The 144,179-nt window shown below is 30.9% G+C and overlaps 2 protein-coding genes across 4 annotated transcripts; both read left to right on the top strand.

Annotated features, from left to right (window-relative positions):
- Positions 1 to 803: 803 nt before the first annotated feature.
- Positions 804 to 40,297, top strand: LOC142332717 (ribonuclease H2 subunit B). 2 transcript variants are annotated; one of them, XR_012758401.1, is made up of 8 exons: positions 804 to 1,058; positions 6,078 to 6,225; positions 12,837 to 12,933; positions 16,396 to 16,510; positions 21,022 to 21,195; positions 31,576 to 31,841; positions 33,353 to 33,574; positions 39,975 to 40,297. XR_012758401.1 is itself a non-coding variant. In XM_075379304.1 (7 exons), the coding sequence occupies exons 1-7, from the start codon at positions 971 to 973 to the stop codon at positions 33,446 to 33,448; spliced, it is 984 nt and encodes a 327-aa protein (XP_075235419.1). In that variant the 5' UTR covers positions 804 to 970; the 3' UTR covers positions 33,449 to 34,551. The 2 variants fall into 2 exon arrangements, 1 of the variants encoding a protein (XP_075235419.1); XM_075379304.1 differs by lacking the exon at positions 39,975 to 40,297 and having other exon boundaries at positions 33,353 to 34,551.
- A 38,683-nt stretch (positions 40,298 to 78,980) lies between these two features.
- On the top strand, positions 78,981 to 133,197 carry LOC142332716 (methionine aminopeptidase 2-like). Of its 2 annotated transcripts, XM_075379302.1 has the most exons (11): positions 78,982 to 79,105; positions 93,174 to 93,365; positions 103,833 to 104,087; positions 106,970 to 107,124; positions 111,421 to 111,551; positions 116,474 to 116,580; positions 117,839 to 117,933; positions 120,250 to 120,391; positions 122,581 to 122,755; positions 129,389 to 129,519; positions 132,808 to 133,197. In XM_075379302.1, exons 2-11 carry the CDS (start codon positions 93,215 to 93,217, stop codon positions 132,927 to 132,929), a joined length of 1,464 nt encoding a protein of 487 aa, XP_075235417.1. In that variant the 5' UTR covers positions 78,982 to 79,105; positions 93,174 to 93,214; the 3' UTR covers positions 132,930 to 133,197. The 2 variants fall into 2 exon arrangements, with proteins under 2 accessions (XP_075235418.1, XP_075235417.1); XM_075379303.1 differs by lacking the exon at positions 129,389 to 129,519 and having other exon boundaries at positions 78,981 to 79,105.
- The last annotated feature ends 10,982 nt before the right edge of the window (positions 133,198 to 144,179 follow it).

Genomic DNA, 144,179 nt, shown 5'->3' with positions numbered 1-144,179 from the left:
TACTGCGCTTTACCTTTGCTAGGTAAAGCGCATAACAAATATTATTTCAAAAGAATCAAAGGCAATCAAATTTCTTCTTTTTTTAAACTCTGGGACTTCAGAAGATGAGATGAATGACAACTTTTGTAGCATATGAAAATGACAAGCCTGACCGGGATTCGAACCCGGCAAATAAAATTTGTATCTCAAGTATGCGATTCAAATTTATTACAAACTCACTTTTTTACTACAATAAATATACAAATGGTTTCTCTAGTATAAAATACTATGCAGTTGTAAAGTCAGGAGCGACTAACAACCTGTTATCTACAATTAACCGAATGTCATTTTAGCCTCGGAAGGTAAAATTAATGGCTAACGTCACATATCATAAGATTTCTATAATAAAACAGGGTTAGGAAAGGCATTATCATCCAGTTGCAAAAAAGATCGCCTGATAAAAATATTCAGATATGATAATTATTTTCTGAGAGGCTTATATTTTATTTAAATTTTAATCGCAGTACTTTTAATTTGTATTCATAGATCACGCTAGTTCTTCTTTCTTCTTTGGAAAACACAACGGTATATTTGTGTAAATGTTAATTAATTCCTTTTTTAGTAACGGGTGCAGTTTAATATCTTCTAATTTTTAATTTATTCTTAATTAATAATTTTTATTTTATATCCTTATAGTAGTTTCATTAATATTTAAAAGACTCTTACGTTCATGGTAGTTTATTATACGTATAATGATCGATAGTTTGATATGTCGATACAAAAGCATTATACATCGTTTCATTTTCATAATCATAAATTGGATTACTAAATTCATTATGGTTCGAAATAATGTGTAAAAAATATTTACTGTGGTTTTTGGCACCTTTATATTTCGATTAAATTAGATTTATTTAGTGTGTGTTTATTAAATTAATAATAATATAACCGTATTAAATACTGCACAATTATTATACAATATTTTTTTAATAAAATGCCGAGAATAAAAGCGTCTCCAAAGAAATGTGTAAAATCAATTAACAGTTCTCAGCAATCAAATAGTTGGGTTTTTCTTGTTAAAGGTAAGCTTTTTGTAAATATTGCTATTGTAATGGTTTTGTTTACATTATTGATAATTATGAACTTAAATTTGTGTGTATATCGCATGAGGTTAAGGTTGGATTTGTCCTTTGCATTTTAAATGTTTTGCCATTATTTCGATATACCGATGCTGTTTACAATTTCATCCTTATTATTAGATTATGTTGTTAAAAGTAAAAGTAAATTTTGTTTTTATTCTATTACATGTCTATTTTATTTAAAGTTTTAGATATCCAAGATTGCTTGTATACATTTGAGTTTGAATTTTTCAATGTAAGGAAAACAAGGTCTCTGAATTTTTTAAAAATATTTTCCGAAATTGATTTACAACATAAATTGTATTTATTAGGACCTTGATTGATTTTTATCTATTTATTTTCTTTAATTTCAATAATTCTGTAATTTAAATTGACTAAGCCTATGTGAAACTATTAGGCATATGTATGTAAATAATGATTTTAAAATATCATTTAATGAAAATTAATTAAATATTGTTACACTTGTCATTTTTTACATTCTAACAGAAACTATAAACATAATTTTTTATAAAAATAAATTTAAAACAGTTCTATACCTTGTGTTTATATTTATTAATGTGAATATTTGATAAAAATAATAGTCACTTATCAATAAAAAATAACAATTTTCATCTCTGCCAAACCAAACGAAACTGTTTTCATGCACAAAACAATGGTTTGACTTTAAAAAATCTTACTAGCTGTTGTTTATATAAAAAAAACTTTTGTCTATTTAAAAAACTTCTGTAATTGTTGTTTATTTGTAAAATCTTCTTACAGATTTGTTTAAAATAAAAATATTTGTTTTATTAGGAACAATATTACTCTGTTGATGAATTTTTAAATATTACTAATTAGAAATTCTTATTTTCTGCAACCTATTCAACGTGTACATAAATACGTATTCAAATAATTTTCATTAATACCATCTGAATTGTAAATCATTTCACAATGATGGAAGACTTCACTATGTGAAGTCTTTTAACCTTGATTTATAGCGAAGTGAAGTCTTCCATCACATAGCGAATATATTTTAAATAATTAATTGTGTATTTTTTTAGACTTTTAACAGAAACTTTTATGTTATTCTGTTAATGTTTTTTAAAATAATACAATGGTAGAAAAACACAGTAAAGTTATGATTAGGGTATCACACAAACAATTAATTATAAATAACCAAAAAGGTGTAATTTTATGATGAGAATAGATATGGTTTTATTTAAAATTAAAATGCATGAAATAATATGGTAAACATATGAAAATATTACACATTAAAAAAATCCGCAAAATAAATCACAATTAAGATGATGTTAATGAAAATAATCTGAACACATATTTGTATACATTTTGAATCGAATGGAGAAAATTCAAGGTGTCTTTGTTTTTAAATTACTATTATTTAAAAATTCATCAACTGAGTAATATAAAAGTTTGTATAAAGAAAATCGTTTAATTCTATTTTAAATAAATTTGGAAAATTTCTTTAAATGGTTTGATAATTATTAAAAATGACAACAGAACAGTAAAGTTGAAATAAGCTGAAATATTGTGTTACATGAAAACAGTACTGTTGTCAATGGTTTGGTAGAGGTGGATATTGTTTGTTTTTTTAAGAATAAGTCTTTATTGTTTTTAACAAAGTTTTCACAATCGTATGTATAGATAGATGGTCATAACATATTTATTTTTATTAAATATCATTCTACATGATTATACTTATGGATGCCAAATGTTGATTTGATGGGCAATATTTGTATCTTGAAAATGTTCTGAATTTTTTGAGGGAGCTCCTAGAGAATATTATAGGGCAAACATAATAATTTCAATATGATGAAACTTTAGCATTCAGTTAAGACTATAAAAATTTATTTTGGAACTTTGTAATTATTTGACAGATTAAATTACATTTTTAGTGTATTTTTTAGGCAAGTTGTCTTTTAACAGATAATCTATTGAGGTTGTAGTGTTTACAAGCATAAAATGTTTGAAAATTTTTTCTCTTTTAATGATCACATTAGGTTTGATCCGAGTGATAACGTGAAAGCGTTTTTCACCTTAAAAAAAACAAAAGAAATGTAGAAACATTTCTTTTGTTTTTTTTTTAATGCTATAGGTTTTAGAATTTTGTTAAAAATATTGTATTTTCCTTTGTCAGATGATTAAAATTTTATTGTTGATATATGTTGTTTCATTAGTTTTTCTGTGGGAAAATGTGGGAATTTTTTATCTAGAAAATTTTTTCACTGTAAATTATCTGATTGTCGTAAGTAGGGGAGGTACTTTTAAGTTAATTGTTATGATTTACCATGAGATACCTACCTGATCAAATTTTGTCATGGTTTTGATAAAAACAGATGATTTTTATTATTTATGACATTGAATAAATGAACTGATTTCGGTAACCTCCCGATATTGTATTTTATTTGATTAAATAATGATTAATCTGTTACTGTAACCTCATTTGGTAATCTCAGGAATAATCTAAATATACAAACCATTATACAGCCATGCTGTCTTTGAGACCTAAGTTCTCTTTATATCATAGTTGTCAGCTGAAAGGACTGCATGTATATAAATTTTAAAATGATTATAAATTCTTGTAATATTGTTTGAATATAACTTCACATCGATAAAACAACATCAGTTTATGGCATCTAATATTTTCTGTTATCCGCTATAGCCAAAATCATTTAAGCAGTCCTTTGTTTGCAAAAATCTTACAATATTTGTTTTTGTCACGCCATAAATCAGAGTTGAAAATAAATTCATTGTTAAAAAATTACAATTTGTAAATAACTTGTTCATTTTTCTAAATAAAATAGGCCTTCTAAATTTATTTCCCGATTAAATGTATTATATTTTCTATTTGTGCTAGCATTTCCCAAACTTTCCTACGATGGAATATTCCAGAAATTCTGAAATTTTAATAGAAAACTTGGTACTTACGTATTAACGCCACCGCAGCTACATCTTTATTTAAAAACAAAGTAGTCAATCGGATTTCGGTGGAAAATGGGCCGATATAGAGTTTAACATAGATTCAAAACAGTCTCTTTATTAATTTAAAAAAATATATTTATTTATTTTATAAATATAATTTAACCAAACTTAACCTACGCTCGCTAACCTTGACTAATTAACAGGAGTGTTTTGATTAATTAAATAATAAATAATTGCAATAATTATTGAATTTATTAAATAAATACTCAAAAAATTACAGTGTTAATTAATCGAGGTTAGCGAGCGTAGGTTAAGTTTGGTTAAATTATATTTATAAAATAAATAAATATAAATAACCATTTATTAAAATTAATAAAGAGACTGTTCATTTTCCACCGAAATTCGATTGACTACTTTGTTTTTAAATAAAGCTGTAGCTCTGGTGTTGTTAATACGTAAGTACCGAAAACTTTAGTTATTTTGTAGGGTAGTTACGTATAATTATAAATAATTAATATAATAAGTGAGTAAATAATGTACATTTATTCGTAAATCATAATTATTTAAAACAAAACATATAAAAATTGTTAACGACTGAACAGATTCTTTTGATATTGAACACAATATTAGAAAACTAAATTTCCATATCTAATTTAGCATCGAATCTCTTACTGGACCTTTAGTTAGTTGTAGCATAATATGAAAATCCTGCCTCACATAAATATTTTGTGTAAGAGGAAGTAAAATAAAACATGAATGTTTTGATATTCTGGTGAATCTGTTCTGTTAAATTTCCCAAAAAATCATCTAAAGGCAGTACCTTGTATTTTTATTTTAAATCAAGAGTCAAGTAATTAGATTAAACTTTCATAATCGCTTGCGCCAAAATTTAGTGCTTTGCTGTCAAAAATGTATATACATTTTGAATCCAGGAATTCTCTTCATTAGATTTTAAAATATGTTTCAGGAGAGTTATTTGTAAAAAATGCAAATGCTCTAAAATTATGTTACAAACTTCTTCGTCTATGAGTGGAATTTGTTTGATTAAGAAATTTATGCAAGCCAGCAAAGCAAACATGTTAACTATAGAAATTCAAAATTGTAATTTCATATTAAAGTGCAAAAATTTTATCTCTTGTGTTAAAAATTATTATATTCTTTCATTGTAATGACAAGTTTATTTCTTTACATTTTATAAATATATCAGCCAGTTACGCAAGATTCATCAACCGTTAAGAATTTAATGAAATTTTGATCCAAAGAATGGAAGTTTCATAGAACACATACCTCGCTTTTGGAGGTATTTAAACCTTGGCATCGTGATTTTCAAGTATTCTTGAGCTTGTTATAATAGCATTTAAAACCATTCCAAGCTCTTTATAATTCAGGTAATTTTTCATGATTCACAGAACACCATTGTTTCATAGAACGAGTAGTTTAGGAATTGTTATCCAAGTAATCGTGTATTTTGTATTATATTTATAAGTAATTTAGAATCTTCATAATAATAACATTAATAAAGAAATATAAATATAAAAAAAAAACAATTTTAAGTAACATAACTTGTATAATTTTGTTTTCATGATGAGGGCCAATTAACAGAAAAGTAGCTCTTTTTTTCAAACTGGTGACCAAAACTACTTCCTATGGTTTATTTTGGTAATCTAAAGTGTTCAGTTTGATTAAATTTTTCTAATTGATAACAACATTTAAATGGATGATATATTTATTTTTAACGCTGTATCTGTAATCGTTGGATCTCAAGAATAAGAAACCTATTTTGGGTTTTACTAAGGAATGAAAAGGTTTTCTCATTCCTTCTTCAAATAATTTGGTATAAGATATCCCCATATCAAACTAATCATGATGTTAAATAAGTGATACCTTCACTCAGTTCATCCATTGATTATTTAGTTGTGCAGTGAACATCATTGCTGTCAGAGTGAGAGACAGAGAGAGAGAGAGTATGCAAGAAGTTTTTCAATGCCTATTTTTTAACTTATGCTGTAAATATATATAAGTTAATACTAATTTACTGTTTAGGTGATAGTGTGGACATCGGGGGAGACGGTTCAGCGACTCCAGATGTTGTTCAGTTAAGACATCCACAGTCAGGTGCACCCGCAATGTTTCTATTTAGTCCTGGTGATAGTCTAGTACAAGAAGTACTGACGTTTTCTGAAAATAAAAGGTAAATAATTTATCTGTTAAGTTTTTTGAAATCTTTATACTTGCACCTTCATTCAGAAGTACTGTGTTCTGATATATCATTTAATTAATTATAAGGCAGATGAAAATTCACGGTGTCTGTAAAAGATTAACTTGATTACAGTATATTGAATAATTTTTATAAACAAACATACCTTAAAATAATTTTTACACAAATATACCATAAAATTTAAAGTCTACTTTCATGCAGTAGCTGCTGCAGCAGATTTAGCGATAAGGGCTACAGTGATGGATCAAAATTTTGGGTGTGACTAGTTTCAGTGTGATGTCTGTACATATGTATGTATGTATCTTGCATAAATCAAAAATTATTAGCCATAACATGTTGAAGTTTTGGATTTAGGACTGTTGTAACATCTAGTTGTGCACCTCCCTTTTTGATCGCAATCGATTGAACCAAAAGTGTTCAAAAAAGCACAAAATCCAAAAATATTTTCTTATCTGTTGTAATAAGCCCTCATTGAGAGCTTTTCAATGATACATTTATTATAAGTGGTACTTATCTTCATTGGTTTCACAGTTATAGCCAAATAAAATCTTAATTAATGAAATATTTGGATCTTACATGGGGAAGGCACATAGGTTCAAATCTGACTACATTTCCTTTTATTTTTTTAATTTTATTAATAATTATTAACCTCTGATTGTAAAAAAAGTTTTACAATAAATAATAATTCAATAATAACAATAAAAATAAAGAAAATAAAAAAAATCAGAAGTTTTTCTGAAATAAAATTTTATGTACTTTTGATTTTAAAAAAATGTGTGTTTGTAATTTAATAGGCATATAAGTAAGTCATGCGGTGTCCACATCTAATTTTTTGTTTTTATTTTGTTGATGGTTACTTCATAATTTAAAAAACATAGTATGAGAAGATATACATTTATTTAAAGAGTAATTAGTATAGTATAATTTAGTTCAGTGGTAGAATGAATCAGTTTTGACACTATTTTAACGGTATTTAACGATAAATTAACGGGTGAATTTGATGATTTTTGAAATGAAACATTGAATATTGTATCTTTAAACATTTTTTTGCCACGCTTTAATCTATTGAATTTTCAAATCACACCACTCTATTGTGTAATACAGTATGACGCCTTACTGTACAATGTAAAAAGCTAAAATTTGTAATTTCTGAGTTCTGAAGCTACATTGAACTTGCAAAATTTTGTTATGCTCTTCAATGATGCAACATTATTCTTGCTGTTAACACATGATGGACGGAAGGTTTTAAGATTTGGAACCATTCTATTAGGAAATCTTCCTTAATATTCATGATGTGGAGCTAGCATATTTCTTTTACAATACTCACTAATAAAACTTATATCTGCATATACAGAATGTATCACAAAGTTCTCCCAAGAGTTTTATAACCTATTCTACTCGTGAAAATAATGGAAAAAGTTCATATAAACATATGTCCTAAAATGCATCCTTTGCAATTTAGGCTAGGGAAAGATATCGCTAGGATTTCAGCTACCCTGGTGAAATGAGGTCATATGAAATTTTTAGGATGTTAATTAAGGAGTAGAATTAGTGATTTTTTATGGTGGAAACTACTGCTGCTTGTTAGTACTGTTATAAACAAGTATTTAGCCTAGTTAACTCTAATCCAAATCCTAGTCCTGGTTTTACACCTTTTGGGTGCGGGCCGTAATCGGAGGTCTCGTGACTGTTTGATGGAAAAGATACGTATGAGATTGATCCAATAGCAGCTAAGAGGTGCTGAGTACAGGGGGAATTATTGGCCTCCAGCTGTGGGCTTGCCCATATTTAGTAGTAATAGATACGGCGAGATTTAGACAGTCTTTGTTAATTTGACTTTTTTAGGGTAGTCTGGTAGAAATGTTGAAACTGCCCAAGCCCAAACGGGGTAGGGCTGGCAGAAGAATCAATGATTCTTTTGCCTGCTCAGGTGAAGAAGATCAGGCAGTGGCAGGTGTTTCACCTGAGTTTCACAGAATAATCTGCCTTTTGAGTTTTTTAGGGCTAATGGGAATATTTTTCAGTGCTACCTCCCTGTCACCCTGGTTAAGTACGTTCAGAATCTTTATGGACTTTACAGAGAATCTGGGAAACGCTTCAGTTTGGAATAGGATTATTCCTAAGATTAAGGAATTTAAGGCAATATTCTCTGCCCTGCCTCAGGGTTTTGAGGCATTGGCTTCTAAGCCAATTGAAGAGAAGAAGGTGATTGTGAAGGAAACTTTAACAGTTCCTGCTGTAGTTTCTAGGTTTGTGGTGCCTCAATGGAAGCACTACGTGGAGATTTTAAAGGATAAGCATGAGGCCATCCTGTCAAGAAAGCAGCTGGAGGTTATCTCTCTGAATAAGTCTGAGGGTTCAGAAAAAATGGCCAAGGAAATAAGAAATGATTTTCAGGTTGCTCGAGGAAGTCAAACCTGAAGATAAGAAATATATGGGAAACCCAGAGGAGATTGGTTGCTGCTGATTGCAAAGAGACTGTGAGAGTTATCTCACAGGCTGAAAAAGCAGAGGTAAGGACTGATCCTAAACGTAAACGGCAACCAAGAGTTGCCAAGAGTTTCTAATGTGGAACATCATCTCTCTGACGATGAGTTTATGACCGGTCAGGAAGCAAAACACTGATTTTGGAGTGGTGACTTTTCTGGGTGAATGTCAGTTCCTGTTTAAGACAGGTAAACGTGAGGCAGAGCATTACCATGCAGTGTTGGAGGTACGCCTTCTACAGACGTTTTTTTATGAAGGCAGGTTGTTTATTGACTTCTCGTCTTGTAGGGTAAAGGAATATGTAGATGTCCAGCGTTGTTTTAAGTGCTCTAGTTATGGGCACAGGGTGAATATTTCTGCCATTTTCTGTCGCTGTGTGTGAAGAGGAAGGGCACAAGTGACAGGATTGTCCCGATAAGAATGAGGGATCGATTTGTGTCAATTGTAAAAGGTTATGCTAAGAGCATAAGCCCTCTGTGGACAGTAAGGATTTGCGGGTCTTACTTGAGAGTTGTAGAGATGTACTTCGATTCGTTGAATGGTTAATTTAGGGAAGTTGAATGCTGAGGGTGCTTACATGGCGCAGATTGAATTAGGTGAGGTTGTAGATCAAAGGAATCTGGATGTGGTTCTTTTGCAGCATCCTTATGTTGTGGCAAGTGATCTGCCAGGTTTTAATGGCTGGCAGAAGTTAGTATATGGTCGTTCTAGTATGTTCGCTGTTGTGTACAGGAGACATCTAGATTGTGTCTTTGTTTAGCAGCCTTCTGATTTTCACCATGTTGTTGTGAAGCTGGTAATCGGGGTCGATGGTAGAAGGTTGTTTGCTGGCACAAATATAGATGTGATGGTTGAAAGGAACATTCCTGGGACTGTTTGTCGATGAACAGTAGTTGATGACACTGTTCCAGTGATTGTACTGCTTTTGTTGCTCTTTTTAATTCTTCAGGACTGTCCTTAAGTTGCTCAGCTGCATTCATAATGCGGACAATTTGTTCCTCACGAGAATGTATTTTTGTTTTACATACCATTTTTTATCCATCCCCGGACGCAAAAATCTAAAGGTGTTAGATCAGGTGATCTTGGTGGCCAAGTATGTGGACCTCCACGACCGATCCATTTTTAAGTAAAATAATGATTTAAGTGAGTGGAAACTGTACAAGAGAAGAGGGGAGGCGCTCCATCGTGCTGGAAGTATTTTTTCATTTTAGTGCTAGAGGAACATTTTCAAGCAGCTGCAGTAATTCCTGGAAAAAGTGCAAGTAGACCTCAGCATTTAAGCGGTCAGATAAAATATGAACGGTCAGACAGCTGATTGTGAAGAAGGCTGCATCATACAGTGATGTTAAATCTGTGTTGAAAATTGCCTTCCACCATTTCATGAGTATTTACTTCTGCTCATGTACTAATTGCATAAGTTGTTTACAACATCTTGAGTGAAATTTGCTTCATAGGTAAACAAAAAATACTTGTAGAGTTGTAGATTTGCATTCGACCAATTGCAGAACTCCAAGCAAAGCGGACCATCTCCTGGGTGTAGATGTTGAACTGGCTGTTTATGATAAGGATAAAACTTGTTTTGTTAATTGTTCTCCAAACCATTGAATGCAAAACTTCAATCCTCTTAGAAAGACTTCCTGTATTGACATCTGGACTGTGCCGAACTGCATTAATAATAATTTCATTAGTAACAGTGTTGTGTTGGACAGATAATTTGTAGCTGGTTCGAATAGTAGTTCGACATTAATGGGAAGCATTAACGGGAATAAACATTCCCATTAGCCCTAAAAAACTCAAAAGGCAGATTATTCTGTGAAACTCAGGTGAAACACCTGGCACTGCCTGATCTTCCTCACCTGAGTAGGCAGAAGAATCATTGATTCTTACCTCCGTCACTTTACCAGCCCTAACCTGTTTGGGCTTCGGCAGTTTCCTCGAATCACTGGCTTTCAACATTTCTGCCAGACTACCCTAAAAAGTCAAATTAACAAAGGCTATCTAAATCTCACCGTATCTTTTACTACTAAATATGGACAAGCCCACAAACACTACAAATGCCTGCAGCGAGCTATGGAGAGCTGGAAGCCAATAATTTCCCCTGTCACTCAGCACCTCTTAGCTGCTATTGGACCAATCTTGTATATATCTGTTCCAGCAAACAGTGAACTATTTTCCTAATGATTGTGAAAAGTCATGCTAATTGTTTTGGGATCTGGAGTCCTGCTATTTGGAAAACGTATTTCATATTCTACTGCAGGAGCTGTAGCATTACCATTACACACCAAAATGAATACCATAACAGCATATTCTTGTTGTAAATAAGTACGGCATTACTTCAATGGCAAACTGATCATGTTCAAACTAAAATTCACAGAAAACCTTTGCTAAAGACAGCACAGTTCATAGTACCCGACATACTTATTACTTTATAGAATGATTTAAACAGTAATACAGTATTGTGCATCGTTAATCAGCTGTTGTAATTTTTTTGCCAACTTTGAAATTATAATTTTTCCAATAATTTAATGTATTTCTGTCAGTAATAAAAGAATTATTAAATATAAAAGTTTCTATAATTCATATTTATATATATAAATTATTTATTAAGCGTAAAATAAAATTATCAAAGTAATTTATATTTATTTATTTTTATTTTACAGTTATTTACAATTTGCAGTTTTGTTTCATTTTTTTAAATTAATTTTAACGGTAAATTTTGTTTTTACAAAATTTTCACATCACCGTAAAAGAATTTATTTTTTGTTTACATTAAATACTTTTCTGATAAATACTGTAATGTGCCCTTTCCAAATAAAATTCAGGTTTGTTTTACTTTTCTTTGTTTTATTCAACTTTTGTTACGCAGTTTTGTACAGAATTAAATTTTTTATTTTTGTTTAAAAGTTTTGTCACCTATTTAACAAAGTTATTGTTCATCAAACATAAAAAACAGGGTTTTTTACCCCAGTTTATTTGTTTTCATCCCAGATTTCTCAAAAACTACTGCAAATACAGTTCTGGGACTTATTTTATTCAATTTTTCAGGTCAAACATCACAAGGAATCACCAATTCTGTCCTTTAATTAATGTCTTAAAAATTTCAGTACGACTTCATTTCACCAGGGTAGTTGAAATCTGAGCAAAATTTTTCACTAGCTGTAACTCACAAAGTATTTTAAAACATGTTTATATGAACTTTTTACATTACTTTCATGAGTAGAATAGGTTATGAAAGTCCTGGGAGAACTTTGTGAAATACTGTATTTAATTTAAAGTTGATATACATAAAATTATTCTAATTTTCTTCATTATTGAAAAGCATACTAAATTATTCATATACAATACACAAATTTCAATTGTTAATCTTTGTTATTACTGCCAACTTACAAGGTAAAAAAAAATTGCACAATTTTAAATATTTGTAAGCTGACATGATGAAATTTGAATAATACAATTTAACTCATCATCTTATTTAGTTTTTACTTCTGTCTATTTTTAACAAAACTAATTTTATTTCTTGATATTTTCCAAATTTTTTTGGTTTAAAATAATATAGTTTTATTTTGCCTTGTTTAAGTCGGTTTTGTTTAAATAAATAGTAGTCAAATTTTTAAAACTTGTCTTTTATGTTCAGTTGCTGTTATTTGCATAGTAGATTTTCTCAGAATGGAAAATCCGTATAGATTTTATTTGTTTACTGGTAATTTAACAAAATTCTACTTCATACCTAATAAATTATGTTTAGTGCTACCAATATTTTGTATTGATAATATTTTTTTTAAATTTACTATAGATACAGTTGTGAAACCTGTTTTGTTCAATTTTTCAAACGGTCAAAACAATCAAATTTACCCCTTAATTTTAGTTCTAATGGTTTCATTTTATGTTTGGAATAAAGGTAGTATTTTTCATAAGGTGTAACTGGAAAACAAAGCATTTCTAGAATCATGTTTTTCATTTAATCCTTTACTTTTACTTCAGAAACTTAACGTGTAGTTTTTTTCACTTCTTTGCCACATATTAATGGAATATGAATCTTTTTAACTAATGTTATTGCTAAATCACTAATTTTTTATATTTTTACATCCGTGTTATAGATCGTGGCTCATTGAAGAATCTACAAAGACTGATGGAAAGATGCAATTATCAACACCAATCGATCCTTTATTCCTCATATTACCGTATCTCAAAAAGGTCAGTAAATTATTTTTTAATTAACTAATAAATTTTATTTATTATTTTTATATGAATACAACTACAGAACTATACGACATTTTACTTTATAAATGATTACACTGTGAAGTGTTTTAAAATAAAATAAAAAATGATCAATAACTATTTCATAGGAAACAAATATATGAGGAATTTTGATATAAATTATGCAAAAATAAAGAAGACAATTTTTTGGGGGGGAAGATCTTTTATATTTCTCTGCATAATCATTCAAATTTATGTTACGTTAAATCAGACAATAATTTACCAACATTATTTATAATTTTTTTTCAAATTTGAAAGCATACAAAACAGAAAACATACAATAACAGATAGTTTTATTAAACTGTTGCTTCTAAAAAAATAACAACCTGTTGTTTTTTCTGTCCAATATTAATACTGCATTGCAGACACACTGAATCACCAAAGAGAGCTGTCAACTTATTCTAACAAACATTAATGAAAACAGATAAATAGTGAATAAACTGTTTGCTTAGAACAGTTCATTTTTCCAACAAAGTTCAATATTAAATACACCATAAGCTAACTGTTAAGATTGGACACTTTCAAAAAATTAAATAGATCTATTCATGAAAATTTTGTAATATTAATATGCAGAATAAAAGGGAATGATATTTGCTGGTGTCACATGAAATATCCTGCAGCCAATGCGTTAAGAAAAATATTAAATTTCAACTGTTACCTTTAACTGAAAAAACAAGCAGTTTAGCAGTGTAATTGAAAAATAAGTCGTGAACATTAAGAGATTAATAGTTTTTTCCCAACAGTTTGTACAAACTGGTTTTTCAACAAACAGATTGTTTTCATTTGGCAGGAACAAAAATGCTCACCTCTATTCTAAATAATGTACAGGGTCTGGAAACAAGATATGGTGGTTTTTAAAAGACTGTCTGCGCCCTGTGGTGGGCCGAATATGAACTAGAATGGTTGAATGTATTTGCTGTCAGATGCCATTTCAGTAGCAATGGAGCCTTGGTCCATAGAGCATTGCTTGTTTGTTTGCAGTGCCTTTATTGAAACTGGTCATTCTGCAGCTCTCATACAGGGATGATTTATGAACTGTTTTAATGTTGGCCATTATGGTCGCGTTCTAAAACTAGATATCGATATGAAGCGGGTGAATAATTTTCAAACGACAGGGAGTGCATGGAGAGGTGATTGAACTGTACAGATCCCAGAAAACGTTGAAAGGGTCTGACAGTCAGTGGAAGCCAGCTCTCGCACTGCATCAAGCTTGCACTATTGGGATGTCAGTTCAGAGAATCTTACACTTGTATCTCCATTTCCATCCGTATAAGTTAATGTTTGTTCAGGAACTGCGGCAAAATGACTTCATAGGTTTGCAGAAATGACCTTGGAATTGCTGACAGACGTCATCGTTTTAATCATAAGTGACGAGGCCCGCTTCCAATTATCGGGGATGGTAAACAAACAGAATTTTTGATACTTGTACCCGTAAATCTGCTAGAACTGCATCAAACACATCTGCACTGCCACAGATTAACTGTTTGGTTGGGTTTATCTCAAACCTGCATTCTTGGACCTTATTTTTTCATGAAAATGGATGAATAGTATGTCTGTTAATACAGATCGCTATTTTGTCATATTGCGCTATTATTTCCTGCCAGAATTAAGATGACACATTAACCTCAACAGTTTTCAGCAAGATGGGGCCACTTGCCATGCACCAAGAGCAACTGTGGCTTTTTTGAGAATTTTCCTGGATGTCTGATTTCATTGTGTGGGGATGTTGAGTGGCCACCTTGCTCACAAAACCTATCACATTGTGACTATTTTTTATGGGGCTACCTAAAAGCTCAATTTATCTAGACAAACCATGTACTCTTTAGGCCGTTTCTGATACCATAACGCGAGTATTCAAACATGATTATTCAAAGGGTTCAAAGTATTTAATGCAAGTATTTAAAGGGTTCCATTTGCCATGCTTAGAAGTATGGACAATCTCACAAGTCATCTACAAGAATTCCTCATAAAGTTGGATGCCACCCTGTTGATATGATTTTTCATAGCTAGCTGAGTATTTTTTTTTTTCTTATGTTTGAATATGTAATCAAAAATGGCTATGTAACATTAATATATAATAACAATTAATTTTTTAATTTGTTCAAAAATCAGTGTGACTATTTTCAAAACCACAATACCTGTTTGCCAGACCCTGTATTTCCATTTCTTAATATTTTTTATGTAAAAAAAAAAAAAAAAATAATATTAATAATTGGTGATACCATTTTGTCTGTATTTTAAAATAATTTTCTAAAAAATTGTTATGTATAGTAGTTCTGGGACCTGTTTTATTCGATTTTTCAAGTCGGAAACTATCAACTTTACTCTTTAATTTAATGTCTATCAAACATGACCTGAAATTCTTTCCGTTTTTTTGTGAGATAACTGTATGTGCTTGAGATAAGTTTGTGAAAAAATAATTTTGATTATTATTAATGGTAAACAATGTTTTGTATTTAATCAAATAGAATTTATAACTTGAGTGGCATCATTAATTGGAATATTCTTTAATGCATGAATCAGAGGAAAAATATTTTGTATGATTCGCAGTCTATGTTCAGCTAGAATTTTAATTATAGTGAATATTTAAAAAAAAAAAAAAAAATTGTTTTTTTAGCAAGTTTAAAACGGGGCTATTTAGTATATTGAATTTTGGCAATGGCCAAAGCAGATAGGCATTCACTTTTAAATAGGTTGACTCTAAAAAAAGTCGTTTCTAAAAATTAACCAAAAAATTAACCATAGCGACATCAGGGCTACTTCAAAAATCTAAAATTTTTTGTGTAAAAGAATCATTTTGGTTCATCTTCTGATACCCTTGTTTTTCCTGTTTAGCCTTCGGTAATTACCTTTCTGATAATACTTCAGAGATGAATGAGGATGATATATATGAGTGTAGTCTTGTACAGTCTCAGTTCGACCATTCCTGAGATGTGTGATTAATTGAAACCCAACCACCAAAGAACACCGGTATCCACGATCTAGTATTAAAATCCGTGTAAAAATAACTGACTTTACTAGGACTTGAACGCTGGAACTCTCGACTTTCAAATCAGCTGATTTGGGAAGATGCGTTCACCACTAGATCAACCCAGTGGGTCATCTTCTGATACCCGGAATCAGAATGCTGACTCTTCCTTGGTTAGACAATTAGCATAATCATCTTTAAATATCTGCTGTACTGCAGCGATTGGAGACTCATATTTGGTTAGATGGGCACACAGTATTGATCAGAATGAAGATTATACTGATCGGTTGTTGCGAGATATGGTTTCTGAAGACCATCAGTAAAAAATGAATCTTCCAATCAATTTTGAACCAGATTTGGTAGTACAGCAAAATAATTAGTATTATTTATTTGTTTATTTAAATTTTTTTGTATGTTGTTAACCGATATAGGCATCTCATGCGGTTCCATTAGATCAGTTGTTAAAGGATGATGAATTTCCAGAGACTGAACGTCTACTATCTTCAGCTGGATTGAAACATATTAACCAGATTGCTGATAGAAAAGGTATACTTAAGTTGATTTCATATATATATATATATACACATACACCATGTACTTTAAGAATAATTAAAATGAATGAGGCATGCTCAGAGGTGACTATGATAAAATAACTAAGTAAACTGTCTTTACAGTTTACAAAAAGTAAATTCTAGAAGTAGATATAACTTTCTTTACTTTCCCAGGTGTATACTTCTACTGTACATTATACTATATAATGGAAGTATGCTAATCAGGTAAAATTTTGCACGTTGGGATTTTTGTAGTCTTTAATGTTTCATAATCCCCTCTAACCAAAATACAGTGTTCAAAAAGTGATGCAACTTTATGGAAACATAAGTAAGTTATGATAGTTGTTGAAAGAGGCCTCCATTATGTGATCACATAATTGAATATGATGTTGCTTACTCTTAAACACATGTTGTAATGTTTGTTGAGGAATTGCAGCGACATATTGTTCAATTTCACTCTGCAATTAGGAACGATGTGAGGATGAGTTTTGTAAGCGGCATCCTTAAGGTGTTCCCACAAGAAAAAGTCGGGAGGTGATAAATCAGGAGACCGAGGGAGCCACAAACCCTTCGAAATCACATGCCCGTAAAATCACTGATCCAAGAAAGTCATAAGTTGTTGGCTCTATGAGCCGAAGCATTGTCCTACTGAAACCATTGTGTACTCTGGCCAGTCTGCAGGTATAATGTTTACAAATTGTTGCACCGTCTGTATGCGGCGCCTGCTGTTCACTGTGCCGTTAAAGAATGTCATGAAGATTAGCCTACGTGACATCGCAAACCAAACGCCCACTTTTTGTCTGTGCAGAGATGACTTGTGTAGCCGATATGGATTTTCCATTCACCATACGCGTGAATTCTGCGCATTCACATATACATTAAGGTGGAACGATGCCTCGCCAGACCAAAACAAATCATCGAGTTCTGGGGACGTACAGAATATGGGGCTTGCATGTCGATAAACTTTTCTGGTGTTAGCAATTTTGGTCGACTACTTTTGGCCGCATCTGTCACATTCCCTGTCTCTTGGAATTTGTCGTACGGTCACTCGATAGAGAACTTGTATGGATCACATCGTACCTTTCTGTGAAGGCAATTATGTGTCTGGGCATAACTGGCACATCTAATTTATTGGGAGACAATGAACATTCTCTGCTGCATTTCTCTAATCGGTTCTCCTCAATTAAACCTGCAACAAAAGAAGGAAACATTTCTTCATAAGGTTGTGTCTCTTTTTGAATGCATTTTCAAATTTTATTGTTAAAGTTAAGAAAAGATGTACATATGTTAGCATGTTTTTTGCTTGATATCTCCTGACTGGATAGACGGATTCGACGGATTTTTGTGAATGAGGTATTGATGCCGGTTAAATATGGCCGCATTGCATCAAGAGAGTAGGTAGGTGCACACCTTATGCGCCCTGTATCTCAAAAATTTTTGTAAAGGTTAGGTAAATTTTTTCATATAATTTAATGACCCTTACTTTCTGATGGTGTTTAGTCTTATTTAAATCTCAATAATGGGGAAATGACAAAAATGTGTTTATTTTTTCTTTTTATTCAGGAATGATGGATAATAAGCATAATTTTTGGTTTTTTCTTCAGTTATCATTTAGGTTGATACAGGTGTACCACGGAGAAACTTTCAAGACACGTTCTACCGGTGATAATAGTGAAAAAAGTTCATATATATATATATATACATAGGTCTGAAATATATGTTTTCAAGTTACGGCCAGCAGAAGATTTTGCCCGAATATCAGCTTTTCTAATAAAAAAATGCCCTACTGTAATTTTTTGGATCCAAATTAAGGAGTAAAGTCGGTGGTTTCTTAAAGTGTGATTTAAGCCGGGGAATAGGATGAAACAGGTCCCAGAACTGTAACTCCAGTAGTTTTTAAGATATCTGATGTAAAACACAAAATTCTGTTGAAAAATTGTTAAATGACTGGTAAATACAAAAGATTTAGTAACAAAACTTGTAGAGAATTTAATTCTCTGAAAATTAACGTTAATGTTACCGATAAAAAGTAAATAACAACTAAAACGGACAGAAAGATAGAAAATTGTATTGTTCTTTCTGTACCTGTATATAAGAAAACCGAATTTTAAGTGAATAATTTCCTACTTCTCATACTTTGTAAAATGTAAAAAAAAATCCAAAGAATAATACGATTTTCTATCTATTTTTCATCTGTTCTGCTTTGGTAAAAAGCAGATTTTTAAAAGTTTTTATTTACTAAGTTAAGTTTTTACGATGAAGGACTTCTTCGGTATATATTCAAAAACAAAACGTTTCCAGACCTATATTTATATTAACTTTCTTCATTATTTTCATCACGTTTTGAGACTAGATTAACCAGTTTTTGTAAAACCACTTTTACAATGACTTCTTAATAGGTGTTATTAAGAGGTGTTATAGGTGCCATTTAGTTTTGAAGAGGGTTTTTGTGGGCCTTATATCTCAAAATTGTAATCGAAGAGTAGAATAAGTCTTTTACATAATTCATTAAGTCTGTTGCAAACAAAATCCTCTCAGTAGCCACATTTTCCCAGTGAAACTTAAGCAGATCTTTGCCAGTTTTTTTTTTGTTACAGGTTTTTAAAATTATTTTTCTTAGCGTGCGTAATTTTATATTATACAGTTGTTTATAAATGAGTTTATATGTTTTGAAAGATTTCTTTTGTGTTTTTTGCCCGAATCAGGAATTTTTTTTCTTAACTTAGTCCACGAAGTATTTGAATTTTTATCTCATCAAAATTTGTAAATAGAAAGGAATAAGTAAAGAAATCGTGAAAAGAAAACCTGACCAGAAAAAATGAAAAAAAAAATTAAGTATTTTTGTGAAGTAGGTTTTTGAAAAGAGTTGTTTTTTATGTTAAGAAAAAATTCGTTGTGAATATTAAATACAAATTATCGGTAATTTGTAATCTTAATAAAAACAACTTTTGTAAGAAAATCTTTTGCCAAGTGCCCCAGCAAAGATTTGAAATTCTGTTTTGGCCCCCACCCCCACCCCTTTTTCCAATTCTTGCAAAAATCTAATTAATTATTTCCCCCTGAAGGTAGTACCTATCTACAGAGTTTGAAGATAGTTGGTCAATTCAATAGTTATACGACCAAATACATGCTAACAAACATGTACATACACACAAATGTCTATCTGACAAAAATAATTTTTCTGCGCTTGGGAGCATTGGAGTAAAAAAGATTTTGCAGATTATTTATAATTTATTTAAATCCATTTTTTTTTTGTTGGTCAAATCCTTTTTTAAATGTCTCCTTAAGGCACAAAATTAAAAAAAAAACAAATTTTTTTACCAATCTATATACTCTCCTGTTACAGCTGTAGGAGCATGTATCGCTATATCCGGGAAAGTAAGATCCTGTTAAAATATATTCTTTTATAGAAATATTATACTCAAAATATTGTTAAATATAATACTTAACTAAAAACCCTGAATTCTCTGTTTCCCATTCAACATGTTTAAATATGTGCTGACATAATTTTCATTAATACCTTCTAAATTGTACATTATTTTTTTTAGATTTAGTATCTTCACATAATGTTTTTATTTTTACAGATAATTATCATGGAAATTAGTTAGTCACATGAATTTTTTATTATATTATTTAATGTGTATTTTGTGATTGTGCTCTGCTCGATATGTTATTAACTTTCCTGTAATCCATCCAGGCCGATGCTGGGACAGTTCCTTTGTATTTATATATGTGGTAGCAGATTTACTCGTTCCTTAAGTGGTCTACTTAATGTATTAATCAGAATCAAAATGTTTACTGTATTTTACTTTTTAATAAAATGTGCAACAAACATTAGCGATTATATATTTTGTCTCAAAATATTTAGTTTGCTGGGTCAGCAAGTTAATGAAAAGAAAGGTTGCAGTTTGATATCGTGTAATGTTTAAGAGATTGGATAGGTTTTTTGGATTTCTCTAAAGTTTCCTAGAAAAGTTGTACTTTTAAGAATTGATGAAAAATATACTTAAGAAAATGTTCAAACAAACAACTTAAAAAGGGTTAAAATTGCGTAGTAGAACTAACAATAAGCATTTTTTTTTTTACAAATCAACCGTTCTGCAGACTGGAACTGGCATCGCTTGATTTACATCTTTTCTTGAAATTAAAGGAATTCTTCAGTGGAGGACAAATGCAGATGTCCACCAGTGTTGGTAATCAGATCAAAAGAATAGGTGGAATTTAATGAAGTAATCAAGTTTGTCTTTCAGTCTCAAATTGTGTGTTTAAAATATTCATTGTAAAAACAAGGGTTTTGAGTTACATGAGTTAACCGAGTTAAATATTCATTACGTATTTTAAATTAAGTAAAATTTCTGAAAAATCTACTAATTATCTCTCTCTCTCTCTCTCTCTCTCTCTCGTGTGTGTGCGCGCGCGCGCATGCGTGCAAGTATGAACTAATTATTCTGAATGATATTACCTTTTTTATTTTGTTTATCATTGTATTATTTTTTGTTATGAAAGGTGATGAAGATCTGATGGCATATAAATACAATGAAGAAAAAACCTTGAATTGGCTGCAGCGGAAGGTCGAAAGAGTTGCTGAAGTATTAAAACAGAAAGGTATCAACGTCACGACAGGTAGTGCTGTTTCAAATATGTTCGTAAAAAGTGTAAAAACCCAGCCAGATTCTACCGGTAATTACAAAAAGTTTACATTTTTATTTTATTTTGTTCTTTTAAACTTTTATTTTGAACTTTTAATTTTATTTTGTTCTTTATTATTTAAGCATCAACTGATATTGTGATCAAATTACAGGAAGAATAAAGGTTTATATCATATTAAAAGATACCAAGCCTTATTTGGGATTTCAATCCTAGACCTGTAGGATGAAACATATAGATGCTACCACTCTGCCATGGAGTCAGCATAGATATAAAACTGTGTTTTAGTAAAATGGTTTGCACATGCCCAAAACAAACAGCATAAAAAGTTGTGTGAAATGAGCAAAAATACTAATAAATAAAAAGAAAATTATTATTATGTTTGTAAATTGACTATACATCAATTTACATTTGCCTTTCATTATAGTTATTTTTGAAAATACTATTTATTAATACCCAAAAACAGTACATACGTGTTTTTATTTTTTAATACGTTTTGGAATGTGCAGTCATCCTGTAATGATAATGCAGTAAACTGTAAGCCATTTTCTTTTTTTTCTTTTTTTTTTACAGTACCCCAAATATAAAAGCCCTGTATCAGGAAAACTGTTGTCGGAAGGTTCATTAGTGGTTTAGTTGTATGTGCCATACACATCATCGTGTTACTACCAATTAACATTAATTTTATTTTCACTATATGAACTGATTAAAAATTATCGTACAGCAAATATTGCATACTTTTCTTTGAAAGAATATAAACACTTTACGTCTTAGTAAATCTTAATTTTTTTATGTGGATAGTAATTTTATATGTGATAGAACTTTGAGAGTCTATAAATATATGTTTTTTGAATTAATTGTAATGGTCCCCCCCCCTTTTCCAATACTAAAAAAGTATTTCTATGAACGATTTTCAAAAAAAAATTATATACTTATTTTTAGAAAAATTATAATTTTTAAGGATATTATGGGGTTCATACTTTGAAATTTCTGACGTTGTGAAAAGACTAAATAGAAAAAAGACAAAAAAATTACATTACTTAATATAAGAAAAAGCCAGCAAAGAATTGCATAATTTGACTCTGGCATAGCCAGGAAAGTTATGCAGTTCATTTTTGAAAAAAAAAAAAGTTTTGGTGTAACCAGAAAGTTTTTTTCAATTCAATTAATTGAATACACATTTAAATACATTTTGATTAAATCTAAATCTTTAAATTTTAATTTTTGAACCCTAGATGTTCAGCAAAGCGATAACCAACATTTTTAATATTAGTACGAGGGGCGTTCAGGTCAATCCAAGACTATTAATTTTTATTAAATGTAGAAAATACTTATAATAAAAAATACTTTCATTTCTCAATGTAATCCCCTGTTACAAATATATATTTATCCCAGTGTTTCACTAGCACCTGGGTATCCACAGTGTAGAAATATTTTTAGTTATATTGAAACTAAGGTAGGACTGATTGCTTCACCTCATCGTTGCTGTTGAAATGCTGGTCTTCTGGGAACAATTTTTTTGTTGTGAGAGAGGTCTGGACTGTATGGAGGGGGAGGTGTGGCAGTAACAGCCAAGATCATGTAGCATGCATGTAGTGCGGTGAGCTGTATGCGGTAGCGCATTTTCCTGGAGAAACAGAATGCCTTCAGTGATCACACCTGGCCGTTTTTCTTGTGAGCATTAAGCACATCATGAAGAATTTTGCAGTACTGATTATTAGTATTGACTCCGGATAGAAAATTGATGAGTAATACCATTTTTCCCCCAAAAAAAACAGGTTATAACTTTGCCTAAAGAAGCAATTGTTTGAAATTTTTTGGGAGGTGGTGAATCTGCATGCATCCACTGCTTTGATGCGTGTTTTAATTCTGAGGTGAAATGATGGACGCACGTTTCATTGCAGGTAACAGTTTGATCAAGAAAAGCTGGCCTTCTTTGTCAAAATGTTGCTTTAACTCTTTGGAGATTCACAATCTTCTTTGCCGGTCAAAAGCAGAAAGCTGTCTTTGTACCCGGCATGCACTAACCTTATTAAACTTTAGATGGTCGTGAATGATTTTGTTAATAGTTCCCAGAGATTCATTTATTGCATCTACAATTTGTTGACAAATTATCCATCCACCATCCATTATTAAGGATCAGTTCATTCACTTGCTGAATGTTCATGGGAATGACTACAGGCTTCGAACCACCTCGACCAGGATCGTCTTTCGATGATGTAACAGTCTTCTTTAAAACGTTTGCAGCACTCAGATGTTTTACTCTAACTAAGATTCTCATCACCGTAGTTTGCAAGGAGTAGTGAATAAATTTCACTGGGTTTTACGCCTTCATTCACAAGAAATTTATTACGATGCGCTGTCCCGCATATCTATTCACTTCACTGAACGCCATGTTCTGTACGACTGACTGTTGTTGTTGTTGTTATTTAACGTTGTTTCATGCCAGTTTGCCATGTGGTAATAGCTGACACTTGTACCTTATGTGTCCAACATGCGGAGGACACATGTTGGACACATAAGGTACAAGTGTATCTTATGTGAAGAATGCAGAACACAGGAATCTCCAATTAAACTGTAGTCTAACAAAAGTCCTGGTTTGATGTGAACATCCCTTGTACATTAGGATCATAATTTCACATAAAGTTTTTGACATTTTGAAAATTTGGGGACACGTGCATCAGTAGCTTGTTTAATGATTAAAATATGCTCCGTGATTGATTTTAAATAAAGTAAAATCATAATCTAGAAGACCTTTTTTCAATCTTTTAAATAATTTGGGAGTTCCCCATCAGGTGAGTATTAATTTATTTTAGTAGTGAGTTTATTGTTTAACAAAATACATTTTGAGCATCAAGATCTTGAAATCACAACAAAAAAATTGTGTTGAGGCTGCCATACTCAAGGGAAAGCATTCAGGAAAAATTAATTTTTTTAATTGGTATATGTTTAAAATAATTTAAAAAAATACAAAGCCATATTTGTAAATAAACGAAGTAGTAATTTTCTATGAAAGAGGTTAAAATTTTTGGATAATTTTTTTTTTTAATAAATACTAAAGAGTAAAGACCATAAAAATAAGAGATTTCTGCATTTCAGATGTAATGAGTAACTTGTGAGAAGAATTTAAACTTAAAATAAAATTTAAAGAGATTTGTAAAAAATAAAAAAACCGTTTGTTACCAGACCATTTGAGTGTGATTGGGGGGAAAGTTTTATAGCAGTTTGAAGGCTTATCATTGTAGAAAATATAGATACAAGACTCCTTTTCTGAAACAAGATATAGCTAAAAGTAGAAAACATTTTTTGGGATGAGGGATGAGTATTAAATGAAAATCTTTGGCAATTTGAAACCTTGTTAAAAGAAATTTCAACTTTTGTAGGGAAGATGTTTTGTTAAAGTGCCTTGGAAAGTATTTGAAATTTTATTTTGGCCAAAACACTTTCTTCAATTTTTGCAAAAATTAGTACATTCTTTCCCGCTGAAGGTAATGTAATACCTGTCAACAAAGTTTTGAAGAAAGGTTGGTCAATGGGGTCCACATTAATAAGATCAAATGCAGGCCAAACACACATATGTGTTTGGTACACACATGTGTAATGTGTGTACATACACAAAAAAGTCTGTCTGACAAAAATAGATTTTTTAGGACTTCGGAATATTGGAATAAAAAAATATTTTTTGCAGATTATTTACAAATTAGTTAAATCAATTTTTTTCCCCTTTAATGTCTCCTCAAAGCACAAAACTTAAAAAAAGAGCAATTTAATTTTTTTTCCATCTATATTTACTTTTCCATTATTGCTATAGTTAGCGTAAAAAAATAACCTGTACTTAGAAAAAATTACTTTAAGAGATTTATTTATACAGGGCGATATTAAAGTATGGAAATGGTTTCATATTTCAAAACTGAGGGTCAGTAGCGGGTAGAATCAAGTACAGATCTAAATAGTTACAAAATTACTACTTAATGATATGTTTGAAATTTTTGTCTGCCATCTTGGATCTGCCAAATTTAATCAAACTTTTTTTTTTTAAATAGGAAGGTGGACATGTGATACATGATTTTAACTTAAAATTTTATGAAAAAAATGATGGCAAAAATTGTTTCTCGATAAATGCCTTTGTTTTCATGTTATAAAGTTGAAGAAACTGAAAAATCGCAGTAGTAATAAAATGAGGGAAAAGCCCTCTTTTTTTTCATTTCATATTACCTTAAGAATTATAGCCAGTAACAAACTTTAAACCATTAATGTAGAAATTAATGACCCAAAAACTATAACAGTAATAATAATATACAATATCTGATAATTTGCAACACTACCAAATAAATAGTTGGTCGACTTATATTATTTACTATAGTTATCACATTATTTAATTTAAATATTTCTTTTTAAAATTACTTAATGTAATAGATTTTGGAAAAAATTAAAGAATTTTGTTATTTAAAAAAGTATTACAAATCTAGAGAAAGAAGTAAATCTATTGTTTATTGCTTTACAACAATGCAATTTATTAATTTCTCATTTTGGCTTCTTATTTAAATATTCATGTACAGTATTTGTTTGTGTCTAAATCAATTACATATTTGAGAATTATGTTCAATGGCTGAAATCTTTGTTCTCTACTGGGATTTATTATTGTCTTCATTTACTTTACAAAATGTAATATTTACAAAAATATTACATTTAAAAATATAAAAATAAATACAGTAGCGTACAAATTAATCCAAACACATGTTATGTAATAAAAGGTAACTTTTTTCAGAAAAAAATATCATATTTATACAATCTGTGAATATAACTAGATATTAATATGCCCTCTCCTTTATTCTTAATCACTTCATCTACACGATTTGACATCGATTCAACAAGTTTTTTTTTTTTTTTGTCTTCAGTCCTTTGACTGGTTTGATGCAGCTCTCCAAGATTCCCTATCTAGTGCTAGTCGTTTAATTTCAGTATACCCTCTACATCCTACATCCCTAACAATTTGTTTTACATATTCCAAACGTGGCCTGCCTACACAATTTTTCCCTTCTACCTGTCCTTCCGAAATTAAAGCGATTATTCCAGGATGCCTTAGTATGTGGCCTATAAGTCTGTCTCTTCTTTTAACTATATTTTTCAAAACGCTTCTTTCTTCATCTACTTGCCGCAATACCTCCTCATTTGTTGCTTTATCCACCCGTCTGATTTTTAACATTCTCCTATAGCACCGCATTTCAAAAGCTTCTAATCTTTTCTTCCCAGATACTCCGATCGTCCAAGTTTCACTTCCATATAAAGCGACACTCGAAACATACACTTTCAAAAATCTTTTCCTGGCATTTAAATTAATTTTTGATGTAAACAACTTATATTTCTTACTGAAGGCTCGTTTAGCTTGTGCTATTCGGCATTTTATATCGCTCCTGCTTCATCCATCTTTAGTAATTCTACCTCCCAAATAACAAAATTCTTCTACCTCCATAATCTTTTCTCCTCCTATTTTCACATTCAGTGGTCCATCTTTGTTATTTCTACTAGTGTACTACACATTTTTTTTTTTTCATGAAACTACTGATATTGCATTAGTGAGGTTAATTTTTATGGTAAAATTCATTTTTGGGTTTGTTTCTTTTACTATTGCTCAAAGATTTTCAATAGGGTTTAAGTCTGGGGAATTGCCTGGCAACAGGAACGCTTTAATGTTTTGTTCTTTGATAAATTTTTCTACTTTTTTTCCAAGATTTGATGCCAAATCTTGTTGGAACATTCAGTTATCTTACGGGAATTTGTTTTGAAGTTATCACAACCCTTTCCTTTAGAATCTTGATATATCCTTCACTTTTCAACATACTAGAAGTAATGAACAAGGGACTTTAAATGTGAAACAGCCTAAACAATTGTTCTGGGGATATTTAACTGATTGATAGATATGTGCAACTGCTGATGGTTTTTCATCTTGCGCTTTTCTAATGTACTTTGCCCCTGAACATAAAAATGTGACTCGTCGGGAAACAATATTTTTCCAATCTTCTTTGGTCCAGTTAGATTATGCTTTGGCTCACAAGAGTCTTTTATTTTGCACATTGCTGGTGTTATAAGCTGCTTTTTAGCTGGTTGATGAGCTTTCCACAGCAAATTATTTTGGATCAGGATTAATTTTTCGCACTAAAAACTGATCCTGTGAGTATTTTCTCTTTTACAGCCACATTTGCATTTCCGTTGAGGTTAAAAGAAACCAGTTTTTTAAATTGTTTTAGAGTAGAAATTATGCTTCAAAATAGAAACAACATTCACTCAGAAGCTATTTGTCTGTGTGTCATACTGTCATGCTCAGAAAGAGAAATAATTTGTAAAACCATTTTCAAATGCCTTTTAGGAGTTATGTTCATATTATATATTCAAGACAAGAGAACAGACATTACAAAAGTATAATTTTGTAATAAAAAATGAAACAAAATTTCACAAAACTTTATTTATAATATGAAAATTGCTACATAACCTAAGACATTAACCTCACATTACACAGACAACTTAGAGAATGAGTATAGTCAAGCAGTGTAGCCACAACATAGAAGTAAACAAAAAAAAAATTCTTTGTGTTCAGATTAATTTGCTGTATACACTTATCATTGAAAAAATAAATTTTGAAATTGATATATTCTTTAAATTAGTACAATTATTTTAGATAGCTAAAAATACAACTAATATTTAATCCAATTGACATATCAGTTTTTACATGTAGCAGTGTATTACCTGATGTAAAATTTCCAAAACTTATCTTATTTGTAATTCATAGATTTGAAAAACTTTTCATTTAAATTAGTAAATTATATATTAAGTGTCCTTTTTTTTATATGTTTTTTTGTGCTGATTGTACTTTACTTTCCAACTATATAGTATTATACTGTGCTGCTTATACAATATCCTGACCCCTGTGGTGGAAGCACCCGTCTTGTGACGATCCTGGTTGCCACACCACCTTCTCTGTTCTTAATCCTGATGGGCTTTACGGGAGGTCTTCTTTTAGACCCTCTAAACTTGTTAACACTAAACTGTTTGGCCTCTGTCAGGATGCCATCGATGCAAATGCCTTAGATATTTCCGTCAGTGTATTTACAACCTACTATCGCCTTCATATGGCCCCTTCCAATCACGACCACCTACTACAATTTAATCCTACTTAACCCTCAACTATCAAATTAACTGATTCGCAGAAGCATGATCCTCTAACACTGACTCTTCCTATATCTAACTTTCTAACTTCAGTTAGGCTATGCGCTGAAATCGTTATTTGATTTTGTCTTTAAACACCATAAATGCTATCCTCACATCAATAAAAGTGTTGATTGCAACAGCAATTTTGTCCTGCAATTCAGTTTACTCAGAGTCTTCTTGATTTACTTAAAAATCTAGAAACAGATTCACAAATTTAATTAGTCTCTAATAAAAACATACCCTATTTCTCTCTGCTCTTGTCTGCTTATAGGAACGAGGTCAATAGCTACACTTTCCCACACTGCAGCTCCATTGCAGAGTTCTCCACACGTCCATTCTTATCCTTACAGCAAAAATCTAATTTAACCGGATGCCAATGCCAAAATACCTCTCATTGTGAAGTAAGCACCCAGCAGGCCCCTAGCCACCCAGGTTGCTATTCTATCATACAACAGCTTCAGATCCCCTCAGCCATACTCTGCAGGGCTAAGAACCTAGGGAAGTCAGCAGCTATGTTTCATTCTGTTTTGGTTTTCCAATTAAGTTGCAGATCAAACTTACAATTGTTCCTCACAAGCTCTCTAGCTACTTTGGTATGTTCAGCTTCATACCAGGAGCAGACATGTAAGACATGGTGCACTATCAATGGCCTTTCACTCCAGACAAAAGCCCGAATCAATCAAACCAAATCTGGCTAACCTATATCGAAAAGGATCATGTCTACAAAGAAACTGTGTAATGTGCCGATTGGAGGAAATCCACCTGACCTACCTGGTTAGTCTATTTCTTTTATGCACTTGGAGGTAAGTTGATCTATCTTCTTAGCGTCAACATAATTGATGCTCAATTGCAAGGAAATCAATGTGCCTAATTCAAGAAATAAGAAGGACTGCCTCTCGAGAGACAGTCTTATAGACACCAATCGCATATAACAAACAGGAGTTTCTCCACAAAAAAATATTCCTATAACATTTGTACCTCATTTGATGAGCTCAGACAGGTATTCTCGCTAACACCACCGTATAAGGGAAAATATGCTGATCTGGTCAAATTTTGCTTGTCAGGAATTTTTTTGCAGATTTTGAGTTTTATAACTAGCTAACCAAACACAAGTTTAGCATCAAAATAATTCCAAAAACATGTAGTACATACATCTGTATGACTGATACAAATGAAAACTGGCATGATGATTTTGGTTTATGGGACATTGATGTGATTGAATTTTGATCAGATTCAGTCACGGGAGCAGGGGGATACACACTTTAAGGGTATCGTATCACAAAATTTTACTTTAGAGACTTTGTAAATTTTTCACATAATTTAATGTGACTCGGGTATTTGGTCTTACTCGAATCTCCATAAGAGGTAGGAGGAAAAGTTCTTTTTTGTCACTTCTGGACTTGAGTTCCCATTTTCGTTGTAATTAGATGATTCCACTACATTAATACGTAGGTAGTCAGGTATTAGGATAATCTCATTGAACGGTGGGATATAACAAGTTGTATTTCTTTTTCTTTGTCAGTTGTCATTTTGTTCAGTATATTTTGACGGGATTAACAAGTTTTTATAAAATTTTGTACAGTGACATCTGAATAAGAGTCATTGGTGTTATCTAATTTGGTTACAATTGATTAACAGAGTGGAGATGTAGTCACCACGGCAAAGCCAGAAAGGTTATCAAATTTTGCTGGATTTTTTAAAATTAATTATTGTATGAGTGTAAATTTAAATAAAATATTGTATTTATTTGTCAATAATATGCAGGTTTGTATTTAATTTGAAATAGATTTCAGATAGTAGAATCGAAACTAAAATACAATGTTTAATTCACTAAAATTATGCATCAATAGAAAACAGTGATAACATTAATATTGTATTTCTAGTGGTACGGTGACCTGCAGACTGAGTAGTATATACAACAAATCATTCATTATTTTTTTTTTTTTTTGTCTTCAGTCATTTGACTGGTTTGATGCAGCTCTCCAAGATTCCCTATCTAGTGCTAGTCGTTTCATTTCAGTATACCCTCTACATCCTACATCACTAACAATTTGTTTTACATATTCCAAATGTGGCCTGCCTACACAATTTTTCCCTTCTACCTGTCCTTCCAAAATTAAAGCGACTATTCCAGGATGCCTTAGTATGTGGCCTATAAGTCTGTTTCTTCTTTTAACTATATTTTTCCAAATGCTACTTTCTTCATCTATTTGCCGCAATACCTCCTCATTTGTCACTTTATCCACCCATCTGATTTTTAACATTCTCCTATAGCACCACATTTCAAAAGCTTCTAATCTTTTCTTCTCAGATACTCCGATTGTCCAAGTTTCACTTCCATATAAAGCGACACTCCAAACATACACTTTCAAAAATCTTTTCCTGACATTTAAATTAATTTTTGATGTAAACAAATTATATTTCTTACTGAAGGCTCGTTTAGCTTGTGCTATTCGGCATTTTATATCGCTCCTGCTTCGTCCATCTTTAGTAATTCTACTTCCCAAATAACAAAATTCTTCTACCTCCATAATCTTTTCTCCTCCTATTTTCACATTCAGTGGTCCATCTTTGTTATTTCTACTACATTTCATTACTTTTGTTTTGTTCTTGTTTATTTTCATGCGATAGTTCTTGCGTAGGACTTCATCTATGCCGTTCATTGTTTCTTCTAAATCCTTTTTACTCTCGGCTAGAATTACTATATCATCGGCAAATCGTAGCATCTTTATCTTTTCACCTTGTACTGTTACTCCGAATCTAAATTGTTCTTTAACATCATTAACTGCTAGTTCCATGTAAAGATTAAAAAGCAACGGAGATAGGGAACATCCTTGTCGGACTCCCTTTCTTATTAGGGCTTCTTTCTTATGTTCTTCAATTGTTATTGTTGCTGTTTGGTTCCTGTACATGTTAGCAATTGTTCTTCTATCTCTGTATTTGAACCCTAATTTTTTTTAAATGCTGAACATTTTATTCCAGTCTACGTTATCGAATGCCTTTTCTAGGTCTATAAACGCCAAGTATGTTGGTTTGTTTTTCTTTAATCTTCCTTCTACTATTAATCTGAGGCCTAAAATTGCTTCCCTTGTCCTTATACTTTTCCTGAAACCAAATTGATCTTCTCCTAACACTTCCTCCACTCTCCTCTCAATTCATTATATGATTTTTTTTAACCTTTGTTTAATATTTTTTTCTTTGTTTTAGAAAACAGATTGAGGTACGCACATGGAGTTATATCGGAATATTTAAGCGATGATCTCAGCACGAAACTGTGTTCACATATCGGTTTGTCACCGTTAGAAGAAGTAACCGGTCAAAAACGCAAACAGTTACTTACTCCCAGTAATAATGCTACAGCCAATGAGAATAAACGTAGTAAAATTTTAACATCGCACGACATCGTGGATGATTCGATGATGAAAAGTAATAACGGCGCAGTTGGTGCTTTAGATTTATCAAAACCAGAAAAGGTAATATCATAATTAATTTTTTATTTTCCTTTATCCAGCCTGCTGGGATATCCATTAAATCAATAGCCTCCAATTACTTTATTGGCATAGAAAGTATGTCTAATCAAGTATTGCGCTTCATAAAAATAAAACCATCGATTTGATTTTGAAACAAATTGCATCATTTTTTAGATTTTTTTTTATAGTATTTAATGATAATAAACTTTTATTTTTTACTAATTTTACTGCCTTAACCTTTTCCCATCACAATGATCCGCGGTTGATTAGCGCTCCGCGAAAATATGTTGGTATCTGATTGCCTCCCTTCATAGTCTTATGCTACTCTATTGTGAAAAAATTTCAAAAATTACAGTAAATTAAAGAGATTTAACAGATTCTGACAAAAAAAAACCAGTTACGATTGGATTTTTTTATGCCTGTAACAACAAAAAAATTGAAACGGTACAAAAATTACAATAATTTAATTGCAAAATTTTTTTTGCGCATTTCTACTGCGTTTTTTATTAGCGAAATTTTTTTTTTTGCTTTGTTTAATGAAACATATTTTGCTGATTTTAAAAATAATACTTTCAAGCAAATCTGTTGAAAATTGGGCAAAATATGACGAAAGACCCGTGTCATAAATCACAGATTTGTAACATATGTCAGTATAAGTGAAAGTAGATTCAGAAAACTACGTTTTATAAAAATCCCCACCACTCAAAAGGCTATTCAGATTGACAAAAACCATTTTTACTGTATACTGTTATTCATTACAAATCGATATGTGTTACATGTTTACCGATGTCATTTGTCAGAAAAGATATTTATAGACCTCAAGTAAAAGTGACATATTTATGACCACAAATTCCTTCATTTTTCTTTTTTGTGTGCCGTATATCATAATTTATTATGTGTTTCAATACATCGATTTGTTGCTAGTAAGATAAGCTATTTTTGTAAATAATAAATAAATCCGTAATTCTCATAGCAATTATAAAACACAAGTCACACACACACACATACACACAAACACATTTCTGAGAAAAAAATGGTCATATTCTTTCTAGTCTAAATAAAACATTTTACATCGTATAAACGTCGTTCAAATTGTGTAATAAAACTGATTCCTTTGTGAATTAAAAAAAAAAATAACCGACTTAGATCCCATATAATATGATTTTGTAACAGCGTTTTAAAATTGATGCCGCACATAACCAGTTCCAAGGCTACATGATCTGAAAAGGTTAATATGTTTTTTGTTTCGTCTATGTACAAGTTGAAAGGCAGCTGGGGTTAGATTGTTACTTTGCTCATTTACAGCAAATCTTAGCTTTCTTAATATTTTTTCTTATTACTATTATTACTTCATTCTTGAATAAACTTTACATATTAATTTTTTCTGATGTTTTGTTCTAGATAATAATAAATTAAATTTTTTTTATTTATATTTTTGTTAATTTAAAAAAAATTAAAATTGATTTTATTCTATTTAATTAGTCGATTGTATGTAATATTATTATTTTTTACAGGTGTCCGTTAAGCAAACTCTAAGTTCAAAAGATAAATCGCGATCAAAGGCAGCTTCTGGTTCAAAAAGTATTTCAATGTATTTTAAAAGGAAATGAATTGAATGAGAGAAACAGGCCGTACTTTGTGAATTGATTTTGTTTGTTTAATAATAATAATTATAATAAATAGTAATAAGAAATGAAATTGCAATCGGATAAAATATGTCACAATTAATATTATTTGTAAGTATTAATTAATGATAATTCTATGTTTTATATATGGTGCACAGATTTGTTTTTTAGTTTTTTATACTTATTGTATTATATGTTTTTATACTTATTAGACTCTGTAATGAAATGTAATTTTACATCTGCAGTTAAAAATGAAATGTTTTTTGTAGTAATCAATATAATAACTGTGTTGTAAAACAGTATTTTTAAGTGATTCTTTAATTTATTACGGCTTTAATTTATTATTTCCATTCTGTGATGTCATCGATCGGTAATTTTTTTCTTAGATTGACATAACAAAATATTATGTAAGATAACCAAGAAGATGAGGTCCTGGAAGGGGATAATTTCTTTGATCATAACAATATTAAAGACATAATTACTCTTAACGATCGTCAGTATTCGTTAGATAATGCATACTAAAAAGAATTAATTGCATTTAATGTTCAATTCTTTTTAATTTACAACTACATTTTAACATTGTATAAAATTGCCCAGACATGCTTGTTTTTATGCATCAGTTGAGCGGAAAATTTTGGTTTCCCAATTATTAATTAGAAAAAAAAAAGTTAAAAAATAAAAAATAAAGATCCTTCTGACCATAAACATTCATTCACTGATGAATTATACATTTTTATAATAGTATTTTGATTTATAAATGGACAGCTTCATGCTGTTCAGGTCATTAAAGATTTTTAGAAAATACAATATATTTGATGATGCCTCTGAACATTACAATTATAAGGTGTCAAATCGCATGACAGTCATTTGATTGTTTGTCTGTGTCTTTATCCATTCAGTAAATGTACAGTAGAGATAATCTTAACTTGATTAACATAATGAGGACATGTTTCCGTCTTGGTGCCAAACTTACAGGGGTAACCTTTGTTAAACACAGGGTAAGTAGCTCGGGAATAAAAACATCTTTGATATGAATCACTTGTTACATTTTGTTAAATAAATCCTCCTAACACTTTTTTTTTTTTTTTAACTCAACACTAATCATGAATTCGTGAGTTTATTCTCCTTTACACAAAGATTTTCATCACACCAAAAATCATAATAGTGATAGTTTATTAGATGACATCAGTTGAAGCATGTGCTTCATCTTCAAGTTAGAGAAATGGGAATCTGTTAATAAATAATAATAATAATAATAACAGCTTGTGTAAGATCTGATATTAAGTAATGTTTAGTATTAAGTAAAAGTTATAAATTGTATGAGAGATTATCTCTAAAGTAAAGACTGTTTCATTGTAAAAAAAGCTTATTCTGAAAACTTTATAAATATTTTTATTTCTATTAAACTACATACCTTATACTACTTGTGTATACAATCGCCACATGAATTAAGACATTTATCATAGCAATACAGCTTCAATATATCCTCGTTGTATTCTTCTGCTGCCAGTCCATTTAGCCATTGGTTAACAGCATTTTTAAGTCCATCATCACCCACGAATTGCTTACAGCTCAAAAATTCTTTCAATTTCCCAAACAAATGGTAATCAAAAGGAGCTAAGTCCAGTCTATATGGTGGGTGATCGTAAATTTCCCATCCAAATGTTCTCACTAAATCACTTGTCAACATGTGTGAACGTGCATTATCATAGCAGAACGATGCCGTCAGTCAGCTACCCACATCACTGATTTTGAATGGTGTGTCATAACTTACGTAGAGTTTTCGCAGTAGGCTTCTGCACTTATAGTTGTTTCACGTGGCGTGAAATCAATCAGCATTTTGCCAAACCAATCCCAAAAGACTGTGGCCATCAGTCTGCATCCATATGGCTGTGGATGCAACCAGACCAACCTTTGTTGGTCTTATTTGTTTGGTCTTATCCTTTGTTGGCTTATTTTCAGCAGGTATACATCAAATTAGTAAGATTTAGAAAAAATGTTACTAACTCAACATTTATTTGTTTGTTTATACAAATATAACAAAGTACAAGAACATTTGTGGATCCTATTTCGAGCTTGTAACTATTCTTGAATATATTTATTCTCATTAAATATAATAACTTCCTTATTAACAATAACAGAACAGAAAGAGATAGGAAAAAGGAAAACACATCTATTAATAGTTAAACTCATTTTATTCCAGTCTGCAATTTGATGCACAAAGTATTTTCAGTACACCATGTGTTTAATTTCTTCTTTAATCTTAAAACTACACATATTAAAATAAAAATTATATATATAAATATATATGTATATATATATAATTTTTTATTTATTTTAAATAAGTTTATTTAAATCAGATGATAAATACATAAAGATAATATACATATATAAAAAGTAACCCTACATATTTATTCTGCAGAGATGCACATTGACATCTGTATGCAGCCTGATGCATAAAAACATAATAACATCACAAACAAATCTAGGGTAGTTCTTTTCGAACAGCTTGATAGTATTGCTTACATGCAAATTTAAGATGAACTTTTTCAACAGCTGATTTGTAATCAATGCTACCCTGAAGTGAATTTAAAAAAAAATTTAATTATAATCAAAAAGGAAAGATCATCTAACCAACAACAAATGGTTTTACTAATGAAATTTGAATACAAATTAAACATAAGTAATCATACAAATGCGTAAAGAATAAAATATAAACCTCAACCAATATTTAGCTTTATGTTGATGGTAAAGCCTGAATTTTTTTTTTTAATTGTATGTAAATATTTATAATGAAGTACATAACAGTTAAAAAATTAAACATTCAAAATTTTTTATCCATCAGTTGTGGATGAATCTTCAGATTCATCTAAACACTCAATTTTTCCATAAAGTTGTTTCTATTTCCTTTACACGATTACAATAATCCACGGTGAAGCTATGAAATTTTCAAGTTTTTCTTTTAAAACTTTTTCAACAGTCTTATTGTCAGGAGTTTTTTTTGCCCACTTGATGTTTGACCTCTGACCATACTTCTTTCTCTGTCGGGTTCAGTTATGGATGATAAGGTGGTAATTGCAAGACATAATAACCCTTTGATTAAAAAATATTGTCGATTTATATTTTACTTAATTATTTTAGGTTTTATAATTTGTATAAGTCGTTGCAACTCCAGTTTTAACATCGACATTGAAAGTTGGAATTCTGTTTTCCCTCAACAAATTTTGCATTTCGGTCTTATAGATATTTGAATCGAGAGAAGGGTTGGCAGTCGCATTGTGATAGACGCATCGTCAAGAATGATAACGAATTCATCTGGCTAGTTTGGGATTAACAGTTCTTCAACCTGCTTTTTAAAATTAAAAAGATTCATATCATCGTGTAGTCTGTTGGTATCAAGCCAGACTTAAACGTTAACAAACAGTTTGGAACAAAACTGGCTTCTCCATCAGCATTAACTATAATTAGACGATTTCCTTTAGAATTTTACACAAAGTAGTGTTTGCTTCTACCTGCCCAAGTTTTTCTGGTTGTATAATTGCTATGGACGTATGTCTCATCTACATACACAATATTACAATTGTCTTTCCGATACCGTATCATATCACAATTTTTAAAAAATTCTTATCGATATAATATCATATTTTAAAAGAATGCATCTATTATTACAAGTTTTCCTACATTTGAAACCCAAATTCTATATGAGACTGCGACATGATATTTTACTTCTGACAAAACCTAGGTCTTCAACAGAATCTACAGTAGTTTTTCTCTTTTCAGTTGTGTGAAAGTTATTAATAATTTGTCCGATTGCATTTGCATCAAATTGTCTACTACCAATTTGGTTTATCTTTTTGTTCTTATAATATTTGGTGTGGAAAATGACGTCTGGTGTAATGTTTTAGTACAATAAATCCTCCAAACAGTGCTTGTACTAACCCCAGTTGCAATTGCTGTTTTTTCAATGACATTATTCAGAGAAAGTACCTGCTCATTATCCTTTAAATACATCGAGTATTACCTCTCTAGTTTGGTCCTTAAAGATTTTACTTCCGCCTAATTTGCTTTTAAATTGCGACATTTTAAAATTGTTTAGTAACAATGGATGACACTATTCATAAGCGATAAAAAGAAAAAAATAACCAAAGGGAAATTTTATTTCTCTATAAACTTTGAAAATGAGAAACTCTCCCTATTTGCTCAGTATTTATTATCGATTGAAATCAACTGTAACGTTACTAATAAATGTCTTAGACTAATACTTAATCTATTATACAAAGTGAATTTATCAAAATACAGTTTTCTAGTTTACTATATAGTTGTATGTGAGAATATCCACTGTCAATTTACAAAACAAAACTATTCTTCAAGTTCTTATTTATTTTTAACATTTCTCTATATCAAAGTTTTATAAGTATTCCGAAGTTTGTTGAAATATATAATCAACATGTACACAAGTTTTTTCCCCTTTTCATTAGAGTTTGTAGGTAACTATAAAAATTTACATTTTGTAATTAAAACATTTTTAAATATAAGTTAGACAAACGACTGACTATAATGAAGATATAAAGATTCAAAAGTCTAATCCTATTGGCAATATTCATTTCAGTTATTATTTTGATAATGTCGACAAGTAAATAAAACTTAAAAGTGACTCAATTTTTTTTAAAAATATGTTCCAGTATTTTTGCAAAAAATACATAACCGACTGGGTTCATGAAATAATTTTAGATGATAACATTTAAATCTCTTCAGAATCTTTCATGAAATTGATTCATTATTTTTAGCCTAATGAAAACCTTTCTGGTTAAATTTCAAAGGATTCTTTAGTAATATCTTTGCAACAAGTTTGTTTTCTAAAGTAGATGTAATTCTACACGTACATGATTTATCATAGAATATTTCCAAAACGCACATTATTTTTAGATTTTATGTTTAGCCTATGGAAAATGTATAATAATGGTTACAGGAATGTAATAAGAATTAGGAGATCTTATCTGGAATTTAGATTATCTAATCACCAATGCAGTAATTATATTTCGGGATACAGAATTATATTTATGAAGGTTTTCCCAGATATTCTGCTACCCTCTTTTAAGTTGCCACTGCTTATGTCAGGTAAGAGAAAAATCAGAGAAGTAGTTTAATTGTTTTTCTGTGGACATCGAAGTACATGATTCTTATTTTGCGCATTTATTCTCAATACAATACAAAAGTGAATTAAGTTGTAATCAAGTTAAACAAGACTATAAAACCAAAATTTCTCATATACTGTTGAATGTTGTAGAATCTAAATCTGAAAGTAGAGGAAACTGATTTTTAAATAATATTACATTTACTTTACAATATCAACAGACAGCAAATTTTTTTAAATACAAAAAAAAATTAAGATAAAATTCAGTTTCACTGATAAATATACTTATTGTTGTATGAAACAAACTCATAAAAGTATTTTTTTCAAAATGCTTTATATTAAATTTTTTCACATAATTCTTCCACCTTCATGGCGGTGTGGGTCTGTTTCAGCCTTTCGTTCAAAAGGTCATAGGTTCAAGTTACCGATAAGGCATAGAATTTTTCATATGCTACATTCATATCCATTCCTTATTCCCATTCACAAATTTCAAAACTTATGTAAGGTGAATTAATAAAAAAAAATTCTTGCTTTCTCTAATGGCAAAATGTTTATTTCTTAAACGTACCGTTTTTAATTGATTTTGATTCAGGGTAATATGATGTTAGCCATTAAAATTTCATGTCATGTTTTTTTTCTTTGTAGTAGAAAAATACATTCATAGTGGAGAGTAAAAATTTATTAATATTTCCAACTTAAATACTTAATTTAGTTTTATTTAGAAAAAAGTACCAATAGATTGATAAATTACGTTCAATAAATATGCCTTTATCGGCTCAATAAGTAATTTAATTAATTTTGTTCAGTGGCATGATTGGAATGGAATGCAAAGTTGGCGGGAGTTTAGCAAATTCTCTCTACAAATCGCAGAACCTGGACAGTGTCCCTTGCTGCTGATGATTCCAGAATCGGGCGTGCTTTTAAGGGTTTATTTTTAATGACGGGTCTAAATTTTAAGTTTTAAATTCCAAACTTTAAGGGCGGATCTAATTGCACTCCAATCTGCCTTCACCAGTGCTCCTGAACCCATTCCATGGTCTGACCGCAGGAGGCTAGGATTTTGAAACCTGTTCTCCCGATGTAATTACCCTTCAGACCGTCCACTGAAGTCCTTTCGGTGCTAACGCTTCCTAGGCTAGCAGGAATACGCCACAATAGGGCACTAACTGTTTGGAGGGAGCAATTGTGACTCCCTTCTCTGGAGGGAGTCGCAATTGCTGATTTGTGGCATGATTAAAAAGTAAAAAATCACTTAAATCAAAAATATTATTAATTTACTCTTCTATTGGTTAAGGTGGATTTTGATGAAATATATTTAGTAAAGTATTATAGTCACAGTTTTATTATCTAATTAAATTTATATAATTGTGGTTTCAGTGTGTGCAGGATGAAAATGGAAATCTTATTTTGTAACTGGTTCTGTATCTTCTTTTCTGTAAGTGGATGGATAATGGTTGTTTTTTCTCACTGCTTAAGATAAGATGTGTTGTCTCCGTTGTTATCTCTGAATTTTTTTTTATAGAGTTGAGTATACATTTCTTAAAAGCCCATTTTTAAATTATTTTATGTCGAATCGATCAGTAATCTTTGCTAGTCACATTAATGAAGCGTTCAGTATTAGATTAATTACGCCTCCCAACTTCTCTTGAAATTTTTCTTTTAATTCAACGATGTGTTCATTTTAATTGTACCATCACTGCGATCTTGTAAACTAGAAAATTTACTAAGGACTTTAAACAGAAAATTTTTCCTCAATTAACATTTTCTGATGTAATAAAATACTGCGATATTTTCATGTAAATGCAACAATTCATTAGCTAATGTACCTTTTCTCTAGTTATACCTGTTGACAATGTGTAACACATTTTTTGAAAAGTAATTTTTCTAGATTTTCATAAATATTTAAGAATTTGTTTTCATAAATTTCAATTTTTTTTTTTTAATTAATATTTATTTTTCCCAAAATTATAACAAAAGATTGTTTGCTATTTGGCATTTTTTCCTCGAGTTAAGAGATTAATAAATAATTTAGGCTGATAATTTAGGCTGATAATTTAAACTGTTGTAAAACTTTTAATATGAAAAGAGTGTTCTGTTCAATTTTTTAAAATTTGATCAAAATAATGAACACTATTTTAATAAATTATATTACAACATTTTGAATTAATGTTCAAATTATAGGGGGTTACATTTTGTCAATAGGTAAACGATATGAAGTGTAGCAGCTTCTGAATGGTTATGTTTAGGGGAAAATTAATTGGAATTATGCTTTGAATCTGAAGATGTTATAAAAATTGGGAATATTTTTAATAATGCATTAAAAAATTAGAAAAAGTTACTCGTTTAAAGTTTTTCTTGTTTATAAGAAAGCGTACTTAAAATGAATATGTCTTATCATTTACACATCCAGTGAGTAGATCCATTGGTTAAAAAAAGGATTACCTGGAAAAATAAAGGGAAATTATAATAAAACATTTTATCACAGCAACATCACAAAGTATGTTATTAGATGTATAAAATTAGTTTTGATATACATAAAACTTTAAGCGTGTAAAAATCTTGTTTGGTTAGAATCCTGAGTTTTCTTTCTTAAGAAAAAAGAATGTGCTGAATTCTTCCCTCATCAATGAAAATAAGAAAAATATATTTTTATGCACATTGTTTCATTATAAAGGAGGCGATTTTGAAGAGGTAATTCTAGAGTTAAAAATAAGAAAAGTTATACTTAAACATACGTCCAAAAATTCGTTATTTAATCCTGATTTCTGTTATAAGTAAAAATCTTTGGACATTAAGTATAATAAATAATATTATATTTAATCTGAAGAATTATTTCAAAAAGTATTTTCCCAAATTGTATCTCTTATGTTTTTTAAAAAAAATCATGTGAAATTCAATTAAAAAAAAAAAAAAATTCATTAGAACAAGTTTCGGTGAAACAAATGAATTTAATCTTGGTAAACAACATTGTGGTAGTTTTAAACTGGTTACTTGTTGGGATATTTCAGCATCTTGCAAGATCCAGTCTTGCAGCTATGTTTTTCGAACATAATCTGTAACTACAGTTTCTTCCTGCAAAACTATTTTACTTTTTTAAATAATATTAAAATTATTATTTTAAAGATAATTGAAGATTGTAAAAAACAGCAGCAGTTTGTTGATCAATTTGTACATTTCCAGCAGCCGCCTACTCCTGTGAAATGCGTATTTATTTTCTAAATTAATATAGGTCCATATACTTCGGTACTTCTGATACTTTTAGCTGTTGTGTTTTTGGCTTGTGAAGAGGGAGGCTGGATCTTTCAAGGAAAAATCCCAAGTAACTAGTCGGGAAAGATTTATTTCCTGCCATATATATAAAGCGCGGCAGTGAATTATGAATTTCTCTAGTCATAATTATTTAGGTCCAGGCAATTCGATTGACAGTGGATCGCCAGTCGATATAGCGGGCCAAAAAAGTTAGATTTTTATTTATTAACTTTTTTAATATTGAAAAATGTGTTCGGTTATCAAATAATTTTGTAGGCATTTGTTTTTCCAATTCCTTACTATTTGTACTTGCAATCAGGATACTTCAAACACATTTATATCTGTTCTTTCCTCCAGAATGTTTTTCTTCAAGCCAAACTTGTTTATTACCTTCATGATAAAAGTTATAAAAATATAATGAAAAACTGAGAACACATAATTTAAAGAAAAATAACAAAAAAGTATTATTTTATTAGCGAAGTACACAAGATTTTATACGTATAAAAAATAAATAACTAAAAGTTCGTAATTTCTTCCGATGGTAATATAAACAACATTTACATACAAGCCGAACAAACTGCTTACATTAATGTATGCATTTTTTATTATAGTTTCCTTATGTCTAACCTAATCGTATATCATTCATTGAATAATTGTCTTAGATCACGTAGTTATAAAGAGATAGATTCATTTTCTACATTCAAATTAGATTATGTTTAAACTATTTTTTTTTCTTTGTTTTTTTTCTTAAATTCAGTTTTATTATAATTACAATATAAATTTATGTGAAAAAATTTGAAAGGTAAATGTGTAACTTTACTGTAAACTAGCTGATCAGGGCTTGCTTCACTTGCCCTTTTTGTCAAGGCTGGACCCGCACTGTATTCATATGCTTATGAGAATAATACTGATAAATAACAATTAAAGCCTGTTCAACTTATAAAACTATTATTGAAATTTTAATTTCTTCAAGGCAACAGTTTGGTCAACAAAGGACCTGAAATTTTGTGTGATTGAAGTACGCATGTTTCAGAATAGTTGGCCCCGATTTTAAAAATATTGGTAATAGCCAGTTCTTCATACGGGTAAATAGTATTTTGCACAGTTCTTGGTGCTACCCGACAAACACCAAGATGGTCGTATTTTGTTTCTTTTTTTATTATTGTTTTTTTCTTTTTAAGTCAAGTAACCAGCGGCAGGGGGCAGGTGCATGCCCCTTGTCCAGCCAGTTGTGTTGCATTCACAGTAACAGCAGCAGCTGTGATGGTTATTACCATGCCATACACCATTGCACTTTTAAAGGTACTTTTATCAACAAGCAAAAGAGGCATTGAAAAAGTCAAACAGACCTTTTTTATAGAAAATTTAATTTCAAATAGTGTTCTCCAAATTCGATTTGACCAATAGATTGGTTATAATCATGTTGAATATATCATCAATTAAAATTTTAGCGCAGTCAGCTGAGCAGTTTTTACATGAAAAAGTAAGACTCACAGACACCACTAGATTTGCATATATATAAATCAGATTATTGATTTCATAATACATTGATTGATGCTGATAAATTCATTTATGATTGTCTGACTGTTAAATAAATGCCCAGGTTTGTTTTTCTTCTAAAATAAGGTTATCTAATTTCAAATATTGTAAAATTTCAGCTTTTAATGTAAATTTTTTTAAAAATTAAAGAAATTGGTGTTAGTTTTAATATATAATAGTATATATATATATATATATTTTTTTTTTCATTAGATACATCAGAATTTAAGTTAATATGTGTACTATTATTCATCATAGTTAATTCTCTAGAAATTTATCTTCACATTTTTATTTGTTGCAAGCTATATGCAAATAATGTATGCAATTTTTTTTATTCGCTATTTAAGAAAATATATATATAAATTTAATATTTAACCTTTATTAATTTTTGATTATACCTAAAAATACTCATTTCATTCTGACCCATAGAAAAGTGGAACTTAAAGATTATCAAACTCATAGCATTTTATTTTGGTTGGGATTAGTCGACGAAGGTTAGATGGATTTATAGACACCTCCAGAAATGGCTTCACCATAAGCAAAGTGAACTGGAATACAAGTTGACCCAATTCCTGACTGGTCACAGTATCTTTAAAGCATACGTGTGTGCTTGGGAATCGAGACCCTCGCTGACTGCGACTATGGTGGAAAGAAGGATACCGCACTCTATGTTTGTATCTGACAGGTTTATCCGGCATTAGACAGAATGCCTGAGAGAATTTGACATGCTAATCTCCGAAAACATCATGGGGACTATGCTCCAGAACAAACAGACAATGTCAAGAATGTCAGTCTCAATAATCTAAATGAAGATTAGTCGATTAGATGTGTAAGGTGGTCAGAGAGCTTGAGGGTATTGGTTTGAGTCAGGATCTGAAGGTTAACTAGAAAGTTAGAGGTGAGTGGTGCACTGTTGAAAGATTTTTAAGGATTTTGGTGCTCAAGTGGACTGTAGAATTTTCAGTGTAGAATATTAGTCTTGGTGGTTAGGGACTCATTTGGGTGCTTTTCTGCCAGAGAAGCACATTCGGTAATTTTGCCCGCTTATCGTTTGGTATGTTCATGGGTTAATTGATAATATTGGCTGCTTTAGTATGGAAGATCAAAATTGCGATGTTCCGAACAATTTTTGAGAGTATGAAGTTAATGTTTTGTTGTAGCTCAATTCATAAATTTTTATTGGTTATCGATTTTTTGATTTAGTTTAGACGAGTTTGAAAAATTTCTTTTGTTATTTAATGGGTTTTAATACTGATAATGTCTTTGATATTAGTACTGATATTGTCTAATTTAATACTGATAATGTCTTTTGAGACATTTCCATCATTGCCATCCTGATAAGAGGCTGTACTGTTGACTGAAATATGTATTCATGTATTGAGGCGTTAGAAGATCACCTCTCCAGTAAAGCCCATCAGGGCTAGGAACTAAGGGGGTGGTGTGGCGACTGGGATCATCACAAGGCGGTTGTCTTTCTGTATTGGTCAGGATAAAGTTCAGCAATGAATACCCCTTAATTTTTCTTTAAAGCTAGGTTCATTATTAAAATAGATCTGGTCCAAGGAGACAGGAAAAAACTTTATTCTGTCACTTTATTTCTGTCAACTTTGTAACTGCCAAAGATTTTCTTGTTTTTCATCTTTGCCAAATACAGTATTCATTCCATTCTCAGAGTATGTGTTTTTATTTCCAGATCGATAATGTTCAGCTTATGTTGTATCATCAGTGACCTTTTCATATGTGCCTTCCATTGATTGTAGATAACTATAGATTCAAACTCATATGTCATTTTGATAATAATAAAATTTCAGAGGAAAAGTTTGATATAACTGCTAGGAAAATTTTCAATTTTTGTAAATCCCACTGTCATAGAAAAACATGACTTTAATCATTTTCCATTGTCATCCTGATGAAAATCACTGATGAGTCTTTCTAACAATAAGCTGATACAGACTTTTGTAACATAATGGCTCCCGATTGGCAGTGGTACCGGTATGCATTTTTAATTTGCATTTACAAAACTGTACAGATGTACAATTGTGACCGATAAATTAAATTTCACAACCTTCAAAAAATATTTTCACCTCTTAAAAAACTGTATCTGATGTAAAATTTTATTGCCATACAGTAATTTCATATCATCGCTATCACTACATTTCAGTAATGTAGGATGAACTATCTCTGTTTGAAAAATTCAATAGTATTTTTCTTTTTAAAACATACTGATGATAATTAATCTTAATTAAATTTAATTTTTTTAATTAAATACTTATTGCTTGAACATTTCAATCTTTGAAATGCAATATAATAAGTAAACAGCCACTACAACTGCTGAACAGACTAATCCAGTTGGAGTTGGATAACTCCAAAGTACCAGAAAAATTTCACTTATTTAATTTTTCTTTTACCATCAAATGAGCAGTTATTTAAACCATTTATAAACATTAATGTTTATTTTATATGCAAGAGGTTATCTCTAAAGTAAAGACCATTTCATTTAAAAAAAATTTTATTCTGAAAACTATAAATATTTTTTATTTCTCTTAAATTACATACCTGATACTACTTCTCTATATAATTGCCACATGAATTAAGACATTTATCATAGCAATACACCAGCTTCAATATACCCTTGTCATATTCTTCTGCTGCCAGTCGATTTAGCCACTTATTAATAGGATTTTTAAGTTCATCGTCATCCTCAAATTGCTTACCGCTCAAAAATTCTTTCAATTTTCCAAACAAATGGTAATCAGAGGAAGCTAAGTCCAGACTATATAGTGGTGGTGATCGTAAATTTCCCATCCAAATGTTCTCGGTAAATCACATGACGGACCCAGAACATGTGGACGTGCATTATTGTGCACGTCCACATTATTTTGTCAGCCACCCATGTCACCAATTTTGAATGGCACATCACAACTTACGTAGAGTTTTGCAGTAGGCTTCTATATTTATAGTCGTTGTATGCAGCATGAAATGAATTAGCAATACGCCAAGCCGATCCTAAAAGACTGTGGCCATCAGTTTGCATCCAAATGGTTGTGGCTTGACCTTTGCTCTGGTTGGTGATCGAGGATGATGTCATTCACTTTACTGCCCTTTTTCTCTCTGGCGTGTAATATGAAATCCATTTTTCATAACCGGTAACGGTTAAATTAAGGAACTCATTACCTTTTTCTGTGTAATGGATCAAAAATTCCAAAGCAGAACCCATTCGGATTTTTTTGTGACATACCGTTAAAATGTGTGGCACCTGACATGCACTAACCTTTCTGAAGCCTAAATGGTCATGAACAATGCGACCGATAACGGCTCTTGAAACATCAGGAAAAAGAAGGGCCAAGTCGGAAATTATTGAGCGGCCATCTTTTCTGATATCATTATCAACACGTTTCAATAAATCCTCTGTGATTATCGAGGCCTCCCCAAATGTTCTTCATCATGCACATTAATTCTATTATTTCTAAACTTTTCACACCGTTCTTGGATGTTTCTTACATTCATTATATTATCATCATACACAGCAATCAACTGCCTAGCAGCATATGTTAAGCCTTTTCGGTTGGCTTAACATATTGATGGTTTAAAAAACTTATACCTCCACATATTTCACAGTCGGCAGCAACATTGATTTTCTAATTCATTTTATAACATAATTACTCACACGTAATCAAAGATACTACAATGCAACAACTTAGACGACAATGCAGTATGTACAGTAATAGCGTGGCCTTAAACGACACAAGTTCGCTAACCTTAAGAAGAGAAATTTCCCAGCGGTCTTTGCTTTAGAGATATCCCTTGTATGTGTATAAAAAATATACATATATTTATTTATTTTTATATAAAGTATTTATAAATTTATAATAAATAGAATTTTTACAATCCGTGAAAAAAGGCATTTCAAAATTTTATCCAAAGTGTAAGCAAATTTTTTTGTATAATTTAATTTACCTTATGTCGCTAAGATACTTTCTGTTGGTTTTTGGTCTTATTTCAAACCCCCATAAAGATGTGGAATCAGAAAGCCTTTTTGTTTTCTTTTATGTAATTTCTTTTCTCAAAACTGTCACTTTCTTGCATGAATTGACGAAATGACGATTCCATTATATTAACATATCATCTTGTTTATGTACTCAAACATTTTATTTCTAGGGTAGGAAATAACAAGCCTAATTTTTTGCTTTTTTTTTGTTAGTTATTCTGTTTTACTTTATATCTTCAGACTGGATTAACTGATTTTTATGAAATTTTATATGATGAATATCTGATTGTGGATCATTGATGCCGTTTTAATTGAGGTTACAATTAGTTAAAAGGATGGAGAGATATATATGTCACCATGCAGTCCCTTATCTCAAAATTTTACTGAAGGTAGAAGAAATATGCTTTACATAATTCTTTACTTTCTGAAAATACAAATAATTCATCAACATACTGACCGCTGTGCCAGTTAACCTCTAAGAACAAATTTACCACCAAATACAGTAACACAAAAACCTAAATAACCTAATACCAAAAGTCGACCTTCATGGGATCCCGCATCTTCAGTCGGTACATAATTCTATTATTACATCAAAAAACAAAAAAAGAAATAAAAACTTAAAACGTAAACCCTAACAACCAGAAAACTTGAGTAACACAACTACACTACTAACTGGAATGATGTAAATTTAAAATGTCACACAGCTATGTTCGTGAACATTGTTTCAAACTGCTATGATCCATTGTGCGTTTAATTAAGGCATAATCTTCAAAAACAAAACAATCATTTAATCATTATAATTACAACAAAATCATCATCTTCGATAAGTTGATTAATCATTTTGTACGTTTGTTTAAATTTATAAATATATTTTTTTGAGAGTATACTCATTTTTTTATTGTTTTTACAAATTTCAAAAATATCTAAATTATTTTTATAAACAGAAATACTGTACATTATCACAAACGGTTGGCCATATTAGATACACTTCTTTTGTTTCTGTAAGCATTAGAATATTCTATGAACCTTTTTGTAAAAGATCTCTTAGTTTTTCGAATGTAAATTTTATTACATTTAATTTTTCGTTATTATTCCTCAAATATTTTATATTATGGTTATTTGGTTTGTAACTTTTTACATTTATTTTTATCATAAACGTTAAGTAATTTTTTCTATTGTTTTATTTGCATTATTTTATTCTAAGAAAAAACTATTACTAATCTCGGTGTTATTTTCTTGTTGTAACTGTGTAAAACTATCATCCTACTTAATTCTGCTTTTCATATATACCTTTTCTATAACTTCAACACTGAAACCATTAAACACTGTTGTTTATTTGTTACATTTAATTTTTCCTTGTTAAATTTGTTTTCGCTGTTCCTTAAATAATGTAAAGCTCTAAAAATCAGGTTTTTATGTATACAAATTTTTTGTGATCATGGGTAATAAGAATTTACATATATTGTAATGATATTCGTTCTGGGTTTTCTATGAACTGATGTTGCTATAATTTTGTTTTTGTTTATTTTAATCTCAATATCTAAAAAAAGTATTTTTCTATTCGTTTCCATATCACATGTAAATTTTACATGCAAATTCTTTACTTTTATTTTTATTCTTTATTGGCTTGGAAAGTTATGCAATTTTTGATATTTTTTTTTCTTTTTCAATTTGGTTAATTGTTTATTTTTTAAAGAAAGGATCATTTTTATTCGTAATATAATGTTTAAATCTGTGCACCATTTTGAAAAGTGTAAGGTTATAAAAAACAATAACATTTAGATGAAATTTTTTTTTTATTTACTGATTTTTTTTTATATAGTATAGTTAAATATAGTCTGATTAAGTACTGTTGTTATAAATGAATTAGACTTTGTGTGTGATATTATGTGAATGTGTATTTATCAACAATTACAAAATGTTTAGTAATTTTATTAAATTTTTTTAGGTTGTATTAAATGTAAAACAAAAAATTTCGGACTGTGAAATAGTAACATTTTTATATTCTTCTAGTTGAATTACTAAGCCTCACCTGTACTTATAAATTTATTGTTTAAAAGTTAAAATTTGAAAATGTTTTATTTCCTGATATTCATATTTTTATGAAATTAAAATTTAACTTCTACTTGAAGTAGTTACTCTCGTTTTATTATATCAGCTCAGTCAGATTCAAATCTTAGGTTGATAATCAACTGAGAGGCCTAAATTTCATTTCAGTTGTAAGAACATTGTCAAATCAATTTTACATGATGTATTGCCCACTTCCCTGCAGTTTTCTTGTTCGGTAATTAACAAGTTGATGCGGAGAAAAAACTATTTATTCAACGGCAATGAAAGTTACACTACTTTTCAACATAGTCTCCAGCAACATTTAGACACTTGTCCTCCGATTCTGATTCCTGATGCGTAGAAAATCTTATCATTGAATATTGCTCTTCCAGCATATATGTTCCAAGGGAGCTGACATTCTGCAATCGACAAAAGAGGTTATGTTTAGATTAATTATGATCGAACAGTTGATTAAATGTGTTCCCGATGTTGCCAACTTGACCGTCAAAAAGTTTTATTGTCAATGAATGAACCCGTTTTTTCTCTACATCAATGTATCATGTTATATATGTAATTGTTAGTTTTCTGTTTATCTATTACACTTACAATTTGGTAATAATAAAGATTTTTCATATTTAACCTTTTCAAATCTCATCGTCCCCGTTGTTTTCAAATTTAAATTTATTAGGAAACTATCATTCTTGTTTCGTTGTTTATAACAATTTTAAAGATCAAAAAGACAATAAAAAAATTACAATTACTTTTAATTAGTCTATTAAATGGTACCCTTTATAGAGTCGTTTTAGGATTGTTAACTTGGAATATTATAATGAAGATTTGTGTATATGAACAATCTTTGTTGAGGTATTTCATTTTCAATATAAATTTGGCAAGGTACACCCCTCTTCTTTAAAATGGTGTTGTTTCTAATTAGCAGATCAATACTTTTAATGGGATTTCATAGCATAATCTCAATAGTTTCCAAATCAACAAAAATGAATTAAACCTTCTGTATTTAGGCTATGAACGCAAATAGTCTCTAATTATTATGGTATTGACATCAGTATGTTCCTTAGTAATGTTTATTTATATTAACTCGGTGCATAGATTTGGTGCACAGAAAAAAAAATTTGTGTTCCATATTCCTCTTTAATATCCATTCATCCAAAATTATTTGTTAGATTATACTTTCTTCTGTTGATTTTTGTTTCGTTGATCTCAACTACCAAGTTTCCCAATTTTATAGGATTTTGCGTGACACTATAGATTCAAACTTCATGTAGTTAAGTAGTATAATAAAATTAGCTTAAAATCATGTTCTAATAAGCTGTTAATTAATTAATTAGGAAATTAATGAAACTATTTTTTAAATCGGGATATAGAAGGGCTATAACCTCAAGTCAGTTTTGGTCATAGGAAGTCACTCAAAAAAATTTAATTTAGTTTTTAGAATAAAAACAATATTGACTATCTAGAATTTGTAGTGTTTTAATTATTCATAAAACCCATTTTTTATTCTTCAACCCTTAAAAAAAACAACTATCCTTCTCCAGTACTCAGAACTCTATTTACATATTGTTACAGATTATACAGGGTTATTATAAAAGAATGGTGTGGTTTAAATTAAAACAGAATTACTTACAGTTTATGTTTTTTATTTTTCAAATTTGTCGTCTCAAACTTTTTTTACATAATTAATAAATTTCAATATGTGCGCCCTTAGTCGCTCGACAAATTTCCAAACAATACTCAACTTCTCTCCAAACATTAGTTAACATTTCTTCGTTAACGGTTGTCATTGCTTCATTAATCCTGTTTTTTAAGCGTTTAGGTCACAAATTTTTTGCGTATAAACAATGATTTTAATGTACCCCCGCAAGAAAAAATCGCAAGGTGTCAGGTCTGGACTCCTTGGAGGCCAAAGTACGGGTCCTTGCCAGCCTAATCCATCAATCTCCAAACTTTTCGTTCAAAGCGTCTGTGACCGATGCATTGAAGTGCAGGGGAGCGCCATCTTGTTGGAAATGAAGTCAATAAATGTTTTCGAGTTCATCCCGCTGAGGAAAGCGATAATTGGTTAACATGTTGAGATACGCAACTCCGTTAATTGTTTTTTCAGCAAAGAAGAAAGGCTCTATTACACGATTTTTCATTGCACCACACCAAACATTAACTTTAGGCGAATCACGTTGTTTCTTGATAATTGCGTGTGGGTTTTCAGAGTCCCATATATGTGAATTGTGTCTGTTAACGTATCCATTCACATGGAACATAGTTTCATCTGTAAAAATTATATCGTCTAAAATCGATTTGTTTTCACTTATTCTGTCCTACATTTCAACAGCGAAATCGTAACATTTTACACCATCATCGGGTTTCAATTCCTACACAAAGTTTACAAAGTTTTTACGTAAAACTTTGTGAACTGTTGATTTTGGAATACCTAATTTGACGCTTTGACGGGGGATGGACTTTCCAGGACTTCTAATTGCCGATCATCTAATTAGTTCAACCGTTTCGTCTGGTACACTCGGTCTGCCGGTTGATTTCTGTTTCTTAACCGATCCAGTTTCTTTGAATCGTTTGAACCAACGTGTTATGTTATTTTTGTGCGGTGGATCACTTCCGAATTCACGTTGAACTAACATTACGGATTTTAATTCGGCCATCAATAAAATACACTTTGCTTTGTCTTTATCCGAGAACATAGTAACTCACTAAACTCACCGCAACAACAATACAAGAACTGACATTGTGGTTACAACTGCTGATAAACAAACTTTTGGGTTGGAGGCTTTCAGGGATACCAATATAAGATCTAGAAATTTCCCTACAATCTTCCTATGAATTACTGAAACCACACCATTCTTTTATGGTAACCCTGTATTTCGCATATTGTCATATGATTTATTTTTCATCATCTGAAATGGGCAGTTTCAAAAATGGTTTGATTTTGTTCTGTTTCGCCACTGATTTGTGGATGGGAATTTGATCCATCAAATTTTTCATTGTTAAATCACTTGCTCCCAAACGTAGTTTTTTTTATCCTTCTTTGTAGGTTTATAAATGTTTTTTGATCAATCTTTATTTCATTTACTGATATCACTACTATTAATGTGTTGGTAATGTCCAATTCACTTTTCACTCTAATCCGCTTTTTCAACTAGAACAACATACGTATATCAGACATAAAAATTTTCCAATTGAAAATTCTTGAACCAGCTTTGTGCCAAATATACTACATCATGTCCATAAAAAACAACTATTTAGCAGCTTTAGTCACATTCTTCCCTTTCTTGTAATAAAATTTCAAACTGTATTGAATTTTTTCTTTAATTATACTCATTTTCAAGAAGCAATAACGTTTAAATAAACTAATATAATCACATCCTTCCTAAAAATACTCAGTAATATCTGAAAAGCGAGCAAGCGTCACCAAATTTATGCAATGTTAAAGCCATCTTTTGGGGGAATACAAAGAATTGTTTTCCCCAACCCATTGCAATATTTTAAATTCTTTGATCTACACTTCTTAGAGCAGAACATGTAATAGTACCATTCAATTCTTCCAGTATTTCATACAGTTGCATAAGATCTTACAGTTCAGAATTAAACTCATGATTAATTTAATTTTGATTCCCCTTGTGAAATTATTTAACCTTGCAATTTTTCAGTGAAAACCAGTGTTATAATTACAATGAAATCAAGTGGAAAACTGTTTAGATTTAGCTTCCAAATAACACATTGAAGAAAAACTGAATTCTTCCCGACTTAGAAATTACAAGTAAAATTAATTTTATAGCGATTAATATATAATAGATATTTCAGTTTGAAAAGACAAAAGATGGTTTATCCGTTGAGGAATATTACCACTTTAATTTATGTATGAATACTTATATTTTTAAATGCCTAAGTAAAATGACATAATGTCTTCAGCAGTAATAAATAATATAAATGGAATCAAATATTACAGAAGTTAATACACTTTTTTTAATATTGTTCACACATACCTCCAGCTGTCCATCATCTATACATGCCCATCTACACACTTGTGGTCAGGTAGAGATTGAAAGCAAAGTACCACGAAAGAAAACTTAATTCGCTTTCATATTTAATTACAACTGTATAAATATTTTATTTTTTGTATATTATTATTTAGCGGCAGGGTTTCAATTAAACACATGTCTCAGGAGTGATCGACCTATGTTTGTTCCAGACTAAATGCTTAGCAGTATATTTACAATTACATCTACGGCAATGTCAGGCCTGGCAAGCAGGTAGCAGTAATCGCATTTGACTGTACAACACCTACACCTAGCAGTAGCTAGAAAACTGGTTGTAGAAATATATATTTATTTGAATAAAAAATAAATTGTAAAATTTCATATATATAAATTTAAAATTAAAATATCTTTTATACAAATGTGTAATATATAAACGTGAAAAAATTGATATAAAAATATACATATATGTTTATAAAATTATCCATTTATACGTATAACACAAAACAGTCTATAATCTGGTCTCTCTTCATCAGATATAGTAATTTTTCTTTAGATTTAGCATATTATTGCCAAATATATACCAACCTTTTCTCCCAGTACAATAAATTGTGCTGTAAGAGAAAGTATAATGTTCGTAAAGAAATATTTAAGATTTTCAAAAAAGTATTGGTTGGATTTTAGATTTATTTGTTACATTAACAAAATTACAGAAAAGTTCAAAAAAAATATTAGTGATTTTTTTATTTTTATTTTTTACTGTTTAAAAGGTGAATTTAAAAGAACCAGAGATATCACGTACCTTAGTATATGTTGATTAATTTCTTCCCGGAAATATTTATAAACAAATTGAGACATTTTATGTGAAAAAAATATATAGTTTATTCAAAATTAATAGGAAAGTTTATCAATAAAATAGATGGTATATATTAAAAGTCTACAAATATATATGTTGTTATGGTTTGTATAATCCTATAAGTGTGATATCTACAAAAGTATCCTAACCTAAGTAAAAAAGTTAATATTATCAGAGGAAGAATGTATAAAATTGGTAATTTTACAAATTCTTCTTGTCAGGGAATTATTGATCATGTTAGTTTTGTAGCTAGGTCTGGAAAAGGGACATATTTTTGATCATCTTGCTAAGAGCATAGAAGCCAATGTCACTCGGTAGTGAAGGCATATCAACTTTCCCCAATTTAATATTCTATACTAAAAGAGTATGTCAAAGCATACTTTTCTACTCTCCAGAGGGTTTAAATTAGTCAAAGTTAGGGCTAAGCTATAATCAAGTTCATTATAGGGCATTGGTTGACCTATGTGATACATATAGTATCTTAATAAACAGCGCTGAACCTTTCAATTAGCATAATGTTAAAATTATAGTAAGAATCCATGTTCTAAAGTAGATCTATAAGGTATAAGGCCAGGTATATAAGTATTTGATTTGGTATTAAGATGGTTAAAATTCCTGGAACATCTCATAGCAAAGCCAAGATGTGACTAGTTTCCATTGTTTCAGGTAGATGCAGATTAGAAATAAACTGTGACAGAAATTGTAATATATGGAACCCTATACACAAAGCATGTTCAATAATTAACGAAACAAATTGATGTTTAGAAAAAATAATTTATTCAGTGACAATGAAACTTAGAACTATTCTTCAGCATAGTCTCCAGCAATATTTAGATACTTGTCCCACCATTCTGTCTTACCTTGCAGTTTGAACCATTCATGTGCCGCTTCATTGTCATTGAACTTCTTTCCATGTGAAACGTCTTTGAGCAGGTGGAACAATTGAAAATCAGGTGGGACGGGTCTCACTTTCCGTTGTAGCGTGTTTAAGTAGTACTTGCTGTTCACAATACATTGTTCTTTTAAATAGTTGTAAAAAATTGGGCTTTGTTTCCCAGAAGACCATCAATATCACTTTACCGGTTGACGTGTATGTTGAATTTTTTCTTGGTAGTAGATCTGGATTTTTTTTATACTCAAGCTGTTTGGATTTGGGCTTGAAATGGCCAGCATAAACTCAGCTCTGGGGCTGCCTTCTCCTCAAACCACCTTGAAAGAACACAAGTCCCCCCCCCCCCCAGGGAGGCGGTATTCAGTCTTTTTGCATGCCATGCCTCTAATGAGGAGTTCCCAAAAGAGAAAAGAGAACTCCCCACTGGGACTCTGGTCTTACATTCCCCCCAATCGCATCTCAAAGGAGTCCCCAACCGATCATTGAAGGTGGAAGACAAAAGCCTCCCACCCCTCCTGGGTCGAGCTCCCTCTCAAAGACACCATGACATTACTGTGAAGACACATTTCCTGATGCAGATGGACTCATCTTACATTCTCAACCTCCAGGCGCATGACCGTACAACTTGCAGGAGGTACATTTAGGCTCCTGCTTACAGTCTTTACATATATGGCCAATCTTACCGTACATAAAACAATGTGCACCATCACAGAACTATCTACGCCAATACAGAAGTTGGCCCTGCGGCCTGAACCAGCATCTAAAGCAGAGTTCATTGGAGGCACGCCGCATCACCTGACAGGCCACCTACCCAATATGAACATGCCCGTCAGACAGCAGTTTGTCTCCAAGAATGGGCGGTACAGCTAATGTTACCGGTTGCATCGCAAATTAATATATTTAATTTTTTTAAAAAATTTCTGTACCTAGATTTTAACTGTACCAGTAGAAATGTTTTTAAGAATGTATTGTTTGTTGTAGTAAGAGAAATTTTAAACGTATCAAATTATATAAAATTACGTATAAAGATATAATAATTATAAAATATTTATATATGTGTGATCATCAAGAAAAAGTTAGTAGTAAATTATAAACACGTAAAAGCTGGTTCAAATATTACTAGATAATCACTTTCTTTTGGAATTTAATTCTTGAATAAATATTATGTTTATAATCAATAATAATCTGGTCTAACTACAAGTGGTCTTCCAGAGCAATGGAAACTTGTTAATGTCCAAATTAAACTGTATTAATAGATATTAATACACATTATTGCAGTTTAAACACTTATCATACTGTTTCAAAATTATTGAGTAAATTTCCACCGGTTTCACACCTTTAGATAGCAAAAATCTTATCACTGAATGTTGCTCTTCCGGTGTACATGTTTCAAGCAGAACTTACATTCTGAAATCAACAAAAGAAGATAATTATTATCGAACAGCTGAATTAATGTGTTCTCAAAGTTGTTAAATTGACCATCAAAAACAATTTTTTGCTACCTTACGTTTTTTTCTCTATACAAGTTTGTCTTGTAAATTATTGAGCATACCTCGTACATTTAAATAATTTTCTGTTAATAAACACATCTCCATTCTGAAATCCTTTCCTCTTTCAGTTTGTGATGTTTATTAATTAAAAAATATATAAACTTACATATTAAGAAGACCAAGACAATTATGTAACTTTTATTCAAACAGGTTGAAGGCTAGGCCAATAGAAGTAATCATCCAAAACAGTATTTATTGTGTTGAGATTCAGTAGACATATAATTTTTTAATATATTGATGTGATCAGCGTATTATTAAAAGTGCATCATTTACTTGTTGTTCCAGAAATTATATGATTTTAAATAATCAGCTTTATCATGACTATGATCTGGAATCTTAAATTTGAAACATTTTTTCATTAGTCTGTTTTGTACTAAATTTCTGAATTAGTAGCAACTTCTTTTATTATATTTCATTCTTATGACCACCCAGATGTCAAGTAGTTGAAGGATATGCTTACAATTTCTTAGACGCATAAATAAAAACTGATCTGGTCTATAATAGTGTTATTAAAGAGATTTCTTTCATAGAACTTAATGATATATTATCAGTTCAAAGGACCGTATATATCTCCCAGTTTTAATAAAATGATTAAATACAGAATCCTAGTCCTTTCTAATTATTATGATCCTTATGGAATCATAATTATGTAATTTTACAATCTTAATCGCAGTTCTTTATACCGAACTGTTGCAAAAATAATTTAGCATTAATTTTTCATGGCATAAATAGTGGAGTTCCAATTATTTTTTGCAGTAGATTCATGCTATACTCTTAACTATAATTACAAAATTACAACTAGTATAAAGGATGTCATTTATTTACTGCATGAAACAGGCCACCTAAATTTATTTTGCAGTTAAGTAAATAATGTTATTTTAAACAGTAAACGTACAACATTCATTACTTAAAAATGGCTTTTTTGATGTCGATCTTGCAACAATTATACACATCTAAGTATCTTTTTTATGTATAAAACCTTGGGAGAGTTTCTTTTTTGTCATGCTTTGTTCGAAAACTGTGTCTTTGGAACTCAATCACTATTTTTTTTTAAATTCATTGTCCTTTGTTAAATATTGGCCTAGGGTATTGTGTTTGTCAATACAAGGTGGTCACCCGTGAAATAGTTCTCATTTGTAATTAGTTCACTTCAGGTTAACACATTATGTTCCATTATATCCCTAGGATAACTTGTGGCATATAAAGGTGTTTCATATTCAACTCGATTGTGTACATTATGAATGCAGCATTAAGTTGAAGATTCATACTAGCGCACAGAATTGCCAGTAGGTTTACAAAATTTTTAAGTTAAGACATTATCTAAATTTGAATGTATTTTAAATTTTGGGGGAGCCCTTTACATTCCCTCTACAAGTACATGTGATTCATGTATATATACATATATATTTACTTTTTTTTTAATACAAAAAGTTTAAATGTTTTTAACCAGTTTTGTTAAAACTTAGGACTAGTTTTACTAAAAGAACAATTTTCTGACAAAAGATAACTTTCATACTGATGGTTCTGGATTCAAATCTAAGTAATGTTTGGTATTTTTGTACAGTACAAAATTTCATCCTGTTCTTTGTTCGTTTTAAGTGTACTGTACTATTGTGATTTTGTAAACAAGAAAAGATATAAGGAACTGTAAATAGAAAATTTTCCTCTAGTTCTGTATGCATTTTAAAATAACCTATTTGTATTATATATTAGAAATCTCAGCATATATTTTTTTTAAAAAACCCCAAATTTTTTTATGTAATATATGGTAATTCTTTGACATTTTCCAGTAAATTCAGCCGTTAAGGAACTACTACACCTCATCTCTAGTTATACATGCTACAAGTTGAACCTAGTACATAGTTTTGTAATTTTACTCTGTTAGTGTTTCAGTGAAAAGATATTTACATTTTTTTTTGGGGGGGGGGGCTTTTGGGCCACACACAGGTGCCGAGGCACTCAGTGAATGACCCGATGACATGAGCACTTCTACCGCTGCTTATTATGCCTTATATATCTTCTCATATTACAGACCAATGTTGAACAAAATTATCGTCGAATATTAATCGAAATAAATATCTACCGTTTAATGCCTTTTATGTTAAAATTAAATTTAGTACACAGTCAATGTCTTGTTTTTATTTCCATCCGATACACTAAAAGTAACTTGCTGACATACAGACCGAAAAATTTATCTGTAGAGTCGGCCAATTGAAGAAACTAAAATGTTAGAGACTTTTAAGTTTTGTTCAAAAAAATATGATGTTGGCTCTCCCATTTAACTCTACAGATAAGTTGATCGATCTGTAGCTCGGAGAAACTTCATAAAAGGTCTGTAACGTTTCACGTTAAATCAACAGTTGTGCGCCCTGACACATCCCCACATGATTTTTTTTTAAAACGCTTTTCATCTTAGTAGTTTTTCAACAATTTTACAGTTAGTGGCCCAAATTCTGACTAATCTCGTTATTCTAGTAGATAAATGCGAATTAAAAACATATTAGCAGAACATCTTGTTTTATTTTAATTTATAAAAATAAGTGATTAATAAAATTAATAAATAATTTTATCTATAAAATTTTTGAAGACAATTTATTAGTTTAGACAATAGAAAAAAGTTTTTAAATAATTTAATTATTAAATCCACAACTGTGTTGAACAACTAGGTAATTTTTACTATTTAAGAGATTTGTTTTAGTGTTACACATTTTATCGATAGGTACAACTCCTGAACAGTTATGCTTTGGATCGTAGAATTACATGTTACATTTTAAAATTTTATAAAAATTTTACATTTCCAAAAATAACTGATGTATTAGAAAAATGGCGGAGATACAAATTTTCAAACAGCGTAATTTTAATGGTGAATTATAAAATCGAGTAAGAATTTTTGCATTTAAATTTCTTCATTGTATATATAGAATCATTAAAAAAATTTCTATTTGGTTCACCTTGTTGTGTAGAAATGCATCATGGTCCCAAAAGAATTAATTTTAAGAATAATTTTTTTTTATTAAATTAAGGGATAATTATATACATATATTTATTATATTATTATCAGTATTATTAAAATAAAAGCATAATAATATTTTAATAAAAATACAGTATTTACTTATTATTTTACAATACTTTTTTATTCATTTTATCACACAAAATCTACAAAGTATTTTTTAATAATGCAGAAAATATTTCAAGATTTTAATAAATAATTGTCTCGCTTAAGAGGATTGCAAAGTAAAATTACTGTTTATAGAACACAGTAATGTGTTCTGTTGCTTGTGTAGCTGTCTTGAGATTTAACTGCTTCTTAAATGCTAGCTAATTCTTTGGATTTATTTAGTTTTTTGTTCCGTTTACGGTACAGGAAATTTAATTATTTCATTATGTATCGCATAACTAAGTAAAAATAGTTTTTGTAAAGGTGCTACTGAAAAAATTCCTGAAATTTCAATATTTTTTTTTTGTTTTAAATATTTTAAAAATTATTGACCTCTATTCTCTTCAAAAATTTTTCTGTGAATGAAAGGGCTCGTCTTAAAAAAAAAATCTATCTGTATAAACGTAAAATTAAGATGTTTGAGTATAGTCATTTGTCCAGATGCATTGTACGGTGACAGAATATTTGAGAATGATCAATATGGACAGTACTTTTAAGAAGAGTCCAATAAAAAGAGAAATTTTTTAAGAAAAACACTCGTTCTATAAAGGATAACACACACACACACACACACATATATATATATATATGTATATATATGTACGTTTCTAAACTCAATTCCTTTGGGAATCATATTCCTCTGAACTATACAAATTGTATTTATCTGATCTGAAAATAAAGTAGGATGACACTAATAACTTTATTCCATTATGCATGCAAGAGCACTTTCACAAATTACTTACATCATCAGTTGCTCCACTTAATTTTAAACAAATTACATATTAAAATTGAAATTAAAAATCATTTTATATTATACTTAAGATTTAACATTTAAAAATTCTTAAAACTTCTTCCAAACTGAAATTAAAATTAAAAATTGCATATATAGAAATGAAGTCCTTTATTAAAATTAAATTAAAAATTCATTTTGTATTTATGTTGATCAGATATATATATAACTTTGGTAAAATTTTTATATTATAATTTAGTAAAAAATTTTATCTTGTCCATATTTTTGGACAAGATAAAATTAATTTACTAATTAATTCAAAAGCAAAAACAAAATTCAGCAATCCACCACTGCATAGAACCAAATAAGAGCTCTTATTTTGTTATTTTTATTATTCTCCCTTATGTATCAATAGTGCTTTCAAGAAATTCCTCACCAGTTGATTAAAATTTCAAAATTACACATTAAAATACCAAAGTTATTACGTTTATAAATATGTGTAGGCAAAGAAATAAAATTTTTTTAAACTTCTTTTCAGCTGCCATTAAATACAGCTCTGTACTAATTTAATATAAAGTTTAACTAATATTGCCAAAAGTGCTGCTATTTATAGCAGCTTTGATAAGAGCATCATTATCAAAGTCTGTGCGGATTGATTTGGCTGAATTTCTTTTATTTTTATAAACACAGTATTTTTCCAAAATGACCAATTATTTATTATTATCACTTTCTTTGTATCTTTGTAAGTTAGTTTCTAAGTCAGTAATGGATGTTTTTATTTAGTATTAGATGGTCTGCAACATTAGAAAAACTTAAGTTATTGTTTATATAATATCTAAAATGTTCTGAAAACCTTGCCTTAAATGATCTATTTGTTTTCCCAATATAAATTTTATCGCAATCATTAATGTTATTTTATAAACTATTAAAATCATTATTGTTCATTAAATGTATTATGTGGTTTTTTTGGCGTATATGCCGACTTATATTTTTCATCGTTATAATGTTAATTAAATTTTTAATAATATTATTAGTATAAGAGTATTTCATATATTGTCAAAGCTTGCATATTATTTATAGGTTTCAATGTTGTTACGTTAATAGATTTCAAATTTTGTTTTCTATAAATATTATCAATTAACAAGGTTTTATAAAGGATATTGCAATAAAAAATGGTAATATGTTGAGCTCCTGTGACAGAATTTGCTGGTTTGTTTGGCTTATAATTTTGCAGATATCATTCCTAAGCGATTTTCAATTTAAGGACGGAGAGAACATGCTTGTCATATCAGTTGTACATTGTTATGTTTTAAAAAAAGTACAGTTTGTATGTTTACATTTGATCTAAAACATGCTTTAGATGGCAGTTATGAGTTTCTGTGATTGATTGTCTTCCTGAATTTGAAGAATAAAAAACTAACTGATGCCATATGGTCGACTGATTAACAAGAAGTGTACCTTGCTTTCTAGCAATTTTTTTTCTGTGCTTGATCTGCAGTGAAGAATTACTCAGCTCAGGGGAGTGTCCTTTTACTCTAACGGGCTTTCCCGCCTATCGGCTTTACATCCAGCATGGCAGGTCAGCCCACCGGTTGGATCTTTTGTTTTCCTGTTTTGCCTATCTCTAACCACTTAGACTGACCACTTAGACTTCAGACCCGGCTATGCCGTTTCTGCTCCCTCTCCAGTGGCCAGGTCTTAATCTGTATGTCATTGCCTCTAATGGGTATCACCCCAAGAAGTAATCCCACCGAGTCTAGATCTTTTCTTTATGTAAGTTTTGGGAGTCTCGATGTTTTCCCTTCCTTATTTTTCTTCTTTAAAATGTCTGTCACCATTTTTGTTACTTCTTTAAATGCTCCTATACTTGTCAGCATTTTCTCCACGATGTTATCCACTGTAATAGGACCAGTTACTGTTTCACATCTGTGGTGTTCTTCAGCCCACCTTTGGCAGTCGAACACAACGTGTCCTGGAGTGGACACGCAATTATTATGGAGTGGACATTATGGATTATTATTGGAGTGGACACGTTATTCTCTGCAATAAACTGGATCGTCTACTCTTCTCCCGGAAAATGTCATGGCCAGTTAGAAATTGGGTTAACCTGCCTAATTAATCGGTGTGTCCACCGTCCTGTGGAGGACTGATCCCGTTGTTCCTATACAGCCATTGATGCGTTCTACTCTTATTGGCGCGAGGTGTCTGAGCAGGGGGATTCCCGCGATGACAAGTGCAGCATCTGTTGATACTGAAGAGCTGCTTTCTACCATTACAACATTGTAATTTAACTAGGCTCACCTCACTCGCACAGTATTCATATTTCAGGAAAGTTTAGGTAGCACCTTGTTTTTTGTATCGGTTCTGTAGTATAAACTTGTAATATAAACATTTATCAAAATGTTATCATGTAACATACCAAGATAAAGGAGGGTCTGGTAAAATTGTATCCTGTTGTTAAAAATAGTTTTTTCCAATTGAAATACATTTACTATTAATATTTCAGTTATTTTAAATTGTGAGTATATAATTTTTAAGTTAAATTTATTCTTTTATTATTTTAATGATGTTATTATTAATGATTATATTATTTTAAAGATGTTAGAACAAAAGCAAAACTTCAATGTTTGTTTTGAATGTTTTTTTTTTAATATTAATTATTCATTTTTTTATTATAATTATTTTTAAAAAAAAATTAATTTGTAGATTACTTTTATCAATTATTTTTATTTAGGTACTGTATTTCTGTTTTATTATAAAAAATTTATATTGTATTTTTATCTTTTAATAGTTTTATTTAGACTGGCTTAATAAAGCAAATATATTATGATTGTTTGACATTACTGATTGTACAATTTAACTGGTTTCCGACAAGAACTTTTTTGTTTTTATTGTTAAAAATTTTTTTCTAAATGCCAAAGTTTTTAAGTAAAATGCATTTAAAAAAATAAATAATTTTAATTTTCTGAAATATGAAAATATGTCCCTGTATTTTAATGTTCCATTTTTACGTTAATAGCAATTTAGCTAGAACAGCTACATTAAAGGGGAAAATATGGTGATCATGTAAAAAATGGGTTATCGATGTTTTAGGGTCCAACTAGTTCATCTAAACCAAAAATGTGTGTGCATATATACACACACACACCTTTTGGCTCAAATATTTATGTATAAACACCCTAACTACAAAACTCGCATTGTCCCCTTTTTAAAATTTTATTGAATAGTTTATGAAGTAATGTTTAGCTTTACATTAACAACACAAAGGAGAAAATAAATGTTATATGTTGGAGAATGTAAGTTTTGATAGAAAGTGGTCTAGAACTTTTCAAACAAGAAAAATTTATCAAATTGCATAGAAATATCTGTAAAAACATAAGTTAAATGATGTAAATAAAAAAGAAATCATCATACTATAACAAAGAGAACTGTTTATTGATTGCTAATGCAATAAATATTACAAGATATTACAATAAATAAATATTACAATATTTTTTTTACAAATGTATTTAATTTGAAAAGCAGGGGCTTCTGCAACATAGCATTCTTCCTCATCATTCAGTGGAACTTCAAATTCTGGTCCATCCAAAACATGTTTGAAAAAGTACAGCGTTTCATTCTCCCTCCAGTCTTTTCCATAGTGCTTTTTTAGAAGGCTCTCTATTTTTTGTGTTTTTGCTACATGATGTCCTTTGAGGAATGGCTTCTGTACTACATTTTCATACTTTTACCTCATTTGCTTTATAATTTTTTTGCATACATTAATTCATCACCTTTACTGTTTTTTTGGTAATGTCTTCTGGATGATTGAATTCCAAAGTGCCATGAAACAGGTGTTTTAATGTTTTCAAGTAATGCTTTTTTCCAGTTCCTGTTCATAATGTACTCTCCTAAGCGTTTAATTGTGGCAAAGTTTTTAATGATGTTGATCTATTCTTCTGGGCTAATGACAACTTCATTGCTTTTCATTTCTTTTTCGATATTTCCGAACACTTGGTCCGGAGGTATGAAGCTATGCCCCCAGTCATAGGAAATACAATCTGCACCTCTGCAATATGAGGTGGTGCATTGTAGAACCGATAACCTACCATATTTGTCAAAATATAATTCTTATTTTGTCCCCCATACCCATCACTTGTAAGGCGAACAGTTCTGTAGGGCTCAATGTCAGTATTGAAACAATCAAAAAGATAGGATGAGATTTCATTAAATCCTTCACTGTATTTGTTTTCTATCTAAATATAAGCTGTTACATTTTCTTTTATATATACTTACATTTTGAGTGCTCTTTAACAACACAAAAGTTGTTCAAATACAACTTTCTACTATAATAACGACCGGTCAAGTAGTTTGGGAAGGGGTTGATTATTTGACAGCTAAAAGAAAGGATTAAAATTTCTTTCTTGTCATCTCTGAAAACATCAAAGGCTGCAGATTTCATTTTATGTACACATTTCTCTGCCATCAAGGAAGCTTTGAGGGTTTCATCTTTGCATGAATTAGAACAGACATCCTCTCTTGGAGTACCAAATCTAAGATTATAAAACCTTTTAAAAATAAATCTGAAGTATGGCTCCTTAACCTTTAGACCTTAATCCTCAGTTTTCGAATCGTACATCTGCCACAACTTTTTGATGTTAAGTTCCGATGGTAAGTATTTTCAACCGGCTCTGTACATGCGCTAATGAGTTTCACTGCAGTTCAAGCTGTTAAATTACCAAGCCACGTTAAATTACCAAGTTTGGTTAAATTCCTCTGGTAAATCACCACTGCTATAAAACCGTTTTCCTATGTTAGTAACCCTGAATTGTGACATATTACTTAAAGCCTCTAAAAATGTTTGTAGACAAACAGAAACTATTTCTCTTTTAATATTACGGGTGTAATATTTTGATCGGATATTTTTTAGTTTTTGGGTCGTATTCTTTTAGGCCACTCTGTTCGTGTCATTTCTGGACCGGTTCATGGTTATATGTTTCAATATAAAATTGTGTTGGTACACTTTATCTTTTTCTTAGTAGAATTAGAATGAAACCTTCTAATAAAGTTTTACATTGAAGCATCCATCTTGAGCAACTACATGAGGAACCTATTTGCAGTATATCTGAAATAAAAGAAGAAAACATAATAGTTCACTGATTTTCAGAAATATATTGTTAATTTGAACTGAGCTATAAAGTTTAAAACCGCACCCTAGTCTTGCCTAGTGAAAGAGTAAGGTTACATTAGTGTCTGTTTTACTTTGCTGCAATACTTTTCTACTTGTCCGGGGTAGGAATCTTTTTCCCGGGTTATTCATTATTAAGAACATTTACTGGTCTTACTCTTAAATTCATTTTCACAAAAACAACAGAAAACTATTATTAATAAGATGAAAAACAAATATTTTAAACTTGCAATACCGCTATCCTGAGAAACAGGTTCTTTTCTTTTTACATAATGATCGTAGAAAGAAAATTGTTCTTTAGTACAACAAAACCAGTTGAAGTTATTTAAAATCCCAAAGTTTTAAACAGATTTACGGGTGGGGGAGGATATTCAACATTATTTTTAAAAGTTTTTGCATATTATCTCGATATCCTGTCGACCAAAAAACTTGAAATTTGGCACAACTATTCAGATATTTCAAGATTGAAAATCCAAATCGATGTAGACAACACAGAAACATTTTAAAAGGATCTTCCTTGGGATTTAAATTTCATTTTTTTGAGTAAGTGAATTTTTTTGTATAATTTCTGATCTGTTTTTCGTGGGTACTTATGTATTAACGCCACCGCAGCTACAGCTTTATTTAAAAACAAAGTAGTCAATCGGATTTCGGTGGAAAATGAACAGTTAAAATTTATTAATTTTAATAAACGGTTATTTATTTTTATTTTATAAATATATAACCAAACTTAACCTACGCTCGCTAACCTCGACTAATTAACAGGAGTGCTTTCATTATTTAAATAATAAATAATTGCAATTTATTAAATAAATACTCAAAAAATTACGGTGTTAATTAGTCAAGGTTAGCAAGTGAAGCGAGCGTAGGTTAAGTTTGGTTAAATTATATTTATAAAATAAATAAATATAAATAACCGTTTATTAAAATTAATAAATTTTAACTGTTCATTTTCCACCGAAATCCGACTGACTACTTTGTTTTTAAATAAAGCTGTAGCTGCAGTAGCGTTAATACGTAAGTACCGAATTTTATTGTGTAATTTCTGATCTGTTTTTCATGCAGTAGTTATTATTAAAGATGTTAGCTTTGAGCAAGATGGTTTAACTGGGGCTCAAAAATTTTGATTTTTTTTATTAGCATTAAATTTTTTAAGGAAAATTTGTAAAACTGCATTCGAGCAGATAAAATTATTTTTTTTTACAGTTGTTCTGTAAATATTGCATATTTAAAAACCGTATGGCATATTCAAAATAAAAATTCTTCAAAGACAGCATCGAGAAAGTTATGCAATCTTTGCCAGAATTTTTTTTTTAAATATATCATGTTATAAAATTAATGAAGCCATTTAGAACTAGTTTTTTAACCAAATATTTGTATTCATTGTAAAGAATTCTTATTAATCAGCCAAAATCATTTATTTAAAAACTTCTTTGTTAACCGGTGTTATTTTTAATGAAAAGCATTCAACAAACCAATACATCTATAAAAATTTTTTTGCTAAAAACAGTTAGCTAAATTCTTTCTGAGTTAACTAAATTCTTTTTTTATTATATATATAAAAAAAGTCATTGTAAATTATAGTACAAAAATCTCATTGTATTATTCTAATTTCATGTTATTTTATAATCTTTAAGTTGTTATTTTTTTATTTTAATATTTAATTCTATAAGAAAAAAATTAAATCTTTATGTTGATTATAAAAAATCAATTTTCAAAATGTGTTTATAATAACATACTGTTTTTAAATCATCTATTTAGGTGTGTTATTCTTAAAGATAGTCGAATAATTCTTAATAATAATTTGTTATATTTAGATCATATTAAACTACACCCGTTATGGTTATGACATTATACATTAAAAAAATTTGTAAAACCACTATCCTGAAAATAAAATATGAAAATGTCTATTTATGGTATTAGTTTATCGAGCGATATATTTACAATATTCTGGAAATAGGCAGTTGCAGCTTTTTTTTTTATTCAGGAATAATAGGTAGCTATAATCATAATGAATTGCAGTAATCTGGATCACCAAATATCTATTAGTACATGACAGTAGAATCGTGACTAAACATCATGACAAACTAGTTAGTTTGCTGGACCTCAAACTAACTATCAATGCTCTCATAATTTTGATTTAATTATTAAATCTGATGTATTACCAAGCAAGATATACAGTATTAAACAACTAACTTTGCTCTCGGTAAGGCTTTAATAATAGTAGAAAATTATTTATTAATAAAAAAAAATATCAGAACTGAAATTAACTTAACATTACAAAAACTTTTTATATATTTTTGCTCATTTTATTAATCATTTTAAATCAGATAGAACCTTATATGAAAAACAAAATTGTATGTGATCTCCTTATGGTAAAAATTATTCAATTGTTTTAAAACTATAATGCCAGCTATCGGCTGAACTCTATAAAATTTTGTTATAATAATCTACATAATTTTTTACTGTATTTAAACTGTTGTTTTCTTTCTTAAGTATATAATAATTTAATTTTTTCTGTTAAGATAAATCTTTAATTATGTGATAAATTTTACAGTTATGTACGGTTTAATTTATATTATTAAAAATGTCCGACGTGGCTTCTCAGAAGTAAATTTTGTATCGTGATTTATTAATATTGGCTAATTATATTACTCGGCAATCACCTCTTTTACATAATTTGTTATACTGTTATTTATTTTCATCATTTGCATATAGATGTATTTTAAATATAAACATCATCCTTTCCATCCTTATTATTTTCTTTATTAATCCTTGAGTTAATTTTTTATAGTTTGTTTTTGTTTGCGTTTCTATTTTAAGAGTACTTTCATTTCTTTTTTTGTTCATTCACCCTGGGGTCAGACTGCATTGATATGAACACAGTCCCCAAGGGAGATTTAGTAGAATTCATCATCCTCACTCCTGCACTTCTTTCGCCATCTTTGTTTGGATAATCATAACTGATGTTGTCGACACTGCATTCCATGATTGCTCGGTCTGCAGCATATTCCAGCCGATATTCTCTGGATCGGGTCAGCTTATACTCCAGCTTGCAGGTCAGCCATCTTTGGAGATCCAGAATCAGTTGTAGGTCCATCTGCCCCAAGCGACCCGTTTTTTTAAGAGGATTGCTCTAGATTAAAGTCGCCCACATTTTCAAGAATATTCAATCTTGCACAATTTTTTTAATTTATCTGTATTCACCAAATCCGTCTAATAAAACTTAAAATTTATAACTGCTGCTAAATAACCGATGAAATCCGCCCGATAATAGAAAGATACAGCAGCAAGGGACATTGTCCAGGCTCTGCGATCTGTAGGGAGAAATATTGAAACTCTTGCCATTCTTGCGTTCCGTTCCGTATCTGTATTCTGTTTCCAAACAGAATACAGATACGGAACGGAACTTTTTTCAGAATACAGATCAATTCTTCAAGCGTTTCCCTATATCACATCTGTTTTTCTCTGATAATTATTCTCCATATATTTTTCAGTCTGTCGTTTTTTTGCATCGTTATTCATTCTTTCCTGTTATTTACTCCCAATTTACAAGATCATTTGTAAAATATTGCATTCTTTTTGTTATTTTTAAGGGGACTCCCTTCTCAGTACATTTGCAGAAACTCAACTTCTCAATACTGCCCTAATTTTTTTTAAAGTTTTAAGTGTTTGATATATTTCTGTATAAATACACATATAAATTGGTTGTAGCAAATATTATTGAAAAAAAGAAAAAACTAAGAACAGCAACTTGAAAATGTAACTTAATGTAGTAAAGTTTAAAAAATATTTATTAGTACTAATTATACTAATGTGTAAGCCTGCTTACACTTATTTGATGCATTAGAGACCAATTTCTTGTATTTATTCACAGCTCAGCTTTTTATTATTTCACTATTTTTACACTTATTTATTAAACTACTTTGTGTTCATTTCATAAGAATTAGAGTAAAAAACAAAATTAGTAATTTCTTATCTTAATACAATAAAATTTTAACTAGGATTAATTACATATAAATTGCTGATAGTATTATAATTTTTTTCGTTCCAACAAATCTACATAAAACACATATGTATGTTAATTGATAATCATTACACACTGTTTTAATTATAGTGGTTTTTTCTGAGTGTAAGCTGTCAGTGAAATATTTGGAAAAAAATGTTACATCTAATTGATTTATCTTTAATTAATTTATGTTCATCAGTCATATCAGTATGCCTAGATTTTCATTTGGAAAATAAATTTCTTCTTTCTTTTTGAATTTGGTGAAACAAATTTGTTTTTGGGCAACATTCCTAAACTGTAGCAGCAGAATATTTAAAATATTTTTATGATTTTCTCTTAACTTTTGTTAGTAAGGGAGCTAAATAAATTTTTTCCAAGAATTGCACCTTTTTTTTGGAATGCAGTTAAAAATGTAAGGGTAAGGGCTTTTTTTAAAATCTTCATTCTTTTTTACATCACATAATCATGTAAAACAAAGAGGTATATGAGAATTTGTCAACAATTCCGCTTTCATAGCAATTCTGGCAGATATATGTGAAAGAGGATCCTCTCTCGTAGCGTTTCTGGTAAGTACGGCAGTGAACCTGTTTAACTAAATTAAAAAAAAATTTCAGTGCTGAGTAAAACCCAAAATGCCCATTATTTTTTTTTTTTTGATACGATTACTCATCAAGATTTTGTAAAAAACTGGGTTCTCTCAACCCCGATGATAATCACTACCTAATTCAAGATCCACAACACATTTCATTGTATTGATTACTAGTTGAAGTTGTTGATTTTCCTAGGTTTCTTCTTGTTATTTGAATTCTTTTCAATTCTTCTATTCATTTTAATTTCTTCTGTTTTCATTCTTGTAAGCAAAACCTTTTCACATAGTAATGAGAATTACTGGGTTATATTGTTCAATTTATCTCAAAAATGTAATTTACATGCTATATTAATCTGTTTATCATAAGTAAATCATATCACTCTTTTTCAGTCATGTTTTGAGTTTCTTGTACTCGTTTTCTAAGTTTTATCGTGTAATTTTGAGATTTATAGACAGGCGTGAAAGAATTGAAACGATGAATTAATACTATTAATTTGATTTTTTTTTTCACAAAAAAACAGTCTTAAAGAAGTATTTTTAGAATCGATAGAAATAGCTAGACATTTTTAAATAATGTAAATTTTTTTGGTCTAGGAATAGTGGGTATTTTTAAAAAATATTTTGTGAAGTTTAAAAAAAGATGTTTGGTAATTTTTTGTTGTTAAAGAGTTATACAAATATAGCTTTATTGATTGATTGAAAAAGAACAAATATTCACGATTTTTTTTTTATAAAAAAATTACTTTTGTAAAATAAAAAGATCCTATTCAAAATTACTTTCTTTTTTTATATATATATATTAATTACATTTAAAATTGTGCATTGTGTAAAAAAAAAAAATCTTAAAGCAATATAACTTTTAAGATTGTTCATAAAATTGGATTGTTATTTATTTGAAATTAAATATAGTGTAGTATCTTGCAAATCTGACCTTAGGGTTTATATAAAAAAAAAATATTTGTTTAATTAATAAGGCAAATAATAGATTTTCCTTTAGTGGAATATTATTTCCAAGGAAGATTGTAATACATAAATAGTTTCTTGTTAAAACATTACGGTTACCTTCATGGTATAGTGATAGCATCTCTAATCTTTCATCAAAGAGTCTTGGGTTTGAACCTAGTGTCATGCTTAGTATTTTCATGCGTACAAAAATTCATCTTTCATTAACAGATGTAATTGAGTGGTTAGTTATTTGAAAAAGAAAATAAAAAAACAGAAGCAAGCGTAAAAACTTATGTTGAAAAAATTATTTTTCTTTGAGTAAGATATGCAAATCATTCATGCTAAATTTTCTCAACGTAAGGTCAAGTTTGCAAGATAACTATGATTTATATATATATATATAGCTTGAATTTTGAAGAAAATGAAAAAATGCTTTTTAGTTTACATGACAATTGTAAATTATGTGATACAATAACATATGTATGTATAGTTTTCCATGTTATTTCATACGTTAATTTAAAATTGTGTGTTATTAAATGTTATTGTATATTGTTTTTAAAATTAATGTGTCATTTAGTATATTGATATATGTATAAAGCAAACAAAATAAATAATTGATGTGTTTTAAATATTATAAGTTTTACAATTTAAATTTTTATTTTTTTCATTTTGACCATTTATGAACCACATTAACGGTTTCCCTCCCTTTTTTCCTGCCAGTATTTTTTTAAGTTTCTCTCTGATCTTTTGTCTGAATTTTTCTATTTTGGAGTTTCTTCATAAACACTTCTTCCTGACTTTTTTTCTCGATTAATAAATTTTTTTTAAATTCTATTATACTCATTCTTAAAATGTGATTAACTTAAAAAGCCAGTCTTCAACTGATAACTTTTACTTTTAATTTCTAGAGAGGACAGAGTTTATATATAGTTTATAGGACCAAAAGCTTTTCTTAAGGGGGGATTATTGTACTGAAAAAACTTTGAAAAATGATCATTTTCGGTTTTAACCTTAAGTGGAAAAGAGGGAATATAAATTCCCTTTTTTCAATGCCACCAAAATTATGGCTCATCTCAACTAGAAATATTTTTATTATTTTTTTAGAAAATGAAGTCATTCTCTCAAATTTCAGTTTTTTTTTTGTAGAATTATTTTTAGCGCTTTGTGCCATTTATCATTACATATTACTATTAAAAATTTAATTAGCTTTTATTGAATTTTTTACAGATTTTTAGTTTGGAGTTGGCAGCAATGCATTTGTTTTTATTACATAACATTTATGTTTTTCATTAGTGTTTAGTACAGTTGAGATATTGTATTTACGAGCTATATTTTGTGAATATCAAAAAAAGATTGATAGGAGTTCAATGCTATTTAAAAAAAGGAAATTTCATAGAAACCAACGTAAAAATATTAGTTTCAATTTAGTTTCAAATGCTACAACAGAACAGAATTTGACTGGCAATTAAAGTGATAATGTGACTGACCCAAATAATTCTAGAATTTCATCATCTTACTTTATATTAAACTCCTTGGTTTCAGTGCTCTAGTTACCGGTAAGCCTTATTATTTAGAGAAAATAAAGCTGATTTTAGCAGATCTAAGTAATGAAGTTTTGTTGCAAAAATGCATTCCAGGAAAACTCAGAATGCAATGAATCTTTTGACGCATCGATTTGGAAGAGAATTTAAAAAATGTAGGAATAGGGACTCTAAAGACTGGTGTTTACAATGCTGCGATTGCATTTAACAAGGGGCATTAGGGAAAAGTGACATGCTAACAATCTGAAATTAAAAGTTAGTAAAAATATTGTTACTATCCTGAAAGACATTGATTGCAAAAGAATAGCCTTTGGAGAAATTAAAATGCATTCTTCAGAAGAAAGAAAATAAAGGAAACATAACAGGAAAAAAGATGATGAAACATATGATGCAAGATTGTTTTAGGAAAGTTAACCCCTAAGAACTTATTTCTGAGTAGTTATTCTAACTTTAAATGTTGTTTCTAGGTAATCACATTTTTCGATATTCCTGTACCTTTTTCTCAAAAACTATAAATGATAGAGATATGAAATTTTTACCAGGTATTTGTTGCCCTATTTTATCATTATAGAAGCTTATTTTTATAAATAACTGTGTATTGAAATATTTTAAAAAATATTTTGTGCCTGTTATAGGAACTGAGAAAATGATACATGTATGACATTAAAATTAGCATTATTTACATGAGGTGTACAATGTGGTGAATAAATTTTGGATGAATCGCCTTATTCAAAATCCTAATTTTACATTTGTAGATATAGATTTTTTGTTTTACAGAATAGGCCGGTTTCATTTTGTTCACTTGATTTTCGCCTATCTTTGATTTATTCATTCACTATTGCCTTTCTATTTCCATTAAAAAAAATCTTTAAATAAATTATATTGATAAAAATTCAGTTTAAAATGGAATTCCCTTTGTTGCAATAATAAAAAAGTCAGCAAAAAAAATAAGAGGCTTCATCCTCTTATCAGGATCGCGCAAAAAGTCCCATTGGAAGCATGTTGCTTCAAATGGGGGAACAACTTAAAAATGTTAATTGGAAAGGGGTCGGGTTATGACAAGCGATTTAAAAAGATTAAGAAACCAAAATTTAGATGTAAAAACCTTCAGTAGTATGAATATGTTCAAAATTAGGCGTGAACTTTAACCAAAATGTCAGTTTTATGTTTTTCATCATGCATTTCAGAGGAGATCTGCAGTACCTCTTAAATAAATTCATAAGATTGAAATACTAAAAAAAAAAATAATAGCAAATGCTATTACCTCAAAAACATTATCCATTCTTTCAGTATGAAATCACTACTGTAGATTAATTTTGATGAAAAAAGCTGAGAAAAATATTAAATGAAAATATAAAATATTAATACAGTTTTGGTTACAATTGTCTGATATTTTTACATCAAAATGTTTTGTTATTCAGTATCCTTTAAAATATCACAACCCTACCGTTTCCACATAAGAAGTTTTGAGTTCCCCCTGAAAACTTGGGATGATTGTCTCACACTTAAATATAGATTTTTCCAAGGATAGAGCATTTGCTAAATTTCATATATCTAGGTTTAATTTCTGTAATAAATAATTTAAATTTAGTTAAGCATAAGTTAAGGGTACCATTTCTTTGTTCTTATGTGATATATTTGATTTGTACGACTCCAACATCTAGTGCAAGGCTTCTGTATGTCATACATACAGATGCAATCCTCATCGTGTTGTCATATAACTGAAAACTATTATATCAATGGATTTTCAAGCAATAATGTGTAAATTAGAGCCCAACAACATAAGTATCAACCAGTTGTTAATATAACTGATTCGGGCAGATTTTGATTACCAATCTGTATGAAAAGTTTATCATTAACTATCTGTGCTACAGTGAAAAAACGTACGTACAGTTGCTATGAAGAATCTGCAGCCTGTGCTGTGTTGTAATGAAAAACGTAAAGTATAGACAACACTGTAATGTAAATTTTCAATTTATTTTTCATCTGTAATAAATTTATCATTATATAAAAGAAATAATAAAAAAACTAAATAAATAAATAATAATTACTTAGTAATATTTCTTTATAAAATGTTGCATACACAATGAAAGGGCATTTCTTATGCTACTAAAATACTGCCTAGGTAGAACAGGACGTTCAGTATTTGAAATTAATTAAATATCAATATTTCAACTTCATTACCCTATAATAAAAATATATAATTAGAAACAAATCATTGCACAGCAATATTCTTAACATAGATAATATTACTACAGCTTAGGCTGAAACTGTTAGTCAACAGCAGCAGCTTAATAATTTCAACATATAATATTCATCACAAAGACATTTACCAACTTTACAAATGCATACAACTTACAATTTGTATCTATTACATAATACTTTGTTTTTATATTTTAGGAAACGCAGTGAGAACCGATCGAGAACTCTTTGGCGGAGATTTGGATTTGTAAAACCTAAATGACAAACATCAACATTCTCAACCGTTCAGTTGTTTAGTACGGCTGTGCCGGAGTAATAGTTAAATTTAAAAGCCGATTGACAAATCAATTTGAAATTTTTAGTTTAACCGAACAAACACAGATGGTTTGGTTTCAAACACATACGGGGAAGACTGTATATATTTATTTTGCTAGATTGTTTGACGGTACAAAAGACTCTGTGAAGGAAATAAGAGTATGGAGGACTATGGTATGAAGATCTTAAGGATCCTCTATTTCTAAATTTTACTCAAATGGTAGGTAAATTTTTTCACTTACTTTAATGCTGTTTTGGTAGCTAAAAATTTTCAACTCAAAGTTGATGTAACTTTAAATAATATAATTAAACATTTAAAAAAAAATTTTCTGTAAACTTATTTAGCGTGTCTTGTATCTTTCATAGGTTTAAGGACACCTTACAAAAACTGTTTATGTCAGTTTGTCTTTAAACTTATGAACTACATACAAATGTTAATGTCCTTGAGAAACAGCTTTAAAAAATACATCTTTTGGTGAAAACCGCAAGCTTCTAAGTTAGATGATTCAAATTTTATGGAGTCATTTAAATGAGCTAAAATTAGTCATAAAGAAATTACTATTTCTCGTAAAATATGTAACCTAGGCTAATGAGTGTGATATCATTTTAAATCTGTGTTTTAGAGTTTTTCAATAAAGTAATAAGAAAAATTCTAAAAAATTTATTTTTTGAGTTAAAAGGGCTGAAGTGATTTTAAAATGTTCATGAAATTTTTGTTTTTAAGAGAGTAACTTTCAAAATGTACAAATCACTTTAAAGTGTCAGGTACACCAACTTAAGAGTGTCAGGCATAATTAAAAATGTCAAGTTGGCACTATTATCAGCTATTTCCCACCAAAACGGTGATGAATTAGCATTTGCTTCTTTGAGGTTAGGTTGGTGAAACGTTTTTTTATTAATGACGGGTAAGAGAAGCATTAGTGTAGAAGTAAAACGGCAAGTAATCGGTCTCTGGAAAGCAAATAAAACATAGAGACATTGCTGAACGATTAAAAACACCAAAAACATGCGTCCAGCAAGTCGTTAAAAAATATCGTGATCAAGAAACTGTCGTTGATCTTCCACGATCTGGTCGACCACGAAAAATGTCAATGAGGCAAGACAGAGCAATTATAAAAGTATCAAAACTTAATCGATCTGCTAGTTCGCCTGATATAGCGACAAATAACACAAAATCATGGAATTCAGGTTAGTACTGCCACTCTTTCTAGACGTTTAAAAGAATCTGGAATGGAATCGCATTTCACATTAGCAAAGCCTCTTTTAAGCGCTGTTCACAAGTCAAAGCGTCGTCAGTTTTGCAAGCAAATGAAGAACCGGTTGAAAGAAGCTCGGCGAAGGGTTGTCTTTTCTGATGAAAGCAGATTCCGGTTGTATTCAAACAGAGAAATTAGGGTCAGGCAAACAAAAACTGAAAAGTTTCTACCAGCCTGCACCATTACTGCTGTGCAAGGTGGAGATGCTGTCTTGGTGTGGGGTTGCATAACTTCAGAGGGCGCTCTGGACACCTTAGAATAATGGATGGGACAGTGAACAGCATACAGTACATAAAAACAACAGAAGAATTCATGCCTCCTAGTGTCCATAACCTGTCGGGTGAGAATTTCATCTTCCAGCAAGGCAACGCACCTTGTCGTAAATCACGAGTTACCAAGGCACGGTCTGATGCAAATGATGTGGAACTTCTGGACTGGCCTGCTCGTAGTCCTGACCTAAATCCGATTGAGAATCGGATGACACTGCAACTTGCTAAAAGAAAACCTAAAAATAAGGCCAAGTTACAAATTCAAATCGCAAGTCTCTGGCAACAGGTGATGAAAGAAAAATGTCTGGAATTGATTGAATAAATGCTTGATAGAGTAGCAACATGCCTAAAATTGTATGGAGGTCATACAAAATACTAAACATTTAAAAAATATATAGCATCTCTTATTTTTATTTTTAATTTTTACTTGTATAAAATAAAGATTTTGTCATGACATACTGATTTTTCGGTTATTTTAAACTTATGAAAGATACTGTATATAGTGCTTAATAATTTTCATTAACACCTTTGAATTACTTTATAGACTCATTTTATATTTAGTATCTTAATAATTTATTTACCTTCAAGTTATTTCCTGTTTTTATATTTAAAATAATATCTATTTCAATCACACCAATATTTTTTTTTTTGCATTTAATTATGCTGCATTTTGTAATGCTGTCTGACCAAGGTTTTACATTATTTTCCCCATAATCCATCCAGGCAAAACAGAGAAAATTATATGTTGTAGACAAATCAGATATTTTTTGTCAGTATTATTTAAAAAAACACAGATAGAATAATGTTGTTATGTAAAATAAATTTTATTACAAATAAATTAGTGGAATTTTTTTTAAATTATCAATAATAATTTATTAAAAAATGGTAATAGAAGCATAACACAGCCCTTTGTCATAAGACAAAAGTTATGTGTTGTTGAGTTTTATGTAGTTTGATACATATGGATAATAATATTTTATTTTAAATAAGTGGGCAATCTTTTAGCAAACATTGTACATTCATAAATATAAACATAAATTAACATTTTTAATTCAAACATTATTTTTCTCACTATTGAATAATCCTGTTAATATATTCATAATCATAGACATTAATCCATAGGGTGAAATATGATTAATAATTCTGTTGCGTTCCACACATAATACAACTTTCCATACGGTGTTACCTTTACGCACCTTACCCAGCACTAATATATATATTTCATATGGTTTTACAAGTATACAAAGTATTCACAATAAGATGGAAATGTCTAAATTTGACAACCAGTATACAGCACTCGTTGTTACTAATTGAGTTTGATGAGTACCCTGCTTGGTTGGTACCCAGTACCGAGATAACAGAATATTTCCCGTATAAAACAGTATGGGCAAAAACTAACAGAAATCGTTATCAATCCTTATAAATACATGCTACTAATAACAAAACTTCAAATATCAAAGCTCAACAACTCTTAATAGCAAATTTTTAAATACCGTAAACGTAAAAACTAATATGATGTAAACAGATTCAAAAATTTAGTATAACATAACCAACCAATCATATGTTTTGAAAGAAAACGATTCGCAACATGAAAATTTGTTCAGTCGTCTAATTCGACATAACGTCCATTCATAAAAAAAAAATAATAATAATAATAAATTTACATTCAGCAATACATATAATTAGTTACCGCAACTTAACGGCTAAATTATAATTAAATCATATACTTCCTTGGTTTTCGAATAACGGTTGAACATACAGTACCCTATAATTGAATTAATTTTAATTACAAAATTAATTTTTCTAATTGTAAATTATATTTACCGAAAAAATACTATTTATTAAAAAACACGGTAACGCTAAAACAAAGGTAAAACGATTTTGCGCTATCTATTAATCTATTAAGAAACTACTTTCCATCCGTCAGCGTAGGTGATGGCAGTATTAAACAATTAATTAATAAACCACGTGTTCTATTTACACATTAATTTTCATCACATTAATTACTTAAATTTTCATCACATAATTTAGTGTAAATTTAAAAAAGCTGGAGTAATCAATTTTTTATGTCAAAATTTCATTTTAAATTACGTATATGTTAAGTAATTCTTGTTAATAAAAAGATTATTTATCTACATGTTATAAATTAATTACAGTGTGAACTTTACTGCTTTATTGTGAACTTTTAACTTTTACATTAAAATGTAAGTGTTAATAAATGTTTTAATAATTTTTTTATGAGTTTTTCAGTTCAAAAATAGTATGTTAAATTAAAGAATTTGATAGTTTAAAAGCTGAATTCATTAAATCTGAGATAAATATAAAAGATAATTGATTGAGAGATAAGTACAAAGGTGCATATCTATTTGTATAATTTCATCAATGTATTGTCATTCTATATCAGAGATAACTGAAATGTATCTTATATTTACCTAAGGACTAATAATAATCATCCAAATAAAGTTTGTTATTATAGTAATAATCATATACTTACAGAGGTAAGTAATAATAACCATATACTTACCTCTAAGTATATGGTTATTATTACACATAAATTGTATAGCAGTAGTAATAACATAGTAAATAAAATATAAAATAATATAATAAAAAATGTAAAATATTATAGTAAATAAATACAATATAGTACATTGTATATATAGTATATTGTATATATAGTACATTGTATAGTAATAATAATAATCATATACTTACCTCGGTAAGTATTATAAAAACAAAAACTTCAGGTTAATTTATATTTAACTGGTAAAATAAAAACTGACTTTTTATTAAAATTTTTAAAAATAAAAGCTTTTTTAAAATAAATGAGTAGTATACATAGGTTAGTTCAGAAATGGATCTATATGCTGCTCAAAAAGATAATAAAAGAACTAGTTAAAACTACTCAAAACTTATCAAGGTAATTAATTGTGAAGTACTTTATTGAAGTCATATCACAAACTATAATATTTTTTGTGAGTACAGATGAGAAATTAATAATAATAATATTAATATTAATAATATAACTGAAAGCAATAAAAATAAGAAAATAGCAAAAAAATAGCAGTAAAATGAAATGAATTTAAGCACTTGTTAATTAAGTTTGCTATAAACTCAAGGCAACTTATTATTATAAATTAGAAAATCCTTTTGGAAAGGAAAATGTTTGCGATCTTTGGGATGATTCCGTAATTGGTTAAAAATAATAATAGAGTGTAAATAAATTTTTTATCCTGATAAATAACAAAAATAAAGCATTTTTCACAAGTTATACTGTGAAAAATAAAATATTTATTTGATTAAAAAAATTGAGTGTTTTATTTTTCAAACAATGATACATTCATTGTTTTATTTGTTTTTTTTTTATGAGTAATTAGTAATTTTAATCGATTTAACAGTATTCTCCATTCCCTTTGTTCTTTGCTAATCTATTAATGTATTTTCTGTATCTTATAACTTTAAATATCTGTTGTGTTCCAACCATTGTTTACAGTTTTTGACATTCTAGATGTCTATCATCAAATTGAATAAACCTGGATCTGTCATTATTTACCAACCACCAATCAATTTCATCTCTTTACAAAATTCTATCACAATTTCAATCTTTCTTATATTCATTTTAAGGTTTCTTATTTTGAATTTTCTTGATCCTGTTAATTCTCAACTTCCTTCTGTAACTCTACATCTCGGTGGCCTCTAATACTTTTTCTTCCTAATTTCCATATTTCATTCCATAAAACATAAAAAATACACATAAATACTTTCAGAAACTTCTTTTTAATTTAAAAAGTAATATACAAGGGTTGTTTTTTTTAAACCTCCGAAGGGCTGCAAAAAAAAGACATATTAACATAAAAAAATGATTTTATTACTATAATTTGAGTTGTATCTAACTTATTTTTCTACATAATCACCGAAACGATTAAGGCATTTATCGTTTCATGACACCAGCTTTCCGATTCCCTGTTAAAAAAAGATTGCCAACGAGATAAGGTAGGTCTTCACAGCCTCCTGAAGTTCTTCGATGGTGGCAAAGTGTTGTCCACCCAACCAGCCCTCAATAATTTTTGCAAGAGCTGAAAATCACTAGGTGCTAGGTCTGGACTGTACGGTGGATGGTCGAAAACTTCCCGCTTGAATTGTTTGAGGTCTTGCATTATGTTAACTTAACACAGTGCAGTCGTGCATTAATGTGGATCAAAACAATACCGAACAAGAGCATGCCTCTTCATTAGTTCTAGATCGCTCTGTGAAGGCGATGTGTAAAGATTCACAATAAACTTCCATTAATATTTATGTCGTCTGCTCCATAAAGTTCACTAAAAAGACGCCTTTATAGTCCCAAAAATCTGTAGTCATTGTTTTCTTGTTGGTCAGTGTCTGTTTGAACTTTTTCGGCTTGTTTGGAGAAGTGTGCATCCAGTGTTTAGACTGTTCTTTGGTTTCTAGATTGCCATACTAGATCCAAGTTTCATTGCCAGTACGAGACTTGAAAAACTCTTCTCCCTCATTATCGTAACACATGAGAAACATTAAGGCTGATGCCATTCTCTGCGTTTTGCGGTTGTCACTCAACGTGTTTGGGACCAAACGTGCATACACTTTCCGGTACCCTAGGTCTGTAGTTACAATTGTGTATGGCGAAGACCTTGAAATCTCTGGGATTTCTGCAGAAAGTTTACTTATTGTAAATGTTCCGTTTATCACTTACAAAATCAACACAAGCGAGCATTTACGGATAGTTGTAGAAAATTTCAGAATTTTTGTATACGGCGCCTTTCCCAGAATCCGCAGTTTCATTTTATTTAGTTCTAGTCACTAATTTGGTAGCGCTAGTTTATGTTTCAAATTTTACCAGTTGCAATACATGGGATCCTCTTTAGTTATACAGAGATCAGTGCGCCTATTTCTTGTTTACTTAGATGCACGATTGGAGGTTGAAAAAACCAGCCCTCGTTTTATTTATTAAATATCTTATGTTTTAGGGTTTACAGCCCATTTGCAACCTGGGAAAAATTCACCATATACTAAAATGTTAATATTGGAAACTATTCTTACTCGTTTAATACATTATCATTATTACAAAAAAGCTGGCAACATGGTAGAAAAAATTCCTGTCAACATTTAACCCATAATTAAGAATTGTAATATTGTCTTAATTACAATGAAAAAAATATTTAAAAATATAAGTACATCATATAATGTAAAAAAAGGCAAGGAAGATTTTTATAACTTTCCTGAATTTGCCGGGAAAAATTAAGTGGAACATTAAAGTATATTAGCTTGGAGGCAAAGAATTATATAAAAAAATTGTTCTACTCTTGAGTGAAATTTAAGTTATTTATAAACCTACGTTACCCAGCCTCTTTACCGTTACTTATTTATTACAACACAAACCATCCATTTAAAGATACAAAAAAAAACTTTGAAATTTGACTTGCAAAAGCAAAATGTAAATAAGCAATATGTAAGAAATAAACTCGTATTAAAGTAATATTAAAAAAATCGGGTGGGGCTGTAGACCTTGGATGAACTTCCTCTGAGCTACAGCAGACTTGTCTGTAGAGTTAAATGGGAGAGACACCATCGTATTTTTTTTAACAAAACTGAAAGTTTCCATTGGAAAATTTTAGTTCTTTCATTTGGTCAACTTTACAAATAAATTGGTCTGTATGTCAGCGAGTCAATTTTAGTGTATCAGATTGAAATAAAAACGAGACATTGACTGCGTACTAAATTTCATTTTAATACAAAAGGTGGTAATGATATTTATTGTGGGGATTATATATTCACTCTTTAAATCACCCCATTTACATCTCTGAGACTAATAGTTAAGGAGTTATTAACACAGGATTATGTAGACATTTTTGTTGAATTAGAATGTTTATACTAAAACCAACCCAATTTACCCATTGAAAATATAAAAACAATTTAATGTTCAAATAATTAAAAGAAATGTAGGCCTATCAAATACATAAATAAAATTTAGAAATCTGTTAAAATAATAAAATAAAATTAATCGGTAAATTACATTTTTCGATTTTACTGTACTCATATTAACAGGCAACTTAAATCAATTTTTCCATATAAAATAAAAATAAAATTCTACATAATTACTGAGAAATATATACTTATATTTAAAAGTTGGCTAACTCATGAATAATGCTGGCAAAGTTGTGTAATACTTATTTTATTGCCAAAACTTTCTGGCTCATCAATAAGAAGCTTTTTATCTGTTTAACGAACTATCATCTTATTGTGAAACTTTTTAGGAAATGATAATTTGGAATTACAAAAAAATTTTGATTTTGAGACCATTCTTATTCAAGAGGGAGTAATTGGGTAAAATTAATATTAAAAAAGTAACCCCCAAGTGGAAATTCTAAATTAAAAAAAAATTGTTCAAAAATATTGAAAAAATTAAACAATACTGCCATAATTTTAAATAAATTCAAATGTGATTTTTTTTTTGGAAAAGGGTAAAGATTGTTGCAAATTTCTTTTTTTGAATATGATAGAAATTTGAGAATATTCCTTCACATTTTAAACCCATTGAACTATTAAACTTTAAAAAAAAAATTCAAAAAAAGATTTTTCATTACCACAAACTGTAGGAATAGGATGGGAGGGAAAATTGTTATAATTATGTAGAGGTTCATTTATATAGAAAATATTCATCTAAATTCCTTTCCTGAAGCAAAAGATAACAGAAAAAGAAAAAATTTCAAATCATTTTTGGAGTGGGGGTGATTGAATGTTATGAAAGTGAAGCCAAATTATTTTTATATAAGAACTCCACTTCTTATTATTTTAAACATCAAGGCAATCACCGCTCCCAAACCACGACAGTGAAATTTCACCCTATTGTAAGTTCCTTACTTCCTTTTACCTTTCAAGAAAGAAGAAGAGGGAACGAGCCAAGCAGCCATCAGCCGTAGACTGAAGAAAGAAGAAACCTGCACTTTTCCTCTGTTCCGCCTTTCCAGGCCGTGTTACTTTCTAAGGTTAGTGGAGTGTAATTCGATTACTGCCTACTCACGGAAAGTGTGGGCCAAAGAAGAAAGAAAAAAATCAACAAAAGAAGACCCACTGCCACAGACTGGAGTCTGGTAGAAGAGCCCAGCAGAGAAACGGCATGAAGGACAGCCACAAAAGAAGATGAAGATCTACATTCCTCTTACCCACCATCCTCAAAACTTACAATTTAATTCAATCAGTACATGCAACCATCTCCGGAGAAGGGGGTGCATTGCTTCCTCCAAATAACTAGGGCCCTGATAGGCCCTAGCCGAAAGGTGTTAGCATCGAAAGGACTTCGTGGACGGACTGAAGGGGAATCACCCCGGGAGTTTGAGGTTCAAAAGCTGAGTTTCCCATAGTCAGACCCAGTAAATAATTTTCACGCTGATCCATACGGATAGAAATGCAAATCACCAAATCTGTCAATAAATAAAACTTAAAATTTGTAATTGCCACTAAATAACCCATGAAAGCCGCCTGATAAAAGAAAGACACAGCAGGAAGGGACATTGTCCAGGCTCTGCGATTTGTAGGGAGAAATATTGAAACTCCTGCCATTCTTGTGTTCCGTTCCGAATGGCCAAAAAAATTTGGGCAATATGTTACCCTGATAAAAAGGACTTCAACTTTTGTAAGAAAAATTGTTTGATAAAATGCTGCAGTAAAATTTGTCCAAAACACCTCCACCCCCGTTTTCACATCCCATTGATCAATTATAACCAAAATTAAATGTAATGAATAAGCTGTACTCAAAAGTCATAACACAAAATTTCATAAAAATCTGGTTATTCAGTCTGAAGATGTAAAGCAAACAATAATTGATGAAAAAAGTAAAATAATGGGCTTAATTATTTCCCTACCTCTAAATGAAAATGCTGGAATACATAACCGAAGTGGTTTAACTAATGAAATAAAATCATCTGTACCAGAATGTAATTCTTAAGATCAGAAATGATAAAACAGAGAATAAGAAGTTTTTCCCAACATTTATTTATAGTCGCATCAGTGACGATAGTCATTAGCGACTTAAATATTAACTACTACATGATCATAACATCTCTGAGACATCAACAATAAACTCAAAGTAGAACAAGAATAATAAATATTGGAACATCATCAGTAGTTTATTTTCACTGCGCACACAGTGTTCCGTAAGGGATCTTGCATAAGTTCTTCATTCCAATATCAGAGAGAAACTGGAACAGTCTTTGGTGTATTTCTTCTGGTTGAGTAAACACTTCAATCTTAACCAGGTTTAATTGTTGTTGAATAGACCCGAAACATTGGGCAATCTATGAGTAAGTGGTTTATAGACCATTTTACACTGCACACCTCACAGTTCTGCTGGAGAGAGCCAAATAGATGTGTGTGGGTTAGCTTTGTGTGTCCAGTCCTCAGCAGTGTTAGGATGACTTGTTTGGGATAGAAGGTTTCTTGAACACGTTCTCCTGGATGCCATATAAGGCAGTGGGCGGATTTAGCAGCCAGAACTTATTTGACTGAGTACGTAGTTTGACACAGACTGTCTTCATGAAGTTGCTCTCGCATGTTGATTCTAACTGGAGGCGATTTGTTGCTGCTCTCTTGGCAGCCTCATCAGCCCATTTGTTTTCAAGGATGCCACAATAACCCAGGACCCATATGATACCACTGTCGTTTATTCTTGAGAGGATATCACAGATTATTTGAACAATGGGTTCAGATTGTCTGCAGCTCAAGTACACTCATAGAGTCAGTTCAGGAAGGATCTCAAGGCAGAGTACATTGTGTAGGTCTCACAAAAGAACACAGAGGAATAGGCACTAAGCTTATATATTACCTTGTTGTCAGAAGTATTATTGTAGAGTTACATTCATTGGTCGAGACTGAGTTGCCGTCTGTGTAGATGTGTGTACTGATATTTCTTTGCTAAATTGGTCCCTAGCAGATTGGTAGTGTGCGGGTTCCATTTACATCTTACAGATGGTAAATTCAATCTTTAGAGATGTGCACAACCAAGGAGTGGTACATTCTATTTCCTTTCTGAGAATCCTCAAAACAAGACAGGCATAGTTCCTGGAGATAGTGAAGCAGTCTGAGATTGAAAGGCTGTGGTAAGGATTTCTTCCTCTCAAGTTGTAAATTGCAATTGGGCTTGGTCATCTGCCTTGAGCAGTTGAAGAGGTCTGACCTGCTGATCATGTACTTGCTGAGTCTGGGGTTTGAACTAAAGTTGAGTCCATTAAGGGAATTGGACTAAATTTTATTGTTGCTATCAACATTTTTTGTGGTATATTGTGTTTATTGCCTCGAATTATGAGACATTCATGAAACTGGCTCATAATAAGTAGAACTAGGCGTGAGGTTCACGCTTCCGCGAGCTTGGTTAGCTAGTTCGGAGGGATACGATGTACAACATTCAAGATGTCCGGACGAGGCGTACAGTGAAGGCAAAAGCTGAGTTAATGAATCACCGATGGGGCATTTGCATCAATGGCATCCCAACGAGGCCAGGCTTATTACTATGGGATATAAAACGTCAGAGGGCGATAGACGACTCCTGTTAAAGCCCATCAGGGCTAGGAAAGTTTGGGGGGGGGGGATGTGGCAACCAGAACGTTACTACTTGATAGCCTGGTATTTCCTCCTGTAATTTAATGGGAATCAAGTCCGTTAGTAAACTTGATGTAGGGGAAGTGGTAAATGCCCCTATGGATATTTGAATGCAAGTAATCTAGTAAGCCCTTAATTTTTTGTCTTGCACAGTCATACAGGATAGAACCGTATTCCAGCTTCGACAAAACAATGGTTCTATGTGTGTTCAGAATGATGTGTTTGTCAGCAGTCCAGTTGCAAGATGATATGAGTTTAAAATTGTTAATTGTTAATTAACAATTGTTAATTCTCCTTAGACATCCAGCCTTAGTGAACTTAATCTGATTCAAGAAAGTCAGCTTTTGATTAACAGTTACACGTATAAGTTTAATCTCATTTATTTCCCTTATCTTATTTTCACCTAAGTTTAATTTTACCATGTTCTTATGTTCGTCTAGCTATTTAGAATAATCAATAAATTTTGACTTAGTTACTGACAATTTGAAATCATTACATTGTATTCCATCTTTGCACTTAGGTCAGCAAATTCTCCATTGTTTCCCTAGTAGTTCTAATTTTCATGTCTCTACAGGTGATAGTGATATCATCAGCGAAGATACTTTTTTTCACTAGCAGAGTAATCACATCTGCTACCTGATAATAGCCATCAAGAAGAGCATCACACTTAGCACAGATCCTTGAGGAACTTTTTAGTTTTAGACTTTGAGGGATTTTTAATTTTAAAAACTTTTGAATGTACCCCATTAGCCCTAACACAGATCGTTCATTTGCTCAGAAAATTAACCACAAAGTTCATCATATTCCTGTTAACACTGTTCTGTAGTAAGATAACGATTATCCTCTATTTCCAAACCATCTCAGGTCTTTTCAATTTCTAAGGTTCAATTTCTAAGGAGATACTTCTTAGAGGCAAATGCTTCACGCACACATCCATCTGTATAAATACTAGGTAGGTGATCCTTGGTAGATCTTTTTTTCTGAACCCGTATTTAATACTTTCTAGATGCCATTTCAGTCTGTTATTATCTTCTTCATCACCTTGCAAAGGGTGCATGTTAAAGCAATTGGACAGTAGTTCTCTGCCAAAGTAAAGGCACCATTGAGCTTAGCAAGAGGGATGTCTACAGCCTCCCTCCAGATGTTCAGAAACACTCCTTCCTCAAAGATAGTGTTGAACAGGTGTTAGTATTTTTATGACCACATCTTTATAGTCTTGAATAAGAACAAACACAATCAGAAAGTATCGTAACTACTTAAAGGGCATTAAAGTATGTGAAAAAAACCTTCCCCCTACCCTTTGAGTAAAATTTTGTGATGCCGGACCCATGATAAAGCTGCATGCTCCCTTAATTGATTTTGATGAAAATTAAATAGTATTAATGCTGCCCTAACTAAAGAAATCAAGCCAAATTCATCGGAATCAATCTATCCAGCCGAAAATATTGAAAACAAACCATACATCCTTCTGGAATTTTTCAGTGCTGAAATTCTGTTTTTTATTAGAGCTGGTCACAAAACAACCTGACATGCAACATTTTATCTTATTGAAATACTTTATTTTTTTATATACAGTATAACTATATAGCTAGGAATATAAACAATTGAAAACTCAATCTATAAAATTGACTGAAACAATTTCAAATTAATTGTGTTTAATTAAATTTGTAATGGAACTGATTTGTAATGGATTTTTAATTAGACCACTTTTGAAGTTTGCTTTCAAAATGGTTACCATGGCTTACATTTTAGTTAAGGCTGTTGTAGCCCAATAATTTTTTTTACATCAAAATATTTGTTTTTCAATTGCTCTTTTAGAGCGAATGGTGTTAATAAATAAAAAAAAATATTTTTCATTATTTTGTGCCAATTTAAAATCTGTAATCTAAAGTTTTTGATAATGAAACTTTTTTTTAATAATATTCCATTAAATTTATGATGGACTTATACAAAAGATGAAAAAACAACTAATAATCACCTTCGTCGACTTTAAAAGGGCCTATGATTTGTATACACCGACCATCCATGCTGAATATTCTGAGAAACCTGGGCCTTCACCCTAAACTCGTAAACATGATAAAATTAACTTTAACCGATACCCAGTCCAGAGTGAAATTCAGAGGTGAACCCTCTCGGCGCTTCTCCATAAAAACTGGATTGAGGCAAGGAGACAGCCTCTCACTCTTTTTTAACTGTATTCTCGAATTTTCATGAGAAAATGGTATGAAATAAATCCCCAAAATATAAAAATGGGTACTAAGAAAAACTCCATCACACTAAATCGCCTGGGATTTGTAGATGACCTCGCTCTTTTAGCAAATAATATTCAAGAAGCCAAAACACAAATCAAAACCTAGCACAAAAGATAGGGCTTCATATCTCTTTCGAAAAAACTGAACCGATGGCCATAGATCCTCTGGTAATAGAGCGCATTACGGTAAACAATCAGAAAATTAAAATAGTAAAACAATTTAAATATCTAGGGGAACTTAAACATTATAAAACTGTAGTTCAGCCAGAAGTCACCTACGGAAGCTAGACCCTTTTCAAAAAAACACAGAAAAACTGAATTGATAATATTCTGAAAATAAAGAGGAGAATTGTCAGAACATGTATCAATAAAAAACACCAAAAAGAAGGCCGATGGTGGATTGTGCCAAATGAGGTGGTGTATCGAGAAATAGAGCCTGTTACTGATACTATTCGGAAAAAAAGAATCCTTTCTTTGGTCATCTCATAAGGACACCGGAAACAAGACTGTCAAGAAATATCGTTGAAAAGCTCCGGTTCCAAAAACTAGAAGTAGGATGGATCAAAGAAATTAGAGAAGATATGAAAGAATTGGGAATTTCCCTGACCGACCTACAGAATAAAACTGGAAAAATTACAAAGCTTAAGACAAAAACATTAGATTTAAACAAAAGACAGACAAACGACAAAATACAACGAAGAGGGTGTTTACGGATGAAGAAAAGAAAGCAAGATCTGAACGGATGAAGAAATACTGGGCAGCTCGAAAGAGTAAAATAACACGCTTTTCTCAGAAAAGATCCAACTAAAATTGACTTAAGTGGTCCCATGTTGGCCGTAAAAGCATAATAATAATAATAATTCCACTAAAATGGAACCGTCCTATAATAATTTAAAAGAATTTAAAGTTTTACTAATATTGATTATACATTTCTTTTTACACTATTTTGTTAAAACATGTTATAAATGTACACAACTATGTCTTTGATGATAATTATTACATAATTTTTTTTTATATGCAAAAACATTATATTGTAATGTTAACAAATTACGGTAACCTTTAAACAACTTTTCAACATTTAAACATAAAAAAATTAAATTTCACCAAATGTTCCATGTCAAAACAATCTTTTTTCTGTATGAAACTTCTACAACCCCAAGTACAAGGACTTTGAAGGAAAGTTATTAATATGTTCTTAGCTTTAATAACTTCATAGATTTGCATTGACTAATTTTAATTACGAATTCTTGCTTATAGAATCCCATTCCACACTGATTATTTTACAAATAATGTTAATTAATCCACATGAGCAATAGTTTTTTTTTAATGGGACCACAAATTTTCTATAAGACTAAAGGTTTGTAGTTGTCAATCTAATAAAATGTTAAATTTCTGATCTTTGAACCAATTCACAACTGATTTTGCTGTATGCTTTTGTCTTGACTCTGCTGAAAAATGTTAGTTTTTCTATTGGCATATCGTTAACTGTTTATAATAATTTAGATTTTTAAAACATGTAAATACACATCTTGATTTATAAACCCATCCATGAAGCAGTACTTGATGCTAAAGTAATGAAGAAAAGTATGTCACTTACTTTGAAATCTATTAATTTTGGTGAAACTTTGGTAAATCTGTGATCAGCTGACAGTTATTTGGCTTTGAAAGTACTACTGTTTCTTGTGTTAATGGGACAATTAAGCTTCTACCAATCAACATTACTTAGTTGAAGACTGATCATAAAGTGATAATTTTATCAGATCATTAAAGGTTTTTTTTGCATTAAGTAATGATTTTATGGCCCGATATAAAAAAATTAATACTTGACCATCTGTTTGATAGCAAATTGAATTTTAAGAAACTAGCAAGCACAGAACTCATTAAAGGATGTATTTCAAAATTTTCAAGAGAAAACAACTGAAAATAGTGTTTAGCCAATAAAGAAACTTAGTGAACCACAAAAATTTTGTAAATGTTTTACATTCTCTTGTTTCAACTTTTTCTCTCCAAAATTTGGATGCTCTTAGTGATGAAAAAGAAGAAAGATCCTATCAGGATATACAAATAGAATAGGCAAATATATAAGGCAGATAGACCGAATGACTAATACCGGTGTTCACTTTTTGGTAAATAAAACAATTTCTTTAAAAAGGTACATTTTTTTTATTTTTGTCACTTTTGAAATTGTATTTTTTATTGCAAAGAAGTACTTGAAGAGTAACAACTTATAAAACATTGAAATCACAATTAAAATTTTTCTGTAATCTCTGAATGTCATCTCAGAAAATCTTAAGATTATAGAAAAGAATAATTTGGTTTTGATACAGAATAAAAAATAAATTTAGTTCATGTTTTTGTAAAATCTGAAATTTTTTTTAATGTGTAAACCAGTATTGTTTGATGTAATGACTTCATTCATTTAAGAAAAAGGAACTGTTTGCCATTTTCCTGGATGAATAAAGGGAAACCACAGTAAAACCTTGATAAGAATGACATCACAAAATCAACATATTTATTAAAAAAATAAATGCGATTAATGCCCATTATTAATTATTTAAAGTAAAAATACATGAAAATACTAAATAACTCAGAAGGCCTTATTTAAAATTATTTAATCATGTAATTTTGTACACATTGACAAAATACAGAAAATTCAGGATTTTTTTGAAAATTTTTTACTTCAATGAAATTTTTAATATTTCTTGTATGTTCATTTTTTGTATTACTTTGTAGTAGAATTACATTTAAACTTTATCATTTTTTTAATTAGTAAAATATGAAATTGTAATTTTTTTTTGTCTTCAGTCATTTGACTGGTTTGATGCAGCTCTCCAAGATTCCCTATCTAGTGCTAGTCGTTTCATTTCAGTATACCCTCTACATCCTACATCCCTAACAATTTGTTTTACATATTCCAAACGTGGCCTGCCTACACAATTTTTTCCTTCTACCTGTCCTTCCAATATTAAAGCGACTATTCCAGGATGCCTTAATATGTGGCCTATAAGTCTGTCTCTTCGTTTAGCTATACATTTGCAAACGCTTCTTTCTTCATCTATTTGCCGCTTTATCCATCCATTTGATTTTTAACATTCTCCTATAGCACCGCATTTCAAAAGCTTCTAATCTTTTCTTCTCAATTACTCCGATTGTCCAAGTTTCACTTCCATATAAAGTTACGCTCCAAACATACTTTCAAAAGTCCTTTCCTGACGTTTAAATTAATTTTTGATGTAAACAAATTATATTTCTGACTGAAGGCTCGTTTCGCTTGTGCTATTCGGCATTTTATATCGCTCCTGCTTCGTCCATCTTTAGTGATTCTACTTCCCAAATGACAAAATTCTTCTACCTCCATAATCTTTTCTCCTCCTATTTTCACATTCAGTGGTCCATCTTTGTTATTTCTACTACATTTCATTACTTTTGTTTTGTTCTTGTTTATTTTCATGCGATAGTTCTTGCGTAGGACTTCATCCATGCCATTCATTGGTTCTTCTAAATCCTTTTTACTCTCGGCTAGAATTACTATATGATCGGTAAATCGTAGCAAAAATTGTAATAATTGTTTAAAAATATTGTTTCCTAATTATATTTTAAATAGATTGGCGGGAAGGTCGTTGAAATATTTCGGTATTTTATTAAAGCATAGCCCGTTTTTGGAAGTATTGTGCCGATAATATGAATTCATTCTGTCGACAGATTTGATTGAGGTAGATATTGTTATATTTTAAAAAAATGATTATTTTTTATAAAATATACTAGTAGTCTTTATTAATTATTTATAAATATAAATACGTGGATAAGTTAGTTTATGCAGAATTCCAATTAATAAACTTCTTTTTGAATCTACCACCCCTTTTTCTGTTTAGCCTCGGGAACCACCGTAAAGTATTACTTCAGAGGATGATATGTATGAATGTAAATAAAATGTAGTCTTGTACAATCCGAGATGTGTGATTAATTAAAATCCAACCCCCAAAGAACACCGGTATCCTCGATCTGAATCTACCAACTACATACTGTTATTAAACCCATTATTTATGTCAGCTGTGATAATAAAAATATAAATAATATTCGATGTAAACTTTCTTTTCGGAATGTCTAATTGTATTTCAACATTTTACCGATAATTTTTAGTATTGAAATTATTTATAATGTTATAAATTATTAGTGAAGTTAAGTAATTTAACGATTCCATGATTTGAAAATTGATAAAAATCTTTTATTACATTGATCGTGTACGAGCAGGTAATGTTCATACCTTAAGGAATATTTGTTTGAATTTTATCATATGTTATTTTGATTAATTATATGTTGGATACACTAAGCAGTAATTACATGCACTGTAATTTTTTATTCTACATATCGATATATTGTGATGGTTGTTACTAAATTTCATTTATCGATAGTACCCGATAGTGTACCGCATAATAGTGCTTCGACTGGAAAAATGGCAGCAGTTGTGGATGAAGTGGGTAAACCAGCCGAAAAATTAGTAGATGAAGTCACAATTAACGACGATGTAGAAGATCCAGAAGTTGAAAATGGTGCTTCAGAAGCTTCAAAAAAGAAAAAAAGAAAGAAGAAGAAAAAGAAGGCCGGTATGTATTTTGGAACTTGTTGACGATGACCATGCTTTGTTTTATAGAAGTATATTTATTTGGTAATGATTACTTTGAATTTATTATTATTTTTTAATAATTAATGAAAATTTACCTGTATTTGTTAGTCGTATGAAATATTTTCGTCGAAATACTATGAAACTAGAAGTTACAAATTTTATTCGGTTTTAATGTTAAGTTTTACTCGATTCTAAGTAACTGTTACAAAGTGATTTGCTGTTTGCATTGTGAATTTATATATATGTCACTTAGTTAATGTGTAACATTTGCAAGTAGTGCTTCATATAATGTTAACATTATCTTTAAATTAATTTTTGGCTAAATGTAGATGAGAATAGCCAAAAAAAAAAAAATTTGGCTAGGGGAGTGAATATTAAATAAACATTTTTTGTAATTTATGATCTTGATGAAATAACTTAAACTTTTGTAAGAATTATTTTTTTGCTAAATTATTCCAGCGCATCTTAATTTAAAAGTGTTTGGTAACTTAGTGAAATTTTTTTTATATGTGAATTAAAGTAACTGTTTTAAATGAGATAGAACCGAGGGTTATTACTTAATTATTAAGTAACAAATTATAATATAATAAGAAACTGAATTTTTTACAGTAACATCATAAGGGATGCAGAATGTAAGTTGTACATTAAAAGTTTGGTTTTCATGCAGATAAGAAATCTGTTGAGAGTAAATATCTGCAGGTAAAGAATTAGGAAAATGCTCCTGAAAACAAACACCATTTTCTTGGGTATACCGGTCAAGTTATGCAATTCATTTTTAAAAGTATTTTTTGGCTAGGAATTTTTTTCGTTTCATGGAATTGAATAAACATTTAAATCTTTTTCTAAAATATGACATTTTTAATAATTAAAAAAAAAAATTTATTATCACAAACCATTGGAGTGGGATGGACAAAAAATGTTTACGTTGGTTTGAAGGCCTATTAAGAAAAAGAAAATTTTATAAATTAATTTTTTGAATAGAGTAGTGAATATTAAATAAACATTTCTGGCAATTTGTGATCTCTATAAGAAAAACTTCAACTTTTGCAAGAATTATTTTTTGCTAAGTATTTCAATAAAGATTTAAAATTTTATTTTGGCCAAAACACCCCATCCCTTTTTTCAGTTTTTTGCAAATATCAAATACATTGTATGCCAGTGAAGATCGTATCAGCTCATAAAGTTTGAAGAAAATTGGTTATGGGGTCTAAAGTTATAACACCAATTACGGGTCAACATGGATATGCATAAACTATATTTGACAAAAATAAATTTTTTGACTTTTGAACATTGGAATAAAACATTTTCTTTTACAGATTATTTGTAGTTTATTTAAATATATTTTTGTTGTTGAAAGTTTTTTTTTTAATTTCTCAAGCCACAAACTTCATAAAAAGACTTTTTTTAACCAATCTGTACACTTTCCTAGCTGTAACAATATACTCTGCTACTGCTGGGAAAGTAAACTACCAGCAATATTTTTTGAACCCACCTTCAAGGCTCATTAACCCTTAAAATAATTTGTTGTCCACTTTTCAGCCAAAAAGTGACTTTGACAAAATAATTTGCCATCATGATTTTTGACCTGTTTTATTCCGTTTTTTGATGGATTACTGGAGGCTGTGCGAGTCTAGTTCCATTTTTACCCAAATTTAATGGTGAAGTGCTAGTAGCATATGGGTTCTCTACGTCTTTGTTCATATTGTTCTGAACAGCTGTTATCATGCATTTGTTTTCGATGTTTTGATCGTTCCATAAGTTGCGTTTGTGTTAATTTTATTATTTCTTTGTGTTGTTTATAGTTTTCTTGTATGTTTTCATTACTTCACTTTATTCTCATGTAGTTTTCAGTCATATTTTTATTTTCAACTGTTTGTGTCCATATGTAAATAACAGATAACAGTTATTTACTATAACCTAACTTTAGTAATTTTTTATACGGGTAAACAATCTTCGTGTTGTTATTTGAATTTTTACTAGTGTTTTACAATACTATTGATATGTTTACAATATTATCGATATGATAATTAGGTATTGTAAGTGATATTTATTAGTACAACATGTCCATCTCATGTAAATGAGATCAAAAGAAAAAAAGAGATCAAAGTAAAAAAAGGGCAAAATAACAAAGGTTTAGTGAAAACATAAGGGCATAATAATAATGATTTTTCGCTAAAGTATAGAACTTTTTAGGGCTTAATGTAGTTATGATATTCAAATTCCCACAAAAGTTGCAAATTAAATGTTTGTATTTAATTGTAATTAGAATTTCAACAAAAATATCATACATTTCTTTTGCTAAACTGAATAATCAAGTGGTATAGGTAGCTTCTTGTTTTCATTGTGGAGTAAAATTGCTTTGTAAAAGTAGAATAAAATTTCCCTATAACCAATAAAAAGGTTCCTTTTTTTTGATTCATTGATAAAAAGGTACCGTTCTTCAGGTCTCTGGTCTATTCCTAGTTTAGTCAATCCATCAATATCAAAGCATATAAAAAAGGAACAATACTATTAATAAAACACTGAGAAGACAACTCACTTAATTCTGACAGTTGTTGATAGTGTAACATAAAAATGTGATATGCTGGGACTTTTTTAATTGTTATTTAAATTACAAGCAAAATGGATAATAAAGATTATAATTTGGTCTGTATTACTGATACAATGTTGACCATTGTTATTGGAGTGTGACTATACTTCATGAAGAATAGCCAAAAACTTTTTTTTTCATATTTGCTAACTGTACACAATTACTATTTAATATCGACTATTCCTCATTCGAAGCGAGGAAGTAGTCCTCTACAGATTGCGGATAGGACATACGAGGGTCACACACGAGTACCTGATGTCAGGAGGACACGCACCCCTATACACATGATGCAGCTTCTCCATACTCATAGATTGCATATGTTATGCGGTGTTGCATTGTAAATTTAATCTACCCAGAAACATCTGTGATGTCTTGTACAATGATAATGAAATTTTAAACCGGATGTTTCAATTTTTGCGTAGTACTGGGTTACTGCAAAAAAATTAATATTGTCGTGTATATTTTTTATGCTAGAAGAGGTTTTAATATATATTTTTTTTTTTTACTTTCAATTCTAATTTTTTTTGTTCTGTGTTTTTGATTTTGTTATCCACGTTGGGAGCCTTTTACACTCCCTATCGGAATTTGTTAAATTTTATATAGTTTAATTTTTTTTATTATTTTAGCTTTTATATTTTAAAGACTGTGATATTATTAGTTTTGAGTCTTATTTCACTTTTTTAACTTTTGTTTTTCACTTAGTTTCAAATTTTTATTATATAATTTATATTCGTTTTAAACTGTATTTAATTTTGTTATTTTAGTTCTTAACCTAGTTTTAAATTTTATGTTAGATCTTTTGTGATTTTCAGTTTTATTTTTAGTCTTTTTGTTATCCGAGAATGGGCCCTTTACACCCATCTCGGAGTTTGTTAAATTCTATTCACTTTTGGTTTTATTTTAGATTTTATCTGTGGGTTGTAAATTTTATTCATCTTTTAGATTAGTTTTATTTTATTTTTTTATGAAAAAAAAATTCTGGGCGATGATAACGCACAGGTGTTTTTTGCCCCCCCCAGAAAAAAACTATTTAATATCAAATCCATTTTCTAAACTGAAGAGAAGATGGGTTTACCTACTAAACATACAATATCAGAGATAATACTAATTCATATCTTACATATTTGTGAAAATCATTGTTATTTATTTCTAAAACTATGGTTGTTATTCTTATTATATTTAAAACTTCTTCGGCCAAAAATATCTACCTCATCTAACAAATCATTTATTATCTGAATTACATCAAGAAAAAGACAAATCATTTTTATTGACGTAAATTTTTTTATAAATGATATCTGTGACTATTTGTGAACGTTACTTTTAATCTTAGATTAAATCACAGTTGATCACTTTTAATCTTAGATTTGAAATATCACAGTCATCTTTCCTGTTAGTAATTTTTAAAAAAAAGCTGCTAAAGGGCTGCATAACTTTGTCACTTTACTTTTACAGACAGACCTTTATTTCTTATATACCATTGGATTTTTATATGACTTATACAATATTTAAAATACAGTTGTGGAAATAATCAAAATATTCAGAAATCATTGTGAATCTGATTTAACCCAATTGATGAAATGATGTTTTTAACCTTAAAATATTATGCAAAAAAAAAATTCTTAGAACAAAGCCAGTAAAGTATTGCCATGTGATTTTCACGGCTTCACCAGTCAAGTCACAGAATACCTTGCACAGCTTTTATTACATTACGTTATTATATATGTATGTTAGTAATTATTAATATATCATATAATAATAGTAATATTAAAAATCTAATATCACAATTATTGTATAACATATTAATCTATATATAAAAATATACATAACTTAAAAGTAACAAATCTACATAAGTAAATTTTTTTTTCTAAATCTAAGAGCAATTATTTCTCCAACCTCAATTTTTCCATTATTGCAGTACATTTTATTAGAGGTCAACATGAAGAGAAAACAAAAGAAAAAAATTGCCAGAACGTTCATAGATAACGTGAATGAGTAGTTAAAGGTAACGAAAAGGGCAATGCCCAGAATTATCTACTAATCTATCTGTTAAAAAAATCCTCTGTAATTTTGAGCAGTTAATCATTCTGTGTAGTCAGAAACCTAACCTAATTTCTCTTTTTTTCTGTTAAGCTTTTGGAAAGACTGTAAGGTATTACTTCTGTGGATGTTATATATGAATGTAAATGAAGTATAGTCTTGTACAGTCTCCGGTTGACCTTTCCTGACCTGTGTGGTTAATTAAAACCCAACACCAAAGAACACTGGTATCAACGATCTAGTTCTCAAATCCATATAAAAGTAATTGCCTTTAGTAGGATTTGAACCTTAGAACTCTTGACTTTGAAATCAGCTGATTTGTGATGACGAGTTAACTACCAGACCAGCTTTGTGGGTTAACCGAACCCCGATCTTCTTCTTGTTTCTATTGGTTTTTCCTACCCGATTGTAATATCGAAAGCCACCTTTATTTTTGTCCAAAGTCATAGAGCGCCCCACTATCTGGACAAGTTATAGAACAAGGCAACACATTGTGACCGACCAAAACCTTTTCCAGTTTCTCTTCATCTTCAGACAAAATAATGAAACTAGTTATATCATATTCACAACCGGCACAAAGAAAAGGATTCACATCAGAACATGACTCCATCACTACACAGACTATTGTCTGTATAGAGATGATTACAGAGAGAAATAGCATCTCAGAGAGATTACAGCATCTCTTGTTACCTCATAACCGAACACGGACATTGCCATTTTCTTTATCTTCAACTGCTCATTCATGTTATCTACGAACACTCTGGCAAATTTTTTCTCTTGTTTTCTCTTAATGTTGACCTCTAATATAACATAACGTATTGCAATATGGGAAAAATTAAGGTTAGGGAAGTAATTGCAAAGAATTACCTACTTTCTAATAAAGACTAAAATAAGAAAGCTCCCTCTATGAATCATGAGACCTTGCCGATGGTTAGAGGGCTTGAGTGCTCAGTGATACAGAGTAGCTGGACCGAAGGTGCAACCGTATCAGACAGGTATCTGTTGAGAGCCAGACTAAGAATGATTCTTGAAAGAGGGCAGCAGCTCTTTCAGTAGTTGTTAAGGGTGTAGGTTAGGACGACTTTAACGGCCATATCAACATCACTCAATCCTCTTGAGTACTGCACAGCTGAAAGCAATGGAAAACGACAGCTGCTTTTTTTTCCAAGAAAATGTAGCTCTCTGCATTTTCATATAATAAAGATGGAGGCACCTTCCTTGATAAAATATTCTGGAGGTAAATTAGTTCCCCGTTTGGAACTCCGGGTGGGGACTACTAAGGAAGGGGTCACCAGAAAATTAAAAAAATAACATTCCGAGTTGGTCATGGAATGTTAGAAGTCTAAAAAAGGTTGGTAGGTTAGAAAATTTAAAGATTGAAATGGATAGGATAAATGTAGATGAAGTAGGAATTAGAGACGTTCAGTGGGAAGAGGAAAACAACTTTTGGTCAGGTGATTTTAGAATAATAACTTAGCTTTGAATATGGGCTGGGCAAAAGGAATGAAAGAGGGGAACCGACTTATAGAGTTGTGCAAGAAATATAATTTAGTAATTGCCAACACCTACTTTAAAAATCATGATACTGCAAGTTATCAGATAGATTTTATCATGGTTAAACAAAGATTTAGAAATCAACTCGTCGGCTGCAAAGCATACTCTGGAGCAGACATTGATAGCAACCATAATTTAGTGATAACGAAATGTAGATTGGGGTTTAAAAACCTGAAGAAAAGGTGTCAGATGAATCTGTGGAATTTAGAGAAGCTTGAGGAAAAGGGGGTAAAGAAGACTTTTGAGGAGGACATCGCAAGAGGTCTGAGTAAAAAAGATAAGGTAGAAAATGTTGAAGAAGAATAGTAGAATGTTAAAAAGGAAATTCTTAAATCAGCAGAAGCAAACTTAGGCGGAACAAAGAGAATTTGTCGGAAACCTTGGATTTCAGACAATATATTGCAGATGATGGATGAACGTAGAAAATATATGAATGCAATGATGAATAAAGTAAAAGGAACTGTCGACAATTAAGAAATACTATAAACAGGAAGTGCAAACTAGCGAAAGAAGAGTGGATTAAAGAAAACTGGAAAGAGATATGAACATAAAAGGGAAATTTTGGGGTACATAAATTAAAATCTAATAATGTGTTTGGATGGTACACCGGTTTATAATACGAAAGGCAAAGTCGATAGGTGGGTGGAATATATTGAAGAGTTATATGGAGCAGAAAAGTCGAAGAGGATGAAAGGGGAGAAACAGTACTGAGATCTGAATTTAAGAGAGCATTAAAAGATTTAAATCCCAGAAAGGCTCCTGGAATAGACGGAATACCTGTAGAATTACTGCGCAGTGCAGGTGAGGAAGCGATTGATAGATTATACAAACTGGTGTGTAATATTTATGAAAAAGGGGAATTTCCGTCAGACTTCAAAAAAAGTGTTATAGTAATGATACCAAAGAAAGCAGGGGCAGATAAATGTGAAGAATACAGAACAATTAGTTTAACTAGTCATGCATCAAAAATCTTAACTAGAATTCTATACAGAAGAATTGAGAGGAGAGTGGAGGAAGTGTTAGGAGAAGACAGATTTGGTTTCAGGAAAAGTATAGGGACAAGGGAAGCAATTTTAGGCCTCAGATTAATAGTAGAAGGAAGATTAAAGAAAAACAAACCAACATACTTGGCATTCATAGACCTAGAAAAGGCATTCGATCACGTAGACTGGAATAAAATGTTCAGCATTTTAAAATAAATTAGGGTTCAAATACAAAGATAGAAGAACTATTGCTAACATGTGCAGGAACCAAACAACAACAGTAATAATTGAAGAACATAAGAAAGGGAGTCCGACAAGGATGATGTTAAAGAACAATTTAGATCAACAGGTAAAGAAAATGTGCGAACAAGAACAGCTGCAAGAAATATCATTCACTTCACCCGTAAACCGGTCATCGAAGCAGCACAAAAAGAAACACCATTAGAAGAATTTTTATTATTTTATAACGAATTTGATGTTACAAAAAAAATCACAAAATTCACTCGTGAAGCAATTTTAATAAAATCTGCTACATATAAAATAAAGGATACCACTATAAAAATAAATATAATCAAAATAAAGCACTTATTTGGTTATTAGTCCTTACAGCAGCTCACAAAGACAATCATTTAAACAGTGAAGAGTTGTTTGATGCATCCTCTAGTTATTCACGCTATATTTCAGTTATGAGAAAAAATAGGTTTATTGAGCTGTTTACGTTTTGATTTAAAAGATACAAGGGAAGAAAGAGAATGGAATGATAAATTCACCAATATAACAGAAATATGGGATGAATTTATTATTTTATGTAAAAGTAATTATGCACCCGTAATGTACTTAACAGTTGATGAGCTATCGCTTGGCTTTAGAGGTTGTTGTCCATTAAAATTTATTTGCCGTCAAGCCAAATAAATATGGTATTAGGATAGTCAGGCTTTGTGATGTTGAAACAAAATCCCTTATCGATGCCATACCTTATCTTGGGAAAGGTATGTACACTTAAAACCTACCTGCGCTGCTATATATTTTGTCAAAGAACTAACACAACCTGTAAATGGTAGCAATAGAAATATTACTTATGATAACAGCAGATTCACATCCATCCCCTTGGTAACCAAAATGCTTGAAACGAATTAGTAACCGTGGTCACATTGAAAAATAATGAACCATATCCGAATTGAAATGTTGAAAATAAGAGATTGGGAACGTCAGTGTTTTGTTGTAATGGAACAATAACAGTTGTTTCTTATCGATCAAAAGACAACAAAATGTTATTTTATTATCAACTGCTCATGAAAACAGGGACATCAATAGCAGTGGAAAACCTGACATTGTTGAATTTTATAATGACAGAAAGAGTGCTGTGTTGATACACATGACAAGGTGTCGGGTGCAATTTGTTGCTCCAGAAAAACTAGAAAACGGCCTTTTTGTGTATTTTATGGAATGATAAATAGCGTTTTGGTTAATTCCTATGTAATATATGTCCACCAAATTAAAAGTGGTAGAAAACCCAAATCAAGAAAAGATTTCACTAAAGAAATCGTAATTGAACCGACAGGCCAATTCATCCAGGAGATACAAAATATACCGAATTTATCGAAAACGTCACATCGATTAAATTGCTGGACCTAGCGACTTTAATGTAGAACAAATTCTATGATCTTCATCATGAAAAATCTGTGCTTATTGCCCTTCAAAAACGCAAAGGAATGACTCATTTCGTATGCAGAAAGCATATCTGTATGGAACACCGAGCGATGTAATGTGTTGACTACACCAAACAATAAAATTATAATTAGAATTCATTTTAAGTTTGTAAATATATTATTGAATTTAATATCCGTTACCTACAGAGTAGTCTGAGAGATTATATGTTGCAATTGGTGTAAATTTTTTTTATAGCGTTGTGATTCTAGAGTTAAACAACACAATACAGTTGAGAGAGAATTTATCATCAAATAAGTGCCCGGAAATTTAGCTTTATGGGTTACAAAAATATTGTTATTATTATTAATGGAAATTCTGTCCGCACAATTAGCAATGTTAATAAAAGATTAAAACTTAAAATAATGAGCTTCATTTCAAATTCTATCTGCCAACCTAATTTATAAAATTCTTTAACTTCACATTTCAAATGCCTTCATTTTTTTACAATCTTGGGTTTAGCTATAACGGGAATAATTACCTAAAAAATCTAAAAACAATTTTTTTTAGATTTTTTCACAAAACTAACAAGTTTTGTGCTTGGAGACATTTTAGAAAATATTTTAATAAGAAAATTAATTTAAATCATTCATAAATAATATGCAAAAAAATATTATTCCAGTGCGTCGCCGTCCAAATAATGTAATTTTGTCAGATGGATGTTTGCCGTATGCGTGCTAGTTTGTATTTAGTGTTAAAACTGAAACCCCATAGACCAATTTTCTTAAAACTTTGTAGTCAGGTACTACCTTCAGGGAGAAAGTATGTATTAAATTTTTTCAAAAATTGAAATAAAGGACGGGGATGTTTTGGCTGAAATAAAATTTAAAATTTTTACCGGGATATTTCAGCTAAAAATATTTCTTACAAAAGTTGAAGTTTTATTTTTAGAGACCACAAATTACCGAAAATATTTATTTAATATTCACCTCCCTGCTAAAAAATTACTATATATATTTTTCTTTCTTCAGCTATATCTATTTCAGAAAAGTAGTTTTTTACATCAAGATTATAAAGAGATTTTTACCCAATAAATTGAAAAAAATTAAAAAAAACACCAGAGTACAAGAGCATCTTAAGACCTAATGTACCATGGGTTGTAGAATGTTACTAAAAGTAATTACTACATTCGCAAATTAATTTATTTTTAAGAAATCATGGTGGAAATAGTACTGATGAACAAAGCAAAGACGAGATCCACCAGAACATTAGGATCATGGAGATTGATCCTATACCAAGGTGCTGGTTTGTAAAAAAGAGATATGACTACATATAAAATGAAAAATACAAAAATGTTATATTTAAGTATGCTTATATTATTTTTGATATATATTTTTTACACAGCATACTAGTTGGTTATAAGTTGAATAAAATGTATTTCGTGGTTGCATCTTTTTAATACAATTTACATTATTTTTACCATTTTTTAATGACATCCAATTTTGCTTATAACAAAAGAAAATTGTACATGTGCCTTTTTTCCAAATTATTTCTATAATTTCACTGCAAAATCAATTACAAATAGATAAATTTCATTGGTATTACTCAAAAAAAATTATTTTTGTTTTTTCTGAAGGTGCTGGTGAAGCTTCTGCTGATGTTCCTGGTGAAGAGGAAGAAGATGTTGCCGATAAAATATCGACATTGGCTATTAATGAAAAATCATTAAAAAAGATCGGTGAAGTTGTCAATGGAGAAATTAATAAAGAAAATGAAGATGTAGAGGGAGAAACCAATCAAAAACCCAAAAGTAAACGTAAACGTGGGAAAGGCGGTAAATGTAAACAAACTGATCCGCCTACAATACCTGTTTCAACTTTGTTTCGTGATGGTATTTATAATTTTAAAATTAAAATGTAAATTTAGGTTTATTTACGATAAAAATAATTTTTATTAAACTTTAAATTCCTGTGAAATATGTAATGCGACTGTAGTCATTAGTATTTTATTAATATTTGGGCCATATAGTAACAGCGATGTTTCAAACCCATCTAGTTAGAGAAAAAAGCGTGACAAAGATACGTGAATTTTACATCAGAATGAAAAGAACTCTCCAAGAATCTTAACCAATCAGTAGATATATACATTCCTTTTAGTTGCTCTGCAGGCATGAAGGCAACATTCAAATTCTTCTACATATTACAGAGAATGTGGTGTGACAGAACAGTTTTAATAACCTGTGTTCTTTTAAATAGTTCAGATTTCATATTAAACAGAAAATGTTTATGTATTTGTGCAACTCCTCAAATAAGGATCAACAGAGCAGGATCTGTAGATGATGGAGGACAGGCTATCAACCTTCTCATATGACTCGTTGCTGAGGAAATGTTTTGTTTAGGTAAGTCCACATGAATCTGGAAAAATGTGGATGAATTTCATATAATTTATTTAAAGCACTGTAAATCCATGTTACATATCTAAACATAATGTCTAAACAAATAACCGTTTTCATAATGATGAATGAAGGTTCAGCACCCATATATATTTGAATGTTATGCCGACGTATTCGTGTCAAAATATGAAACAGAACTTATCGAGAATATACGTAAAAAATTCAGATCTGTTAATGTTGTACTGTTGATAAATTTTACATAAAGCATTGTTATTTAAAAAAAAAAAAAAACAATTATTTTTTGGAACGTTTTACTCTACAGAATAGTTTTGCACTGATTTTTTAAGGTTATGCAAATATCTTGTTCATATTATTTCAACGTTGTTATCAGATAATGATGATTGACTGTTTCAGTAGGTTGCCCATTTCATGTTGTTTTTGTCTATCCGTAAATGTTATTTTTTGTTGTAGTTCTTCATTGAATACATGATATTCACACCTAACAACTGTGTAACTGATTCAAACGTAAGCCATAAAACATATTGAATGTTTCTTTGCATTTAATAATTTAGTACAAATAAAGGTTATAAAAGAATTAATTACAAGTTTATAAATATGATAGTTATTACCGCATACATTATGATAGTAAGTAATACTTTGATTTTATATGCGGAGTTGGTGTTTTCAGGCCGAGTATAATACAAGTACACTTTCCTGTTTCAACTTTTCCATTTTCTCCTTTCATTCATTTCTTCACAGACCCACTCCTTCCGTACTCTATCTCTGTTCTTAATTCCTATGAATTCCTCAGCTGCTTTTTTTATACTGTTTTTAATATTTAACCAATGATCATTCACATTATTTGGCTCCCATCCCATTCTTGTTATTTCCAGTTCGCTATTTTGCATCTCTTTGACTCTTAATTTTTCCAAATCATATGTACTTCGGTTCTGACCAACCTTTATTTTCTTGATCTTCAAATTGATTCTACTACTATTAAGTTTTGATCAGAGTTTATATCTGCACCTGGTAAGCTTTTGCATTTTTCATACAGTTCTTATATCTTTGTTGTATGAGCATACAACGTTTGTTGTATGAGCAATCAATTTGGTACCTCTCTCCATCCAATCTCGACACCCATGTATGTCGCCTTTTATGGTTTTCAATTATCGTGTTTCCCACTACCATATTATTTTCCATGCAGAACTCAACTAATCCCTCTTTTCTTTTGTTTCTATTATTTAAACCATATTTTTCTATTATCTTGCCTTCTTGTCCACCAACCATAGTATTCCAGTATCCCATCAGTACAAATACGTTTTTCCTTTCTCTCTAGTGTATTTTTGAGCTTTCCATAATACTTCTCAACCTCTTCTTCAGTATATTGTGATGTTGGCATATATACTTGCATTATTACAAGGTCTTCTATCCTTATCATCATCAGGTGATCATCAACATATTCCACCCTAATTACCTTACCTACTATTCTCTTTATAATTAATACACCAACTCCATTCCTACCACTTCTTTCAACAACCGAATGTACAAGTGGAAGTCCCTACTTGACATTTCTCCATTTCCTCCCCATCTTACTTAACTCATTCCAAGTACATCTGATTTATTTCTAATCATTTCTTGTGTTGTGGTTTCAATCTTACCTTTTTGCAGTAGTGTCAGTACATTCCATGTTTGTATTCTTATCATATTTTTGTTTTCTTTTTCATTTGTCCAGCCCTCCCTGCACAGTTACCCTTTCTGTGTTCTTCATCTTACTTCTACATAAGCATGAAACCTTTTATTCCCCTCCTGGAGATCTGAATGAGGGGAAGTTTTAGCTCCAGAGTCTTTTACAAAAAGGTCCATCCCACTCCATGATCAACAAGGATTAAAGATATCTGAAATCCTTAAGGATCTTTAATGCTGTGGTTTTCCACTGCATTACATTGTCTTCTGTATTCCAGTGCCGTTGATCTGGTGATTCATCTGCCTTTGGGGACAATTTCACACCCCCAGAACAATAGTGCTCTTCCTTCTACCTGCTCATCAAAGGCTGTTGGCACTTTATAGAAGGGGGGGGCCATTTATACTGATGGCCACTCAGTCGCCAGAGCTATGTCTGTGAGAACAGGATGCACCATGATAGCAAGCCATAGCTACACTTTGTGAAGGTGTGATTGACATTTACATGGGAGAGGGTTTTTGAGACGCATCCCATATCTTATCCCTACATCATAGTTCCAACTAAATAAATGCTGAAGCAGTTTTCTTCTTTTTTTTTTATCCATGATTTGTCATAATATATACATTTGTGACATGATGTATATATTTTATACCGATCAGAAAAAAGATTTATTTATTAAAAATTTTTTTTATTTTACCAGGAGTATATCCTGTCGGTCAAGAAATGGAATATCCAACCTTGCAGGATGGTCGAACTGCTAAAGAACGTTTTACCAGTGAAGAGGCAAGGATGTTGGATCGTTTGCATAATGATATATATAATGAGGCTCGTCAAGCGGCTGAAGCACATCGCCAGGTCAGTTTTTATTTTTTATATAAATTGAAAATTGAATTAACTTTAAAATTGAATTAAAAAAGAAAGTAAAAAGTAAAGAAAGCAAAATGGAATCCTATAGTTTAATTGATTGTGGATGGTTTAAAACAAATCTTAAATAGGAATTATAATTGTAGAATTGTAGCACTATTTTTAGGGAGACCAGATATTGATGTTTGATGGTTCAGAAGATACTTTCCGTATAAGGTAACTCATGGAATTAAACATGATAGAATGTAGTGTAGTATCTTGTGTAGCTGATGAGAGATAAACTGAAATAATTAGTGTCATCATGAGTAAAGGAATGACCAAAGTTCATGCATTCTGTCATTAGTATTGCTTTGGTGATAGAAATTTTCATTCATCACAGTCATTTGTTCATTATTTTTAAGAGAATTAGTAATTTCCCATTTTAGATGGGGAAAAATGTATCTTTCCGCATGTTACAAACAATCTTCCGTAAAATTGAATGGAAACCTGAAATTCTGTTCAACTGTTAATTGTCAGAGTGCTAAAAAATCAAATAAAAATATGATTTGCTTTTTTTTTAATTAAACAATTTTTTAAGATATTGTAAGTAAAATTGATTGATTTGGTTGTTCGAATAATCTCGAACAAACCCAAAATGTTTTTAGTAGACTGTGTGTCATTGTTATGTATGAAGTCTGTTCAAGAAATACGTAGACTGTTTGAATTGCTGGGTCCAGTTGGTTCCACTCAAATCCGCTAAGCGTCGCCATGTTCGTACAGATCAGCTGATTACAACGCAGTTTTTTGATTGCAAATATCATTATTGGTTGCTTAGCTGCACGGTTGTTTGTGAAGTGTGTTTTTTTCGTTGGCGGATTTTAGAATGAGTGACTTGAACGAGCAAAGAGTTGCTGTGAAATTTTGTGTTAAACTTGGAAAATCTGCGAGCGAAACTTTTGGTATGCTCAAGATGGCTTACGGCAACATTGCTATGAAGTGTGTGACATGTTTTAAGTGGCATGGATGTTTTAAAGATGGTCGTCAATCGATTGAAGACGATCAGCGTTTTGGATGTCCTTCCACATCAACTGACGACTCACATGTAGACAAAATCAACACCCTGGTTCGGGCAAATCGATGTCTGACCATCAGAGAGCTTGCTGAAGTGTGTGGGGATATCAGTTGGATCATGTTACGAGATTTCGAGATCATTTTACGAGAGTGATTACTGGTTTTTTCATCACGACAACTCTCCAGCCCTCAGAACTCGTGAGTTTTTGGTCAAACACTCGATCACTGTTCTTTCCCACCCACCCTACTCACCTGACCTCGCTTCTTGTGACTTCTTGTTCTCCAAACTCAAAAGACCTTTGAAAGGAAGAAGATTTGAGACGATTCCTGAGATTGAGGCAAATGCGACAAAGGAACTGAAGAACATCACAAAAGAAGCATTCCAGGACTGTTTCCAAAAGTGGAAACACCGTTGGGATATGTGTGTGCGTCAGGGAGGAGTGTACTTTGAAGGGCACCCAGACAAGTAACTTCTAAATAAAGTACATTTTGTTTTATGACATTGGTCTACATATTTTTTGAACAGATCTCGTCTATGTGTATGTATATATATATATAAAACCTGGCAAAGAAATGCATATCCTGCCAACTTACCAATCAAGTCATGATTATCAAAATAAAAGATTTAAGCATCAAAATTCGAAAATTTTTAATTAAAAAATTTTTGATTTTAGGGGCTTCCTTATTTTGTGGGGAAAAATTTGGGAAAAAGTTATTTATAAAAAAGTGTTTCCTAACAGAAAAAATTAATTAAAAAAAAATTGTTAAAAAATATTGAGAAAATAAAGTATATCTTTTATGAAAGTAATGAAAAATTGCTTCTAAGTGAAGAAAAAATACAGAAAATTTCTTTTAATAAAAATTAAGAGTTAGATCCAAAAAATAGAATATTTATATTTTATAGGAGGGAATAAATTCTTAAAAAGACTTTTAAAAATATTCATATATAGGATAAGCTTAAATTTGTAAAGTTTTCTCTAAATAATAATTGCTTTAATACAGGCTGAAGTAAGAAAGAAAATTCTCAAAAAAGTTTGCATTTTGGGTCCAGGGTCTGTAATTTAAAAATTTGTAGACATTTCATAATAGCTATATGAAGTATAAAATTTCAAAAAATTCTAGGAAAATGTTTAAACTAAAGGAAATAGTGCAAAGGAACAAAACATAAATCATTGTTAATAGGTGGAGATTTGAAAAATATCATCTCATCTCTTTGAGTTCCCTCAAAAAATCAGAACAAACTATCAAGATACAGAAATTGGCTGTTTGGTGTATACTAGTACGAATAATGTAGATCCATATTTAGAAAGTTGAAAAGGTTTATTGATCTTTATGTTTATGTTTATGAATGTACAATCTATACTAAAAAGAATGCTCGTTAAAAAAAAAAAACAAATAATATCCATGTTTAAAAACTCAACACATGTAACTCAAAAACACAATACTTTGGCTTCTGAAAAAGGGTTTTGTTAGGCTTTAATAAATTACTGAACCATTCTGAAAAAATGTTTTCACCAATTTATTGAAAATACAATTATACAATTTTCTTTTACAGAAATAATATTACTCTTCAATTGAATTCTTAAATAATAATTAATTAAAAATTAAAAAAGCGTGAATTTTCTGTAGCTTGTTAAACATGTACATAAATACATGCTCACATAATTTTAATTAACATCTGAATTGTGAATTAAACAATTAATACCAAATCACATTTATTTTTTTATTTTTTAATTGTGTATTTATGGTTTTATCAAGGTTTTTATCACAGTATCCCTTTATCCATTCAGGCAAATGCCTGGAACATTCCTTTTTTTTTCTTTTAGCTGTGAATTGAATATCTATACATTTCTTATGTTATAATAGGTAAATTCAATAAAATTACTTCATTTTTTACAATTTTTCACAGTAATTTCCACAACACAAACACCTTTCAAAACCAGTCTTCAAAGAGACCCTGCCATATTTTGTTGGAAATCTGGACACACTCATCACCTCAAGCCCTTAGGAAGTTTTTATCGCTTATAATGCAAAATGCCTCCCTTTCAGTCTGTTCTTCACCTGGAAAAAAAAGTCAATACACGTCGAGCAAAGTCTGGACTGTAGGGAGGGTGCTGTGACAGTTGACAGTTTTTTCTGGTGCTGGCCAAATACTTGAGGCAATCTTTAGACCAATGTGCTGGAGCGTTAACGAGATGAAAACCATTTATTCATGTTGAGTTTCGGTGCAGCTTCTTGAGAGCTTAGATTATTTTAGGCAAGTATTATTCAGTATACCGCTTCTCTGTGACTATCTTCTGATTTTACAGTGTAACATTCTAAAAGTTTTTCCACATTAAAACATACGGCCACCATTCTCTTCTAAACCGATCTGGATTTTTGAATAGTTAAGGGGGCTCCTCATCTTAGAACACTTGCACTTTGCTTTGAGCCTGGGTCAGGACATTACAATAGTACAGCCAAGTTTCTTCACCGATCACAATACTGTATACATAGGGAGTTTTCCCATTTTCAAACTTTTTTAGCATTTCACAGCACCGTGAAATATGACATGCCATCTGATTGTCATCAAGTAATGCGGCACCCAAAGGATATAAAGCTTTCTAACTTGAAGGTGATCTCATATAATAGCACGAACTGCTGCTGTATTAATCCTCAAGTACACCTCTATTTGGTGGTAGGTCACATGGCTGTCCGTCTCAAGAAGTTTTCATACTGCAGCAATGTTACCCTTAGTCACAGTTGAAGGTGACCGACCCGACCTTGGAGCATCCTCAAGGCCAAAATTTCCTCTTCGAAATGCCGGTACCACCGAAATATTATCGATGGGGACAGTCCTCTCCAAGTACAGGAGTCATTTCCTCTAAACAGTGATCATCACTTAAGCCGCATGCAAAATTGCGCAGTATTCAGTTTTTAACCGTTGACGACATGACTGCGTCTTTTTAGTAACAATTAAAAAGCAGATCACACAGGTAGTGACTAGAATGGCTACAGTGCAGGACGGGTTGGGAGCTGCCTAAATGTGCGCTAACTTGTGATAACGGATACCTGTGATGATCTATTATCGTCTATTATCGCAAAACCTTTCTAGCGTCTTTAATTTGTATGAGTGCATTCAGAGAATTGAATCTCCATTTTATCATACGGTACTGTACCATTTTAATAAAACTTGTTTATATGTTTTTATGTAGTTTTTTTTTATTTTTTAATCAAATTATATTTTATTATTTTTAGACTCGACAATATATCCAACGATGGGTAAAATCAGGAATGACAATGATAGACATTTGTGAAGAGCTGGAGAAGACTTCTCGTGCATTGATTGGAGAAAATGGGTTGAAAGCTGGATTGGCTTTTCCTACTGGGTAAGTACAGGATTTTTTTAAAATCAATTCTATTTTACATTTTCATTCTATAGCTTGTTGCTTACATTGTTAAAAGTTAAAAATTCATACTTTGTAGAGTACTCTTCATACTCTTTGTAGAGTTAAAGTTGCACCAGTTTTTCAGAAGCTGATTTTGTATATTGATATAAACAAAAAAAAAAAAGGTTTCTAAATACAGATGTCCTGAAATAACCTTTGCTTTTTGTTATGACTACTTAAATATCTCAAACTGATTTTTACTCATAAGAATAAAGTACTCTGTTTTGTTGGGGCAAATTTGGTGATTTTATGTGTTTTTTGTTCTGAAAAATTGATAAAATATATCTCATACTATATAGAATGTAGTTTTTGAGAAAACTGTTGTAATGGCCAAAAAACTGCTCTTTTTGATTCGCTGTAAAAATTAAATTGTCAATAAACAAATGAAAATTTCTAATAAAATTTATAGAGAATTTAATTGTAGGAAATAAAGAGAATAGAAAAAAAAATGTTTAAAACTTGTTGTCCAGTGTTTTATTAAGATGAGCAAAAGACTTTGATTTAATGAATTTATTCTCCAGACAACAGGCCTAATTGTCATTATTTGTGATAGCTGAATTTTATAGTGTATGAATAATCCAAAGTTTGACTGGGATTCACCCAAAACCTTCTGAATAAAAGGCAGAAATGCTGACGCTAAATAAAAATCTTTGTAATCAATTTAAATTGACAAATTATTTTATGATTTTTTTTTTTTTTAGAAAATGTGAAAAATAAAGTAAATATAGTTTGAAAAAAAATTTTTTTAATGTTAAATAACTAACCACAAATACTTAAAAGATGGTTTTAGCAAGTATTTAACAAATTGATTTAAATTTGTTGTATTAATTTTTAAATAATTTTTCAGGTACAAATATCAAACATTATTTAAATTTATTTAACGTAAAAAAATTGGTGTTTTATTGTATGTAAACCCTAAAACATAAAATGTTTTAGGGTTTACAATAACTTGATTAAATTGTCGGTAAACAAATGAAGTTTGTAGAAAATTTAATTCTGAGGAAATTTATTTTATAGTTGGATTGATTATGAAAAAGAGTTTAAGAAATTTGACTTTTATTTATTAAAAACAAAACAGACCAAAATGTGACAGAAAAATATTGTAATGTCATTTTAAACTGAAACAAAGATCATTTTGATACTGGAAAATGTCTTAGAAACAAAATCAGTCATTTATGTTTACTCTTTCTTATCTTCCAATACTCTTTCATTTTCCTGGAAAAATCCCTTTTCCGTTCCTCTGTCCAAACCATCCCAGTTTTCCTTTTTAGGCTTTTCTGCAAATTTAACACCGGGCAAGTTGTTATAATTTCCAGATCCTGTCCTGATATCTTGCAGTGCAATGCCTGCTTCTTTGACGTCTTGAAGCACCTCAGTGAGCCACACCGGTTGCGTTTTTAGCTTTAGCGATCTTTCCAAGAGTCGTTTACTTTTCCTTGATTCCTCCAAACGCAAGAGGTGGCCGAAGAATTTTATTTTCTTCTTTCTTATTTCTTCTGTAATTGGTGTAACGACCTCATAGATTTTATGGTTCAGGAGTAATCTCCACTTTCCTTTCACCAAATATACCCTGCCGATACAGGTCCTTACGATCCTTTATTCTATTTTGGCTAATTTTTCAGTTCTCGATGCTATCTTGATTTGACCCGGTGTTTCACACCCGTACATTACTACCAGTTTGATCACCATACTATAGTGTCTTATCTTGGCTTGTTTGGAGATGCGTTTCTTGTTATAGTTGTTTCGTGTGACTACTTGTGCCATTGCTAGTCTGCGTGCTCTTTCTTGCCAGGCTATTTTCTCGTTTAGATTCCATGTGATGGATTCACCTAAATATTTGAATTTTGATACTATTTTAATTCTGCGACCGTTGATTTCCAAATGTTTCCGTTGTGTCTTTCTAGTGAACATCGCTTCTGTCTTCTCGTACGAGATCTGAAGTCCAATTTTCGCTGCGATAGAGGCCAATGATTCTATCTGGTGTTCAGCCTCTTCCTATGTTTCTGCAAGGAACGCTAGATCGTTGTTAAATTTACTTCCAATCTTTACTTTCTCTGGATTTTGTTCGTACCAATGTCGCATGATGTATTCTAATGCGCAATTAAACAGTAATGGTAACAATCCGTCCCCTTGCCTGAGACCAGTCTTTGTGTCAAAAGGTTCCGATATCTCCCCCCTGAACTTCACCTTCGACCAAGTGCCCGTCATCGTCAGCTCCAACATTTTCACCAGTTTTGGGTGCAGCCCAAAATTCCTCAGAATTCTAAGCACAGATGGTCTATGGATACTGTCATATATCTGAAATCCACAAATGTAATGATGATTAAGCCCTTGCGTCGCAACTTGTACATATCCATAATTAGTTTTAAGGTGATAATTTGTTCTGCACAACTTCTCCAGGGTCTGAATCCTCCCTGATATTCTCCTAATTCTTTCTCCAGTTGATCCTTTATACGGTTATAAAGTATTCTAGAGAAGATCTTGTACATACAATCTAATAGGAAGATCCCCTGTATAGTTGTTTGGATCCATCTTATCGCCTTTCTTGAATAAGAGGTGGATGATTGCTGTTGACCAGTGTTCTGGAAGTCTCTCGCTGTTCCAAATTTTAGTAAGTTCCCTTTACAATATCTCTAAGATATGTTAGGTGCAGCGTATTTCTAAAATCAGTTTTGTTTTAAATAAATAAATCAATAGCTTAAATTTCATTATTAAGCTATTAAAAATATTAAGAAATGAAGATTCATTATATAATTTAAATTAAGAATTAAATAGAAAAAATAAGTAGAGATTTTTTTATTTTTACGTTGATAATATTAACAGCCGATCAGTAAATGAAATTTCTTTATTACATTTGAATAGATTTGTGTGCTTTCAGAATTAAAGAAAAATACTGTATTCACATATCACTTCTTTTGATTATATCTGCATATTCAAATTAATATGCCAACATAATTTTTGTTTACTGTTGTGATGGAAATATGCTAGTTGGACATTGTGAATATCAAGAAAGATTCCATTATAGATGGATTCCAAATCTGAAAACTCTATGAAACCTCAAATTTGCTCCTTAATTTAACTTCCAATGGCTTTATTTTTACCCTTCGAGTAGAAGAAATGTTTTGCGAGCTGTAATTAAAAATTGAAGCATTTCTAAACACATGTTATGTATTTTTATTTTCATTGTAAAACAGTCCCATATTGAAACATTCAAAATTGAAACTACTTGCCAAAAAAAAAAAAACAGAAAAAATATTTTTTAGAGGTGGGGAATAAATTTTAAGAAAATTTTTTCCAAAAATATGCATACATAGGTTTAACAAATTTGCTAAGTAAAGCTTTTTCTTAATCTAAAATCATCCAATAGAGGTTAAAATAAAAAAAATTAAATGTTCTAAAAACTTCCATGCATTTTAGGAATATAATTTTTAAAAATACAGAAGTTTCTTGGTAGTACTATGTATGAAGTGTAAACTTTCGAAAATATTTTGAATCATATTTAGATCAAAGTGAGATGGAGCAAAATAAAAAACATGTATTAAGAGGTGGGGGTTGATTTTTGAAAAATATATTTTGAATATATGCAATGTATTTTTCATATCTAAATGTATTTGTCAAAGTAAAATTTTTTCTAAGAAAAAAAATCAGTGTGGTCAGTCCTGAGATATAATGCCAAAAGCAGTGCGATACATATGCTTTTTTTGGTCTAGATATACTAACTAGTTGGACCCTAAAATGTAAAAATTTTCAACAAAAATCTGATACCTCATTTTTGACATGATCACCATACTTTACCTTTAATATAGCTATTCTACTTGTATTCATTCTAACTATATTCACTGAGAAAGTAAAACATTCTAATAAATGGAATATACATATATGTATAGGTATTTCATTCTAATTGCTCTAGGCGATTTTCTTGTGAACTATGTATAATACAAAAAAATGACCTAAACAAAAGTTACTCAGATTGGAAGGCGACACCTCAGGAGGTGACCCTGAATTTGACTTTAAACTTATGACCTTAACTTTATTTCAAGGTTAACATGATTTTTTTCAAAATGGAATGACCCATTTTTGATCCCGCCAATCAAAAGACCAGAAAATTTTACATGGAAATATGTGGTCACATATATGACCTTGGAACTTTTTTGAAGATGATATGGCCCGACATCAGAGATAGTGTTTTATGAATGGTGGGTTCTTTTCACAGATATTTACTGTCACCGGTTTCTATGTTATGAAAAGAGGTGCTATCTGGTATTGTCTTGAATCAGCTAATTGTGTTAATCAAATACTGTATGTGATTGACCCCTAAACCAAATTTATGGCCGTATGACCATAAATTTGGTTACCCCATAAAAAAATTTCCTACATCATTTGTGTGACCACGTATTCCAATGTATAATTTTCTGCTCTTTTCATTGATGGGGTCAAACATAGGTCATTCTATAAGAAAAAATGTTGTTAACCTTGAATTAAGGTCAAATCCAAGGTCACCATGAGGTGTCCTCTATCCAATCTGAGTAACTTTTGTTTAGGTAAATTTTGTATTGTGCGTAGTTTACAAGAAAATCCCTGGGGCGATTAAAATGAAACATTCTATATATACACCAGCAAATTATGAAATTAAAAGCAAGCTCACTGTAGCTATTTATATATAACAAATACTGTTGTATATAATCTATTGATTTATTATCAGCAATTTAAATATTATACATTAGTCCTCACTATTATTTACATTATGCTGGAAATGTGGTAAGTGTTTGATTTAGTAAATGACAGATGGAAAATGTCTATTGGATAATGCTATTTTGTCTTTAAAGTAAAAAAAAAAAAATTTGGGGTTTTTTTCTTTATAGGTGCTCACGAAATCATTGTGCTGCGCATTATACCCCTAATGCTGGTGATAAAACTGTTTTGGAGTACGATGATGTTACGAAGATTGATTTTGGAACACATATTAACGGTATTATTTAAAAAAAATATAATTTTAAAATAGTAAATTGAATAAATCAATTTTATGCCTATTATGTAACAAGCAAGCCGTAGGAAAGCATGATTTAGATCGGTATGATTCTCAGGTATTGGGATTTTCCTTAATTTAATACCGAATAAAATTTTGAGGTCTTTCATTTTTTATTACAAAAAAAATATGAAGGTAATTTGATTGAGTAGTTTTGAAAGTATGTATTTAAAATATACTTTTTAAGATACGAGGGCTATTCAGAAAGTAAGGAATGTTTTGGAATTTTAAAAAAACCAAGTACAAGAAAAACTTTTTATTATATACATGTGAAAGAGGGACTAAAATACTACTTTTCAACATAATCACCATATAAATTCATGCGCTTAATAGCGGTGGACTAGGTTTGAAATTCATGTGTCATAGAATTCTGCCGCCTGTGATCTCAACCGCTCAGTGACGCACCCATCTTGCACAAAATTTATGGTAGCCTAGCTTCTGTGAAACAATTTCAAACAATAAAGTCTGTGAAAGTTGTGAGAAACATAGAGAAAGCTCAGTTATTGTTAAACGGCGGTTTTCACGAATCTTTTTGTCAACTTTAGAGACCAGATCGTCAGTCACAATGCTCGGACATCCACTCTTCTCTTTATCGTGAACGTTTGTTCGGCCATTTTTAAACTGAATGATCCACTCTTCTCTTTATCGTGAACCTTTGTTCGGCCATTTTTAAACTGAATGCACCACTTCCTGACAGAACTTTCACTTATTACATTGTTCCCACACACAGTTCCCGATGAATTTCTATTGGTTTTAAGTTTTTTGCCGACAAAAAACAAATCGCAGACCGCACCTCACAATTGGCAGGATTTTCGATTGCAGCACACATTTCAAATTTGTATATAAAAAAAAAGGCCAGTGCGGAGATGTTCCTGTTGTCACGGCTGGACGCTGACTGAGGTGCCGAGCACGAGCACACCAATATATATGCGATTGGCGTGCACCTGGCGGCGTCAGGTGGAAACGTTCCTTACTTTCTGAATAGCCCTCGTATTTAAGAAACCAAAAATATATCTTCAAAGAGGTTATGAAGATATCAGCCATTTTAGCAAGGTTTTATTGTATTTATTTAATAAGTTTTGTTTTCGATAAAGTAATTTTTTTAAATGCAATTGCATAAAAATTTGAATGTTTTGGTTTCCATTTTTGTAGTATAATAAAAATAACAGAAGTCTATTATTATTATTTTTTTTTTTTTAAGGTCGTATTATCGATTGTGCTTGGACTTTGTCATTCAACCCGAAATATGATAAATTGATTGAAGCCGTTAGAGATGCGACTAATACTGGCATCAAGGTAATATTTATTTCTTTCTAATTTTTACTTTCCCAGGAGTATACTTGTATTTTATAATTATTGATTCTTTATACTATGTAATTGAGAAAATTTTCTCTAATCGGGTCAAATTTTTTACATCAGGATATTTGCAAACTTTAATATTTTATGTCCTCTAATAAAAAAACAATTTTAGTATTGAAAGATTCTGGAGGATTATATATATATTATTATTATTATTATTATTATTATTATGCTTTTACGGCCAACATGGGACCACTTAAGTCAATTTTAGTTGGATCTTTTCTGAGAAAGCGTGTTATTTTACTCTTCCGAGCTGCCCAGTATTTCTTCATCCGTTCAGATCTTGCTTTCTTTTCTTCATCCGTAAACACCATGTTCGTTGTATTTTGTCTTTTGTTTAAATCTAATGTTTTTGTCTTTTAGCTTTGTAATTTTTCCAATTTTATTCTGTAGGTCAGTCAGGGAAATTCCCAATTCTTTCATATCTTCTCTTCTTTGATCCATCCTACTTCTAGCTTTTGGAACCAGAGCTTTTCAATGATATTTCTTGACAGTCTTGTTTCCGATGTCCTTATGAGATGACCAAAGAAAGAGATTTTTTTTTCCCGCATAGTATCAGTAACAGGCTCTATTTCTCGATACACCACCTCATTTGGCACAATCCACCGTCGGCCTTCTTTTTGGTGTTTTTTATTGATACACGTTCTGACAATTCTCCTCTCTATTTTCAGAATTTTTTCAATTCGGTTTTTCTGAGTGATTTTGAAAAGGCTCTCGCTTCCGTAGGTGACTTCTGGCTGTACTGCAGTTTTATAATGTTTAAGTTTTGTTTTAGAAAAAAGGGATTTTTTGTTATATGTTGACCAAGTTAATTTTTGGGATTTAATCATTTTATTTGTCCTGTTTTGCCATGTCACTTTTTCATTTAAATTATAAGTTATTATTTCCCCTAGATATTTAAATTGTTTTACTATTTTAATTTTCTGATTGTTTATCGTAATGTGCTCTATTACCAGAGGATCTATGGCCATTAGTTCAGTTTTTTCAAAAGAGATATGAAGCCCTATCTTTTGTGCTAGGTTTTGATTTGTGTTTTGGCTTCTTGAATATTATTTGCTAAAAGAGCGAGGTCATCTGCAAATCCTAGGCAATTTAGTGTGATAGAGTTTTTCTTAGTACCCATTTTTATATTTTTGGGATTTATTTCATACCATTTTCTCATGACAAATTCGAGGACGCAGTTAAAAAGGAGTGGTGAGAGGCCATCTCCTTGCCTCAATCCAGTTTTTATGTAGAAGGGTTGAGAGAGTTCACCTCTGAATTTCACTCTGGACTGGGTATTGGTTAAAGTTAATTTTATCATGTTTACGAGTTTAGGGTGAAGGCCCAGGTTTCTCAGAATATTCAGCATGGATGGTCGGTGTATACAATCATAGGCCCTTTTAAAGTCGACGAAGGTGATTATTAGTTGTTTTTTCCGTCTTTTATATAAGTCCATCATAAGTTTTAGGGATATTATTTGCTCCGGGCAACCTCTCCATGGCCTAAATCCCCCTTGGTATTCCCCAAGTTCCAGTTCAAGTTGGTCTTTGCATCGGTTGTATATGATTCTCGACAGGATTTTGTATGTGCAATCCAGGAGAGATATGCCTCTAGTTTTCCGGATTAGTTTTATCCCCTTTTTTATGTAATGGATGAATGAAGGCTGTGGTCCAGTGTTCTGGAAGTTTTTCTTCGTTCCATATTTTCACGAGGCATAGACGTAGGGAAGTTTTGACTGAATAAACTGATGAGTGTTTCCAGAGTTCTGCGAAAAGCTGGTCTTCTCCGCTTGCTTTGTAGTTTTTTATTTCATTTAAGGCTGTGAGAACTTCTTGAATTGTTGGCGGGTTGATATTTACCGGTGAAGTTTTAACTGGAGTTTCAGTGTCAATCTCAAAATTTTCCTCTACAGAGCATTGTTTCCATTAATTTGCACTCCCTACATGTTCTTCATATTAGTTATTATACTCCTGCTATGTACTGAAATTGTGGATAATTATTAAACTATCCTTGTATACTCACTTAGCAGCAAATTTGTTAATATATATATTTTTTCCTTAAATTATAGTATTTTTTCAGATTTTTCTTTTTGTTTCGTTATCATTAAAGTTTCAAAGCAATGGAAGTAGACAGCATCTTCATCACAGTTATGTTATTTTTTCAAACTGCTGGTATAATAGTAGCAGTCTTTATAAGTTGTAATTTATTCCTTTAAAATTTAAAGTAATCCAGTTTCCATGATTAATTACATTATTTTCTGTTTTATTTTAGGCTGCTGGAATTGATGTTCAGTTATGTGAAGTGGGTGCTGCTGTACAGGAAGTTATGGAGTCATATGAAGTCGAATTGGATGGCAAAACATATCGTGTCAAATCGATTCGTAATCTCAATGGCCACTCCATTTCACCATATCGTTAGTATTTACATTATAGTTTTATTTTAGTTTTTTTTTTTTTTATTATTTATTAAATGCCATTCGTTATTAGTACAGTTTATACTTTTTAATTCTATGTCATTGATGGTCATAGTAAATGTTAGCGGTGATAGTTTTTTACATTGCTAAAAATTACACCTTTGAAAGTTTACTGACCGTGCAGCAAAACTTTCTTGTGGTTTTTTGCACATTTAATGTTTCCAGCAAATGTTATTTGGAGATGAGCTGGGTGTTAAATTTTTATTGGAGATGGCATTTTTTTTGTGGTTGATTAGAATTGTTTTATTGTATCTGTAAAGAAAATATTAATAAAATTAAATGTAATTATCAAATATATTTTTTTACATTAATATAAAGCCACTTGTAAAAGATATTTTATGGGAAAAATTATTTTAAATAACTTTACAAACTTGTAATGGTAAAAAAATTCACCTTTTTTTTTAATTTTTTGAAGGAAAAAACCAAATATTTTAGCAAAAATACATATTCATCAATCATTTACAAACTGTAATTTCATTACACGCCCGGCTTTCGTTGTGCTTGTTGCTGGAATTTATTCATTCGCTTGAATGAATAAATTCCAGTCCATTATAAGTCATTACAGTCATTACATTATAAGTCCAATTACAGCTACGTGTGACCAGGATTTAAACCCATAATCTTCTGGAATGAATGACCGAGATGCTACTGCTTCACCATAGAGGTTGCCAGAAATAGTTTATTTATAAGTAGAAGGGCAACAGATTGTTGTGATCGTTTATGATTATGATGTAATATTTATAATAATAATGTTATGCATGGGAAAACTGTGAGAGATAGATTAGTGTTGTATATTTGGATTGACTGTCATAAAATTCTTAAAAAAAAAGCCCAATTGAATTGCAAAATGATGATTTATAATGTTTTTGGATTGGAAAGAATTTTTGCTGATAAGATTAAAATTTTTATATTGTAGAATGTAACTGTCAGAAGTTCTTGGTGGAATGCCTAAAATAGCTTGAGGATGCTCGCTAAAGAGTTACTTTTCTTTATGTCAAAGCATGACGCTGTTTCACAAGTAAAAAATAAGGTTTTACTCATGTAGAACCAAACGAGGAATTTTTTACCAACTCCCTTTCAGCAGAGATTCAGATCAGAGTGTCTACTATCACTTCATCGAGATGACAACCAATTGGCTTTAATTACTAACTGTTGAAACCAATTCAAGAATGATGATAATAACTAATTTAGTACCCTGTTCAGGGAATAATGAAACAGATTCATTACAGGTACTGTAGTGAAAAATCAATCATTAATTTTTTTTTGCCTGCATGAAGAACAAACCCTGAATAAATTTAGTATTTTATTGGTTTTTACCAAATTTTTTCAGCCATACATCTTTTTATTAAAAAAATTATTCAGTTTGTTGTTAAATGCTCTAAATTTTTTTTTATGTTAATTTTAAAACTCTTCAGTCATGATTTTTGATTTTATTACATTCACTTAAATACTGATTTTATGTACGATTAAAAAAATATTTTCTAAAAATTGGCAGGATTTTTATCTGAAGGGAAGAAGTTAATTTTTTTTTTTGAAAATGTTTTAATAAAAACTAGGAAAGAGGCATATATACTTTAATGAATTAATACTTGATGTGGCTGATGTACAATCATGAATCCAAAAAAAGAGGAGTCCCAGAGGCAGTCAATGGTCAATCTCCCCCTTAATAATACAAAGGAATGTATTATTTCTTCAAGTTTTGGTATTATCAACTTAGAGAACATAGTGGGGGGTTTGTCAGGATTGTGTTCACAGAACTGATATGAGGAAGAATTGTTCAACGATAAGAGTAATGAGCGACGGTAAGAGAGGAACAATTTAACTGTTATCTTAATTTTTACTACCTTTTACCCAGTGTTGCTTAATTAAACCAGTCACAAAATTATTAATTTTTGTATTAACTGAATGGTTTAGATGGATTTCTGATTAGATGAATATACTCAGTTTTATAAACCATTCAATTTAAGTTACATAATGAAATTTTTATTTGTAATGAAGAGAAGTAGAATTTTTATAAAATGACAGAATCAGAGAATCATAAATTGAGAGAGGAAAGAGAGTGTTAGGAGTGGTTGAGATAAATGCTGTATTAGCCAAATAAATTATTTTTCTTTTTTTTTTTTATTTAGGTATCCACGCCGGTAAGACTGTTCCCATTGTGAAGGGTGGTGAAGCCACAGTAATGGAGGAAAATGAGTTTTACGCGATAGAAACTTTTGGCTCGACTGGACGTGGTCAAGTACATAACGATATGGATGTTTCACATTATATGAAAAACTTTGATGCCGGTTACATACCTTTAAGGTAATACTCTTAAAAATTTTTTTGTATAAATTTGATTAATTGTTAACATTTTTATTTTTCTGGCTGTGTAGTTATATTGTTTTGTATGGACTGATTTAGAAGATATTCAGCAATTATTTTTGTATAAGGGAAATCGATGCTGTTTAATTTTGATCACAGTCAGTGAAGGAGGAAGCAAGGGAGTAAAAATCTGGTTGCTGTATCTCAAAATTTCACTGTGTATAAATTTTTTACACTTTATATAAATATATACATATACTGAGTGATATTTAACTATGGAAACAGCTTTATACTGCACATCTTAGAAATACAGAGTGTCCCATATAAAACGCAATCCATCATCCATGAAATTTCAAAAGTCAAGCTTACTCCCCTACTCGTTACTGAAATGGACTCGTCCAACATCTGAACTTCGTGGCGACGCAGTAGAACACTACCGATAGTAACAACAATGCGACGATCATAATGGTCAGTGTATTGCTAGAGACAAGATGGTGTTTTCGCTAGATGAATGTGTTTTCATTGTCGAGTCATACTTCAGTACGAAATCAGCGGTTGCAGTGCAAGATTTGTTTCGCCATAAGTACCCGGATAAACCGGCTCCTAACAAAACATCAGTGTTAAGGTTAGTTGCAAAATTTAAAGAGACCGGTTCTGTTAATAACAAGGAACACAAAAGATCTGCGTCCGTATTGAATACTCAAAAAATACTTATCATTTTTCAACTCAAGTCACATTCTCAAACTGATTAGTTGATTTCATTACATTACTATTTCTCGTCAATTGTGCATTTGGGCAATTTCATTTAGTTCTGAGGGCCAGTATAAAATATCTATTATAAATATCTGATTTTTTTGCTTGATTCTGATTACATATCATTGATGTTTATTAATTTTGGTTACAATGTATGGGTTTACAACTGCCATGGGTCATTCCATAATTCTTTACTTGCATGCTTGCATTCTCTAATGTTCTATTTAATTTTCTCAGGAAAGTTATGAAGCTCCGCTAGCTTTTTTTAAAGATTCTCATATCTCCAATTTTCATTTTAGATCATCAATATAATTTTTACTTTTTTTTACACTACCGATTTTATTTTAATCAATCTTCCTCTCATAATTTGTCTCAGCCAGTTTTTTCTGAATTGCTTTGAATGAGTTTCTACTCTTGTTAATTCTTCATGTTACCTTTTCATTTTGTCTGCCCATTTGTTAGTTTTCTTTTCACCTCTTCCTGGCCAATATTAAAATCGTTCAATTTTTTTTCTTAGTGTCCATATTTCACATCCATTTAGAAGTACATTTCTTCTTATTTTGAAATGTTAACTCCATTTTATGGTGTGATAACCATTTCTTTCTATCAAACGCTTTAGGCACTACTATTCTTTGTTTCGTTCTCTCTTTTTTCCTTTTTTCACTGTTGTAATTTTCTATTAACAGTATATGTATGTTTTATTTATTCAATTTACCATTTTTTGTCCTGAGATTCATCGTCTTATTATTGCCTTTTATTTTTCATTAATTTTCTTTTCTCGATATTTATTTTTATTCCGTATTATATTATAAATCTTGTAATTTTAAAATCATGTGTTTGAATATTTTTGATCATATCTTTAACAATGTGTGTATCAATTAAAATCTGTTACAGGCAGTATTATTTCTTACTCTTTTTCATTTGTTAAACCATTCAGTTTGAGCTGCTTTTTTCCTTTGTCAAACCACTCGGTTTGAGCATCCTTTACTCTTATTACTTTCTTATTCGGGTATAATCTGTAAATAATCTTCACAACAGTTCTGTTTTTTCGGTGTGAAATGCTTTAATAAAATTCTAAGCTTGTCACCATTTTTAAATACATAACATTATTATGCTTATGTACATTCCCTTCTTAAGTGTATCATCCCTTGAGTCTTCCTCAAAAGGTAGAACAAGTTTTCAAAATACAAAAATTGGCTGTTTGGTGCCCATAAATCTTTGAATTATGTAGACTGTATTTTGTAAAATGTTTATTTATCTGTTTTTTTACGTTCATGAATGTGCAATCTTTGCTAAAAAGAATAGTCGTAGCTGGGAAAGTCATGCAACACTTTGCCATCTTTTATATATATACTAGCTGTACCCGCCACGCTTCGCTGTGGCACATTGTGGTTGCATGGATGAGAAATGGGAAACAAAAAAAGCATACGTTTCCTAGAAGTTAAATTTTGCAATACTTGTGGATATACAATATTTTTTGTTTTTCCACTGTCTGCGTAGATATAAAGGTTATCTGGTTTGCCGACTCGAGAACACGCACATATAGTTGTCCATGTGAGAAGCAATCCGCATCTAAATTTAAACCACACAATTCTAAAGATTGACCTTGAGCTTTATTGATTGTGATTGCAAATGCCAATCGAATTGGGAATTGCAATCTTTTAAATTGAAATGGTGTATCGGTCAGGATCATGGGTATTCGAGGAATGAGGACATCTTCACCTTTGAAAGGTCCCGTTAAAATCGTTGCTTCCACTACGTTATTCATCAATTTCTTAACTGCAAGTCGCGTGCCGTTGTAGAGTTTTGGCTGATTAATATTCCGCAACAGGATAATTGGCACACCTATTTTCAATTTTAATATGTGTGGTGGCATCCCTGGCAGATCAAGTGAATTTAAAAATTCCGTTGGATAATTAACTACTTCATCTGCTTCCACAACGATGTCTATCGACTTATATGCAATTTCCTCACTTTGAATGCTGGATTGAAAAACATTATTAAGTTGATAAACATCTTTATTCTTTGCGGCAAGGATAGCTCGTTCACTGAGCCGATCGTGATTTCTATGATTAGTTTGAATATCAGGAAATACTTTTTCGATCAGTTCTTCTTTCGATGTTACTAAATTACAAAAATTATCAGGAAATGATATTCGTCTAGACGTCTCATCGACTGGCAGTTGTCCGTTTCCAACGCCCAGTAACTGTCGTGAGAATACCTCAGCTGATGGATCGTTCTGCAACTGGACACGCATATTCGTTGTTGACTGCAATGTACATACATGTCGCCACAGTGTTGAAATTTTCAGGCAAGCATTTATTTCGTCTACTGGTGTCGATCGAGAAATTACAGGCAATCTTTGCCTAAAATCTCCTGTGAGCAATATCAAAGCATTCCCGAACGGTTGAACGTTTCCACGCAAATCTCGTAACGATCAAGAGCTTTAGCGATTTTTTATGTGCCATCGTGCATTCATCCCAAACAGTGAGTTTACATTTTTGTAATACTTTTCCCATACAGGATGCTTTGGAAATATTGCATGCAGGAGTCTCGATGATTTGCATGTTTAATGGCAACTTCAGAGCTGAATGCGCAGTCCTTCCACCTGGTAACAATGTTGCAGCTATTCCAGACGAAGCAAGAGCTATGGCTATGCCATTTTTTGATCGAACCATTGCTAGAATCAATCTAATGAGGAATGATTTCCCAGTTCCTCCTGGCGCATCCAAGAAGAAGGTCCCCCCAGCTCCGTCATTTATCAGTTGCATTATGCGATCGTAAATGCCTATCTGTTCATGTAATTTGGGAATGTTTGATCGGACATATGACTGAAGATCACCGATATTGTAACTCTGTTCACGGCGTAAATCCACATCAAATGAAGCAATCTCAGCTCGGGTGGGTGCTGGCATTCCCATTGACTAAGAACTTTATTTGCATTAGCTAAGCACTTGTCTTCAATATTTATCAATGCTTTGTTGTAAGTGCCTTCTGTAAATTCAGACAAAAGTGAATATTTAACCTAACAAAGGATTTTTTGGTCATTATGTAGGGATATTATTTTCTGTATTTGGTTATTTTGACTTTTTTTGTTTGCATAGTCTTAAGTCTATCTGGGCTATAAGAAAGTTGGGTGTTTTAATTTATTTACTGTAAGTCATCCTTCTTGGTGGCTTTTTCTTTTTGTTTTGGTGTTTTTTTTTTTAATAAAATACTGATGTTTTAGCTGTTATTTAACAGCTAAAACAATAATTCAAAGAAATTTGATACTTAATCAGTTGTGATTTTGTTTACATTGGCAACGACCATGCGGGCTCTTTGTGATTGGTCGTTGTGTTTGACATCGGCCATCTTGCATTGATCTGATTGGTTTTCCTTTGTTTACATTTCCAAATTAAAAATAGATGAAAACAATCTTTGATGTGGGTTATATATTGTGATAAAATTTGAGCTCAATCGGTGCAGAACATTTTGAGTTTTTGAAGCGTACACAAATGAACTTAACATTTTTATATATATATATCAAGCAAATGCCGAATAAATCAAGGTTTCTTTTTTTATCTGTGGAGTAGTATTTCTACGAGGTCTGTTCAGAAAGTAACCCAATTTAATGTTTTTAATCTTTATTATTAATTTTACAGATGATTGGTTTTTGTCTTCTTCAAAGTATTCATCTCTCTTACTAATACACTTTTTCCAGCGGTGTTTCCACTTCGCCAAGCAGTTCTGGGATAGCTTCATTTTAAATGGCCTTTAAGGTCCATGACGAATTTGCTGTAATGTCATCAATAGTCTTAAACCTTTCATCGCCGATTTTAATTTCAGAAATAAGAGAAAAATAATTTGACCAGCAGGGAGGCAGATGGAGGACAGTTGTCTGATTTTTGGCACAAAACTGAGTGTGCGGGCGCGCATTGTGTTGAAGGAACCATGAGTTGTCTTACCACAGCTCTGGTCCCTTTCTGCGGATTTTTTTCACGTAACCATTGTAAAATACTTTGATAGTATGCCCATGCCCGGTTCACTGTTTCACATTGAGGCAAGAATTCAAAATGCACAGTTCCGTTAAAATCAAAAAAACAGAGAGCATTACTTTGACATTGGATTGAAATTGACATGCTTTCTTAGGGCGTGGAGATTCTTTGTCAATCCATTGTGATGATTGAACTTTTTGTCTCAATATCGTAGCTGTAAACCCAGCTTTCATCTCCTGTTATGATCCATTGCATGAATATTTCATCGTCATCTGCTTGTTCAAGAAGTTGCTGCCAAACATCTACTCGATGTCCTTTTTTGTTGTCATCAAATGAACAAACTGTACTGCAACTCGATGCGTGTTAAATTTTTCACTCATAATGTTATGGCATTATCCAATCAAGATGCTTTAACCTCTTGTGCAAGTTCTCTGACAGTCAATCGGCGATTTGCACGCACCAGGTAGTTGATTTTCTGAATGCAGGTGTCATCATCAGTTGAAGTCCAAGGCCTTCTTGGTCGATGACCACCTTCAATTGACTGATGACCATTTTTAATCGTGAAAACTGTTCGTAACATTGTGTACACCCAAAGTGTCATCTCTGTAAGCTTGTTTCGAAAGTTGAAACTTTTCTGTAAAAGTTTTCCCCAGTTTCATGCAAAATTTTATATTGTATCCATTGCTCCCAAAAATTGCACATTACAAAAATCGTTTTACTAACACTTAAAAACGTTGCACTCAAATAATAATAACGTGAAAATTAAATGAGATACCAATAATCCAAGAACATGTGGTTGCAGAGGAGCTTATGCAGAATAACAGTGCTGCCAACCACAGTCACTAAATATCTGTTGGCGCATAATTAAAATGGTTGGTTATTTTCTGAACGGATCTCGTATACTCATTCCTAATGTGAGCTAAATAATATATTATTATGTAAACATCAGAATAAAAGATCTATTTGTATATTTCACCGGTAGTTCTTGTGAAATTAATTTCATCGTTGTTTGTATATGTCTTTTATCAGAATTTAAATTCTGTTAAAAACAACTTAATTCTGTTGTTGTTCCAATAAATTAAGAAAATTTATGTTATTCTTTATTTCATTTTATAGTTTTGCATGTTTTTATTTATTTAACTTCTTTTTTTTAATGAGCATGTTTTTATTTATTTGACTTCTTTTTTTTAATGAATTTGGCCGACAACCACATGAAGCAACATTTTGCATTCTTTTTTCTGATCAGACGTTTTCTTTTTTCCTGTTGGAAATCCTCGAAATATTGTAACAGTTTTCTGATCGTAATCTTATACTATTTCTTCAGGTTTTTTCATTTCTTTTAGGCCTTTTTGCACTGAAGTTTATTGAATTCTGTTCTTTTTGTTGTAAATATGATTGAAGATTTGTTTTGTGAACCTGCTATTCGTTCTTATTAAGTGGCCAAAGAATTTGGTTCTTTTTTTCTGATGGAATCTGATGTTTTCTCAGTTTGATTGTATTTGTAAATGCATAAATACGTGTAAATACTCATATTTATTACTTCTAAATATTTGTTTTCATCTATTTTTATTGGTCCCAAGATTTTCCTTTCTTTATTAATATTGGATTTATTTCACCTGATTTCAAACTAAAGGTATGTTCTTATGCATTTAGGCCTTCCAGCTTGGTTATTATATTGCAATGCCTGATATCGGTTTTTATTGAGATGCCTTTTTTATGTAAATATCTTTTGTTGGTAGGCCAAATTCTTTTTTCTCATTCTTCTTTGATCAGCTTCTTTCTCTAAACCATGATTTAGATTATTTCCCCAAGATATTTAAGTTTATTGACTTTGTTGATTTTTCCTTTTTTTGTATTTAGGGACTTAATTTATTTATCGTTACTTTTTTTTTATTTGTTCTAGATTGGGATCATCAAGAAGTTTACTGAATACCATCAATACTCATTTTGGTACTTTAGCATTTTGTAAAAGATGGTTGGACAGAGTCGGATGTACTAAATATCAGATGGCACTTAAATATCTTTGCGAAAAAGGTATTTCTTTTTTTTTATACAGAGTTATCATAAAAGAATGGTGCAGTTTTGAACATGGTTTAAATTAAAACTAAATTACAGTTTGTTTTTTATTTTTCAAATTTGTCGTCTCAAACATTTTTTTACATAATTAATAAATTTCAATATGTGCACCCTTAGTCGCTTGACAAATGTCCAAACTATACTCGACTTCTCTCCAAACATTAGTTAACATTTCTTCCTTAATGGTTGTCATCGCTTCATTAATCCTGTTTTTTAAGCGGTTTAGGTCGCAAATTTTTTTGTGTATAAACAACGCAAGATGTACCCCCGCAAGAGAAAATCGCAAGGTGTCAGGTCTGGAAGCCAAAGTACGGGTCCTTGCCAGCCTATCCATCGATCTCTTTCGTTCAAAGTGTCCATAACCGGTGCATTGAAGTGCGGGGGAAGCACCATCTTGTTGGAAATGAAGTCGATGAATGTTTTCGAGTTCACCCGGCTGAGGAAAGCAATAATCTGTTAACATGTCAAGGTACACGACTCCATTAACTGTTTTTTCGGCAAAGAAGCAAGGCCCTATTACATGATTTTCATCACACCACACCAAACATTAACTTTAGGCAAATCGCGTTGTTTCTCGATAATTGCGTGTGGGTTTTCAGAGCTTCGTATTTGTGGATTGTGTCTGTTAACACATCCATTCACGTGGAATGTAGCTTCGTCTGTAAAAATTATATCGTCTAAAAATGGTTCGTTTTCAATCATTCTTGTACGACATTTGAACAGCGAAATTGGAACGTTTTACACCATTTCAGGTTTCAATTCCTGCAGTATCTGGATTTTATAAGCATGTAAATTTGGTTTTTTACGTAAAACTTTGTGAACTGTTGATTTTGGAATACCTAATTTGACGCTTCAACAGGGGATGGACTTCCCAGCACTTCTAATTGCCGATCATCTAATTATTCACCCGTTTCGTCCGGTACACTCGGTCTGCCGGTTGATTTCTGTTTCTTAACCGATCCGGTTTCTTCAAATCGTTTGAACCGACGCGTTATGTTATTTTTGTGCGGTGGATCTCTTCCGAAATCACGTCAAAACACACGTTGAACTAAAATTACAGATTTTAATTCGGCCATCAATAAAACACACTTTGCTTTGTCTTTATCTGAGAACGTAGTAACTCGCTAAACTCACCGCAACAACAATACAAGAACTGACGTTTGTCTTTATTTCTTGACTACATATTTTACAATATGCAACAATTTTTAATGTTTTAATTTTAACGTGTAATTTTCAAAAACATTTTTATTAACTGATGATGAGGAAAACTCTCGACAGCGCTTTTATGATAAAAATTGAAAGAGCAATAAGATAAGGTAAGCAACATCGTTGGATTTTGTACTCTTGGTAGAAAGCTAAGTTATACGTTTGTCCTTTATTATATATTATTTAATATATGAAATATAAACAACCAAAACACAATAATTAGATAAGTTGTTATACTTAGAATATTAATTCCAAGAATTAATTTTTGTGGAATAGAATTCAATACCGACTGAAGATGCGGGATCCTGTGAAAATCAATTATTGGAATTAATATGGTAAGTATAATTTTTCTGATACTGTGTTTTGGTGATTTATATTTTGTATAATATTAAATTTTATTATGGAGTGGTCAATATGTTAATGAATTATTTGAATTTTCAAAAATTTATTTATGCAGTATACATATTTATAACTTTAAAGTTTTGATTGAAATTAAAAGTATCAGAGAAGTAATTTGAAGCGTGTAAAATGATCTGTTTTTATTTGGGTTGGACAATAACTTTCCTGCTAATTAGCATTCTGATGAATCGTTCCTTTTTGTTTATCGATAGAAATAGCATTCTACACTACAGCCATATTATGACAATATATCACAGTTCTGTGATATATCAGTTCAGTAATATATCATAATACTGTGATATTTGTACCAGGAGATAATATTTATAAAGTACGGGCAATCTATGTCCATCATTCAAAATCTGGTACAGAAGAAGTAATACATTGAAATTTGACATTGAAGTAACAACTATTCAAGGAAAAACTTAAAATGTAAAAATTATCCTGTGATGTTATCTTTTCAAAAGAAAATCAAAGATAAATTAGAAGAAATACTATAGATGTCATGAATTTATTCCTAGGAGAGAATTTCTGTCTGAAAATATATAGGGTAAAAAAAGGAAATGAAGTGTGACAGAAAGAAACATTACTTTAAACATTATTTTACTATTTAAAATGTATATGTAATTTAATAGGCGTACAATGAGGAAGTCATCTGGTGTGCACAGCAGATTTTTTCCTTTACTTTCGCATTTACACTATACAGAAAAGATGACACGATCGCCTAGTTTTTTCAGAAACTAGGAGAGCTTTTCAGAAAGTCAATTAAGATAAGTGAGCATTCCAAAAGATAGTGGCCATCGATTATCTTTGCTGTTGATGTCAATGGTTTTTCTCTTCTGTGGAATGAATTCCTGTACTTTGACTGCTGTTTTTGACTGTTTGTTTTCAGCAGGTCAGTAGCAATATACGAGTGTTTCCCAATATGAAATTGCACAAAATTTCCTCTTGAATATGTTGAAACAGCTCTAAACTGTGTTTAAAAAATGTTTACTCGCTCACACTTTTGATAGATTGTGATATAATTATGGCATCCATCTTGAAAACTATTTTGGATATTTATCCAAAATATGATGTACTTAATCATTTAAGATGTCATTAGTCTTTGTGATCGGTTTCTATTCTCAGTCATCATATGAATTTTTATTTAATATTTTGTTGTTTAATCTCTATAGATCGTTATCCAGAATATTCAAAACCGGTTCTAATCGATAAAGCTAACTCGCAATAATTATCTCCCCCGGTTTTAATTTCTTTGTGGTTTTCACTTTCAAAAAGTAATGATTGATCACCACACATAATTCTCTTTCATTCGTTTTTTACAAATTAAAATACTCGATCGACTCAAATGATTGCCAGCAACAGATTTATACCTGTACCTGCCAGAAAGTCTGTGTATGCTCTAGTGGAGATGCGGTAAACTAAGAACAAAGAACAACTTCAGTAATGTAGTGTGCATGGAAGTAATCAGACACCCTTCATAAGAAAGCGTGTCAAAAATCTTTTCAGAGGATGATGTAAACTGAGACCTGGTTTGACTGTGGAATTAAAAAATAGAAAGATTTTAAATTGATCTCTCCCCTGTTGAATATTTCTTTGTAAGTGTGTTATTGTGTTGTTTATAAATTTTATTTATTTTTTCAGATATTGTTGAAGCGTATCCGCCACTGTGCGACATAAAGGGTTGTTATACTGCTCAGTTTGAACATACAATCGTGTTACGACCTACATGCAAAGAGGTTATTAGCCGTGGAACTGATTATTAAATAAATGTGTACAGTAACCTCGTCGTATTGTTCTGTTTTGTTACATTGTTATTATTTTTTATTATTATGATCATTATTGTGGAGTTTTATATATATGTTTCTTTTTTGTGAAATTTATTTTTTTTTTGCTTTGTTAATATTTTTTTTTAGTTTTGATGCGATCCTGATTATGTATCTGGATTCAGTAAGTGGAATATTGTGTTTACATTTTGGATAGTGTATTATGTGGTTTATTGAAAATCCATTAAAACAGTTGATAAAAAAAAAATTGTTATTTTACTAAATTTTGAAACCCGATGGAGCAATTTGGAATGTCACATTGACTTCTGAAAAAAAAATGGTTTATATAATTTTTTCCATCAAAGCTAGGAAAGTTACGTTGTGGTTTTAGGTTTCTTTGCCCTCAACAGACTACTACTTAGAAAGAGAATTTTAAAGTATTCAAATAAAGTATTATGTTAAAAAAATTATTGTAGTCTTCGAGTAAAAATTTCAGATACAGCATCCACGGTGACCGTTTTCTTACTACCTTCTTGATGAATTATAAGCAGTATTTTTAGCATCGGTGAATTATAATCTGAAATAATTTTACAAAATTTCATAATCTATTAACCTTTTTCGATCATGTAGCCTTGGAACTGGTTACGCACGGCGTCAGTTTTAAAACGCTGTTACAAAATCATTTTATATGGCATCTAGGTCGGTTATTTTCTTTTATATTCACAAAGGAATCTGTTTTATTACACAATTTGAACGACTTTTATACGATGTAAAATGTTTTATTTAGACTAGAAAGAATATGACCATTTTTTTATCAGAAATGTGCTTGTGTGTGTGTGTCTGTGACTTGGGTATTATAATTGCTATGAGGATTACTGATTTATTTATTATTTACAAAAATAGCTTATTATATTAGCAACATATCGATGTATTGAAATGTCAAAATAAATTATGTTATACGGCACACAAAAAAAAGGACTTGTGATCATAAATACGTCACTTTTACTTGAGGTCTATAAATATCTTTTCTGACAAATGATATCGGTAAACGTGTAACACATATCGATTCGTAATGAATAACAGTGTATAGTAAAAATGGTTTTTGTCAATCTGAATAGCCTTTTGAGTGGTGGGGATTTTTATAAAACGTAGTTTTCAAAATCTACTTTTATTTATACTAACATATGTTACTAATCTGTGATTTATGACACGGGTTTTTCATCATATTTTGTCCAGTTTTCAACCGATTTGCTTGAAAGTATTATTTTTTAAATCTGCAAACTATTTCACAAACGCAAAGCAAAAAAAAATTTCGCTAATACACGGTAGAAAAGCGCAAAAAAATTCTGCAATTAAATTATCGTAATTTTTGTACCGTTACAATTTTTTTGTTGTTACAGGCATAAAAAATATCCAATCGTAACGGTTTTTTTTTGTCAGAATCTGTTAAATCTCTTTAATATACTTAATTTTTAGAAATTTTTTTCACAAGAGGGTAGCAGCATAAGACTATGAAGGGAGGCAATTAAATACCAACATATTTTCACGGAGCGCTAATCAACCGCGGATCATCGTGATGGGAAAAGGTTAATCCATTCTGAATATATAAATTAAAATGATAATTGACAAAAAAATGAAGAAAATTTAGGCTTATTATCTTTCTTCCCTGCATGAAATTGCCCAAATACTTAACTATGGTGACGTAGTGGAGTCATCTAATTAGTACAGGAATGTATTGGAGTTTCAATACAGAAACAATAAAAAGGAAAATGGATTTTACTCCCCCCCCCTTATGGGATTTGAATCATTCCAAATATCATTGCGTGCATGTTTATTGAAACATAATGGACGCACACTTAGATCGCTTAGACAAAAAACCAAAAGTGAGATAAAAGATGAACAGATTTGTTCATTATTTATAATAAATCATTTATATTACAGAGCTTGCTTACTCACGTATTATCCCCCCTCTCTCTCTCTCTCTCTCTCTATCTATCTGTCTGTCTATCTATCTATCTATCTATCTCTCTCCCCCTCACTCTCTCTCTCTCTCTCTCTACACAAATATATATATTTGTATATATACAGGTGATTCAAAGAAACGGGAAATTTTGAAAGTTGTGTTGGTAGCCGTGGGCGATTACCACTTGATAAGTGGCGCCAGCCTCTCTAACCTAACCTCTCTTTTCTTGTTTAGCCTCCGGTAACTATCGTTTAGATAATACTTCAGAGGATGATATGTATGAGTGTAAATGAAGTGTAGTCTTGTACATTCTCAGTTTGACTATTCCTGAGATGTGAGGTTAATTGAAACCCAACCACCAAAGAACACCGATATCCATGACCTAGTATTCAAATCCGTGTAAAAATAACTAGCTTTACTAGGACTTGAATGCTGGAACTCTCGGCTTCCAAATCATCTGATTTGGGAAGACGCGTTCACCACTAGACCAACCCGGTGAGTCTCTCTAACCTAACCTGCCATTTAGTTGTCATGGATCCTTGGAGTGGTGTGTAACGTGCATTTGCTATCAAAGCGTTTTACAAAATCAATGACAGTGTGGAGGGAGCGCATAGAGAATTTCGCCGTTATTTTAATCTGGGACAGCACGACTGTGTTTCATCAGCACATGTAATTAAAACATGGATATCTAATTTTTATATCCTCCACTTTACATTCAGTTCAATTAACTGTTTTTATTTACAGTCGATTGTAGTATGTATCAAATTAAGTAATAATTTACTGGCGTAGTAATTACATCATAAAATTACAACGTCAATTTTTTCCTGTAACTCGACTATTTGTTACCCGATTTAAAAAATAAAATGACATTTTGTTCAAAATTAAAGGCGTAATATTTTAGAAAAGATAAAACCAACATTTACGGAGATATAACGGATTGAAAAATAAACATCGCTGCCGTTTTGTAATTTAGGAAGGTATTTAATTTCTGATTTTTTTCTACTTTTAAAACTTTATTACCGAGACGCTTACCAAATATTAATCTTATTCCTCTATCCGAACTCGAGATATAAAGTTTTATATAAAAATAAGAAAATGGCGGACAGGGGGAGAACAAAGGAGAAATTGCTGTAACTAAGGATATTTTTCGTTTAGTTTTACAAGTAGAATTCGAAAAAATATTGCCAGCCCAGTACTTTAGAAACACCCTGTATACACATACGTAATCGTCCCTATTAAAAATACATTTAAAAATTAAGCTCTGTGGTTTATTGGTTTGGGATATTTTTCGTTTAGTTTTACCAGTAGAATTCGAAAAAATATTGCCAGCCCAGTACTTTAGAAACACTCTGTATACACATACGTAATCGTGCCTATTTAAAAATTGAATATCTATGAAAATTGAATGTTTGGATTAATCGTATTAAAGATCTCTTTAAATTTTAAATTACTGCTTTTAAATGTTTTCTTATCCATGTAAAACCTAGTGAGGACTTTAAGCTTTAAATGTCTACTATTTCTACAACGACATAATTCATTTAAAAATTAAACCTCTCTGAAAATCGATTAATCGAATTAAAGAACTCTTTTAATTTTAAATATTTTCGTTGGAGGATAAATCGATATAAGACAGGTGAGGACTTTTAATTTTTAAATACCTCTGCTATTTCTACAACGTCATAATCCATTTAAAAATTAAACCTCTCTCAAAGTTGATTTAATATTTAAATCCCTCGTAACTATGTTTAATCCTTCATTTAATTACCTTGATTTCTATTTTTTTAATTTATTATTTTCTTTAGTCAAATTTAATTCTTTTAAAAAGATATTTTTAATTTTTCCTTTTTTTTAAATTTTTACAATTGCTTTTATTATTATAAACATTTATTGTTATATTATTATTATATATCTATATACCGAACACACACACACACACACACACACACACACATATATATATATATATCTCGTGGCTTGGGAAAAATGTAGTACTTTTTAATAGGATCCGAATTTTCGAAAGAAAATCGCAAATATCTCGAAAACGGTCGGTCCTAGCGCTCGGAAAAATTTTCTCAACTCACCTCGACGCAACCCCATCCCCTCCCAGCGTTTCCCGACAGACGATAATGTTTTCAAGCGCCCCCGGGGTGCCGTTCGGAAATTGGGGAGGGGGTGCCGCCGTGATATCTCGGCAACCGCTCGTCCGATTTTTACTATTCAAACGGCGTAAGTATCGGCAGGTCGAGCGCTAATCGTTTAACTCATCTGGTACACTCTCGATCGACCGGATCTCGGTTATCCGGAAATTAATTCATTTAGCCCTCTGTTTTGATCGCACTCACCCGACGTAATACCTACGGATCTGATCTTTCGCTAAATACGCTGAAATCTGTGCGCTAGCGATTACCGGTCTACAGGGTCTAGCTGCGGAGGGCGTGCCACAGGCACGCCTCTGCAGTTAGTATATGCGCAAAATAGGGCGACGGAAGCTAAGAAGAAATATAATCGCCGAATCCTTCATAAAAAAAAAAACGTGTAAATATATTGTAATTCGAAAAAAGCGGGTACGGGCGCAGAAAGAAATGGGGTTCAGGAAAGTTAAAAAATCGGCATTACGGTGGGCTTTTAATTTTTTCCGCCGTATTGAATCAAATTTAATTTTTTAAATAGAAAGGTTGACGTACGATACGTGATTTCGGTTTAAAATTCTATGATAAAAACAGTGGTTAACGCCTTCGTTATCGAGTATTAAGCATTCGAATTGAGAACGATGGAAAAATCATGTCGGTAATAAAACACGATCCACGATCAATTTTATCGAGAGCTTTTCGACTATATATTATAAGCGGTACTTATTTTCATCGGTTCCAGAGTTATAGCTCAATAAAATTTTAATTAATGAAATATTTGGATCTTACAAGAGGAAGGGATATCGGTTCGAATCAGACTTCATCTCCTTTTTTTTCAATTTAAATATATTGATTTATTAATAATTATTAACCTCTGATTGTAAATACTAAATAATAAGTCAAGTTAGTAATGAAACAAAATTTTATGTACTTTTAAAAATGTATATATGTAATTCAATAGGAAGTCCCGGTAGGAAATTCCCTATTCCCTTAATCCCAGCGGGATGTTTGAAATTACGCAGGGGCGTCAATTTGGTTAATATTTTAACCAATAAATATTATTTATAATAATTAATTATAAAGTTGGTTTGAATTAAATAAATAAATATTTAAAGTGAAAAAAAAATCTAGCCCCCTAAGACTCGAACTGTGTTACGAGCAACGCAGCGGAAAGAAGCGTTATACCTATCGGCTACAACGGCAATCTGAGGCATCGGGTGAAAAATGTTGTATATAAGTTGCGAAGAAGAAAAATTAAACGTATACACTAAGTATAGTAATATACTATTTTCTGGGCGTCTGAAACCAGTGTTTTATTATGTATTTTGCAGCAAATCCAGTCTTCTAGCGGGAAAATTTTACTACAAACACGGGATAATCGTGGAAAAAAACACGTTTAAATTGGTTCTAGGGGTGAAAGGTTAAAGCGGCTATTGAATGTAATCGTTATACGCTACTTGTAATATATATATTAATTCGAAACATTGCGATCCCATACAAGTTTTCACTTCGGCCGTGCGGTCCTAAGCACCCTTTTGTTTGTTTTTTTTTTTTGTTACAAATAACAATTTTTAGGCGAGAATTAAGGGAAAAAAAATATTTTTTTACCTACGCTCGTTGACATCGACAAATTAACAATAATGTTTTCATTATTTAAATAATAAATAATTGTTACAATTACTGAATTTATTATTTAAATACTCAAACCATTACCGTGTTAATTAGGGAACGTTAGCGAGCGTAGGTTAAGTTTGATTAAATTATATTAATAAAATAAATAACTATAAATGGTTATATCGAGTGAATTCCTAATATGTTCATACTTGATTAGCGAGGAAAAATATGTTTTTTTCATTTTAAAATTATTTTTATGCCCAAAATCAAGGAAATACAGGGCAAACTTTGACAACTCATTCTTAAGGCTAAAAATAAGAAAAAAGTTCACGTAAACATAGGTCCGAAAATGCTTCGTTAGCGAGTTATACAGGATGAAAGATTACGCCCGAGTTTCAGTTCCTCCGGGTAAATTAAGACTTTCTGAAATTCTGGGAAGATCAATTAAGGGACAAATTCAATTGTTTCTTATGGTTTTTGAGATGGGAAATCGAAAAAAGTAACTCCCAAAACTGTATCTATCTTAGTTTCTATGATATCCCGTGTAAAACGCCAAAAAATATTTAATTCGTATCGTAAAATTTTCAGAAAACTGTTAAGAAGTGTAATATTGTATTCGTTTTACTGCGCATAAAAAATTGTCTGTTAAAAAAAGGGAAATTCTGTTTAGTTTTGTTTTGAAAAATGCTGCCTATCTTCACTAATGCCGAATATTCCGACGTGATTTTCATCTATGGATTTTGCAATGGAAGTGCTGCGGCAGCGGTTACGGAATATCGAAATAGGTATCCTGGTCGTGTTGTACTAAATCGAAAAGTAAAGTCCGTTGGATTATTGTTTGTGGGGACGGTTGAAAAATGAAGTTTACAAGCAAAAAGCAGACGCACGCGATGAACTGATCGCTCCCGTTCTCAACGCTGCAACTATAATCAAAGAACGCAAAGATACCGTTAGACTGGCAACACAAAATCAAGTACAACGCGTTGAAAAATGCATTGAACACAACGGTGGCATTTTTGAAAGTTATTAAACCGCATGAAATACTACTTGTAAGCAGCATTTTATCATTATCATAAAAAAAAAAAACAGTAAGTATTCTTTCTTCCTCCAGTTATTTTTTACTGTACACAACGAAAACGTTTTTGTATCTGTTTTGTTGTTAATAAAAGTCGACGTGTTTAAAATGTTATTTGTTTTCTGTCGACATTATTTACATCTCAATCTTCTTATAATTAAATTCTCTACAATTACCGTTTGAAAAATGTATGATTTATCGCCAATTTAAAAACGTTATTGTTCGTCAAACGCAAAAAATGTGTTTTTTGACCCTATTTTTGGCGTTTTACACGGGATATCTTGGAAACTAAGAGAGATACAGTTCTGGGAGTTACTTTTTTCGATTTCCCAGCTCAAAAACCGTAAGAAACAATTTTCCCCTTAATTGACCTTCCCAGTTTTTCAGAAAGCCTTAATTTATCCGGAGGAACTGAAACTCGGGCGAAATCTTTCACCCTGTATAACTCGCTAACAAAGCGTTTTCGGACCTATGTTTATATGAACATTTTTCTTATTTTTAGCCTCTAGAATGAGTTGTCAAAGTATTGCCCTATCCTCCTGAATCACTCTGTATAATGATTGTTGAAGGGGATTTGGGGGGGGGGGGCGGAGCCCCACCGATTTTTACAATATACGGTCTAAATGTAAAATTATAATTTTACGTTCCGATAATTTAAAAAAAAATATATAGAAAAAATCGAAAAAAGTTTTTGCAAAAATTGAAAAACATTTTTCCCATTTTTTATCGATCTAAAATTGGTTTTTTAACATGATAATTATTTTTGAGTGATTTGGGCAAGAATTTTTGGGTAACATATAACGAAAGAGTACTGAACATTATCGCCAGGTATAATTGCTATGTTCAGCATTTTAAAAAGTTTACGGTTCAAGAATAGAGATAGAAGAATAATTGCTGACATTTACAGGAACCAAACCTCAACAGTAATAATCGAAGAACATAAGAAAGAAGCCGTAATAAGAAAGGGACTACGACAAGGAAGTTCCCTGTCCCCGTTACTTTTTAATATTTACATGGAACTAGCAGTTAATGATGTTAAAGAACAATTTAGATTCGGAGTAACAGTACAAGGTGAAATAATAAAGATGCTACGATTTGCTGATGATATAGTAATTCTAGCCGAGAGTAAAAAGGATTTAGAAGAAACAATGAACGGCATAGATGAAGTCCTACGCAAGAACTATCGCGTGAAAATAAACCAGAACAAAACAAAATTAATAAAATGTAGTAGAAATAACAAAGATGGACCGCTGAATGTGAAAATAGGAGGAGAAAAGATTATGGAGGTAGAAGAATTTTGTTATTTGGGAAGTAAAATTACTAAAGATTGATGAAGCAGGAGCGATATAAAATGCCGAATAGCACAAGCTAAACGAGCCTTCAGTAAGAAATATAATTTGTTTACATCAAAAATTAATTTAAACGTGAGGAAAAGATTTTTGAAAGTATATGTCTGGAGTGTCGCTTTGTATGGAAGTGAAACTCGGACGATCGGAGTATCTGAGAAGAAAAGATTAGAAGCTTTTGAAATGCGGTGCTATAGGAGAATGTTAAAAATCAGACGGGTGGATAAAATGATAAATGAAGAGGTATTGCGGCAAATTGATGAAGAAAGAAGCATTTGGAAAAATATAGCTAAAAGAAGAAACAGACTTATAGGCCACATACTAAGGCATCCTGGAATAGTCGCTTTAATATTGGAAGGACAGGTAGAAGGGAAAAATTGTGTAGGCAGGCCACGTTTGGAGTATGTAAAACAAATTGTTGGGGATGTAGGATGTAGAGGGTATACTGAAATAAAACGACTAGCACTAGATAGGGAATCTTGGAGAGCTGCATCAAACCAGTCAAATGACTGAAGACAAAAAAAAAAAAAATAATAACCTAACCAATCACGGCAATATTATAAATTAAATTAGTAGGCAATGAAAATAGTTTACTTTCTTAATTAAAGTGCAGTAAAATTATTTTTAAGCTGCATATCTTTCATTTGGTTTTAAATGAAAGACATCAGAAAAAATGTTAATAACGTACGGGGAATGTTAAATAATTTTTCTATCATTAAACACCGAAAAACAACATTTATTTTATATGACAGTACAGAACTACTTCAGAAGTCCTGTGACAATCTTTGAAACTAGTGGTAAAAAATACTAAACAGCTGTAAAATACTACGTAATGTAAAAAATGGTTAATAGCTGGAATAGTAAGGGGTAACATAACCTGAATTTTTTTAATGAAAAAATTGTTGTTCTGCAATCACCTTTAAAATATTGTCGCAACCTTATCCTATACTTTGGTCCTTCTGATGCGTATAATCAAAGTTGTTACCGTGACTTAGGTTAGCTTTGGTGTTTTTTTAAACCGGTGTCAAGCGGTTACGTTCCCCGGGTTTTTAATTCTTACCGACTAATGTTTTAACAGCATCTGCATAAAAATGGTGGATCGTTCATGATTTGACCGTTTTCACAGAGTTCCTTTTTGGTATCTGGTGTTTGATTTAGACATGCATTTGCCTCAAGAGCCTTGTAAAGCGATCGGCTTTTTGTCGCAACGACTGCTGGTGTAAATACCCTTTTTATGTCTTTCTTTTTCCTGTTTAGCCTCCGGTAACTACCGTTTAGATAATTCTTCAGAGGATGAATGAGGAGGGTATGAGTGTAAACGAAGTGTAGTCTTGTACATTCTCAGTTCGACCGTTCCTGAGATGTGTGGTTAATTGAAACCCAACCGCCAAAGAACACCGGTATCCACGATCTAGTATTCAAATCCGTGTAAAAATAACCGGCTTTACTAGGACTTGAACGCTGTAACTCTCGACTTCGAAATCAGCTGATTTGGGAAGACGCGTTAACCACTAGACCGACCCGGTGGGTTTTGGTATAAATACCCTGTAACGAGCAAAGGTTCGCCCAGGTAGGGCGGACAGTCTACCTGGGCGAATTAAGGCGATTAGTCATGTATACGCTCTTTTCAGAGCAGGGACCGAAATCAGTATTTTCGTAATTGCTTGCACTCGCTTAAACTATTCAGCAACGGGGTTAAGACGTGCAAAAAGTGACGTGAGGGAATCAGGCCACCGGCTGCTTGTATTTCAAATATGTCGGCTTGCCCGACAAAGTAGTAGATGACAGAGACTAATTAGGGATACCAAAAATTAGTCTGAATAGTGATTTAGTTAAGGCTGGTAGTTCTGTATCTCTGGTACACAATTTGAGTAACTATGTGAGCAGTTGTTGGATTTCTTGAAGACGAGTGATCCCTAGGGATAATGAGTTTAGGGAAATGTTCTCTAAACATAAATGTTTCCTAAACATGAGTTTAGGGAACTGTGCTTTGGCGAACGGATTTGAGGCGCTTGTCTCTAAGCCAACTGAAGTCAAGGAGGTTATAGTTAAAGAAAAGAGGCAAATTCCGTCCCGGTACCAGCGCCCAGCGCCTGTACTTATTAGGGCGAAGCGGAAACTCTACGCCTAGGTGCTTAAAGGCAAGCGAGAGGCCAGCTTAACCCACAAGCAACCAAAAGTCACATTCATAAACAGGAAGGAAAGCTCCACAAAACTATTAAGGAAATTAGAAAGGAATAAAAGGAAATTTGAAAGCTATATTTCAAGGAAATTTGAAAATTAGGAACATAAAACACAGTAGGAAAGGTCTGGTTGTCTTAGCGGATGATAAAGAGACAGAGTCATTTCAGAATCTGTCGTTAGTAAAACGCTGGAGGTCAAAGTGCTTCAGAAACGTAAAAGGAGGCCTCGAGTAACTATGATGAGGTGTTGACCTCGCCCCCGAAAGCGGATCAAAGCAAAGAGAGAAGGGTATGTTTTTATTACAGGCTTATTAAATTTGTAAATCTGTTTCTTGATTTTTAAGTAAACCAAGAGGACTCTGAGTAAATTGAATTTTACAACAAAACTGTCGTTGTTGGAATCAACACTTGCTTTCTTAGCATAGTATTTTTGGCGTTTAAAGACGTAATCAAAAACGATTTGGCGCATAGTCTAATTGAAGTTAGATATAGGGAGAATTTTATGTGAAACTTCAGTGTTAGGAAAGGCGCAAACCTAATATATCCCTTTTAATAAAAAATATTATGTCTGGAAATTAATTTATAACCATCATTTTTTATTTATCAAATTTCATCGGTATTAATTAACAAATTAATACCTTATACTGTCTTAGAGAATATAACATAACCAATTTTTTTTTTCTTAACTGAAAAAATAAATACCGATGCAAAAAACAAAAGTTCAGTTCTGTAAATTACTATTCAAAAAAATGTCTGTTTAATTTTCAATTAGATCGGTAATTTTGATGACGTAATTTGTTTTTATTAATAAATATATTAATACAGGTTAAAGTAAAAAAATCATTTTGAAATTAGTTCCTTCTTTTTATTTTAAATTCAAATATATATTTTAATGCTATTATGTGTTGAAGATTACAAGTTACGACAGGATGGATTCATT

Source organism: Lycorma delicatula, chromosome 12 (genome assembly GCF_047948215.1).
Source record: "Lycorma delicatula isolate Av1 chromosome 12, ASM4794821v1, whole genome shotgun sequence".
In the NCBI taxonomy this organism is placed as follows: Eukaryota; Metazoa; Arthropoda; class Insecta; order Hemiptera; family Fulgoridae; genus Lycorma; species Lycorma delicatula.
The sequence above is the reverse complement of the archived record's forward strand: the minus strand, read 5'-3'. Positions and strand labels throughout refer to the sequence as shown.

What these genes read in the sequence shown, in the direction of transcription:
- LOC142332716 (XM_075379302.1), top strand. Translation starts at nt 93,215, where the DNA reads ATGGCAGCAGTTGTGGATGAAGTGGGTAAACCAGCCGAAAAATTAGTA. An exon ending in TTTTGGAACACATATTAACG is followed by an intron (nt 116,581 to 117,838) that starts GTATTATTTAAA and finishes TTTTTTTTTAAG; the next exon opens with GTCGTATTATCGATTGTGCT. An exon ending in TAAATATCTTTGCGAAAAAG is followed by an intron (nt 129,520 to 132,807) that starts GTATTTCTTTTT and finishes TTATTTTTTCAG; the next exon opens with ATATTGTTGAAGCGTATCCG.
- LOC142332717 (XM_075379304.1), top strand. Translation starts at nt 971, where the DNA reads ATGCCGAGAATAAAAGCGTCTCCAAAGAAATGTGTAAAATCAATTAAC. An exon ending in TTGGGTTTTTCTTGTTAAAG is followed by an intron (nt 1,059 to 6,077) that starts GTAAGCTTTTTG and finishes TTTACTGTTTAG; the next exon opens with GTGATAGTGTGGACATCGGG. An exon ending in AACCCAGCCAGATTCTACCG is followed by an intron (nt 21,196 to 31,575) that starts GTAATTACAAAA and finishes TCTTTGTTTTAG; the next exon opens with AAAACAGATTGAGGTACGCA.